The 144,179-nt window shown below is 43.8% G+C and overlaps 1 protein-coding gene across 1 annotated transcript; it reads left to right on the top strand.

Moving 5' to 3' along the window:
• The first annotated feature begins 49,781 nt into the window (after nt 1-49,781).
• Mgat4a (alpha-1,3-mannosyl-glycoprotein 4-beta-N-acetylglucosaminyltransferase A) lies at nt 49,782-141,190 on the top strand. The gene is made up of 16 exons (XM_038342655.1): nt 49,782-49,835; nt 54,301-54,625; nt 89,439-89,606; nt 92,082-92,222; nt 101,315-101,448; nt 121,126-121,172; nt 123,570-123,683; nt 124,452-124,527; nt 130,844-130,958; nt 132,237-132,367; nt 133,121-133,228; nt 133,326-133,519; nt 133,974-134,052; nt 135,031-135,097; nt 139,202-139,314; nt 139,432-141,190. Exons 2-16 carry the CDS (start codon nt 54,505-54,507, stop codon nt 139,456-139,458), a joined length of 1,635 nt encoding a protein of 544 aa, XP_038198583.1. The 5' UTR covers nt 49,782-49,835; nt 54,301-54,504; the 3' UTR covers nt 139,459-141,190.
• Nucleotides 141,191-144,179: the final 2,989 nt, after the last annotated feature.

The following is a 144,179-nucleotide window of genomic DNA, read 5'->3' as shown; positions in this document are numbered from 1 at the left end:
GGGAAAGGAAAGAGGCAAGACCATGAATGTGGTCGCCCTCTGTCTCAGCTTCTCTTTTCTAAACAATCAGCTGGCTACCCTGAATACCTAAAGGTCCATTTGCCCCCTAGTTCAAATACAGGAACTACCTTTGACAAAATCTTAAACTGCAATTCATACAAATGCACAGTAATCACTATGCAAAGAGAGAAAGAGAGACCTTCGGACACACAGCTCTAAATGGGACGTCTCCATTAAATCCCCCTTCTCAGAGCTCAGGGAGCCCAGCTGAAGAGGAAATGGTAAGAGTATAAGAACCAGAGGGGATGGAGGACACCAGGAGAACAAGGCTCTCTGAATTAACAGGAGCAAAGCTCATCTAAGTCACAGACACTGGAGTGGCAGGCCTAGGGCTGACATGGGTCTGCCCCAGATCCTCTGCACACATATTACAGCTTTCGGTTTAGTATTTTTATGGGACTTCTGAATATGTGAATAAGTGGGCCTCTGATTCTTTTTTGTTTGTTTGTTTTGTTTTGTTTGTTTTATGAGACAGGGTTTCTTGACATAACAGTCCTAGCTGTCCTGGAACTAGCTCTTGTAGACCAGGCTGGCCTCGAACTCATGGAAATACGCCTGCCTCTCCCTCCCGAGTGCTGGGATTAAAGGTATGCACAACCACTGCCCAGCTGGCCTCTGATTCTTGTGTTTGCTCTTGGGGTTCTTTTTCTTCTGTTGATTTGCTTTGCCCAACTTTAATGTGATGGTTTTTGTTTTAGCTTATTATATTTTATTATTGTTAAAAAGAAATAAATAACAACAACAACAAAAGAAACCCAAATATGGTGTGGATAGTCTTAGCTTCACAAAAAGCAATTGTTTATGTTTGTCTGTTGCCTGAAAATGAAGAATGCTGATTTACTTATTTATAAGACAGGGTCAGCTATTATACCACAGTCTGGCCCCAAACTTACTATGGAGCCAGAGCTGACCTTGAACTCGTGGAAATCCTCCTGCCTTAGTCTCCTACGTGCTGTGAGCCTGTGTGTGTAAGAATGTGCTTGTATAAGAGGAGAGGTGTGGGGCTGCAGATTTAGTTCAGAAGCAGAGCTTACACTTAACGTACACAAAACCTTGGTTTCAATCCATAGAATTACACACCGTAAACTGAGCTAAAAAGAGATGGACCCAGTGAGATAGATCTGTTAATAAAAGTGCTTGCTGCATGAGCTTAGCAAGCTATGTTCAAGGCCTGGAGCCTATGGCAGAAGTAGAACTTACTCTTGAAAGCCGTCCTCTGACCTCCACACATCTGGGTACCATGGCCCACATGGCTGAGTGCATGCACCCGAACTGCAATAATAAAACTGGAAGATGGCAAATTTACTAGGTTGCAAAGGTCTTCCAGACAGGGCTTTGGTTGACTTTACCTTCTTCACCAAATGGTAAATTATCAACCACAGTTCTTCACTTTGTGGGATATTTGAGAAAGTGTGATTAATTCATATTCAAAATTATTTCCTAAAAAAGCTGCAGAGAAACCCTGTCTCGAAAAACAAAAAAAAAAAAAAACAAAAAAAAAATTATTTCTCCTTCCTCCTTCCTCCTTGTGTATTGATATTATTGGTCATTTGGCAAAGCAGCCCAAGCTACACTAAGTTAAGAATGGAGCTGACTAACTCCAGCAGGAGTTCCCAGCTCTAAGGTTGCATCAATCCCAGACTCCCTGTGCCTGGAAAAGGAGCTCTCTCTCTCTCTCTCTCTCTCTCTCTCTCTCTCTCTCTCTCTCTCTCTCTCTCTCTCTCTCTCTCTCTTCTCTCTCTCTCTCTCTCCTTCTCTCCTTCTATCTCCCCCTCTCCCTCCCCTTCTCTCCAGGGTCTGATGTAGCCCAGGCTGACCTTGAATCCCTTCCTAATCCTGCTAGGACTGTACACACATGTTATCATCATGGGTTTATACAGTGCCAGGGATCAAACTTAGGACTTCACATGTGCTAGGCAAACACTCTACCACTTTGCTATATATAGCCCCAGCCTTTTCTTACTCTTTTGTTTTGATACAAAATCTCCTAAATTGTCCCATGTTGGTCTTAAATTTTCAATTCTCCCGCCATAACTTCCCAGGCCCTAGCCATCAGCCTTGGTTGGTGGGTGGGGGGACCTCAGCTAGCATTTGGTGATGGAGTGGGTGTTTCCCTGTGGCTGACCTGGAAGCCCCCCTCCCCTTGGAGGGACAGTCTTCTAACACTTCTTCCAGGTGACCAGGTGACCTTTGCAGTGCCCAGGTGGTTAAACCCTTGGCCTTCCAGATGGAAAAAGCCGGTCTTGAGTGTCTGAGCACAAGAATATAAGATATGAGCATGCTTCCAGGAATGGAATATTCTCTTCTTGATGAAGAACCATCCAAGCAGCGCCAATGAAACCTTTTTTAATTAATTGGATCTCTTTACAAATCCAAAGAATAAATTAAATTAATGAATTATCTGAGGCCAGCTGACCTGGAGTCTGCATTTCCTCTGCAAAGACTAGAGATTTATGAGTGCATTTCTGAAGCCGTATGATTTAGTGCTGGGGCCTTCTGGGACTCTGATGGCTTCCGTCACTGTTAAGGCCATAATGTGACTTGAAGCCTTTTTACAAAATGCATGGACATGTTGCCAAGAATGTCTTCTTTAAGTTGAAAAACAAACAACCAAGGACACCTTACCCTTTATTTCCTTAAGCTGTCTCTTACACGTCACCTGTCAAGGCCAAGTACTCGACTTGTGCTGTTGAATTAGACTCAGAGAATGCACCCTTCCCACATAGAGGCACACCAGACTAGGAGCTAACCTTCAGCTGTTGTGAAGTCTGAAGAGGAAGAGGAACTACCAGAAGCAGCATGACCAGGTGAGTTGATTTTACTTGAGTGGGTCTGGGAATTCCCACCCAGCTGGCTAAACATTATTTCTAGATCTGTCTGTGAGGAGATGAAGAGAAGCCGTCTCCTTTTCCTCCTTTTCTGGGATCTTGCGTCTCAAGACTTTAACAGGAGTAGAATGTCTGCCGCTGGCTACCCAGTCCATGCCTCCTAGCTATGCATAATAAGCCTTCTCATCCCAGATGGCTCACGGGGAGACCTCTCGGCCTTCAGAATTATAGGAGCCAACAGACATCACAACCGACACCCCCCACGGCACACAGAAACACTCCGTCCCTGGTTTATGACAGGTCAACTTACAAATTCCCAACTTTACCACGGTACAAAAGAGACATAGTACTTGGTAGGAACCACGCTTGAGGTTTTGAGTATGTTCTGTCCTCGGCTGGACAATGCAGTTGGACGCTGTCATGGGACGGTGAGTTGTTTCCAGTCAGGGACTCATGACTCAGCCAGCATTCCCGTCACCTGGACCTACTTTGAGTGTAATGCTCTTTACATTCCTGAGGCTAGGGTGTTTCTAGCAGTGGGCCTTCATGGTGACTGCCGTCCAGCCATGGGCCTTGTGACTTGAACCCCCTACACAACCATTCTGTTCCCACTTTCATGGCTGACTTCAGGAAGTTACCATGGGAGTAAGTTACACGATGAGTTCTATTGACTGCACAGCTATAGGCTACGGAAGTGCCCGGAACATGATTCAGGTGGGCTAGGCTGCACATACTGAACGTTTCCTTTTTTTAACTTGGTATTTATTTCTAACTTCAAATGGATTTATCAGGACTTCATCTCCCCTTAGATAGAGGAGGGCATTTATGTGTGTGCATCTACACAAGTGTGTCTCCCCCACTGGTTTTGTTTCTCTGGAGACTCACCCCTGGGCAGCACCCTGCCCACCCCTGGGCAGCACCCCGCCCACCCCAACAGTGGTTTTGAGTACACGCCTGGCAAGAACAAGTGCCTGTCCTCATGCCAACACTGAGGATGTACTGGCTTTAACTCATACCTCCCTTGAAAACAGGTTGGTGAGTCAGGGCTACAAGAAAATGTGCCCACTGAGGGTTGAGCCTGCTCGCTGCTCAGATGGGAGAATGGGGCTGTGGGGGCTGGCAGATATTCCAGATTCAGGCGAGTCACTTCCACTTCAGAACTAGAGTTCAGGAACAAAGCCATGGTTTTAACTAAACTTGGAAATTACCTCTGTGGTCTAAACCAGCTTGGAGGAATGTAAAAGTATTCATACATTATCTATTGGAAGTTGGACCCCAGCTCAAAAGGAAGGCTTTGTATCCCTCCCACAACGCAACACACACACACACACACACACACACACACACACACACACACACCACATCCCCGTGCTACATGAACTTACTCAAGTCCACAAACACAGGTTGTCACAGGTCTTCTCAAGACAAGCTTTTGGAGTCTTCTACCTTTATCGAAACCAAACTATAGTCCTGTAGGTTTTTTTTCTAAAGTCTTATCACCATGGGGACAGATATGGGATTTCCCTCTGTGTGCTGTGATTACCCTTAATGAATAAAGAAACTGCTTTGGACCTATAGCAGAGCAGAACTTAGGTAGGCGGGGAAGATGGAACTGAATGCTGGGAGGAAGAAGGCAGAGGCAGAGAGACGCCATGAAGCCACCGGCTGAGATAGATGTGCTGAAAATTTGCTGGTAGGCCACGACCTCGTGGTGATGCACAGATTATTAGCAATTAGTTAAATTAAGATGTCTAAGGTAGCCGGGTGCCTGGGAACCAACAAGCAGCCCACTCCCTCCAACAGGGAAGCATATATAGTTCCTCCATTTGCCAGCAGGGAGCTGCAGTGTGGGTATCTGGGGTTGATAGGAGGGCAGGCCAGATACCCAGAGCTCTCTGCGCCTCCCTAGGTCCTCCATGCCTCCTTAGGTCACTCTTAGCCCCAGGGAACCTGGCAGGCACCTTGGTATTAAACAGCGTAACAAAAAACAGGTACAGCTGCTTCCTGCATAGTTTAAACAATCAATTTCTGGTCAGGGAGCTGGAAAGTTGTGCTGATCTTGGCCCCTAGCACAGTACCCGATTATAAGTGTGGAGTGGAGGATAGTCTCTCCTGCCGCCACTATTTAATACCACTTCTCCCATCCAAGAGTGCCTGAAGTCCTTCCAGGAGGCCCTGTGCCAACACCCAAACCCCCAAGTCCCTTCTGATCCTTTATCCAGAGAGGGTCACAAACCAAAACCAAGACATTTCCATACAGAGGCACGTCAGCACCTCACTGTGTGTAGCCCAGCTGCCAGTGATCATGTGACAAAGAAATAATAAACTAAGAGCATGTTCGGGGAGAGGTGGGTGGTGGTAGCTGTCTATTTGCCCAAAGTGGGGCTGGGAAAGCATCATGGAGCCATCAGGTGTTTCAGACTTATTTTCAATGTGGCCGGAAAAGGTGGGGTTGGCTGCAGAAAGAAAAACTAGGCACGTGTCCCTGGCACCCTATGACATTTTTCATGTCTCCCAAGGCACACAATGTACAGCATTCAGGAGTGTCTGGCCAGGACCCAGGGACCAGGTGTTTCCAAAACCAACAGTTAGACCCTCATTCTCTGGAGCTCAGAAGGCCCAGCTTATGTGGCATCCTGAGACTCGGCTCTTTCTTTTCACCCTTGAGCCAGGTGCTGGGCATGCCCCGGAAGGAGGAAAGAGGCATTGCGCAAGAGGGTCTCATTCACAGGACAGAGATGTCGAACAAGTCCCGTGGTAGAAACAGGATGGTCTTCCTTGTGCAGTGACCTGGTGTGACAAATGTCAGGAGAGACAGGCAGAGTGGAGGCTGAATGCTGAGGTCCATCCCCCAAATTCATGAAATGTAACCTCCAATGTGGTGAGATTTTGGAGTGAGGGCATTAGCTAGCTAGGTGTGAGGGCAGAGTCCTTTGATAGGTGGGTAGGGGTCTGTGTGTGTGTGTGTGTGTGTGTGTGTGTGTGTGTGGTGTGTGATGCAAAACTCTCTCCACTCTTCCACCATGTGAGACTCAGCAAGAAAATATCATCTATGGAACCCAGGCTTTGTCAAACACCCCCTGGCCCCTTGATCTTGGACTTCTAGCTCCAGAAGAGACTAAAACATGAATTCCTGGTGTTTATAAGCCATCTGATCTATGGCAGTCTGAGAAGGTTCAAACTGACATTTTCCATCAAGACTTAGTAGAAAGGTGCAGATGGTAGGATTTATAATCCTCCAGGTGAAGGAACACATAGAGGTGAGAGAGTGATCTACCTGAAGAGGCATGAAGGTCCCCGCCCCACCCATACCTGCCCTGGTGTCTTTTTCATCTGGATGTGCCCCGATATTATCCTTAGTATAAACCAGTAGGTATACACAAGGGCTTTCCTGAGCTCATGAGCTGTTCTAGCAGACCACAATTGTCACTTGGTATCCAAGGAGATGGTTCCAAGACCTCTCCATCCTCTGTGGGTATCAGAATTCATGGATGCTCTAGTCCCTTATATATAACAGTGTGGCGTTCGACACAACCTTGGCACATCTTCCTGCATACTTTAAAGCATGTCTTTTTTTTTTTTTTGCATGTTGTCTACTTTATTTGCTTTCTTTAAAGAATATGACATTGAAGCAGACAAAAGAATTATGATGACAATTTCTGTGACAAAATACTTGCACATGAAAAATTTCATCATTTCAAAATCTACATAACACCCATTTTTGCTTTCCAAAAGCCCACTCACAGTCAAAGTTGAAGATGTTCCTGAGACAGTCCAAAGTTGTGTGTTGAACTTATTAACAGCCATGTATGAAGAACTGGTTTCTCTATAATGCCACTTGCCAGTCTGGATCAGGTGTTTATAGTTATATACTGTTCTGTCTGAGACTCTGTTGTGCCTTCTTCCACTTCCAACAACTTATCTTTGTGAAATAGGGTTTCCAGCTCGTTGCTTATCAAATCTAAATACAGGAATAAACTTGCTGTGGAAGATAATCTTCCCTGTGTAAAGCATGTCTTGACTACTCATAGCCCCAGGTACAATGTCACCGCTGTAAGGAGTTGTTCTATAATGTTTGGGAAATTATGACAGAAGGAAAAGCTTGTGCATGTTCCAGAGAAACCCAATCATCCCAGCCTAACTGCATTGTACACAAAGGATACATTTGCACAAACAAGGACAAGGAAACAAAGCTCAAACAAACATAGGAAAGAGATTAATGATCTGTGAAATGCCAGGAGGCCACAGCAGGACATGGCAGAACATCCCTTCATTCACAAGGAGTCAGCGTGGTACTCAACTTGTGTCAAAGTTGAGTTTTACTTTTGGGATCTCTCGCTCTCTCTCTCTCTCTCTCTCTCTCTCTCTCTCTCTCTCTCTCTCTCTGTGTGTGTGTGTGTGTGTGTGTGTGTGTGTGTGTGTGTATGTGTGTGTGTTTACATGTGTGTGACTACAGGTGTAGGTGCTGGTAGTGAACAGAGTAACTGTTCTAGGCAGGACTTGTCAGAGCTGGGCATCAAACACAGCCAGCCAGAGACTGAAGGATGGAAAATTACACTGAGCTAGGTGCTCTTAAAATAAGGTAACAGATGCCGAATTGTCACCCGTTCTTAGCATTTCACTGTAGTGCGCTCATAGCTCCTCTCGCGCACCTATAGAGAGGGACTACGGCACAGCGCGGTGTGGCTCTTCCGTCTCATTAGTAGCTCAAGAGTTGGCTGCTGTGGGTGTAGTTGTGCCACAGGAGTCAGCAAACTCCACACATCAGAGCTTGTCATTTCCTAGATGCCTGGCTGTTGAGCGTTTCTCATGGCGCCACTGGAGGATGGAGATCAGAGCGCGTATGGAGAGAGTCATGTCGTTTTAGCACACGGAAAGGGTGGAAGGATAACAGCTGTGCTAGCTTTGCGTTGCTGTGGCCAAATACACGAAGTGAATCACTTAAAGACGGAAAGGGCTTTTCAGCTCCCGGTTTCAGAGGGTTCGGTCCCTAGGCAGCTGAGTCTGTTGCTTTGGGTCTGTGTCAATGCAGAACCGTCAAGGCATGGAGCATGTGGTGCAAAGCTGCTCACCTCCGGGCATCTGGGAAAGCAAAAGGAAATAGGAGAGTCATAGCAGGATTGATTCAAGGCGAGAGAGGTCAGAAGAGGGGATAGCGTGGTGCTCCGCGGTGGTGTGTGATTCTGGGTCCCATCCTCAGAATAGGAGGTGAGAGGAAATTAAGGACTGTCAAGCCAGGCGGTGGTGGCGCACGCCTTTAATCCCAGCACTCAGGAGGCAGAGGCAGGTGGATTTCTGTGAGTTCGAGACCAGCCTGGTCTACAAGAGCTAGCTCCAGGACAGGCTCTAAAGCTGCAGAGAAACCCTGTCTCAAAAAACCAAAAAAAAAAAAAAAAAAAAAAAAAACTGTCAATACAGGCTCTACTTTTTTCCTAGGAGTGCCGGGCACGGAACCCAGGGCCTCCTGCACACTGAGCCCCTGATCCTCTGAAACCACATCTCCAGTCCAGCACGGCCACCTATACGGCTATGAGAGGGGTTACAATAGAAAGTAGCAGAAGCTCAGGGACACCCTGAGGGATCCCTACGCTCAGGGCAGGATAAAAAGAATGGGGCTGGAGGTAAAAGCCGGGAGTGTGTACATACACCTACTTGAGATACAGAATAGGAAGCTGTAGGAGGGGTGGGGACTCAAAGACATACCCAACCAAACCCTGCCTATTCCACCCCAGCATTGACTTCAGAGAAGAGGGGCAGAAGATACATCTGGAGATGCGCATCCTTGGTTCGGATGAGATGACCTCGGAATCATTGCTGTCCAATGGTTCCCTGGAGAAAGGATGGAAGGAAGAGCTGCCTACCTCAAATCCCCATGTCCTTGTACATGAAGGAGCAGGTGGTGGGTCCCAGCCTCTTCCCCTCCCTGTCCTGCGCCTATTCTCATTAAGTGATTTTTTTCTAATCATTTATTCATTGTGAACCACATGATCGTTGTATTATAATTTGTTTATTACTATTTTTATTTTTATTACCATATTAGACCTTTACACATTGTGTCCTGTAGAGGACATCTTTGTTCATTAGCTTAGAGCTTAAGATGAATATTTTATACTAGAACATTTCAAATAGGCAGAATAACTCTTAACCCAGTTTTATCTATACTAAAATTTGATTATCTCCATTTCTCTAGCTTCCCAGCGTTGTGCAAATAATCCTTGAGGAACGGGTGTTATCAATTATTAATAGCTAGCAAATTACCATAGAGTCTGATTCCCCCTTAAGTATGTTTCATAACTGTGGGACAGAGGAAATGGCTCTGTTCCCTCTTGGATCTCACAGTGACAAACAGCCATGGGCCGCTGGTCATCCTAGAGTGAAGAGCTGCTGCTACCTGGCCCTGCAAGACACCGCAGGGGCATTAGGAACCGCAGGCCTGGGACATGCTCTGAGGTTAAAGAATGGACCCTGTAGCACAGATGACTCGGTCATTGCCTTTGAGCTGGGAGGGGAAGCTGTCGACTTGCCCCTCCCACTGTCCACATGCGCATCCCTCTCTCCAGGTTCTTTTGTGGAAGCCTTAAGGCCAGGACCCCAGAATGTAACCAAATTTGGAAATGGGGCCTTTTAAAGGGTGACGGAGCTGAAATGAAGGGACTTTAATCCAGTTTCAAAGATGTTCTTGTAAAGAAGGAGAAATCTGGTGCTGGAGAGGCAGCCTAGTGGTTAGGGTCACTTGCCATCCTTTTGAAGGGCTGGAGTTTGTTTCCCATCATCTATAACAAGTAGCTCACAACCACCTATAATTCTAGATCCGGCGGGAGGTCTAATGTCCTCTCTTGGCTTCCTCAGGCATCTGAACGTGTGTGTGTGTGTGTGTGTGTGTGTGTGTGTGTGTGTGTGCACGCACACACAAATAAAATTTTGTTGTTTTTAAAAGGGAAAAATTTGAACATAGGCCATATGGAAGGAAGACCACTGAGTCTCAAGGAGATGGCTACCTGCATGTCAAGGAAGGACTCAAGCAAAATCCACCAGCTGGCAGCATCTTCAGACTGAGAGAGAAAACATGCCTGCTGCTTCAACCCCCAAGTCATGGGCTTTGTCAAGGTAACTTGAGCAAATGTCATTTCACCCCACTTCCTTCTAAGCATCTACATCCCCAGTCCAGCCCTTATGTGGCTCTCATTCCTTTCTCCATTCTAAATGTTGTTTGTAGCCGGGTCTGGCTGCACACACTTGCAACTCTAGTACTCAGGACGTAAGGGAAGGAGGATGCAGAGTTCCCGACCAGCCCGGGCTAAGCTTCAAGATCTTGTCTAAAAAGCAAAAATAATATGAACAAAGTTCCAAAGCAGCTATGCTTTGGAGAATCCTCATGGAAAAGGCTAAAACAGGTGAATTTAGTCATATAGTGGCCTGCCCAGATGACAAGACACCTGTTTGGGGACACTTTGTACCTCACATCGTCACGGAAGCAGTAACTGATTTAGAAAACAGAGGAGTCCATGCCACATCTAGTCTGCTCTCCTCCCGTACAAAGTATCCTACTCCACCCCAGGGTGTATCCGGAGATCACTTTTCACAAGGACATAGTCCTCTTAGAGTCCTTTTTGAACATTGATCTGCTCATTAAGGAATTCAATATTAATACCAGCAGGCTTGTTGGGCCACATCCCAGCTGCTTTCTTAGCCTGGAATTCCTCCATCCTAAAGAACAAACTGACCTGTCTTATCATAACCAAGCCTAGAGACACCAGTGGTCTGGTCTGCTTGAAAAGGGCCTCAGAGGACCAACCTGGTGGGCTAGCAATGGCTGGGGTACCTTCATCACATGACAAAATACTGTGGGCGAGAGAATAGTTCAGTGATCAGAAGCTCAGTATGGGTGCTTGCTGTACAATTACAAGGACTTGAGCTCAGGTCCCCAGCAGCCACATAAGAAGCTGGGAGTAGCTATGCCTGCTGGGAGCCTCAGCACTGGGACTGGGGGTGAGGTGGAGCCTGAGACAGGAGGATCTCTGGGGCTTGCTAAGCTCTTTGAACACCCGAACTACCTTCTTGTCTCCTGTGGATTATTTCTTTGTTGTATGTGGTGGTCACAGAGACTTCTGCAAGAGCCCAAGATTTGTTTGTGACCACCACAACTAACAGAATAATGATCCACTGTTGTGGGACAATGGTTTTGTACCCTGTAAAGATCTGTTACTTGCATTTTAATAAAGTGCTGATTGGCCAGTAGCTAGGCAGGAAGTATAGGTGGGCAACCAAAACAGGAGAATTCTGGGAGGAGAAAAGACTGAGTCTGCAGTCGTCACAGAGGAAGCAAGATGAGAATGCCTCGCTGATAAAAGGTACCAAGCCACGTGGCTAACACAGACAAGAATTATGGGTTATGCATCGCTTCCTTTGAAGGAACAGCCCTGTGTGTTTAACATTCCTAGTTCCCCTGATGCTTATTGTGAACACAAGAACCTCTGTGTCTCCCACAACCTCTGTGTCTCCCAGTTACAGTAGGAGACTCTGTTTGCAAGGAATGAGGTTGAGAGAGATAGAGGAACCCATGGGCATATGCCCATGCCTACATACAAGTATACACAGGTACACCACATTAATTAATTGGAGTAACACTATACCTTTATGGCTTGAAAAGACCAGAAAAAAAATCTCTTAACTATTAATTATTGTCCTTGAGGGGAAAACTCCTTTTAGGAGGGGCTCTGCACAGTTCAGCTTTATACATCATACTCTGCCAGCACGAACATGTATTTTTAAACACACTCCCTCAAACTCATCCCAACAAGTAAAAGGTAAGAGATACAGTTATCATTAGGCTCCTGACAGCCTTGCTATGTTGGCCTGTCCCTGAGGCATGAGAGATGTATGGGTCCAGATGGTCTGGGGAGCAGGAGGCAGACACTAAAGTGTGCTAAAATTTACCATTTGGCATTCTGGCTCTGCAGACACCAAGCAGCTGGCTGCTGTTCTCCATATTCCGGGATGTCTGCAAGGAAGAAACTTGCCTAACCCTGCTGCAGTCAGACTTACCACACTTGTACAGCCAGAAGAGACAGGGCTCTTCCTTCTCATATGAGAGGACAGGTGGACCTCACCTCAAGAGGGTGAGGGCCTCCCTCCGTTCACTGCACAGAAACTCTACAGAACAGGCTGGTCTCGAGTGTGAAGGGTAGAATGGGAGAGAGAGAAAGAGAGAGAGAACCAATGTTTCTCAGGTCCTGCCTTCCTGAGACCCACCCTCCAGGGGCCTTCCCCACCTTCCTCTCTCCTTTGTATAAAAGTGTGTAAGTCAAGAAGGGAAAGATTGGGAATACAGACAGCTGCAATCCTACCAACAGCTCTCAAATCAGTCTTAATCTAAAAAATGGCACTTTAAGCAGACTAGACTAGAAAGCCCAATGACCCTCAACACAACTCAAAAGAATCAACTGTCCATTCAATTCATCTAGCACCACATGGATCCTACCTTATGCATGAGTTTTTCTTTTCTTTTCTCTTTCTTTCTTTCTTTCTTTCTTTCTTTCTTTCTTTCTTTCTTTCTTTCTTTCTCTCTCTCTCTTCCTTCCTTCCTTCCTTTCTTTTTTTCTTTAGTCCTTTCTTTATTTTTTTTGTTGTTTTTCGAGATTGGGTTTCTCTGTGTGTAGCCCTGGCTGTCCTGGAACTCATAACATAGATGAGGCTGGCCTCAAACTCACCAAGGTCCTAAGACAAGTTTCCCGGCTATGCATGAATTTCTTAAATTTCCTACTTATGACCCCATTTTGCCTGAAAAACTTTTACATGGCCGCATGCACATAGGCAGAGATTTTCTGTGGCCTGAGAGTCGCTCCCAAACATCCACTCGGAGACTTAATATTAATTACAGATGCTCATCTGGTAGCTCAGGCTGGTTACTAGTTAACTCATATTTTAAATTAACCCATATTTCTTATCCACTCTCTGTCACGTACCTGTACCTTCTTTCAATGTGGCACGTTCATCTTGTCTCTCTCTGTGTCTCCTGGGATCCCCTCTAACTCCGCCCTTCTTTCCTCCTCTCTGCCCCCCAAATCCTGCCTAGCTATTGGCCAATCAACTTCTTATTAACAGTGAGAGCAACACATTTTCACTGTGTACAGAAGGATTATTCCACAGCATGGATAGTCTGTATAAAATAGGTGTACAAATCAAATATTTATGGATAATCATAAGGGAACTTACTTTAAAAGAATCACTTGATATACATATAACTTTGCCATTTTTTTTTTTTTTTGGTTTTTCGAGACAGGGTTTCCCTGTAGTTTCTAGAGCCTGTCCTGGAACTAGCTCTTGTAGACCAGGCTGGCCTCGAACTCAGAGATCCGCAACTTTGCCATTTATTAAAAAACAAATTTACATACTAATAAGATAGATGTGGTTATTTTACATAAAGAATTACATCTTGCAGTTATGGTAACACATGCCTTAATTCAAGCACTATGGAGTGAGAAACAGGTGACTCTTGGAACTGCAGGCCAGCCAGGGTTACACAGTGAGACCCTGTCTTGGTTCTTCATGCACACCAAATTCAATCTTGACTGTTAGATTTTGCAGGCTATATAGTGTGTCTCCAATATTGGCAATGTCTTTTAGAGTTGATCAATATCTTGACTCTACAAACATCAATGCTGGGAACACCATTTCACATAGACACTTATTACAAAATGGCAGAAGGATGTTTCGGGCTATTTCAGAAATTCTTAATAATCCTAATCCCAAGCCAAAGTTCATGTAATGATTGTTTTATGAGATGCAAGTCAGCAACTCAAACAGTAAGTTTTAAAATCAAATACTCAATCCTGGTATTATCCATAGGATATACTACAGATATATGCTGAGGCCTGATGGTAGGGAAATGTTTAATGTCTCTGTGCTTCCATAAAAGCAAGAAACTGTGTCTAGTAGGAATAATGTTCGATAGTATTGAATCTAAGTTGGGGTGTTTCTGGCACCATTCATTGGTATTATATGGTGTGTTGACATGTATAGTATGATGTGCCTGTGTTGTGTGTTCGGAACAAGTCTGAGGTGAAGTCCAGTGAAATGTGGCCTCCCGATGGCACAAGCACCTTAGATTCATCTCACATTTGATTGGGAATTAATTTTTGGTCATTGTGTGTTTAGAAACCTTTATTGTTGCTAAGTATTTTGTCACACTTGTAACAGGGCCCCAGACCTTATTAGGCCCCCAGACCTTAGCACAACTGACTCCATAATGGAAGTGCCATTCAGGCTGTAAAACTCAGCATGTAGACAGTACCACCTGCCAAAAACTAAAACAGAGAGCTAATCCATCAAAGTCCATGTTTTAAGAAAGTCTCTAAATGCACCAGCTTTGCTCTTTGGCTTTTCTAGTTCTGCTTCTAGCTAATTGTTCTTGTTAACTGAAGTATGTCAGCCCAGGACCTGTTTTTTTTTTTTTTTTTTTTTTTTTTTTGTGCTTCAACTCTCACCCTGGGAAAGGCTCAGGGTTACTCTAAGATCCCGAGCATTTAGTGTAGTCACCAGCCAGCTAATAAAGACTTTCTATTGGCTTAGACCCATGCCTGAGCCATCTTCTCAGGTGAATACCTCATAAGAATGCTTGCATTCAGCTATGCAAGCTGAAATGACATTTTACCTTATCTGTGATGTCTTTGTGTGGATGGGGGTGGCTAGGACCCACGGCTGTGTTCTTAGTGGACAGCGTTGACATGGAAGGGACCGGAGCTCTGGATTGGATTTCTGTTTTTATCCTAGATCTGTTACTTAATGCTTCTCTGCCTGAGTCCCTTTATGTAAAATGAGAGAGTAATGGTAACTCTCTTATGGAACGGATGTGATGAGAATTGAATGCGTTTAGCATGTGACTTTAGCATGGCACATTTAGTGGATTATTAAGATTTGTTGTGCGAACATATGCTCCCCTACCTCTATAGCTTGGAGCTATCGATTCCTGCTTTATGATTATACTAAAAACTAGAGGAGACACCAGCATCAAGTGTATGACACACAGTATTGGCTTGACATTTTGTTCCATTCCCTGGCAATTAAGTAGCACTTTATTTGCTGGGGGCAGTAGTTGATACCTATATCTTTGGCCTCTAAACACTAGCTAAAATAAGTACTGTATGGAATCACCTACTTTCCTTTGGCACCTATCACTTAGCCTAATGCTTTCCTGACCCAGAAAGTCTAAAAGTGGCCAAATGTCAGTCAACATGCGTTGCTTGGTACAAAGCAGAGAAGCTCAATAGAAGTAAATTGAATTTAATATGATTTTTGTTATAAATGACCATCTTCAGTCCTCAAGGAAGACTATGTTATTCTTCTATGTTCTTTGAAAAAGAGGAGAGGCTAATGATAGCATTTTGGGGGGAAACCAATTCAGAAAAGAAAAAAAGTAAGGGTAGCAGAGCTGGAGCAACGGCTCCCTGGTTAAGAGTATGCATCTATCTCTTCTTGCGAATGACCCTAATTTGTAAGCAACCATGTTAGGCGGCCTACAACCATCTGTGATTCCAGCTCCTGGGAATCTGACGCCCTCTTCTGGCCTCCAAGGCACCTGCATGTATATGTTACACACACACACACACACACACACACACACACACAGACACGCAAGCACGCACACATACGTGCTAAAAAAACAACTCTTTTGAAACACAGTAGTGCTTTGGAGATTTCTATAGCTCTCTGGAGGGATCGAGTCTTGGGGCTCTAGACAGTGTCTGTGTTGCTGTGTTGTGTGTTCGCCCCATTTTTACACTTTGTTGACATCTTCAAAAGCACCTGATGCCATCGAACTCCATTCTACGCAGTTGTTCTTCGACCTCCAGGTCTCTCTGCCTCCTGTTGTCAGTGGCAACTGTTAGCAATCCTAACCCTGTACTGGGCTGCTTCTTCTCGTCATTTATCCACGCCCCCTCTTCTATCATCCCTGTTGAGAGGTTCGGATGCACTGGCCCAAGACCAGGCCGTCCTGCATGTTCTGTCCTCCAGATACTGCATTTTCCTAATTGGTTGAAAGGTTTCCGTGATGGCTCTAAACCCTTGGTAGAAGTGAAAGTGTGCGAAGAAAATGACAACCTCTGTTTACCAAACTTAGAACCAGTAGTTAGATTTTTGCAAAGCCAATAGGATCTGCTAATCCCACAGGCATGCTGAAGAGAACTATGTGTTTATCCCTGGGGAATAAGCAGTCAGCAGTCCACTCTCTCACTATGATTGAGAATCTTCCTTTGTGAGGATTAGAGAAACAGTGTCACTGGTGTGTGTGTGTGTGTGTGTGTGTGTGTGTGTGTGTGTGTGTGTGTGGTTTGTGACCTTGGTAGCTCTCCTTAAGTTACTAACACAATGACAGTTGTTCAGCTTCTCTAGCCCCCGGGGCTCCCAGTTTGTGAACACTAATTTAAATGACTCTATAATAAATGTCTTTCCACATTTCTATATTATTACCCTTCGAATTCCAAATTTTAACGTTGAATCACCACGTAACGCAGCGCTCACGTCAGTTGTAGCCATTACTGGCCCATGTTAAGCTTGTGGTGTAGACTCCTGCCTAGGTGCACCCCACATGGGCCTAACTTCCTCCTGGTAGTCCCCGAAACACCTAGGAACGGCCTCATGATTATCCTCCAGGACTTTATGGGGCTCACCCAGCCCCTTCTTCTTGAAGCTTGGACCCATCCATGCCTTGGTTTCTGCCCCACCTTCCTTTAGGTTATTGTTTGTCCTATAGTAAACTTCTTCCAGCTGATTGGACCTGGCAGTTGACTAGACGCCTCCTCTGCCAAAGATAGAAGTGTGGTAAAAAGCAGGTTGCCTTCTAACGACGATGAGCTGACCCACCCACATGCCATGCTGTAGGGGAACTTCCTCCTTTAGTACTTGATTGCACTGGATTCGCAGAGCTGGACAAGAGCATTCCCCAGCCTTGGTACACTCCCCTTTTGGGGAAATAATCTGATCCACTTGAGTTTCTACAGAGCCCTAATGACAAGTAGAAGATCTAGAGTCTCACAGAAAAATAAATAGGCCCCTCCCTTGGGCTACCACCTGTCTATCCTGCATCTCTGTATTCCTTTGGAAGTGGAGCCTATCCTGAGGTCAGATGGTGCAGAAATCGTCCGGCGTTCATGGTAAGGCCATCAACCGTGGCAGTCTTTCAGAAGAGGACTTTGTAATATGTTACACGATCGCTTACAAACCCTGGAAATTTCCCCTTCCTCTACTAAGCTAATCCTGAAGACATGAGCAGATGTGCAACAAGATTCATCTGCAAAAATATCACACAAAATTTCTGTACTGAGAAAATTAAGAGACAGGCTAATTGCCCAAATCAGGATTATATCAGTGTGCCAATATGGCCAAATAGCATATGACCAGTAATTTAGAGTTTTGAGAAATATTTTTAAAATAAAAGAAATTTCAAATTTTTCTAAGGATTTTTCTGGAGTAAGGTATGGGAATTGTGTTAATCAAGGTTCTCTAAAGGAACAGAACTTACAGAAAAAATACACGTATTTATACATACTTGTGTATAGAATTCATATATACATGGTATTTATTAGAGTGGCTCACAGGCTGGGGCCCAGCTACTCTAATAATGAATGACTGCCTACAATGAAGGTCCAAGAATCCTGTAGTTGTTCTGTCCTTGAGGCTGGATGTCTCAGCCGGTCTTCAATAGGTGCCAAATTTTAAAAAAGCGGTTGCTAGTGCTGGTGAAGGAATGGACTTACGAGCAGGAGTGAGAGCAAGCAGGCAAACAGGGAGTCATCTTACTTCTCCCATGGCCTTTCTCTAGGCTGCCTTCAGAAGGTGTGGCCCAGATTAGAGATGGATTTTCCCACCTCAAAAACTCTGGACTAAAGGTGTATTTTTTTGTACCTCAAAAGATCCAGATTAGAAGTGGGTCTTCCCACTTCAAATGATTTAATTAAGAAAAGACTACGAGAGGGGTGCGTTCACTCATGGAGACGGTGGGACAGAACTAATGGGAGATCACCAACTCCAGTTGGAATGGGACTGATGGATCATGCGACCAAACCCGTCTCTCTGAGTGTGGCCAACAGCGGGGGCTGACTGAGAAGCAAAGGACAATGGCTCTGGGCTCTGATTGTTCTTCATGGACGGGCTCTGTGGGAGCCTTCTCAGCTTGGTCGATCACCTTCCTGGACCTGGGGGGAGTTGGGAGGACCTTGTTCTTAGCATAGAGTGGGGAACCCTGATGGCTCCTTGGCCTTGAGAGGGAGGGAGGGGAGGTATGGGTGGAGGGGAGGGGAGGGAAGGGGGAGAAGGAGGGGAGAGAAAGGGGAGAAGGAGGGGAGGGAGGGGGGAGGAGGAGGGAAGGAGATGGAAATTTTTAAATATAAAAAAAAATAAACCATGAGAAAAAAAAAAAAAGATAAAAAGAAAAGACTATCTCACAGGTATGCCCAGCCATTTGGGTTTTAGGTAATTCCAGACATAGTCAAGTTGACAACCAAGAATAGCCATCATATGAGTTAAGAAAACACCCATACACATAAAATAAAGCAATAGTAATAAAAAAACCTAGATTAAAAAAAATAAAGAATGAGGGTTTACTACTTGAAAGGACAACATTCCAACTTATAAGAAGAGGGCAAACATTGGCATGTAGGCATGATTAAGGCAAGCACAAAAATATGGTTACGATTTATCTCTGTGCACCATAATTTTAGCTCATGATTTTAAAAAATGCATTATTTCATAATTTCCAAATGTGCTACAATAAGTGTGTTACTTTCCTAATCAGAAATAAAAACCAATTATTGCTATTTGTCCACAGCAGTGAGGTTCAAAATTTACAAAAGCAGAACCAGCAGAACCCTGTAGCTGGTTGTCTTCAATTGTTCCCTTTCTGACTTGTGCAGAAGGAAGGGGATACTGGAGCTGAGGAGATTCTCAGTGGGTAAAGTGCTGGGTGTGCAAATGCAAAAGTCTGCGTTCTAACCCCTAGCAACCATGTGAAAGGCTGGGTACAGCTGTGCGTGCCTGTAATCCCAGAATTGGAAAGTAGACACCGGAGGATCCCTGGGACTTCCATGACTAGCCAGTCTAGTGCATTGGTGAGCTCCAGGCTCAGTGAGAGATTACTGAAATTAAAATAAAAAGCCATTAGGATAACTCAGTAGGTAAAGGTGCCACGCTAGCCCAATGACCTGAGCTTGAGCCCCAGAACTCACATAAGGGTGGGAGGAAATGACTCCACAAAAGCTGCCCTCTCGCCTGTTCACACAGTCCATGGCAGCCGCCCCCATGCAAACACCCTGCACACCAGACCAAAAGAAAAGGAATAAAAAAAAAAGCAAAAAATGGAATGAATATTAAGAGTGGTTTAAAAACAACCCAAATTCTCCCTGTTACTGAGAAAAACATATCCTTCCCCTGCCCTCACCCACCATTTTCAAGGCTGGGAAACAGTTACAAAGGATGAGAAAAGCAGTAAGCCTATTCATTGTGGCTAGTATGTATATGTGCATAGGTATGTTTACTGGAGCATGAGTGCACAGCCAACCTTTTCGGGGCCACAGCCTTGAAGAAAACTGGCTTTCCTTTTCCCAGCAGCCACCCACTGTCAATAACTCCTCAGGTAGGAGTGGGACTCTGTGATCATCTCCCCGCTCCATCCCAGGGTTTTGCCTGGCTTGATCTTTCACGGGTCTCATGCACGGTGTCAACAACCATGAGTTCTATGTGCTACTAGCTTCTGTGTCTTAAAAAACACTGTATCATTGTGGTCACCCTCGGCCTCTGATTCTTACAGTACCTCCACCCTATCTTCTGTGAGATCTCTTGGCCTTCTGAGGAGGAGATCTGATGTAGATGTCCTATCTAGGCTGAGCTTTCTCTACAGTTTCTTATTCTCTGCACATTGACCGGTTATGGTTCCTTGTGTTAATTGCCACCTGCCACTAAAAGAAGCTTCTCTAGGATTGAGAGATGCATGAGTCTCTGGGTGTAATGATACGCCATTGGGAGTCAGTTTCATACTATGTCCATTTAGCAGACTGATAGTAGCTGGTTCTCCTTTGGGGCCTATGACATAGTGAACCACAGATCCTGACGACAGCAATAGGTATGAGTTCTGTCTTGTACAGTGGGCCTTAGATCTGATCAGAAAGAGGTTGGTTATTCCTGTAACGCTTGTTGCACCATTTGGCCTACCCTGCCGAGCCAGTTGTTACTGTGGTTCACAGGGATTATACTTGGATAAGAGTGATGATTGCTTTTACCCTCCTGTAGCATGCATAACAGCTTCTGAGACTATGAAAACCAGTCACTGGGGACAGTTTCCAGGTTGTACCGGCGTGATGTCTTCATATTCCCTGACTGAAGGGTGCAGGGTTTTCAGCAGTAGGATCTTGCCACCAAACTCCAGAGCCCAGCCAAGGGTAATGACGATAGCCTGTAATGCTATGTGGTGTATGGAAGCCCACTGACCAACAATCCAAAAGAGCCTATGAATGTTAGCCTAAGAGGGGCATTTCCCCATCATCAGGCAACTATTTAAACTCTTTCCATATATGTGTGGGTATAGACTTTAGGAGGTTTCCCTAAAAGTAGGTTTCATGTCACTTTCTCAAAAGTCTTGAATGCTAGTTATCCCTCTTTCCACTCCCCGACCCAGTCACTATGGAAATCAGTGTGGCAGTTCCTCAGAAAACTAGAAAGTTTCAGCTATACCACTGTGGGTATATACCCGAAGGACTCTACACCCTCCTACAGAGATGCTAGCTTGCCCACATTCATTGCTGCTCTGTTCACAATAGCCAGGAAACAGAAACAACATAGAGCTCCATCAACTGATGAATGAGTGACAAAAAAATGTGGTAATTTTATGCAATGAAATATTATTTAATGGTTAAGAAAAGGGAAGTTTGCCAGTACATTGTTAGAGCTGAAAATAATCATTCTGAGTAAGGAAACCCAGATGCGGAAAGACAAACATTGCATGTTCTTTCTAATATGTGGATGGTATCTTTGGGTATGTGTATTTACAGTGGAGTGCCCATGGAGGTCAGGAAGCTGGCAGGGGACTCTAAGGGGACACTTTTAAGAGAGGAGGAGGTAAGAGTATATGTGGCATGAAGAGGAAATGGGGAATAATGAACCGCTTCAGATTTTTGCTGTTGCCACAATGGCCAAGTTAAGATCAAGCAGTCTAGCTGGGTATGGTAGCATATACCTTTAATCCCAGAAATGGGGAGGCAGAGGCAGATGGATCTTTGTGAGTATAAGGTCAGCCTGCTCTACACAGAGAGACCGTGCCTCCTTTGTGTGTGTGTGTGTGTGTGTGTGTGTGTGTGTGTGTGTGTGTGTGTGTATTGAGCAATTCTCCTGTCTCAGTGTCCTCAGAGCTGGGAGTACCATGGTTCCCGGCCCATCTGTGATATTTTTCAGTTACATCTTATTTTGTACTTCTCCTATTTCCTTTTGATAACAAAGACAATTTATACAATCCTCACACTAGCCAACTTCACACTATCCACCTAGCTAAAAGTTTTGCCTAAATAGTACCAGTTCTTCACCAGCATTGCCTAATTCACCTGAGTAAAGCTGAGCAGCCATGACTATCTACAGGAGACGACTGCGGCAGTTTTGTGCGTGTCTGTTACGTTTGGTTCAGTCACCACCATGAACAAACTTCTGTCACATCTCTTCCTATGATAAGGCTGAAGTCATCATCTTCCCCGTTTCTCGTAGATGATGCTCCCAGCTTTCAGATTAAAATCTGTTTATCTGGGGTGGGGGAGAAGGTTGCATGAAGTCTCTGGAAAGAACTGCCCAGGCCTCAAATGCTACTGTGTCATCCCAAGTAGAATGCAGTGTGAAATCAGCCTTCGTCCATCTCCACTACCTGGCACTTCGAAGTATGCACAGAGGATCTCTTGCCACTATCTGCAGGCCAGATCCACTGTCCAACGGAACAATGACCCTTGTATCTTGAGACCCTAAGACCAAGGAAGGGCTGAGAAGATAAACCTGAGATGGGGAAACCCAACTATTTTTATATCAATTTTATGATAAGGAAACCGGAAGCCAAAGAAGTCAACACATTTGCCCAAGGCCATGCTAGGAGCACCATTCTCTTAGGCTGGGCAGCCATGCTTGGTGCTGGAGCATTTGAAAAATGCTGAGTCTTAGTACGAGTGATATCTGGACTTGGAAGACTTAGGCTTAAAAAAGAATGCAAACTATCTCATTAACTTGTTTATCCAGAGACAAGGCATCAGTGTGCCACCAGCTGGCCATGAATTCCTGATTTCCTTGGCTCAGCTATGACTGGGTTTAAAAACGTGAGTCACCACAGCAAGCTCATGAATAGTTACTAAATTTTCTAGTATATGTGTATGTGTGTGTTTGTATGTTTCCATGCACTAAAGTTCATGTGAGTACAGGTGCCCACTAGGCATAGCATGCGTGGGAAATGACCCTGGGTGTCAACCCTCACCTTCCACCTTGTTTGAGATTAGGGTCTCTCTGCCTCTGTCAGACCAACTGGCTCTTGAGCTTCGATGGGGGGAGGGGCATCTTGCCTTTACCGTCCATCTTGTTCTAGAAGTACCAAGATCGCAGATGTGCACTATGGCACCCAGCTTCTATGTAAATTCTGGATATTTTAACTTAGGTCTTCGTGTTGTCTGACGGCTGTTTTACCCACCCAGCCTTCTCCTTAGCTCAGTGACTAGTAAGTTTTCACATCAACTACGTAGTTAATGTTTTTGACTACTGACTTAAGTAAAACATGAGATTTAAATTAATTTTACCCTTTTCATTTTTGTCACTTTAAAGGTGATCATTCAATTACTATTGAATTTTTGTGACTCTCAGGATTCTGTCTGAGGGTAAAACCCATGATAAACTAGAAACTTTCAGGTACGAACATGACTCAATTGGTTTTGTGTCGGGTAGCAATGTCACGGAGCAGAAATGACATTAACATGGAGAAAACAGGCATTCCTTTCTGTACTTTATGCTATGCTGCAAAGACTACATTCCGTTACAAACTGAGGACTTGCTGCAAGTCTGTATCCAGCCAGCCCCTCTCAGTTTTCCCAACAGCTTGGGTGATCATTAATTGTCAACTTTTTCTTTTAGTAGTATGCAGGGTCAAGCTTGGGGACTGGAGCCTGCTAGGCAAAATTGCTACTCTGCAGGCCCAGTAACATATTTTTAAAGTAAGGTGTGTACATCACTTTTTTTTTCTATGTATAAAACTGTTACACAGTTACAAGGCTAAAGTACAGGGCAAACCTAACTTCTGTGTGCACCAGGAAACCAAAAACAACCTGTATGACTCACTTACTGCAATATTTGCTTCAAGGCAGTCGTCTAGAGTGGAAACTTCCATATCTCCTAGGTATGCCTTGACTGCCTATAAAGTTTACCAGATAGCCTGTGCTCTCAAAACCCATTTCCTTCCCACTTCCCACCATAACCCCCAACTACCTTGCTTTTGCATACAAGGTCCAGGTGCATTAAGCAAACAAACAAACAAAAGAAAAAACCCACTGCTGGGCCGGTGAGATGACTCCATGGTAAAAGGCGCTTTCTGCTAAGCCTGGCAGCCTGGTGTTCTCTGGAACCCACATGGCAGAAGCAGAGGCTTGCCGCCTGCAAGCTGTCCTCTGACCATCCACCCTGCCCCTGTGGTATGCGCACCCTTCCCCCAACATACACAAATAAAAATTGTAAAATAAAACCAAACAAAAAAAGACTGTTACATTTCCATCTAGATAGTTGAGGGGGGCATGATTGATTTTTTTTTTATTCCCATGTTATTTGAAATCCGAGGATGTAATTTGTGAATAGCGAGTCAGAAATCTGTTAACTGGAGCCAGGATCCCACAGTTGCCTCCCTAAAAGCCCAGGCGTCAGGAGAGTGCCCTTATTCATAAGCTCATCCCAGGTGCCAGGGAGGGCTACTCTGACATCCAGGCGGGAAGCACACACAAGGTAATTCATTCTCACTGAGCATCAGGGTGTGATGTGAATTATTCATGGATTCCTCCACATCACCATCGTGTTGAGAGCTGACATCAGAGCAAGGCCCAGAGTACCTCCCAGCCCCCCTGCTGAGTATCTAGCCTCTGCAGGGTCAACACCCTGGCCTAGGACAGGACCTGTCTTCTCTATGGCAAACCACTAACCAGCCACTACTATTCATTTTCTTTGTCTCTCTGACAAAAAAGCCAGGAGACTCATCCAGTTGCGGATTCCCCAACTCTCTGATAACTTATGAGACTCATGGATGCTGCACCTCTCTCCTCAAAGGACTTTTGGGTGCCATGCAGCAATAGGGTGGCCATGCAATACAAGCGGTCTTTGTAGAAGTTTCAAAATTGTCCCATGGCCAGACATAACAAATTCATACAGAGCCCAAATAGGTACATGGATGATGGTCTCAAGCTGCAAGGCAGCAGAGCACCGTGAAGACTTCATCCAAACAGCAAGCACAGACCCATCTGCCCGGCCAGCCGCTGCCGGACACCCAGTAGGCTGTAGCCTTGCAAAGATGTGCTCGGCACTGCAAATTTTCTGGTCATAAAAAGTCAGGTTCTCAAACTTCAATGTAGACATCTGAATTTTTTTTAAATGGTGAGCAGGACAGACCCATCAATTAATTGATTCAATTTAGCTTGGCTGACTTATCTGTCTCTCTGATTTTAATTCACTTATTTTTAATCTCTTTCTGTGTATGTGGGGTGGGGGTGGGGAGCTCTGCATGCCACAGCTTGCACATAGAGGTCAGAGGACAATAACCCGTGTCATTCTCAGTTTCTACCTTGCTTGAAGCAGGGTCTCTTGTTTGCTACTGTGTGTGCCAGGCTAGCTGGCCTTCAGGCTTCCAGGGTTTCTCATGTCTCCACTTGCATCTCATCATAGGCTCACCAGGATTACAGACGTGTGCTTCTGGGCCTGGCTTCTGCATGGGTTCTTGGGTCCTCACGCTTGCACAACAAATGCTTTAACCACTGAGCCCCCGGTCAACCCACAAATGATAGCTGTTCACGGGAAGGAACTCTAGCCTCTAGTATTGCATATACTTCCTTCCACAGGGCACGGCGTTTGTACTAATTATAATTTCTAAGACTAGACACCAATTTACCACGTCCATAGCTGTCCCAGATTGTTCCTCCCCTGTTCTCCTTGTTTCTCAAAGTTCTCTAGACAGGAAACAAGGAGGAAAAGAGTGCATGAACAGGAGCCAGGATTGAACCTTCTCTGATAACATGCCCTCATCTCTAAGAAAATGGGGACCCACTTTCTTTTCTATGGTTCATCTTCTACCCGGTATGACAGAAGCTCCAGAGAGGAGAGAGGGTTGGGTCCAGAAAATTTGTTTTCAGACAGAGCTAGATCCAGACCCCTTGTCCCTGTGTGTGACAGAAACCTCTCCCTGCCGCGCTCCCAGGTCTCTACCCTTCGATGTCTTTTGCGGGACTCTTCTTCCTCTAGTCTCGATGGCATATGGCATTTTAGACATCTTCAGAGTTAGTCATTCCTCCCCGACTCCTCCTTCTGCCTACCTACCCACTGTCTGCCCACCTAAGCCTCCCTTCTGCTATTCCCCTCACCCCTTCATATCACTGGTATTCTATACCCACACCAAGGTGTTTCTTCCCCCTCCTCACTAAGGGTCCCTTTCTAGTTTCCTAGATTCTACACGCACTCCAGATCAAACACACAAATGTGAACACTCAATGCTAGCATCCCATGTGACCCCTCAGTGTAATATTTGTCTCCTTCCATTTACCTGAAGACGTCATATTTCTTTTATAGCTGAATACAATCCCATTATATATGGATACCACATTTTCATCATCTATTCATGGATCGGTGGGCACCTGGGCTGTTCCCATCTCCTACCTATTGTAAACAGAACAGCAATGAACATGGATGCACGTGTGTCTCTGTAGTAGGAAACAGAGCCCTATGAGTGTGTGTTCAGGAGTGGTAGAGCCGTACCACATGGAAGATCTATTTCTGGTTTCCTGAGGAGCGGTCACACTGATTTCCACTGTGGCTGCACCAATTTGTGCTCCCATCAACAGGACATAAAGGTCCCCAATACCCAAACCCTTTAAGCAGAATTTAGGTAAATGACCCTTTGACTTTCACAGACAGCTTATTTAGCTGTTTTTCCTTTTCCCATCACATTGATACACAAATTAATTTTGGGTGGCAAGACGTAGATCCAGATTGCTTTTTATTTTTAGTTGACAAAAGCTACATATTTACAGTATACAACATATTTTTGTGTATGTACACATTGTAGACTGGGTCCATCAATATAAACATCTGCAGCATATTCTCTTAGCTATTTTCAAGAATATTATATTGTCTTAGTCACTAGTCTATTGCTGCAAAGAGACACCATGACCAGGGCAACTCTTATAAAAGAAAGAAAACATTTAGTTGAGGGCTTGCTTACAATTTCAGAGGTTTAGTCCATGATTGTCATGGCAGGAGGAATGGCAGGCATGTTGCTGGAGAAACATATCCTGATTGTCAGACAGAGAGGGAAATACTGAGTTTGACTTGGGATTTTGAAACCTCAAAGCCCAAGGGACACACTTTCTTCCAACAAGTCCACACCTCCCAGTCTTTCTAATTCTTTAAAATAGTGTCATTCCCTGGTGACTAAGCATTCAAATATATGAGCTTATATGTATCGTTATTCATTTTAGTCATCAAACTGCGGATAAGCAGGATGGTGGTGGCTGCAGCCACACCTTTAATCCCAGCACTCGGGGAGGCAGAGGCAGGCGGACCTCTGTGAGTTCAAGGCCAGCCTAGTCTCAGGGCAAGTGCCAGGACAGGCTCCAATGCTACACACAGAAACCTTGTCTCAAAAAACCTAAAAGCAACAACAAAAACAAAACAAAAAAGTACTGTCAATAAGTCTTTTGGATTTGTTCCTTGTGTCTAACAGGCAGTGTGTGTCCTTGGGCAAACATCTGTGCTTTCCCCTCCCATTCTCCTGCTCATAGGCCTCGGAACCACTACCCTTCTCCATGCTGGTAGGAGGGCAGTCTTCACAGCGTCCACACACAGATAGGATCCTGCACTGTAGGATTTGTCTTATTTCACTTAGCCCCATGTTGGCAATGGCAGGATTTGGTTCTTTGCCCAGGCCAAAGTGTATTTCGTTCCACAGACACCCCGTGTTTATTTACTCCCTCATCCATTGATGAACATGTAGATTGCCTCAGCATCTTGACTGCTGTGAATAACGCCACAATTAACGTGGGAGTGCAGCTGTCTCTTCAACACCCGGATTTCATCACCTCTGAATAAAAACCCAGTAGTGAGATTGATGGACCACAGGGTGGCTCTGGTTTCAATTTTCCGAGGAGCCTCCATTCTGTCTCCCACAATTTATTAATTTACGCTACCACTAGGAGTGCAAAGGGGTCCTCTACTCTTCTCATAGACTGTACTCTGTCAGTGCTTGCCAGTCACAATTTTGGGAACTATACTATTATTGCAATAAATGTTCATTTTGGGGAATTGAAAGAAGACAGTTGCATTTTCAGGAAATTGGCCGAGAAACAATTAATGAAGCAACGTCTGTACGCATGCAAGTCCCAGCATGCTGCAGGGAGTTTGCTGGGGTCATCCGCTTGTAGACCACGTGGAGAGTCAATGTGACACAGATGGGAGCAGCTGCTTGGTTACAGGGGTCAACCAATATACTAGAAGAACAACTTCCTGATAAATACTGTTTCTAGGTGGAAAATGCAGTTTTTTGTCACCTGAGTCCCTGTCATATGTTTAGAATTTGTTGTGTCTAGTTGAAGCTTCTGGGACTTCCTTATGTGTGGCTAGTGACCTCAGTAAAGAAATTTCTGTTACCATCCCCCGCTTTGGGAATAAGAGACAAACCTATCAAATCCTAAAATAGTCACACGTTTTTGCCTCTGTGTTTTGTCTTGGATAATAAACACATATATTTAGGGTTGTTTGTTGTTGTTGTTGTTTGTTTGTTTTGAGATAGGGTTTTATTATGCAGTCTTGGTTGGCCAGGCCAGCCTAAAACTGAAGATCTGTAGATCAGGCCAGCCTAAAACTCATAGATATCTGCCTGTCTTTGCCTCGAGTGCTGGGAATTTAAAGGTCTGTGTCCCCACACCCAACCTGTTTTTGCAATCTCCTAAAATGACTATCTTCCAAAAATATATTCTATGTTATGATGGTTAGTTTTCATTATAAACTTAACATGACCTAAAAATTCCCTGGGAAGAGTTTCAATAAGAGTTTATCTTTATTGGGTTGGCCTGTGGCATGTCTGTGGGGGATTATCTTAAATTAAGATATGGATGTCCCAGCCCACCATGGGTGACACAGTTCCCTAGGCAGAGTCCTGTGTAAGAGTGGGAAATCAAACTGAGTACAAGCGAGTGAGTGAGGATCCATACATTTATATCTCTCTTGACAGTTGGTATGATTTGACTAGCTGTTTTAAGCTCCAACCTCCTTGACTTGTCACCTATATTGGTGGTGTGGGACAATTGTCTATATTCTGTCAATTATATTTTAAATAAAAGCTGAATGACCAGTGGCCAGGCAGGAAGTATAGGCGGGACAACCAGGCAGGAAGTAGAGGCTGGTCAGTGAGAACAGGAGAATTCTGGGAAGAGTGAAGCTCTTTCTAGAATCCTGCCCAGACACAGAAGAAGGAAGATATGACCTGCCCTGTTAAAAAAGGCACCGATCCATGTGGCTAACATATACTAGAATAATGGGCTAATATAAGTTATATGAGTTATTAAGAAGCCTGAGTTAATGGGCCAATCAGTTTATCATTAATATAGACCTCTGTGTGATTTCTTTGGGACTTAACGACCGTGGGAATCGGGCAGAACAAGAACTGGGCAGGACAGAAACCTCAGTCAACATAATGGACTTCATCTTGGAATTCCAAGCTAAAATAAACCCCTTTTTTTCCCTTAAATTGCCCTTTGTTGGGGTATTCTATCATAGCAGCAGAACTGAGACACATGGTATTAGATGCTATAAGACAATTCTGTTCTTACTCTACACTTTGGGACTTAATTTTGTCTGGCTGCCTAAGTTCCAGCTTAGAGTACTCTACTTCTATTTTGTTTTATTTTGTGCAAGCTATGTCTTGATGCCTTCTGTTTGTGTTCTGAGTGCACATTGCCCCTCCATCCTGTGACTCAAGCATGGTACACAGCCATCTCTTCAGACACGGTTTTTCTGAGTACATATCCAAGTGTGTTGTGATGGAGGGGCTGTGGCTGATGCTGTACAGCTCCAGCCCTCAGATCTGCTTCCCTGGATTATGTACCACACAGAAACACATTACAGCATCTGGATTTCCCAGGAATAAGTTGTCTTGTCATCTTCTGTTCTGTGTTCCTTAGCTTTGTCTCCTTTCATTCACCTTGCATCTTTGTCTTGACTGGAGCACATTCTGCCACCTAGCCACAGTCAGCGGGTATAAAACTGTGCTGGTCATTCACATGTCTTTACCACGCTTCACCATTGGGCCAGCATGATCCACATTTGGCTAACTAATCTCCTTCCCTGGGGTTTTAAAACTGACAATGAGAAAGAATGGGCGCCCACCACCATAAGGAACTGGAAGAGTGAGGGCACAGAGGAGAGGCTGAGTCAGTGGAAATCCAATAACCTGGGAGAGTATCTCCTTCCCTGTTCTTCTAGAGCTTCTAATGCAAAGCCCTCCTTTTTGCTAAATATTGTTCTAATTAAGTACTTCCTTTTGCCACCAGTTCTGTCCTAATTATCACAGTAAGGTTAGACAGCACGCTGCCAATAAAAACAAACTACATGCACAACCAATATGATCTCTGCCAGGGTTGTGGGCCTCGAGACCTTTTATAATTCACCCAGGGTGGGTATTCCTGCCTCCCAGTCAAGATGGCACCACCATGTATCTATCATTACTGCAATCATAGCATGTGACTTACAGAGCCTTCTGGCATCATATGGTGTTGCAGGGAGCTCTTTCCTTAAGTACTTTAAATGTGAGGATAGGGAGAGAATTTTTGGTGGTTGTCAAAGGTGTCTTAAAGTAGTCTACATTTCTTTTTTCAAGATTCATCTTTTGTATACACTCCCAGACAGTCTTCCAATGCATTTATATTAATTGCCCTCCTACCTGTAAAGTGGAAAACTCAGCAACCTTTTATGTTCATTTTTATTTTAGACATTTTATACCTGGCAGTAGATATGTGGATATCACATTATATTTTTAGTTCTCATTTTCTTAATTACAAAGAAGCTTGTGCAGTATTTTGAGATTTTTTTTTAAGTTTATAGGTAGCCAGGCAGTGGTGGTGCACGCCTTTAATCTCAGCACCCGGGAGATAGAGGCAGGTGGATCTCTGTGAGTTTGAGGCTAGCCTGGTCTACAAGAGCTAGTTCCAGGATAGGCTCCAAAGAGCTATACAGAGAAACCCTGTCTTGAAAAACAAAACAGAACAAAAAAATTTATAGGTATGAGTGTGTGTGTGGTTTGTCTGTGTATGAACATATGCACATGCATGCAGTACTTGCAGAGGCCAGAAGAGGTCATTGGATCCCCTGTAGCTGGAGTTACAGGCAGTGGTTGAGCTGCCTGATGTGGGTTTGGGGTACTGAGCTCAGATCCTCTGGAAGAGCAACAGGCACTCTTGACCTCTAAGCCATAGGCTGAGGTCATGAGGATTTGTCATTATGAGGACACAGGACATATGGGAGATGCATGTCCTCCAAACAGCCAAAGCAAACTGGCAGATGGCAGATGGCAGCTGACTCAGTGCGCAGGGAAAGAAAGGGACGAGCAAAAGCTGAGACTAAGATATGAGCTGCAGCCACAGTAAGCAATAGATACTATACTCCCAATAGCGGAGCGGGGGTTCTATTAAGTGATTTTCTGTTACTATAACAAAATGCCTGGGGATGGCTAATATATAAATACAGGCTAAGTAAGCTTACGGCTTTAGGGGCTGAAAGCCTGAGTCTAGGTGGCCTTATCAGTCTTGCTTCTGGTGAGGCATCCTGGTGGATGGCACCACGGCAAGAGTGTGTATGAGAGGGGCACACACGGTGGGCCAGGAGCCAGGGCCTCACAGGGGGTAGGCTTCCTTCCTTCCTTCCTTCCTTCCTTCCTTCCTTCTTTTGTTTTATTTTTCGAGGCAGTGTTTCTCTGTGTAGCCCTGACTGTCCTGGAACTTAGAGATCCTCTTGCCTCTGCCTCCCGAATGTTGGAATTAAAGGTGTGCTCTACCTTTGCTCCCTTGCTCCCTTCTTTCAAAAAAAAAAAAAAGACGGACTCATAGGCAGTGGAGTGGTTTCTCACACCTTTAATCTCTGTACTCTGTAAGCAGAAGCACACAGATCTCTGTGAGTTCAAGGTCAGCCTGGCTGGCAGAGTGAGTTCCAGGACAGCCCAGGCTACACAGAGAAGCCCTGTCTCAAAAAAACAAAACAATAAAATTCTGACTCATACAGAACTAATAGAAGTCTCATTTGAACTTGATTAGATCCAGTGCTGGCCCATGCTTGTAATCCCAAATCAGGTGCAGAGGCAAAAGGAGTGAGTTGGAGGCTAGCCTGGGGTCACAGAAAATTCAAGACCAGCCTGGGCTCCCGAGTGAGTCTCTTGTCTTATAAAACCAAGGATCAGGGGATATATCCCTATGATAGCTTGCTTGCTTGCTTGCAATGAGCAAAGCCATGGATCTGAACCCCAATACTGAAGGGAAAACCCCTCAATCCCATCTTAAGATGATGTGCCTTTAATGCCCCACCTTTCACTAGGTCCCACCCCTTGGAGGTCCCACTACTTAATCATCCTCACATTGGGACCACACTTACAACACAGGAACCCTTGGAAGATACACTCATCCAATGAGCTTGGTTCTAGAAGGGGAAGGGAAGGGGAAGGAATGGCAGCTGGGCCCTCCCATCCCCCTGGAGAGAAGATGCTCTGGGCTAGCTGAGTCAAACTCTGCATTCAGACAAAGAGGCAACAAGTAGCTGGGACTTCAGATGGAGAAACAGGGACAGGAGTGGGTCTGGAAGAAAGCCCTGGGAGAGAAAAGACATCGGAAGAGTCCTCCACTCCACCCAAACCCAGACAGGGGACAGGTGCACAGTTCAAGAAGAAACAAAGAGGGGCTGGCTAACCCAGAACTAGTAGGGACACAGTTTAGCCACATCCTGGGCACAGCAGAGGGCTGCCCAGAAAGGACCAGGAGAATTCCACGTTGCTGGGTGAATGAGGACAATGTCAATTCTAGGAGCAGGGTTCTGGGCAAACCTGAGCAGCCAGAAGGGGAAATGTCACTCTCCTACCACCACCCTGCCCCACATCCTGGTGCCCTCTGCGTAAGCACATCCTGGTGCCCTCTGCGTAAGAGACTCTCAAGACTTGCCAACATAGGTAGTTGTTTTTAGTGGTTAGAGTTGCTTATCACATACTGGCTACAAGTTGCCTTTATTAGGCTGACCACTCATCGATTGCTACAAAGTCTGGTCTGATATGAAATGAAGCAGACAGTAGGACAACAGGAGGGCTGTTTAGGATCCCTGGGGGCTGTACAGCATGGTGGGAGAAAAGCCCGTACTGGCTGAGAACACACTCTGTCCCAGCCCTTCCTGACCTTTGGTGATCTTAGTCTTACCTGAAGGATAAGCTTGCAAAGACTCACAAAGCCTGAAACAGTCAGAAGACAAAGGAGAAAAGACGGTGAGAGCTTACCTCATCACCAGCATTTCTCAGTGGCTGCACCAAGGTTTTCCATTTGTTAATCTCTGGTGCCAGATGCTTCTCTATCAGATATGGAGTCTAGGAGGTCCCTGTTTCAGGTGGCTTCCCTACAGCAGGAAATCAAACGGGAAGAGTTGTCAAGAAACACGTGTCCCCTGCAAGGTGGTTGCTGTTTGCATAATGCTTTGTCCCCTGAACTCAAACAGGAAGTTTAACTCCCAAGTCTTCCTAGGCTTCATCCTACTCTGGTGTTTAGAGTTGGGGGATATAATTACAGTAAGTTAGGTCACCGGGGTAGAGTCCTCACAACTAAAACTGATGTTTTTATGAGAGGGGAAGAAACCTTGCAATCAGGGGCATGCGTGTAGGGCGGCTATCGTGCAATACAAAAAGCATTCACCAGGCCCTGCACCACGCTGTACTTGTCCTACGCAGTTGTGAGCTGAAATAAAGCTCCTTTCTTTGCAAAGTAGTTGGCCTCAGGAATTTCATCATAGTAATAGAAAGTTGATTAATAGAATAGCTGATGTCATATTTATTTTACAGATGTGAAAAACTGGGCTTCTAAGAGTTCTTAATTGCTAGTATATTAATATATATACTATGTAATTAATGTATGTAGCATATAGTATATTAGTATCCTATAATGTTAGCAGACATGACATACTAGTAAGCAGTATACTAATATAAATGTATGCTATAGTGTATTAATATGATATATAATATGTAATGCACATACTAATGAAATATAAGCCATAGATTTATATGTAATTCGGATATTGGATAGAAAAATCTATGATGCAAATAGTATCTAAGGTCTCAGTACATTGGTTCACATCAAGAGAAATAATTAAGAAGATTTCACAAAGCCTTTTACATGGAACATGACCATCAGATTTATTCCAACTTGCTCTCCTGCTATTTTAAAGAAGGAGAAATTAGCTTTTGAATCAGAAGTTTGAGACTGGCCCAGTGGCCCGGGCCTGTAAACTTAGATGCTTAGAAAATTGAGACAGGATTGGGAGTTCAAAGACATCATAGATAACTCAGCAGTGCTACGTCTTCCAGACACACAAAAGGTCCTAGATTTGATCCAGGGGTGAGGGCGGGGCTGTGTGAAAATTTCCATTTCCTCCTGCCATGCAGAGGATGTGGCTTCCCTGGGCTTCCATTCTTAGGAGGTGATAATGGGCCTGAGCCTTGCAGCTCCTCCTTCACACAGGTGGGTGCTGGCTTGTCACCAGTGCCCAGCACCTCCTGCTCTCCTGACTTGGGGGCTCAGTTCCCTTTCTGGAGTCTCCACTATTTTAACAGACAGAAACCCTAGACTGGAGTAACAAACTGTAATAAGGTGCCCATAACCAGCTGCCAGAGAATCCCCCAAGAAAAGGTTTTTTTCTTTTCTTGGTCTGGGGTTGCCCTTGTGTTCTAATTAAACCTGTGTGGGTAACTGCCCAGTCCATATACCTTCAAATTCAAGCCAGAAAGCAGTCATATTTTAGATATGAAAAGCAAGCGTTGAGCTGGCTGGTGGTGGCGCACGCCTTTAATCCCAGCACTCAGGAGACAGAGAGGATCTCTGTGAGTTCGAGGCCAGCCTGGTCTACCTGAGCTAGTTCCAGGATAACTAGGGCTGTTACACAGAGAAACCCTGTCTCAAAAAACAAAAACAAAAAAACAAAGCAAAAAAAAAAAAAAGAAAAAGAAAAAAAGAAAAAAAGAAAAGAAAAGAAAAAGAAAAGCAAGTGTTTTTAATTTTTTAAAAGTAGTAGAACGACTTCAAAATACATCTCTGAGTCAGACGCAAATGATGACAAAATTTAATACCACCCCAAAAAGACTGTACTAGTTTTGGGAGAGGTAATTGTTTGGAAAAGTGTGCTTTCAGTTTCTTGTCTTTCTGTTTCTTGTCTTATGCATTTAAGGAATGGCCAAGTTCCCACAGTAAGTTGGGTCTCCCTCCTTCCTGCCACAGAGGAAAGTTGTTCTCATAGAGACACGATTGGTGTCTGCACACGTGTCCATCCCTGTCGGCAGCAGGGGTGAACAGCTGCCAGTCAACGGGGAGAGTTGACAGCTGCAGCTCAGACACCGAGATGGTAAAAAGAAACTGAGCACCATGAACACCACACCGTTCACCCTGGGACAGGCCATGCTTCTTCTTGGCATCCAAGGGGTTTCTTATCTATCCTCACTTGCCTGGTAGCTGGAGGGACATCCGCAGGGGGCAGCATCTCTTCTACAATTTTCCTTTGACTGTTCTCCTCATGCATGAGCCAGTTAATTAATTATGAAGCACTAACATGTCAAGTTTCATCAACATTTTCTTCTGGCTATAGCTAGCCTAAGACCTCCAGAGAGGTCGAGGGAGATGGCCCAGTAGGTGAAACACTTGCAATGAAAGACATAGGGACAGGTTCATGCCAGCCTAGTGATGGTGCGAAGGGAAATAATGACGGGAGGCTCCCTAGAGGCTCACTGACTCCCTCACGTAACCTCCGTTAGTGAAGTTCTGGGCCAGTGAGAGACCCTGACTCCAACAAAAGGTGGAAGTGCTTGAGGACACCCCAAGTTGCCCTCTGACCTCCATGTACACTCATCCCCATGTGAATGCGTGTACCTGCACACACCAGTATGCCTATTTACCCACAAGCACACATGTCCCCAGAAACAGACACACAAAGACACACACACACACACACACACACACACACACACACAGATCAGGGGAGAAAGAAATGAGACAAGAACTGTGCTCAATTGCTGAGAGAACATGCCAAGCCAGGACCATCTCTCAGGAAGGGGCCAGATGTGGGCTGTGGGCTGTGTTCTTGGTTCTAGGTGTAGTTTCTCTTCAGCTGCTTCCTTCCTGTGTCATTGAAGGCCTGTTTCCTCCACCCCTACACCTTTGGGTACAGCGGAAAGACTCCGGATACTGAGTTCCAGCCTCAGTAGCACCTTAGTCAAGGTATGACCTTGGCCAAGCCATTCCCTACGATGCTCAGTCACAGTTTCTTATGGAAAAGACCAAAGCATCTATTCCCTTCCAGCTTCAAGGGGTCTCAGGTGAAGGATGAAGATGTTGACAGAGTCTTCAGCTCCCCTGTGTTACCGTTTGCCCTGAAGGACCAGTCATGTTCCACTTAGCGTCTGCCACTGTCTAGAATGAGCCAGTTTATAGGCACCGTGAATGAATGAAAGCTTCCTGACTGGGTCTACTTTCTGCAGGCTCTGAAGCCTTCCTTACTGTCTGCAGTGGCTGGAGGGAGCCAGCATCTGAAGTAAGAACAGACTCTTACAGTTGACCAAGACTGAGCCTAAAGCTTTATCCTGGTAATGTGGATAAAGAATTTTAGTGTTTTTTTTTTAAAAAAGATGTATTTATTATGTATACAGTGTTCTGCCTGCATGCACATCTGCACAACAGAAGAGGGCACTAGATATCATTACAGATGGGTGTGAGCCACCATGTGGTTGCTGAGAATTGAACTCAGGACCCCTGGAAGAGCAGCCAGTGCTCTTAAGCTCTGAGCCATCTCTTCAGCCCTTTTTTAGCTTTCCTTGCCCTTCCTTTTCTCATCCATGAAACAGGCAAAGTGAAAGTCCAGCCTGTTAGGGTTGTGGACAAGATGAAACCAGCTAACGTGTGTACCGTTAGTGGGATGTCTGGCAGAGGACAAGGACAGTTATCAGTTTTGTCCTTACCTGCAGCTACAAAAAACAGCAGGTGAGATGGTTTAGTTGGTAAAGGTGATTGTTGCTAAGTCTGATGTCTTGAATTCTATCCCTAGAATCTACACGGCAGAAGGAGGAAGCCAGCTCTTACTAATTATCCCTGACCTACACACACACACATACACACACACAAGCACATGCTCACATACACACATATGCACACTAAATGTAGAGTTTTAAAAACAGCAGCAATGCCAGGAGTGACCAGGAGAACTAAGATGGAAACTGTCTAGTCAGCGATGGGAGATCATGATTATCAACTGGCACATTGTTTTGTGTGTGTGTATGTTTGTTTGTTTAGAAACAGGATCTCACACATCCCAGGATGGTCTCTGGTCTTATATGTAGCTGAGGAGGACTTCTAAATGTTGGGCCTTCCTGCATTTACCTCTGTGGTGCTGGGATTACAGACCTGGGCTACCCTACCACCTTGCCTTGCGCAGTGCATGTTAGACAGTCCACCAACTGAGCCGCAGCCCAGCTCAGTCCCTTCTTTCTGAGTCTTCAACTATCTCTTATCTTCCAGTGAAAACTAGAAGGCCATTACTTCAGCCAGGGAAGAAAGTAGAGCACCGCTCCCTCTCCCACCTAACAGCTCATACGGTGGGTGGGAGGAGACGGAAGAAGATGCCCCCTAGGACCTTGCTCCTTCACAAATGGCCATGGGGCTATTAACTGACATTGCTCCCCCGAACTAGCTCCTGTGGATAAGAGTGGATAAGCTCCATTTTTCTCCACCTCTCTCTTATCTCCTCATCTTTCTTTTGAATTGTTTGATTAGCTCTTTCATCATCATCATTATCATCATCATCATCATCATCATCATTATTGTTATTAGTTTTGATTTCGCTATGCTGAGGCTTGTACCAGAGGGATTGCACACGCCAAGCAAACCCTCCCTCACCGATCTCTGTTCCTGCTCCTTTCTCTTAAGGTCTAACGCCCATTTCCCAGCAGTGATGATGTGTCTCTTAACAGTCTTGTCATAGGACCCTGCTGACGTCATCTTCCTCCTGAATGCCTTCACGTAGTTCCTGCTTTCATCGGGAATGCAGCCCGAAGCCTGACCCTGGGCTTGACATCTCGATGCTTCCCTTTTGCCTTCTTCTCTTATCTGGCCCCCCAGCAGCCTCAGTGAGGACCCATGGACTCCTGCTCAGAGGACCCACACTCCCCCTTCTCCTTCCACTTACTGTGCCAGCTGTCCCCAGGGGAATCTCCTGAGGCATAGCTCCGAGCAGGTCATTCTCAAAAGAGCTCAGTGGCTTCTTGTTATCTATATAATACAGTCCAGATTCCCCGAGTTAGTGCTGACAGTTCCCCACTCCAGGAAGCAGACAAGCAAGCCCAAATGCCCAGCCCCCAGGCCCAACCCTGCTCTATCTCTTTTCATGTTTCTGTTCTTACCCTGTCTCTCAAGCTTAAGGCAGAGCCGTATTAGCTGCGTGTACAAGCACAAGGAAGCCGCTCCGTAAATATTTGTTGAACAGGAAGGAATACTCCATATAATCAAAGAGTAATGGTGTGTCCATGAGGACAGTTTCTAAATATTTGTTCTCAGCAGAGGCCAAGACAAGGGCTTCTCCTCCTGGGTCTGGAAGATGAAGGGGCCACGGGCCTTCGCTCTTAGAGAGAGGAGGCCTTATTTTGCCGTATGTTTTAGATAGCACTTTCCCCAAGGCTTAATGGTGTTGGTTGTTTTGTTTTGTTGAGATAGAGAGCTCTCTCAATGGGCTGGAGCTCACTTAGTACCCTAGGCTCACGAGCTGGCTTTCAAGCCTTGGGGATCTGCCTGTTTCTGTCTTCCCATTCCTGGAAGTAGAATTTTTGCTACCATATGCCTTTTTCTTGTACTCTTGCCTCTCTCTCTCTCTGTGTGTGTGTGTGTGTGTGTGTGTGTGTGTGTGATATGTACACATTCATGTGAGTATCACAGCAAGACAGCCTCAGGTATCAGTCATTGCCTTCCACCTTGAGACAGGACCTGTTGTTCCTTGCTGCAGATGCCAGGCTAGCTCCTCTGTGAGCCCTGGAGAGTCTCCTATCTCCACCTTGCTGGGATTAGGGTTATAGGTATGGGTTACGGTGTCTGACTTTTATCTGAGTTCTGAGGATTTGAACTCAGGTCCTCACGCTTGCATGGCAAGCACTTTATCCCCTGAACCATCTCCCAAGCCTGGTGTAATGAAACAACACATAAAAACCATTAGGTGATTGGAGTTCTGCACCCTGCAGATTTTTCTAATGAGAACACGGTTCTCAATTGAGGAAAATTCTTTGGGGGCACTTTTCCAATATAATTCCAATTTATTTTTTTTTCTATTAGCATTGAGTAATTTTCTATTTTCTCTTTATAAGGCTATGGTGTCAAATCCTCATTCTTCTAAAAGTTCCAGAGTCCAGTTCTTCAGTACTTCTGAACAGCAGCCTTGGCAGCGTCCTTATGTCGAATGAGCTAGAATTCGGGTTAGCAAGTTATAAACGTGATAAACACAAAAAACCCCAAACCACGATCTTGTCTGTGGTGGTGATGAATGATGGAATGAAAGAGAACTTATCATGGGAACTGATCACGCTGTGTTTAGGTTTTCAGTAAGGTGCCTGGAACAGAAATAGCATGACGACGATGATGAGAACTAGGTCATTCTGGTCCTCTATGTGACAAGATTGTAGATTCCGCGCTGATAAATCTCACTGTTAGAGGATGGACTGAAGGCCAACTGGCTGCCTTAAGGTTTTTGCATACTTAATCGCTTCTGTTCCTTGCCACCATGGCCAATTGTCTTAAATTTGCGATTTAGAATGAAATAACGTCTCACTAAGTGTGGTGGCATACATCTTTAACCCACGCACTCAGGAGTCTTGAGGCAGGAGGAGCACAAGTTCTAGGCCTGTCTGGATTACATAGTGAGGTATAGGGACTCTTGTAAGCCGGCAGTTCTAGAATGTTTTGTTTACATGTGAATGCATCCATGTGACATTGTAAGAACTATCAGGCTCACACACACACAGACACACACACACACACACACCACACAATTGTCAGGTACTACTGTGAAAATGGGCACCTTCCTCAGCTCTCCTAGTCCCTCTAAGTTCTCTTTTGTAGACTCTCAGGATAAATGTCGAGAAGAGCAGGAGCACAGCCCAGGCTGACCTGCAGCCTCAAGGACTATTTCAAATCCTCCTCTAGGCCTAGCCTGTGGCAGTGGACACTCCCGATGCCCCACAGCAACAGGTGGGGGGGGGGCAGCTCCAGCTCCTTCCTATGTGTTGGCCATCCTGTCTCTTCTGCTTCTCCCCCTCTGCCTACCTTTTCCCTCTACTTTCTTCTCTGGCCTTAGCTTCTGTGTGGCTCGCACCTTGTTTCTACCCACTCTAGCCTTTGTATTCCTGTTCCTGTTCTGACAGTGAAGAAGCCTGCACATCTCACTTCAAAGGCCTCCAGAGGTGAATCTGATGAGTTCTGTTGGCCTCAGCCCTTGACAATCAATCCCACTGGGGAGGGGGCTGAGTGTTAAGGCCCTGTGGGGGTTGTCTGCCTGTCTTTGTGACAGAGAAACCAGGGTTACAAAAAGAATTCTGATCCTTGCTCTTTCTCTCTGGATAGATATAGTTTGATTAATTCCTAGGAAAATGACACTTAATAAATTTGCATGTTTTGTGTGAAAAAAAAAACCCCTTCAGATAGCAAGGGCACATAGAGGGAAACTAGGGAACAAAATGTTCTTTGTGAAGAGAGTATGGAGCAACAGTTCAGTTGATGAAAGACAAAGACTCAGAAATCAGGATGGACTGGCTGGAAGACGGCCCAAGGTTGGAAACCAGCCTGAGGTCCCATGGAGAAGGAATGGGAATGCCACTGATGCAAGGCATGGATCCTATCTCTGGGTGAGCGCTTCGTCTACAGAACTGCTCTTCTGCTTTGTAATCCGGGAGGGACCCACTGCTCGGCTTCAGGAGAGCTAAGTGTGGCCTCTCCATTCAGTCCCTTTGAAGAACCAGGGCAGCTCACACAAGATATGTCTCCCGAGCATTTGTTAATTATGCAAAAAGCTCATGGCCCCAACAGCTTTCAAAGAATTTGATAAAAACTAGGTTCCCCTTGTGCTCTGTGAAGATTATCTTAGAAGATTTATTGATGCATATTCGGACCAAACTTCTATTTTATTGATGTCTGAAGCTATCTCTGCTTTCCCACACCCCTTTGTAATTGTGAACTAGAACAAATCCATCATACGATGCATAATTCTCGAAGCTTCCTTTTGTAGAGACACCTTCGCTTTCCCCACAGTTCACTACTGAAGGGACGCGACAAATTTTTTCTTTTGAAGACATGAACATTAGAACATTTGGTCATGCAAAGACAAGCCTTTGTTCTCTTTTATCTGATCTTATGTTTTGTGATAGTAACTGTAGACCGCTGTCAGATTAGGAGAAGAAAATCAAAATAATGAGCAAATTTACTGAGCACCTTTAGGAAAGATACATATTTGGACATATGTTGGTTTTGGTCAAAATAAGGCCCCCTTTTTTTTCATTCAGATAAAATCATTAAGCAGTTTTCTAGCTGGTATCAATGACAGACTTCCTTTATCCAATTTATTCCTCATACATACATACATACATACATATGTGTATATATAGGTATTTGTTCTTTATATGTTATATTCACTTTGAGTATTTTTTGCTATAGTCCTTTCAGTCTATTCAGATATCTTCAGGACTCTCCACTCATTTAGGGCTGCCTTGCAAACTTTCTTGCATGGCAACCATGCTTTCCCCGATGCCTCTGTTCACGTCCTCTGCTGAGTCAGGGCCAGGCTGGTCAGGGGCTAGGAGCACCGAGGATGTGCTAATCCTTTTGTGACCAAGCACGTGGGACCCCTTCCCCTTTCCAAATCCTACTCCAGTTCTTCAAGTTCAGATCCAGTCTTTCCTGTCCCACGTGGTCCTCTTTAATTCGGTCTTCAGCCACCTGCAAAGCTCCGCGTGGCTAGAAGGTAGGCAGTGCTGAATGAGGTGATGCCCGCCCTCAGGAGGCAGCAGTGGAAAGACCCAGGCAGCAGGCTGGCAACTCAGTATGCTGCACTGCCTCCTCATCTCCACTCAGGAAAACATAGAGAAAACATTGCTCCCGGGCATCAGGACAGCTGAGCTGCTTGTAGTTGGAGTGTTCCGAAGGGGCCGGGGCTCCTTCAACCCATTCAAAGACTGAAAGAAAGCTCTCTCCTGTTTGTGCCTTCTTCAGTCTCCGTGTAGCTCCCATCCCCAGCTTGGAAACTCAGGATGTGAAAGGTTTCATTTGGTGGTGGACACCTCTCCCAAGCTTGGATGAGGGAGGTGGCATCAAGTTGGACCTTAAAAACTGTTAACTAGCCAATGAGGGTGGTGGGATCGGGGCAGAGAATGAGTGGGCCAGGGGCATGGTGCCCCTGTGTGGAAGTGAGGGCCTGGCTCTGCCGAGGGACCCATATAGAATGAGGTTCTAGTAAGGCATAAAGGAGACTGGGAGGAGGGGTGTTAGGGTTCCTGCAACCACACCAAGTGCTTCTGGAGGGCCAGATCACAGCTTACATTTTACTCATAGGACAAGGGTTTGATAGAGAAGTCCTTCTAGAGATTTGGTTGTGATGGCTGTCCTGAGAGAGGCAAGACACCTCTTTTAAAAGCAATGGGAATGACAGAGGCGTCTTTTAAAGTCTATGAGTCCTGCTGAGCTGGAAGATAGAGAAGTAGGCAGGTCTCTAGTCCCTCAGTTTCCAGGATAGACTTTTGCTTTAGCTGGAAAGAATGCCTGCCACGGTTTTGTAAGTCTGGTACTGGGCTGGTTATTCATGGAGTCTTACAAGTTGCCTTCCTAACATCTGCCCTATGATGCTGGAGTCATGCGTTGTGGGGGTTGGCTGGCAACATTTCCTGGCCTCTATCACCAGCTGGCTTTTCCGGTTAAGATCTATGAGGAGTCGTGGTGGGAGATCAGAGGGCAGAGGAAGGAGAGATGCTTCCTGCTCCTGCCTCCGTCTGCAGGTGTGGCGGTTGCTAGCAGCAGCTGCAAGAACAGCAAGGGTTGGGCAATTCCTGTCTCCAGCTGTCCAGTTGGCTCACGCTTTCTGAACCGACCCCAGCAGTTCTCTAGGAAGTACCTAGCAGTTGCTGGCCCAGGAGCCTCGACATCCACCCTGCTTCCTCTTTGCTTCTCAGTCCTTTCTTTCAGCATTGTTTTCCTGCGTCATCAGCAGCACGGCAAGCGGAGCCCGTGGTGTGTTCCTTGTGTACAAAATACCTCAAATAGACTGAGGTCTGGTGGCACACTCCTGTAAGCCCAGCACTCCGGATTCCTCCTCCTCCTCTACCCTGCCCTGCTTTCCCTCTTTTTCCCTCCCCCCTGCTTATTTTCTCCTTTCACTCCCTTTCACATTTCCCCCTTCTTCCCTGTCCCTCTGTTTCTCTTCTTTCTTTCTCCCCTCTCTCCCTTCCCCTCCCCTTTCCTGCTCTTCTTCCTCTTCCTGGTTAGATTATGATGGAAACACTTACTGGAGGATGCTCAGGCAATAAATGAAAAATTAGCAGAGATCCAGGAGCCCAGATCCTCATTTATCCACTACTGATAGCCACAGTCCTGATTGTATTATGTGAATGAGGGTTTTGATCTTGTTTGAAATGTATTGACAGTAGGAGGGTTGAATTCCTCAAACTGGTTTTATGCATGGGCAGATTTCAGATGCATGACAAGCTCAGAAAGAAACAAAAAGAAAGAAATGGGGGTAGGGGATATTCCAACATTGCTATAATTCTCTCATGTTCAAGTCCCATCCACCATGCCTTCTGAATACACATCGAGTATCATAAAAACAAGTGACTCAGCCTTAATGAGGTGACTAAGTCACTAAGAGACGAACAGTCCCTCGGAGCCTCTGAAACCATCTTGGCAACACAGTCTTTGGCTGCCACAAAGCATTGCTGTGCCTTCCTAAAGGATGTATGGGAAGCATCCTGCTCCCAGCAAGATAGTTGGTTTCTCTTTTTAGAGGTTTCTTGACAATGGTTTCGCAGCGTCTTGTACACATCATGAAATACCACTGGTGGCAGCACTTAAGTGTGGCATGATCTTCTAATGCCATTGTCAGGGAGCCACACAGTCTGGCTGTTGTCTGAACCATACGCCTCAGTAATGGGAACTGGAGTGGGAATAGGAAGTGCCTTTGTAAGGGATCATTGGTGAGCAATGTGGGCAGGGGGGAGTACAAATTAAAAGCAAGAATAACTCAGCTTTCTGAGGCCTCTCATTTGGATGGGCCCTAATGTGCACTTCACTAAATGTTGTCCTGGTTAGTTTTTGTGTCAACTTGACACAGGTTAGAGTTATCTGGAGAGAGGATTATCCACTGAGAAAATGCCCTGTAAGACTGGAATATGGGGAAGCCTGTGGTGTGTTTTCCTGATTAAATATTGATACGAGAGGGGTCGCAGATGGTATAAGAAAGCTGAGCATGCCATAGAGAGCAAGCCAGTAAGCAGCACTCCTCCATGGCTTCTGCTCCTGCTTTGTGCTCTTGCCCTGACTTCCTCTGAAGCCCAAGCAAACCCTTTCTCCACAGGTTGCTTCTGGTCATGGTGTTTTATCACAGCAGTAGAAACCCTGACTGACACAAATGTGGTGGTTGGTCCCATTTATATTCTCTTCCAATTTCTTGGTCTTGTATGTCCTGTCTGATTATATTATGTAAGTCTGTGGATTTTATCCTAAAATATTCTACAGCCAGGGATGGTGGTACCTACCTTTAAACACAGCGTGTGGGTGGCAGAGACAGACAAATCTCTGGTAACTCAAGGCCAGTCTGGTCTGTGTAGAAAGTTCCAGACCAGCTAGGGTCACACTGTGAATTAGTCTCTCTCTTTTCATTTTTCTGTCTCATGTTTCACAAATAACAAAGTATTAATGGTCCCCCACTTCAGGATGGGGTTTAAACCTGGCTCCTCTTCCATTCTAGGCAAGTACTCTACTGCTGAGTTACATGCCCAGTCTTTATTTTACTGTTTGTTTTGAGACAGGGTCTTGCTGAGTTTCTCAGGCTAGCTTGCACTCACTCTGCAGCCCAGGCGGGTCTTGAACTTGTACTCCTTCTGCTTCAACTTCTTGGGTGCCTAGGATTACAAGTCTGCACCATTTAGTCCAGCTGGGTTACTAGACTCTCATGTCCCAGGTGATCCCAGGTCCACTAGATTATGGTTTCCTAAAATTTTCCCCTTTAGAATTCCTTTCATCTGAGAAATTTTTATACGACACTGTGTATATAAGTATATGAAATACATATATAAGCGCCAAACATTTATTGACAATAAGTTATAAAGAAATTTATTTTAACACAAGTCTTTGCTATACATTTATTTTCAACATTAATTAAAGACAAAAGCAAATTTGCATACTAATGAGATGAACGTGCTTGTTTATTTTCACATAAAGAATTAAATCTTGGCTGAATATTTGATGCTGCAGGATATGAAACATCTTCAATGCTTTTCACAGTTGATTGATATTTTGATTTTATAATCAGTAATGTTGAGAACACTGGTTTGCATAAACACATAGTACAAAATGGCATAAGGAAGCTTAGGGCCATCTCAAAAATTTTTGGAAATTCTCTCCTAATCCCCAGCCAAAATATTATTTAACAATTTTTTTTTTTTTTTTTTTTTTGGTTTTTCGAGACAGGGTTTTTCTGCAGCTTTTTTAGAGCCTGTCCTGGAACTAGCTCTTGTAGACCAGGCTGGCCTCGAACTCACAGAGATCCGCCTGCCTCTGCCTCCCGAGGGCTGGGATTAAAGGCGTGCGCCACCACCGCCCGGCTAACAATTTTTTTTCAATGAAATTCAAGTCAGCAACTTAAGCAGCAATTCTTTGTTGTTTTGAGACAGCAGGGCTAACTTGGTACTCACTGTGCAGACCAGGCCGGTCTCGAACTCAAAACTCAAAGGTATCTGCCTGATTCAGTGTTGGGTTTAAAGGCCACCATGACTGGCTCAGGTAGCAAGTTTTAAAATCAAGCTCTTGAGCACAATATAAACCAAAGACATACTAATTTAATGTTTGCATGCCGAGGAACAGCAGTAGGGAAATATTAAATGCTGTTGTTTTCCATAATGAAAGCATCATGTTTCTATAAGAGCAGACAACTTTGTACATTGCACCCTGCGAGCCAAGCACACAGTAGTCTCAAGTCTGAACTGAGGTGTTACGGGCATTGTGTGGGTAATAGCGGGCGCAGGTGATGTGTGCTCAGAACCAAGGCTACCGTGAATCCCATGTGTAAAATGGGCAGGTGCTGTCACAAACACTTCAGGCTCACCGCATGTTTGATTTTGAATTCATGTTTGGTCTTCATGTGTGCAAAAGCCCCTTACTATTACCAGAGTGTCACGGTCCCAATATTCAGTTACATGACCCCATAGAGAGCTGTAGCTCATGGAAGGAGGGTGCCAATTGTAGAGAAAAGCAGCATCCTGGCTGTCTCCCAATTAAAACAAAGCATGCCCTACGTATAGCATTTGAGAAAGCTATGGAGACTCCTTTCCAGATGTGACTCCTCTTGAAGCCCATATACTGAGCACGGACCCAACTCAGGACGCCAGGATTCCGTTGATAACCACGTGTAAACCGCACCGGTCTGATTGCTAACACAGGGAGGGATGGGATGGGGAAAAAAACAAAAACAAAAACAAAAACAAAACAGCCTGGCAATATTGCGCTTGATTTCTTAGAAACTGATTAGCGCATGAAAGACCTTCTGCCAAACACTCACCATCAAAGAGATAAAAGGAAAAGATTCGCTTCCTGTGTGTAGTCTGCTTTTAGCTTGAATGTCACTTCCAGGAAGCCTTCCCTGCCCTGAGAATCTGATTAATGGCCTCCTGCTATCACTGCCCAGCTCCTGCGCTTTGCCCAGAGTTTAATTACTCATCCAAGTCTCTCGCTAGTCTGTGAGACTCTGTGGGGAGGCACCAGCTGCCTCTGTAATCATAGGCCCTTGTGTGTGTGTGGGGGGGTGAGGGAGCGGGGGACAGACGGATGACTAGTGGGAGAGTGAACATTTTTGTAAAGAACAGCCATGCACGGCTCAGCAGCTTTGTCAGGGACAGACTACGGCAGCAGCAATTCTCAACCTGTGGGTCGAGACCCACTTTGGGAGTTGAATGGCCTTTCCATAGGGGTCGCCTAAGACCATCAGAAAACCAGATGTTTACATTAAGATTCGCAACAGTAGCAAAGTTGTGAAGTAGCAACGAAAATAATTTTATGGTTGGGGGTTACTACACTGTGAGGGACAACGTTGAGAACCCTTGGACTATAGAATGTTGAAGTTACAGGCTGAATTTCTTGGCTCCAAGTTTACTGATAGTGTGACGGCAAAGGAGAAACCGCGGAACTAGAAAAGTTATGAAAAGGCAGCGAGAGAGAGGGACAGTCACTATGAAGAGATTAGAAGAAAAAACAAGCCAGAAGTTGATCAGACTCAGGATCGGACTAACTGCCTTTGATTGTTAATTCCACAGGTCGTGGTGGGGGTTCTTCTGTTTTGACTGATTTGTTTTGTTGAGATAGAGTCTCGCATAGGTCAAGCTGGTCTCAAACTTGCTGTGTAACCGATGCTGGCCTGAATTTGTAATCCTCCCGTCTCAACCTCCTGAGTGCTTGGATTATAGATATGGGCCACCATGCCTTAGCAATTAAAGCGATCTTTCAAACCCAGCTAATCATTTTCCAAGAAGCAGAACCCAGGGTGGGTATTTGCTTTGCATCCTCTCTCCCTTCGTGCACTAGCAATCAAACTTTTGTTACTTAGGAGTGAATATTCAAGTGATGCCAAGCAGTTGGACCTAGCTGGAAATTCAAGATCGTGAATGCTGCAAAATAGAGTTGACTCAATCATGGGTTCTAACTCACACCTAGGAGGCATATTCCTCACTATTCCCATGTCTTAGTTCAACTTTTAGAAAAGCTGTACTTTCCTCTGAAATAATGTGACTAGTTTGAGACACATTTAATCATGGCATATTCTCCACACTTTCTTAGAAAAATGGTTCTTATTCTGCTAGAAGGGCAGTATGAAAGAAGGCACACACACACACACACACCTCTTGGGCTTTTTATGGTCGAGCCATTAAAGGCACCTGCTGCCAAGCCTGACCTCCTGAGTTCAATGCCTAGTTCCCAGTAACCCGGTCTCTGCAAGTAGACCTCTGTCCTCTACATGAGTGCTGTGCGGTACTGTGGTGCACACGTGACCGCACGAAATAAATGTACAAAACAATTAGAAAAGGTCCTCAAAGGGTGGACGTTGTGTTGCTTCTGTTGGCTTCTGCTGTTTCTCCACTAACCAGAGTCCAGGGAGGTTGTCTGAATATATATAGTCTTCCTGAATGTACAACTCCGTAACCACAACACATCTTTCCCGTTTCCCTTTCTCATCTGACATTTGTCTCTGCTGCGAATACTTTTATTTCCTTCATTTACCAAGAAGGAAAAAAATAAGGATAGCGGAAACGTGTCTTAATATTCATCCAGTCATCATAGAGCTTGCCAACGCTGAAGATGCAAGTGGAGATACGGAGTGCTAGAAGGGTCTGGAATCAAGGAGATTCTGACCTAATCATTGTTAGTTGCCTAAAATATTCATATCTGCCAAATTCCCAAGTTTGGCTGTACATAAAGCAGGGATATCAGGAGAATGGCTGGTTGTGCTGCTCAGTCTTTTAGATGATCCTACAAAATACTGCTTTCTTTCTTGTCAAATGGCAATCATTTCTTCCTCTGCAGGAAGCGGCGGGCTGATTTGTTATTCAGAGCCCTGGATAGCAAGATCTGGGTTGTCTATGTTTACAAAAGAATTTTAGTAATTCAACCCAACCGTGTTTCAGACATTGCATCTGGTATGGGCTCCATCTTTCTTGCTTGTATCTACCATGAGGTCTCTTGCTGGGTGGCTAAAGAGCAGTGTTTCTGTCACAGCAGACAGAGAATTTTGCTCCATTTTCCCCCAAGTAGAGAGCCAAGTTGCCACTGGGTATCATTTCCCTCAGGCTCCGGCTGTGTCCACAGTGATTCTGTGAACTTCCTCTAAACTGGTGTGGAGCCTGGAGAAGAGGGAGTCTCTTTTTGAATCTTTAAAACAGTTCAGGAATGATGGAGAGAAGAAATCTTGCTACAGAAGATTTGATAAGAAACTACAAATATATTAGCTAATTATTAATGACTAATTTTAAGACAAAAATAAAGAGATTTTCTTTCTTCTTAAACAAAATTCCCTCCCTCTGACGTCTAAAATATTAGAGTTCTCCATTTTTGAATTACTGTATTCTGATAAGAGTCTGTTTATTACCCCAGGGTTTGGCCAGAACAAGGCTGTCTCCTTGTTCTGTGGTCCTTTGGTATCTTGTAAATGTTTGCAGGGTGGGTGGGAGGATTATGGAGACAGTAAGGATAACACATCCTTTATCTTATCAGCTGTGTAACCATGGGCAAACACTTTAACCTTTGAGCTCGGACATGAGAAATGGGAATTAACATATGATAAGATGCAATTAAAGATCTTAACACTTACCTGGCTTGGTATAGGGTAAATATCTAAAAGATTATGTGCAAAAGGTTAGTTAATTATTAGCGGTCCCAAATGGACAGGCTACTCACTCAAGCTTTCTTCAGATGTTCATCTATTTGGGTTTGAGGCCAACCTTAAACTTTAAGAAATGGTGATAAGACATGTGCTCAAGAGAGAAGGGAAGGCACCGCATAGTGGAAAAATCAGGGACATTAGCACTGAATAGTGTATTTAAATCCTAGTCATATTTCTTGTTTCTATTTGCTCCAGTTCGTCCTCCCCGCATCTCTGCCTCCTCCTGGGAAATGGGGATAGCGATGCTCTTCATTGGGGCTGACAGTGAGATGTTTGGAATGGTGGGCCTTAGAAACTGTGGTTGGATTAGAGCCAGCACCTGTCACCGCGCCTGGACCGCCTAGGAGATGGAACCCAGAGCTAGGTGGAAAGGCCACGGTCGCCAGGTTGCGAGCCCAGGGCTCACTGGGGCCTTTGTTGACTACTGGGGCTGCATGCACTAAGACCAGAAGGTGCAGGCCAGATGTGGCGGCTGCACTCCAGCCCGGGCCGCGACACTGATGCAGGGGAAAAGAGCTGGGGAGAAATATATAGGCTGCTCGATTGCGTCTCTAAGTGACAGGCCGGAGGGCCAATGGCAGCGGAGGCGGCTCGCTTGGGGCCGTGGCGGCCAATGGCTGGCGGGGACTGGGGCGGGGACTGGCGGGGGCGGGCCCTGTCGAGGGCGGGGCGCGCGGCCGGCGGCGGCGGCGGCGGAGGCGGCTCCAGCAGCGTTGCCGGCGGCCGCGGCAGAAGCGCCCTGGCTCACGGCAGGTGAGGAGCGCGGGGCTCCGGGCTGGGGGCGGACAGTCAGGACGCGGCAGGGTCCGCGGAGGTCCCACCTGCTGGCGGCGGAGCTGGTGCGTCCCGAGGCCGGCGTCTGGTTGCGCACACGGGGCCTCTGAACGGGGCGCGGGCCGGGCGCCCTCAGCGCATCGTCGCCGCCGCAGCCGCCCCTCGGTTCCGCTCTCCCTCCGGGTGGCCGGCCTGGAGCCTCGTGCGGCGCCGGAGCTCCGGGACTTCAGAGGGGTAAAGTGCAGTGGAGTGTGCGTGTGCAGCGGGGACAAGAGTTGCGGGCAGGACCCCACGGCTGGAGGACTGGAGGGCTGGAGGACTGGTGGTGGCGCCGCTGTGGGGCAGGTAGGGCGGGGGCCGCTTGCCGGCGGGGGACGAAGATTTGCCTGAGGTACCAGAGAAGCGAGCCCCCGCCTCCTCCCAGGCCTGGGTTTCCTCCATCTCAAGGAGACGGCGAGTGGGACCCCTCTCCCCCCCGACCCCATGCACCCCCAGGTGGGGTCTCGGAGCTCGCCAGGTGTGCCAGGTGATATCTGGAAAGCATGGCGTTAAGTGTTGGCAGCTGTACGCTTCCCGCGCCCGCTTTTATTTCTCGAAGCCTTGCGATCCCGGGAGCGCGTTCATGGCTTACATTCGGAATTAGGAAATAGCAGTAGATACTATGCTATCTTCTTCGTGCCTGCCATCTATTTTGCTGTTGTGCTTTTACTGCCCGGCAAATTATTTGATAAGAGATAAAGAATGATATAGTTGTTCACTTGAATGCAAAAAAAAAAAAACTATATTTAGAATCAAGTAACACGCACTTTGTGGTTTAGACTCCTTTCTCTTCCAAATGCTTAAAGAATAGTTTTACTAACAGGTTATGGTGACATAGGTTCCTTTAACCCCTAACTGACGATGACATTATGTAAGCTGTATAAAAGAAATATTTATGCCCTGTAAGTGGAAAAGGCATGCGTTTTTCATGATTGTGGTTTATAAAGTTGTGCAGGCTTACGTCATGGTGTTCATTGATCCGGGGTGTCATGAATCGTGCCATTTATTCTTTCAGGCACCTCTGTTTTGTCTGTGGGATGCTGATTAAGGAATATGCCAAATGTTAAGCAAAGTGTTCTCATCCATGGAACATATGGGATATTTCAGAGAACACTTTAAAAACTTAATTCTTACATCGCTGTTTTTTCCCCCCTCTTTTTAAGATGAAAGATTGTTAAATCTTGGAATAAAACATTTCTTGTTCTGAGGTCTGGAGTTGAAAGTTGCACATGTCTTTGGGAGGATGAAGGAATGGCGAGTAGTAACTGTAGCCGTTACCTTTTTGTTTAAAGCTCAAGCTGTGTTAAGTGATTGGGACAGTTCTAAGGTGATGGTGATATTTAGGTGTTCACATATGTGGCTGCTGATGCAAATGTAGGTCACCTGTGTCTAATGAGCCAGCTGCACAGCTGCCTGGGGTGTTTTAAGGGCTCCAGGCTTGTTCTGTTTGCTCCCCTCTGGAGATTTCATTCACTTGTGCCTCACGGTGAAGGTGAAGCTTAGTTTGGGAACCCTGATTTCAAATGTATAGCTGCTTTCCTGTGGAGTAAAATACTCGTTTTTTCTTGTGAGATGTCAGAACGTATTAGTAAAATTCATTCTAAGTATCATCTCCCAACGAGAGTTTACTAACTTCTTAGGTCCATTTATTTAATAGTCCATGTGCTTTTTAGGTGTTATGGGTGGTCTACCTATAGTACACTTTGGTGTTAGAATTCATTTTGTCTACCTGTTTTTATACATTTATATAGGCTTCATTTGTATTTAACAAAACCTTTTTTTGGGGGGGGGCGGTCGGGTGGGTTTTTTTGAGACAGGGTTTCCCTGTGTAGCCTTGACTGTCCTTCCTGGAACTCACGCTATAGACCAGCCTGGCCTCAAACTCAGGGTGGCCTACCTCTGCCTCTTGAAAGGTGTGTGCCACCACCTCCTGGCTTAATAAAATCTTTTAAGCTATCATTTTTGATTTTGCATGTCTCTGTTTCATGAGTTATGTCAGCTGAATATTTTCTAATTACTAGATTTTTTTCTAGAACAGAATCCTTTCAGAAGCAAAATATGGCTACATTATATATGTACAGAAAATGAAAAACATGTTTGTATAATGTCATACCAGACTTAAAATTACAAGTTATACACTTTACTGAGATACTGCCTTGTTTTTATAATCAGAAGTCATTATTGAACGTTTTATTGAGTTAATAGATTAGGTACTTTGTGGAATTTAAAATTATTGGCTTTTTTTTTCCCATGAGGATTTTGATTGTAAGCAGTCAGCATGGGTATGGTTGTGATAAAGTTAGGTTAACCATGGGAGACGAATACATTTGGCTTTAGCAAGGGTAACTTGGAGAACCTCTTTGGAACACCCCGTGCTCTGGCACTCACAGGAGGCGATGCAGTGGAATGCAGTATATCTAGAATGTTATGTGGAAATTAGAGCCACTGGCCAGAGAGACTAACAGGCATGCTTTGTTGGGGACTCAGGAGCAAGGGATTAGCCAAAGGCTACAGGAAGTGGGAAACTTGTTTAAAGTTGCATGCTTGGACTGTGAAATTTTCTGTGCATTTTGCGATTTATACTGTAACAGATTTGTGCTACCTATAGAGTAGAAAACATTTTTTTTTTTTAATTTGTATTTTCTGTTGAACCAAGTTAACACTCAGAAAGCTCTCCCGTTCCATTTGAGCTGTAGAGCATCCTGGAGACTCCCTACCCTGCTGTGGTGTAAATGCTCAGTCTGTGGGACAGAAAGTGGCAGATAGCTTGAATTTAGCTGGACCGTGGTGGCACACACCTTTAATCGCAACACTCAGGATGCAGAGGCAGGTAGATCTCTGAGTTTGAGGCCAGCCTGGTCTACAGTGTGAGTACCAGGACAGAGTTTTACACGGAGAAACCCTGTCTCGAAAAAAAAGAAAAAAGAAAAAAAAAGAACTTAGAAGTTATTCAAAATGGGTTTTTTCCTTGTGTGTAAAACAGGGTTTGCACTGCTTGCCCCGTGAGGACTTAGTGAAGGTTTAAGCCACGTAATGGGCCCAGAATGAAGGAAGAAGCCAGTGAATTCCAGCGGCTATCAACACCGTCAATCTTTGTCATTATCCCTGTGGTCTTTCTTGGCTAGTAGAGATTTCCAGTGATTTGTTGTGCTGAGAAATAGCTGAGGTGGTAGTTTGTGAATTGCCTGCAAATGGCTGCTTTAATCAGACGTGTCCTTCCACCCAGAAGGTTGTCTCATGAGAGGGTTCCTAGGTTGTTTTGGGGGGTGCATTCACTTACCCCCCAGCAAGGGTCATTTAGCATATCACCAAGAACATCTTTTGGTGCTGCCCCATGGATGCCACTAGAAATCAGCGCACATCTCAGATGGCCTGACATGCTCCTAGGGGATGCGACCAGTTATGCGTAGAGTGGACAGCACAGTGGCTGGCTGCATTTGTTGGCTTGTTTTTCTTTTTGATACAGTTGATACTTGTTGAAAACCTATTTTGTTCTGGGCATTATGCTTAAGTATGTTTAACAACCCTATTTCTTTCCAGTTCTTCAGAAATTTAGATGAGTAATGATCTTCCCAACGTGATGGGATGGGCCATTGCTGAGAGAGTGTGGGCTGGACTGCCACCTCTTCCGCATGCATAAATATTTCCAGCTTCCTCTTTAAAACATAAGATGAGGATATGCACTCAGGAGGCAGAGGCAGACGGATCTCTGGGTTCGAGGCCAACTGGTCCACAAAGTGAGATCCAGGACAATCAGAGCTGTTACACAGAGAAACCTTGTCTTGATAAATCCACCCCCCCCCCAAAAAAAGATGAGGATAAATAGCATTGGTAACTGCAAACTTTTTGTGATTTATGTAATATGGGGGAGCCAGGACCTTATTTCACAGATGAAACTTGGAAGTACGGATGAAAAGAGTCACACTACATGCATGTGGATGGGGTGGGGGCACGTAAGTAATGTCAGCTGGATCGGGAATCCAGGTCATTTGACTTTTCTACTCATTATAGTTGTACCTTCTGTTTTTATTTTTTAAATCATTGCTTGTTATTGTGCAGCAGAATAATAATGGGAATGAAGCTCGAGGCTCAGTTGCTAAAGAGGTCTCTTCAGGAATCTCTGCACCCTATAACTTCTCCCTTTTAATGAGTAGCCATAACTTTTTTTGTCTTTTTCATGGACAGAACCAGCCAGGATTGAATAAAGTTTTGAAGCCTTTTTCCTTGGAATTCTTGGAATTTTCCTTACAATTGTGCTATAAGAAATGGATAGTTTTTAGATGGGGTGCTCTCCACATATCCACTGTGGCCTTGATAAAAGTCTGCTGCTTCTGCTGAATAATAAATGGAGAAACCTCCCTTTGCGTTATTTAGCAAGTTTTTCTTTCTCTTCTCTACCTGACAGAAAGAAGAAGAAAAAGAAGAAGCCCTCAGCCTGCAAAGACAATCCGGACGAGCTTTGCCCACTGCGTTGCTGCCGACGACACCTCTGCCCGGCATCTGAAATGCGACTCATCCATCAGTTGCTGCTTTTGCACTAGCACCAGGTGTTCTGGATTCTGTTGACTTGTGGCTGAGGAGAGGCTGGTCTTGCTGTTGTCCCAAGCGTATGAACCGGTGTGATGGTGGAAATGAGATGAGGCTCCGAAATGGAACTGTGGCCACGGTGTTAGCATTTGTCACCTCGCTCCTTACTCTGTCCTGGTATACCACATGGCAGAATGGGAAAGGTAAGGAGGAGGTGCCCGGGACGGTGCTCGGGCACAGAGTGCTCTGTGCTAACCCGGTGAGCGAGGGGAAACGCTTCAGCAAAGTAGCCTAAACCTGCATGTTGTGTTCTTTCTTCTGGTGGCTTCTTTTGACGCAACAGTGAAACAGTATTGGAGAGAGAGAGGGCAGGCTTCCTCACTCCAATTAGTTTGTTTTCGGTGTCTTTAGAACCACACTTTGGAAAGCCAAGTTGAATAACAGACTTTTTTGCCTTTTTAAAAACGACTCATACCAAATGTTTGATATGCGTTGATATATTGAGTATTGTATAAAAACACTTATAAGGGCATGATCAAGACTTTCAAGAAATGTGCATACTAGTTAAGATGCTGATTTAGTGCAGTGTAGTTAATACATGCCTTGACACATTGCTCCTTTGGCATAAGAAGGCAAGGAGGAGAAATTCTGATTGGAATAGTAAGAGTCTCATAGATGATAAATGTGTTTAGACTCTAGAACTGCTATCTGTGTTTTAGAATTATGTCAAGGGGTGACAATTGATTTTTGCCATTTTTTTTGCTCTCTGACATTGATTTAAGAGATTTTTGAAGGTAGGAAGGAGGATCAGAAGTGTTGGAGCGACTGCATATTTATTGTTAGAACCCTCCCGTCTTTATCACCTGGTGTATTTGAAAGCTTCTGTTGAAGAACTTTCTGGCCTGTGAAGACAATTGAAAAGAATGTTTTATGACTAATTTTTTTTCTGTTATACATTTGTATCCATAGACCCTTGTTAGTGATACATGTTCCTCTGGACATATACACATTAAAACACATTTGACTTGTAGTTCTGTGCATGTGTTTGTGTGCAGTAAGAAATGGACATGAGAAGCACATGCTTTTATGCCATGGGTGAGTCTAACATTCTTTCCTATTTTTTATTTTTTTCTGAGTTGGGTTCTAATTTAGGAGGCACTGGGGAAATATAGGTGAAAAATTTGCTAAAGGCAAGTTCTTGGTGTATACTTTTAGGTTTCAGCTTAAAATAAAAAAATACATTTTATTAGTTATTAATTTTGTATGTGAGCCACCTTGGTGTAATTTGTATGTCAGAGACAGCTTTCAGGAGTTGGCTCACTCCTTCTGCTGTGGGTCCTAGGTATTGAACTCAGGTCATTAGGTTTGAGGGCAGGCACCCTCATGCCCCAAGCCGGCTCTCTGGCATTGTTTCTATTTTTGATTGCGCCTAATGAGAGGACTTAATTAGGAAGACTCTTGAGTCAAAGTGATGATTGTTCTTGACATAAATAAAACAAATGACTCTCTATTAAGAAAATTCACTATAACAAAAGTACTTAGTGTTTTTTTTTTTCTTATCAGGAAAGTTACCTATTCAGAGTTTGAATAATACAGAAACTCAACTCTTCCCACTGTGTCTTGTTATAGACTCGTTCTGCTTTTGATATCATTTCTTAGGTATTAGCAGCATTACTAGTTTTCTTTCTTAAAGCTCCATCAGTTATGACTTGTGAGTATATGATTATCTTTAGCATGGAGAGAGGAGCTGGAAAGGTAGAGGTGCCTTCCCTGTGCAGGGTTGTGCACAAGGTCAGTTCTCTTGGCTGTTGCTCTCTGCAGTCTTCCCCATGTTGTTTTTCTGCTCTGTGTGTAGTTCAGGCGCAGGGGTTAGCCCAGGCCTTCTGTTGGCTTGTGTAAAATCCCCTGTGCTGATTGCTGTCGTTTATGTAACCACTCTTAACTGTTGAGATTGGATTCTTTCTAGAGAGTTCTGACAGTGAGACAGCCTGGATTTTCCAGGGCAGACCCGGTTCCACATATTCCATCTTGTGTTTTGAAAGTGATTTCTAATATCTTTAACACTGCTGGACCTACGGGAGCGTATTTTTTTTCTGTCGCCCTTTACATATACCTGTATGTATGGTTCCTTCTGTATTCTTGTCTTGTGCCTAGTGCTCTATTACAAGCCTTGAGAATGAGGAGAGCCCCCATGGCTTTACATGAGGACTGGCAGCGAAGATGAATGCCAACAAATATGGAATTGTCAGAGGAGATACAGGCAATAATGGTGCCTGTCCTGTTCCATGTATATTAGTCACTTAATCCTCATAATCCTCAGGAACATTACTGCCTCTTTTCTGTAGTTGGAGAAATCGAAGCAGAGTGCTTGAGACACTAGTCAATGCCATGCGTTCATTCTGTAGTAGACTTGTGGTTGGCGTTTATGTCCGTAGCCATTAGGTCTGCTCCCTGGAACAGTGGAGGCAGAGGCCAGGCCAGGCCGTGACTGTGTCAGGTGCAGGGGTGAATTCTGAAATAGAGCACGTGTGCTTTGTAATTAGGAGAAGCTTGTTTTTGACCGGCACACGGGTTCTGAGGCTGGCTCAAGGAGCCACTGGAAAACACAGTGTACAGCTTCTTAGGGGGTGCTTGTTTGCTATGATCTGCATTCACTACTTGGAGAATCAGAGCTAGCTAGCTCAGGAAACAGGCATAGTGAGGAAGCTGTGATTCAGGGCAGAGAGCCAGTTCATCAGGGCATACTGGATTCCCGCATAAAAATGAGAGAGAATTCCAGGTACCTGGAATGGTCAGGCTGGGAAAAGTTGTAGGCGGGTTTGGGAGAATGGGATCAGAACAATTCAGTGTGTCATGTGCTGGTGTGAGTAGGATGCTATTGAACTTTCTGCATGGTCAAACACACTACAGAAACAGGAATACATCATGGATCTCTGCATGGGGTGATTCTGTGTCCATGTGCCTGACTCAGGGCCACATGTCATGTCTCTAAAACACATTGTCTGCTCAAGTGATTGCTTCAGCAAGAATGTGTATGGAAAAATTTAAAACAGCCTTATTGAGTTATAGTTTACATACTAAACAGTTCATCGATTTGCAAATAATTCATTTTTTAAGGGGAGAGAGTGTCTACACTCTGACACTTACATCCATTACCCTGCTGGGGTGGAGTGCTGAGTGATGGAGGATTTGCCCACTATGCATGAGGCCATGGGTTCGAATTCTTTAGCTATCACAGTACCTCTCTTCCCTGCCCTAGGGTATCACTGATCTACTTTCTGTCTACAGATATCCGTGATCAGACCTTCTTCATACTGGAATTGTGTAATGTGTGGTCTTTTGTGAGTGTTGTGTTTCTATTAGCATGCTCTCACAGTCCAGCTGTGATGTGACATAGATCAGTCCTTCATTTCTTTCTTCAGATGAATGGTGTCTGTGTACCTATGTGTATAGGTGCATGTGTAGGGCATATTTTGATGTTTGTATCTTCAGCTATTAATTTCCACATGTTTTTTTAAATTTTTATTTATGTGTCTCTGTGTATATGTACGCATGAAGCCTGTGACTGTTGGGGCTGGAAGAGGACATTAGCTCCTTGGAAGCTGGAGTTACTCACATGGGTGCTAGGAATGTAATTCTGATTCTCTGGATGTGCAGCAATACTCTAAACAGTCCTTTTTACCTTATTTTTTGAGTCAGAGTCCTTAACTGAACCTGTTTGGCTTGATCGGCTGGCCAGAAAGTCTCAGGGATCCACCTGTCTCTTTATCTCCAATGTTTTAGGCAGTGTTACCATACCTGGCTTTTATGTGGGTTTTGGGGATCCAAACTCAGGTCCCCAGGCTTTCAGGGCAAACCCTTTACCCACTGAGCCACCTTATCAGTCTCTAATGATGTCTTTATATGGATGCACCAAATTTGTGTTTTCCCGTTGATGGATGTTGGGTTTTCTGTACCTTCTGGTTCTTGGTTATAAAGCTGTAAGCACTCATGAACTTGTTTTGTGTTTTTCTTTCTTTCTTTCTTTCTTTCTTTCTTTCTTTCTTTCTTTCTTTCTTTCTTTCTTTCTTCTTTCTTCTTTCTTCTTTCTTCTTTCTTTCTTCTTTTTTTTTTATTTATTGTGTACAGTGTACAGTGTTCAGCCTCCTTGTATGCCTGCAAGCCAGAAGAGGGCACCAGATCTCATTACAGATGATTGTGAGCCACCATGTGGTTGCTGGGAATTGAACTCAGGACCTTCGGAAGATTGGCCAGTGCTCTTAACCTCTGAGCCATCTCTCCAGACTGTGTTTTTCTTTCTTTTGGGGATCTGTTGAAAAGCAGAATTGCCAGGATTTCTGGGTCATGTGACTCCATTCACTCATTTAAGGAATGTCAGCTGTCAAAGTGGCTGAGTCTGTATACATCTTTTTTGTTTGTTTTTTTGTTTTTCAAGACAGGGTTTCTCTGTGTAGCCCTGGCTGTCCTAGAACTTGCTCTGTAGACCAGGCAGACTTCAGACTCAGAAATCTACCTGCCACTGCCTCTCAAGTGCTAGGATTAAGGCCTGGCTACCATTATACGTTGTTATTTCATTGTTTTATTGTCTGGGTATGTTTTTGAAGCTACAGTCTTCCTGAAGACAGCATGTGATTAGATTTTTTTTTTTTTTTTTTTTGGTTTTTCGAGACAGGATTTCTCTGCAGCTTTAGAGCCTGTCCTGGAGCTAGCTCTTGTAGACCAGGCTGGTCTCGAACTCACAGAGATCCGCCTGCCTCTGCCTCCCGAGTGCTGGGATTAAAGGCGTGCACCATCACCTCCCGGCGTGATTAGATTTTTCATTCATTTCAATGACTTTTTTATTTGTTGGTCCATTCATATATAATGTTTATTGTGATGTACTTAGGTTTGTTGGCTTTTTGTCTTTCATATTTCATGTCTTTTTTTCCCTCTACTTTTCTCAGATTTTTTTTCTCTGTGTAGCCCCGGCTCTGTGTTACCGCTGCCTTAATAAAATTCGAATGTAACATTTACAATTAATTTATGGTATTTTCAACTCTGAGATTCCATCTTACACCTGTAAGAATGGCCAAGATAAAAAACGCTGAGAGGATGTGGGATAAAGGGAACACTCCTGCATTGCTGGTAGGAATGCAAGCTGGTACAAGTGCAAGCTGCTTTGGAATTCAGTTTGGTGATTTCTCAGAAAATTAGGAAGCAACCTACCTCAAGACCCAGTAATACCACTTTTGGGTGTATATCCAAATGATGCTCAATCGTGCCACAAGGACAGTTGCTCAATTTATGTTCATAGCAGCATTATTTGTCATAGCCAGAATCTGGAAACAACCTAAATGCCCCTCGAACGAAGAAAGAAAAACAAACCTACAATTCATAATCCCAGAGAACCTAGACAACAAAGAGGATCCTAAGAGAGACATACATGGATCTAATCTACATGGGAAGTAGAAAAAGACAAGATCTCCTGAGAAAACTGGGGGCATGGGGACCATAGGAGAGGGTATAAGGGGAGAGAGGAAGGAAGTGAGGGGGCGGAGAAAAATATATAGCTCGATAAAAACAATAAAAAGGAAAAAATATGTTTTCACCATTTTGAGGTATTTTTAATGTTTTTTGTTTTAGCATATCAAAGTCAGCTTTAGACTGAGTTATCTTAATTCTAATCCCATACAGCTGCTCAGATGGCTCAGTGAGTCAAAAGGCTTTGCCACTGCCTGGTGGGCTGAATTCCATCCTGGAACCTGAATAGAGGTGCGAGGAGAGAACCAGCTCCACACAGTTGTTCTCTGAGCTCCACATATGTGCTCGCTCCTGTCTCGCACCACATGTGCACAATTAAGATTAAATGCTATACCTCTGTTTCCTTTTATGCTTTTTTTCCTGGTGTTATTGTTATACATATTTACATGTATTAATGTTCCAAACTCAACAACGTGCTGTAATTACGATCTCACATCTGCCATTATATATTGTTATAATTATATTTTTACCATCTGTCATTACTTCTTTGGTCTGTGGAAGTTTTATTACCACTTACCTCCCTTGTGCTGTTGTTGGCAATTATTCATGCATTTCCCAATCTTATAGACTCAGCAATACATTATGTCTATTATTTTTATATACTTACATTAAAATCAGTTAATAAAAAAGAAAAAATAGATTTATAGTGTCTGCTATAGTTGGATAATTACTGGTGTTCCTTGTGGGTTGTTTGAGTTAAGCTTTTGAAGTCACTTTTGTCAGATTGAAGGATGCCCTTTGCAGTTTCTTGTAAGATGGGATGGTTAGTAATGGATTCTGTTTTTGTTTATTTTGGAGTACTTTTATTTGACTTTCATTTTTAAATTATATGTATATATCATATATATTTTAAATTAAGAAATCTGTGTGTGTATGTCCATGTGTGGGTGTGTGTCCTTAAGTGTGGGTGCCCACAGAGGCCAGAAGAGGGCTTCAGATCCCCTGGAACTGGAGTTACGGATGGTTGTGAGCAGCCTGACCTGGGTGCTGGGAACTAAATTTAAGTCCATTGCAAGAGTATGTGCACTTCATTTATTCATTTATTTTTATTTTGTGTGTATGAGTGTTTGCCTGAATTTATGCATGTGCACCATGTGCTTGCCTGAGGCCAGAAGAGAGGGCGTCAGAGCCTCTGAAATTGGTTTATAGAGACATTTGTGAGTTGCCATGTTGGTACTGGGAACCAAAAGCCTGTCCTCTGCAAGAGCAGCAAATACTCTTAATCTCTGAGCCATCTCTCCAGCCCCTGGCTTTGTGTGTGTGTGTGTGTGTGTGTGTGTGTTTAAATGCCTTCTGTTTCTGTTATTTTTGCCAAGGAAGCTGGCTATGGATCTTATTGGAGCTCATCATGGGTGGTAACGTCATTTTCTCTAGATGCTCCCTAGGTGGTTTTTGTTGTTGTTGCTTAACTTTCTATCATTTTCACATGGTATGAATTTGGGGTTTGTGTTTCTTTGAACCCCCTGGATACGTAGGTTGTTTTTCAATAAATTTAGTAGGCATTCAGCCTTGATTTTTCTTCCTTTGTTCTCCTCCCCTCCTCATACACCCATTACTTGTACCAGTGTGACATTTGAGATTCCCCTTTCTTAGTTCTGTTCATTGTTGTTTAGCTTATGCCACCTGTGTTGATCTAGCTTCAGTTTTGCTAGTTCTTTATTCTGCTAGCTCATATCTACTGTTGTTTGGGCTTCTCTATAGAAACTGTATATGTAGTAGGTGTACATAATTTGTGCATTCTGTCATCCCAAAACTCTGTAGTGAATGTTTTTTCTCTTTTATTTTACATATGAGCTGTGCTAGTCAGCTTTCTGTCACTGAGAAAATGTCTGAGAAAGTGAACTTATAAATAATTCATGGTTTCAGAGTTTGGGGTTCATGGATGTTTGGTCCTGTTGCCGTCGAGCCCATGGTGGTGGAACTGTATGTCGTCATGGTGGAGAATGCATAGACAGACAGGAGTGTGATGCTACATACTGATAGTCCCATCCTTAGAGAAGCAGAAGCTGGAGGATCCTTATGAGTTCAAGGCCAGACTGCCCCGCACACCTAGACTACCTCAAAAAGTCAAAACAAGCAAGCAGAACCCCTAAGTCCCTTCCTACAAACAAAGACAAGGAGGGCATTGACTGAGCTTCCTCTCTCGACCCTACCTCCTAAAGAGCTCACCAGTTCCCAGTGGTGCCACATGCAGGGGACAAGGTTTTACTGTGTACAACTTTTGGGGGATATTTAAGGTCTAAACTGTAGCCTAGGCAGATTTATTATAAGAACTGGCTCCTCGGATAAAGACAGGAAGTCCCATGAGACACCTTCAGGTCATCAGATCAGACAGCTGGTGATATAATTTAGTTAGAGTCCAAATACCCAAGCGTAAGGAGAGCTGAAGGTATGTAAGCTCCTATCCCTGCCCGGGTCCAAGGGCCCAAGAACAAGGATCAGAATCCAGAGGCAGAATATTCTTACTTAGAAAGAAGCAGATTTGCTCACTTCTCCACCCAAAGAGACGTGTCTGACCACATCGGTCAGGATGCTCACCTCTGCCCAGTCTACCTGTTCACATGCTGATCTCTTAGAACGGAGGAACACACCAGATGGGATGTTTTCTCAACTCTCTGGGCATCCTTTAACTTGGCCAAGTTGTCACATAAAATGGCCCAACATGAGCTGCTCCTGTGATTTTTTTTTTTTAAACTTCTTTTGTACTTTTTACCTCTAGTTTTGGTCTTAAATTTCTCTCTATTGGGATTTGATGTCTACCACAATGTTGCCATGGTTCTTTGTTTTTGTGGCTGTAATCGGAGATAAGTTCTCACTTTGTAGCTCTGACTGACCTGGAACTCCCCATGTAGATAAACCACACTAGAACTCAAGCTCCGGCTGCCCCTGCCTCCTCAGCCTTGGGATTACAGGTGTTCACAAGGTCGTCACACTTATTTTATGCACCTGGGTGCCTTGGCTGCATGTCTAGTCTGTGCAGGTCAGAAAGTGTGTTGGATTTCCTGGAGCTGCAGTTACAGATGCTTGAGAGCTGCCATGTGGTGCTGGGAATCAAAGCTAGGTCCTCTGGAAGGGCAGCCAGTGCCCCAAAAGTCTGAGCCGTCTCTCCAATCCCCTTTATTTCTTTAAGTTGGAGCAAACCCTGTAACCTATCATCTGGTTACACTCATAGGCAGTCCTGTTACGTTTTTCAGAGCATGGGCCTTTCCTGTTTCTTTGCATGCCTCATTTTTTTTTTTTTTTTACTTATTTTTTGATGGCTACTAGACATTTAGATGAACATAGTTTAGCAGATTTGGGTACCGGTTTTCCTACCTTCAGGGAGCTGCTGACTTGATGGCTGGCCTCCGTTATTAAGGTTTTGCCCCCTCCTGTAGTGCCACATCTACTGTTGCTCCCCTGGGAGGCGCCGCTGTAGCTCTGCCCATGTCACCCTGCCCTGCATTGTTTCTCTGGGGTCCTCGTCCCTGCTGCTGGCTGATTGCTTTATTGTTTATAGCAGCGCCCTGGAGAATACATCCAGCTCTGGACTAAACAAATTGTGGTTCCTCTGATAAAAGTACTTTCTGAGGGCGGTGTTGGCTATTTGGCCTCGAGAGATCTTCTAGCTGCCTGCTGCTTCAGTTGTCTCTTGCAGACCCCCATCAGGCCCAGGAGAAAGCATTCAGACGTTCAGAGACAGATGTTAGGGTACATGTTGTGAACACCAAAGCTATCCCACTTATTTGTAAGCAAAAACAAAGGGTTTTTTTTTGTTTGTTTTAAGGCTTAATTTATGTGTATGTGTGTGCACATGTCTGTGTATAAGTGTGTCGTGTGAGTGCCATGTCTGTGGAGGACAGAATGTCAGGTAGTTACAGGCAGATGTGAGTTGCCCAGTATTGTCACTAGGATCCAAACTTGGATCTTCTGTCAGAGTGGCAAGTGATCTGAACCTCAGCCATCTTTCTAGCCCCTCAAAGTTTTATCCTGTATATCTGTCTGTATAAATGTATGTATGTCTGCATGTTTATGTATGTGCAGAGGTGTGTGTATATGTGTGCAGGTCAGAGGCCAATATCAGGTATTGTACCTTGGAAACTGGTCCCCCCCCTTTTTTTTTCCGAGACCATCTATGTGGCTTGGAGATTGCGTGGAGGGCTGGAGACTCCAGGTATCCTCCTGCCTCTGCATTCCCAGTGTGTTTCTGGAGATTTGAACTCTGGTACTTGTGTTCCTGAGACAAGCGGATTACTGACTGAGCTATATCCCCAGCCCCTAGATTTTTCTTTTTCTTTATAAAGAAAGCTGAACAGGATAAAGGGGAAATCTAAAGGCAAGCCTGAGATTTGTAGTGCATCATTGATCTGATTCTGTTTGGGTCTGTTGTAGGTCTTCTGTATGCTGGGCACTGTCAGGATCTGGGACTAATTGGTGAGGAGCATGTCAGACAAGAATTCCCACTCAGCTTACAAGGTGGGGAGAGGGGAGGGGAAGTGCAGTAGAGAAAGTAAGTTAAACAATAAGCAACTTGCTCTACAACTTTTTTTTTAGCACAAAATTATTTTATATTTATAATAAATTTATAAAACCTAGTCCAGAGAGTTCCTTTATACTCTCCACCATTATCAACAACTTAGAGGGCACATTTTTAACATTTTATTTAGCATGTGTATGTACCGTGCACACGTGGAGGTCAGGGGCAGCTTGCTGGAGTCACACTCTCCTTCCTGCACGTGGGTTCTGGGACCTGAACTCAGGTTGGTATGTTGTCATCACGTGTCTTTACCCAGAGCGCAGTTTTCTAAACCACAAAATTAACTCTGACACTGGACACTGAGGCATCGATTTGGGCAATTGAAGACCGTGTCTTTCTTTGCCCTTGTCTGAGGACTTTTCCTGATTAGGCAGAGGGAATAAAGTTTTGACCAGACTCTCACATGACTTGGCGCACTGTGTCAGTACAAGGCAAGAGTTGTGGCTTTCTCTGCCTCTGGTAACGAGTCTTTGGACATTTTACTAGGAAATTGCTGGAGTTTTCTCATGGTTCTTTTCAGAAGGAGCCAGGTCTTGTGTCCCCCCCCCCCTCTTTTTTTTTCTTTTCCCCCTTTGGTTTTTGAGACAGGGTTTCTCTGTGTTACAGTCCCAGCTGTTCTCAAACTTGCTTTGTAAACCAGGCTGGCCTTGAAGTCACAGAGATCCTCCTGCCTCTGCTTTGCGAGTGCTGGGATTAAAGGTGTGCGCCACTACACCAGTTTCATTTCTTCTTGAAGTTTGTATTTCGCCTTCCTGCCTGCCTTTCCCATGTTTGCAGATGCTGTCTGTCTGCTCTTACACTGGGTGGTGAGAAGACAAATGGGAAAATACAGACTCTAGCTGGTGGGTACACACAGCTCCTTCTGATGAACCTGGGAAGACAAATGGGAAAATACAGACTCTAGCTGGTGGGTACACACAGCTCCTTCTGATGAACCTGGGAAGACAAATGGGAAAATACAGACTCTAGCTGGTGGGTACACACAGCTCCTTCTGATGAACCTGGGAACGTGTCTTACTGGTCATGGCCTCTGAGTTATTCTGAATAGAGATAGAAATGAGAGGGAAGGCTTACTGCTGCCATACAGAGTTGCTGGATTGAACCAGTGTGTCCACATGGCAGAAGACTGGCAACAAGTCTGGTCCAGCGTGGCAGAGGCCCGACTACACAACTACACAAAGAATAGTTGGGAGTAGGAAGTTACCTGGGCAGACAGATCGCAGGGGCCAGGGGCTTTTCTTGTCTCTGAGAGTGGGTGTGATGGCAGTGTAGCAGGAGGTCACCTTGGAGTTTGTGACAGCAGGTGTCATCATCTTATCTGGTCTACATTTTACTTCTTGTAAAATGTTCTGTCTTTTGACTCGGAGTTGTGTCTGTGTCTCATACACATACAGACAAGGGACTATGCTAATGTGACAGTTTTCAATGAATATGCATGTGTCATCTTTTTCTTTTTTATACATAAAGAGACAACTCATTGTTTTGAACTTAAAGTCCCGCAGTCAGAACAAACATAAATACACCCAAACCTACCATGCTGGTTATATTTAAATTTACTCAAAGCTGCCAGTGTTATATAGGCTTCATTCTTTTTTTAAATTTAAAATTTTTTAAATTATGCATATGCTTGTGTGTTTGTGTGGGTATATACACATGAGTTTAGGAGCCCCCACTCCCAAACCCCCCCCAAATCAGTAAAGGGTGTGGCAGCTAGACTTATAGGTGGTTGTGAGCTGCCATTGGGTGCTGGAAACCAAAGCTGGGCCCTTTGCAAGACTAGTAGATGAGCTTTTAACTTCTGAGCTATATTGCAGGCTTCCTGAACTTTCTGTGTGAGCATCATCATCTCTCAAGCTCCCCTGAACTTTCTGTGTGAGCCCACACTGGCCTTGGGCTTCTGTTGATCTTGTGTCTTAGCCTCCTGGGTGCTAGAATTACAGGCTCAAGCCACCACACACAGCCTTTTTTCCCTTTTTCTTTTTTCTTTTTTAAAATTTTCTGTACATTGGTGTTTTGCCCGAATGGATGTCTCTATGTAATGTGTGACTCCTGTCCTGAAACAGGAGTCACAGATGTTGTGAGCTGCCATGTAGGTGCTGGGAATTGAATCCGGGTCTTCTGGAAGAGCAGCAAGTACTCTTAACCGCTGAGCCATCTCTCCAGCCTCTTCTTTTGTTTCTTAAATAGTCATAGTCAAGCCTTAGGAAAGTTTTTTTTAATACCATTTGGAGGATAATAGGCAGGTAACAAAAGGGTGGTCTCTGAGACCATCATGCCCCGCCCAACAGGGTTGGGGAGTCACTGAGGGCATTTTTTTTGGAGGCAGAAATGCATTTACTACCCCTCTAGAGTAATTCTTACCAAGATTATCTATAAGGGTGGGTCATACTGTCATATTTGGTGCTTAAAAGTTCTTGAAGATCTGAGTGTTAAGGGCTTGACACTGTTGAGGGGTAGTGGACACTTTAAGAGCTAGGGTCTAGTGAGAGGCATTGAGGGCATGCTCCAAAAGGGAATGTAAGACTCTGGCCAGTTTCTCTTTCTCACACCTTGAATTTCTGTCCAGGAGGTGAATGAGAGGTTTTTCCAACATTACTTTGTATGCCTCGGGCCTGTTGTCATGGACCCAGGAGCCTCAGAACAAACCTTTTCATTTAATATGTTAATTATCTCAGGTACTTGTAGAAGAGGTGGTGATTTGAAAGAAAATGGTCCCCAAAGGGAGTGACACTATTAGGAGGTGTGGCCTTTTTGGAGGAGGTGTTTCACTGTCGGTGGGCTTTGAGGTCTCTTTTGCTCAAGCTTCCCTCAGTGTGACAGCCAGCTGACTTCCTGTTGCCTGCAACATGTAGCACTCTCAGCTCCAGCATCACGTCTGCCTGCATGCCTACCTGCTCCACATCATAATGATAATGGACTGAACCTCTGAAACTGCAAGCTAAGTCCTCAAATGTTTTCTGATAAGAGTTGCCTTGGTCGTGGTGTCTCTTCACAGCAGTAAAAACCCTAAGACAGAAGCTGACGTCAGTCCTTTTCTTCCTCACTTCTCATCTGCATCCTTGGTTTATACACTGCACACAAAACAAGTTTTAGTTCTTTCCACGCTGCTTTTATGTTTTTAATCCCCTTGGAAATAGGCTTCTTCTCCTCCTCTTGCCTCTACTACCTTGAGCTAGTATACAGACACTGCAAGCTTAGCTGTTGTGTGATGTTTTGTTATTTTGGCTTTTGGGGGGCCCACCACCCAGCTCCCAAATAAATCACAGAGGCTTATTCTTAGTTATGAATGCCTGGCTTTAGCTTGGCTTGTTTCTTGCCATCTTTTCTTAACTATTAACCTGACTACCTTTTGCCTCTGGGCTTTTATCTTTCTCTATTTTTGTATACCTTTCTTTACTTCTTTCTCCATGGCTTGCTGGGTGGCTGGCCCCTGATGTCCTCCTCTCCTTGTTCTCTCATTGCTCCTTGTTCTCTCTCCTCCCGGATTTTCTCCTGTTTATACTCTCTGCCGGCTAGCCCTGTCCGTCCTTTCTCCTGCCTCACTATTGGCCATTCAGCTCTTTATTAGGACCATCAGGTGTTTTAGACAGACACAGTAACACAGCTTCACAGTTAATCAAATGCAGCATAAACAAAAGTCACGCACCTGAAAATAATATTTCCCAACACATTTTTTTCTAATGAGATTCTTCTCATTAGAAAACTGCCTAAAATTTTCTTCTGAAATAAGAAAATCTTCACCATTGTAGGCTAGATATTGACAGACTCTATTTCTCTTCTTTAAGACAGGGTCTTGTGTAGCCCAGGCTGGCCTGAGACTTACTGTATAACCAAGGGATGACTTTTGAACTTAGATCCTTTGACTTCCACCACTTGAGGCTAGGATCACCTGTGGTTTATGTGGTGTTGGGAATCAAGCCAGGCCCTCATGCGCGCTAGGCAAGCACTCCACCTACTGAACTAGGTAGCACCCAAGGGCATTCTTTTTAAAACTTGGTTTGTTTGTGTGGCCTCTGCACCAGTCTTTGTTTTCTTGTTTTCCTTAAATGTCTTCATTTTAAATCTGTGGACTTGCACAGTTTCCTGTTCCCTCCCATTTTAGATATTTACAAATAGATACAGGTTTATACTTATATTTACATGCTTATTTTTATATGCTCATTAGAGGAAAGATGTACCCAGGTATATGCATAATCCTTTTATTCACATTTAACAAAGCAGCTTGGCCACTGAGGGCCCTCTTGGGCTGTTTTCTGTGTCACTTTAATATCTGCCCAGGTATCCTTGAAAGTATCTAAGCCTACTCATCCTGTTCTCAGTTTCCAGGGTGTTCCACTACCAGAAGGTGTGGACTTGGGTATACTTGAAGAACCCTAGCTCTTCTGTAGGGATTAATCTGGCAGATCAGAATCTGGGTGCCCCTGAGACTTGGCAATGGGCAACAGTGTTGTTCCCCCGAGGGGTCCTTGGCAGCTTCTGTTTAGCCACCCACATTAGATAAGGTTATGCTCACCCTGAAGGCTTTTTCTGCATCCAGGAGCCCCAGCTCCAGGAAGAACTGCCAGGCCCACTGAGGTTTTACTGAGAAACTGGGCAACCTGGAATGTGTGACGTAGGAGACTAAGCCAGGTGAGACACGGGACTTTGCCATCTTGTTTTCTTCCCCACAGGGTGGCAAGCTGCAAGTGACCATCTGCCAACTGAACTCAGTTTGTATGCTTCTGTGCAGAGAAGATTCTCTTGCCTTCTTGGATGCTATTTCAAAATCAGTCTCCCCCAGCTCGCACCCCTAAGAACATTTGTATACAAAGAGGAGTTGAATGTTCCAGGAATTGTCCTAGTCCTCAGCCAGATGTCTAGGCTTCTCTTCCCCTTTGTCATCTTTCAGCTGGACTGAATTAAGCTGGAGAACTTCAGATTCCTATGTAAGAGTTCATGTTTTTGTTGACACCTTAATAGTTTGACTTTTATCTCAGGATTTTCCTCTTTAAGCCTACAGCTAGACCTCAAATCTCCTGTTTTTGTCTTCAGTGTGTGTGTGTGTGTGTGTGTGTGTATGCGCGCACTCACATGCATGTGTGTATGCGATTTTGTGTGTGTGTGTGCAAGCATGTGAGTGTGTGTTCCTGTGGGTAGAAGCAGACATATTTGCATCGTTGTTGAGATTAGAGGTCAGTGTCAATTGTCTTAGTCATTTGTTCTCCATCTCATTTCTTAATTATTTTTAATTGTGTGTATGTGTGGGTGCTGTTACGTGCATGTGGGTATGTGCACACGCATGCAGTGCCCGTAGAGACCAGAAGAGGCCATTGGATCCCTTAGAGCTGGAGTTACAGGCAGTTCTGAACCACCTAGCTTGGTTCCAGGAACTGAACTTGGGTTCTCTAGAAGAACAGCCTGTGCTTGTAGCTGCTGAGCCATCTTCCTAGCCTCCACCTTATTACTTGAGACTGGGTTTCTCATGGAACCTCCAGCTCATCACTTGGGCTAGACTGGCCAGCGAGCTCCAGGGATCTGCCTGTCAAATTTAGAAAACTTTACAAATCTTGTAAGTTTCCTCTTACAAGCCTGTTGTCGGCCGTGCATGCCAAAGTACCTTTGCTATCTCACTCCCAGGGGAGCATCTCATACGAGCTGGTCTGATGCAGAGATGGAGAAGGTAAACCCAGGCAGTGCAGAACATTCAGAGAATGTGGCTGTGCATTAGGGAATCTGTAACTTTAACCAGTTTATCAGAGGGGCTCACGCTGAGTGTCATGAAATGTGTGTTAGCTTGAACCTCTCACAGATAGTTCACTGTTTATACTAAGTCATAGAGAAGATCAAAGAGCACGTACACTTTTTTGTTTTTTTAAAAGATTTATTTATTATGTAAACAGTGTTCTGCTTGCCTGTATGCCTGCAGGCCAGACGAGAGCACCACGTCTCATTATAGATGGTTATGAGCCACCATGTGGTTGTGGGGAATTGAACTTGGACCTCTAGAAGATCAGTCAGTGCTCTTAACCTCTGAGCCATCTCTCCAGCCCCCAGGTAGTGACACTTAAGACTTAATATCAGACCATACATTGCTCTTTATCTGTCTACTTGACACCCATAATATAGTTGCCATTTTCAACGTTTAGATACAATTAGCTGTGTCTGGTGTATAGTGTTAGTGGGGTTTTGTTAAGTTCATGCCATTTACCTCATGTTTTAGTGGACATTATTTCCTCGACAACAAGTCATCTTATGTAATTTTTTTTTTTTTTTTTTAAATCAGGGTACTGGAGAGCAAAGGGATGTTATTAACTGCTGTCCTGGGGTGCCAGTTGTAAACTGGAACCATTCTGTGATGACCAGTGTTAATTGTCAACTGGACAGATTCCAGAGTCCCCCAGGAAGTGGACCTCTAGGTACCCCTGTGGGGGATCCATTTTGATGGTGTTAACTGGGGTAGGAAGAGTCATCCATTGTGGGCGGCGCCATCCCCCTGGCTGGGGTGTCGTTCGGATGGAGTATGTAAGCGAGGAAAGGAGCTGAGCAGCAGCATGCTTTCACTGTCCTCTGCTTCCTCTTTAAATTGCTTTTGTTAGAGGGTTTTGTGGTTTTTTTTTTATTATTTTTTTTATTGCAGCAGCAGGAAAAGAGTTAAACTAAGTTGGTCTTGAGACAGGGAGCCATTGTTGTGATAAATCATTGCTGTGATTCTCGGGCCCTTGGGAATAGTTTGAGAAAACAATGTGAAAGAGTTTAAAACTTACGGCCAGGAAAGCCTCTGAATGCTGTTAGCAGAGTTTACGGTGGGACTATGGGTCCATTATTGTGGGATCTCAGAAGACAAAAAAAGCTGGGAAAAATGAAGATAGTTGAGGCTTGGTTCATGCAGCTTCAGAGAGCAAGGACTCTCTTATCTGGAAGCAAGGACTCTCTTATCTGTTTGTGTGTGTGCGCACGCACGTGTGCATGTGTGCTTTGTTTAATCAAGAATTTGACTATATTCTGCATGTGTCCCGAAGGGTTGAGTTTGAGGAATTAATTTGTTTGGACAAGGGAGTGCCAAGACAAGACAGTTTTGTTAATTGTTACAGAGATCAGCATCGCTGAAGAGAAACCTCACTGCACTGGGTCAGTAAGGGTTCTGAGCGCAAAACTCCAGCCAGCACAGGCTCCAACTTGTGAACATGTAAACTCATTTGAATGGAAAACACCTTAACTGAGAGTGTGGCCAGGGCAGGAGAGGGCTTCCCTGCTCCTTGAAAGCACATGCCTGAGAGAGTATTTCCCATGGGCGGAGCGTGGGAACTGATGCAGCTGTGGTCAGTGAGACCAGGCTACGTTGAGCATCATACAGTCTTCTCAAGGGAAACGACCTTTGCTCCCTCGGCCCTGATAGGGCCCAGGGATCAAAGTAGCTTGACTTTACTTCTTTGAAAGTAGGATTAAAAGTCGGTTCTCAGTGAGAATGCAAGAGACCCCCTGTCTCCTACCTTAAGGACAGTGTCTTTCTGTATGTGAATTGTGCCTCTGCTGCTGCTGTTGCTGCTGTCACTGCCACCACTGCTGCTGCTGCTGCTGCTGCTGCTGCTGTAACATCTGTAGTCTCCAGAAGCTACTCTGCTAAACTGTAATGGAGTAATTGAACAATGGCTGTAATTGAAATTACTGTGATAATGGCTCAGGTCTTGGGGAAAATTTACTTGCAGGACATTAGTGGTTTATTGGCACAGTGCACCATGATTTGTAAGGTGCTTTTCTTGACATTCCTTTTCTCTTCTTTTCCGCTTGGTTAGCTCTCCCACTCTTCTAGCATTTACTCAGAGTGTGCTCGGTGCTAGGACGCTAGGTCTTTGTGGTGGAGTGCTAAGCAAGATAGGTGAGACCCTCATTGTCACAGGGCCTGCTTGTGGAGATGTGAAGGGGAGGACCTTACACAGTAACAGTAGAGGAGCTAAAGAGACTGAGTTGTTCTTTCAGGTAGAAATGGGTCCTGACAGTAAAGCGAGCTATGTGGTGGAGAATGAGGTAGGAGAAAGGGATATTTGGAAGCAGGGATAGTCAGAAAGCTTCTGAGAAGGCAGGCCTGTGTTGGAAGGCTGGTGAAATGGGGAAGAGGGATTGAGGAGGCAGAATAGCAGGTAGGATACTCTGAGCACACTCTGCATAGAAAGGGCAAGCAGCCCGGAAGACTTAGGGTTTCCCAGTCTAGGGCTCTCAGAGTCCATCTTTATCTTCTAAGTTCTCAGTACCCTCGAGTATCTAATATCAACCCCATGTCGATGGCCGCCTTTGCTCTTGATGCAACCATGCCTAGAATATTCTTCCCCTGGCCCTGTCTTCCACAGCTTTACCTGTTTGCCAGGTTCTGCCTTAAAAGTCTCAGCATTCCCATGATGGCTGGCTGTCCCTGCTTTTGTGACACCTGTACCCTCTGACAACCGAGAGCCGATCTGTGGACCCTGTGTAGAAACTGTCACTTTCTATTGAGATTCCCCCAGGGTTGGTGCAGGGTACCTCTTTGCTCTCTTTCTTCTCGTGTTCTCAGTGGCCCCGACTTTCATGATCATTACTTTCCTGTGATTGTTCTCTTCTGACACAACTGGTAAGTGTGATAGATCTCCTAGACAGGACATCTGGATCCTTCAATGAAAGGTTACTGTTTGTATGTTGCCTTTAAAATCAATCAACCAATCTCTCTATTCTTTCTGTATCTCTGTGTGTTAGTGCAGGTGCATATGAGCTATCATGCGCATATGGTGCTCAGTAGACATTAGGGGTGAGTTCTCACCTTCAGTCTTGTTTGAGGATCTTTTGTTTGCTGTTTGGTAAGCCAGGCTAGCTAGCCTGTGAGCTTCTGGGAATTTGCCTCTTTCGGCCTCACACCTCTCCACAGATGTGCTGGCTTTATTTTTTATATCTGAACTCATATCCTCATACATATATGGCAAGTACTTTATCCACGGAGCCATCTCCCCAGCCCCTTGGTATGTGTTTTTAAAATTAAGCTCCCTCTGTGTGTATTGTTTTATTGTATGTATTGTGTATGTGTAGCGTGTGTGTCTGCATGTCGGTATGTATGGGTGTGAGTCTATCCAGGTGCCAGCAGAGGCCACAGGCATTGGATCTGGAGCTGTGGTTACAAATGTGAGTTACCTAATCTGGGTGCTGTGAACTTGGATCCTCTGGAACAGCTCTTACCACTGAGAGTCGTCTCTCTAGTATCAAGCTCTATCTATCTATCTATCTATCTCTCTATCTATCTCTCTCTCTCTCTCTCTCTCTATCTATCCATCTATCTGACATAGAATATACTATGTAGCTCAATCTTCGTCTTCCATTCTCCCAAGGTTATTGGTATCACAGGCATGCACCAGTACCCTTAGATGTCCTCTGACTATTTAGAACAGTGTGTTTACTGTCTTCTAGTGATTATTGAGATGAGTCCTGTAGTCATTGTATATGACCTGTTAGCCCTTTAGAATGCTTTGTTCTTTTAGTGCTGGAGATCAGACCAGGAGTATTGTTCATGCTGAACAGTTGTGCTCTGCCACAGAGCTACATCCCTAGCTCTAGAAACTTCCAAAGCTTATTATTATTTATGCTCACTCTTTCTGTCTTTATTGTACTGAAACCTAGTATAATGAGTAAAAGGGATCAGAGTGGACATCCCTGCTTTGTTCCTAGGAGGTCTGGTGTGAATTAATTGCAGATCTTTTGAAAGCTAAAGGTGTCTTTTATCCTTTGAGGAACTGCCTCACATGGACCTAGGAAATTCCTAGTGTGTCGAAAGTGCATGAAAAAAAAAAAAATCAGTGAATGCTGGGTCATGTCGTGCTGTTTAATTGACTTCTGGTATCCAGTCAGCCACGTATTCACCATTAGCTGAGCCTAGATGTGTGTGTGTGTGTATGTGTGTGTGTGAAGATAGTTACAAAGAACTCATATTTTGTTTTAGTAGTAGTAGTGTATAGAGTAAGTTGGGAAGAACTAGTACAATGAAATGCCTCATTATTTACATCTTTGTTTCAGCATATTTTTTTGTATTGCGGCCTGCATGAGAGACATGAGACTAGGAAGTTGTGTTTGGCTCTGCTTTTGTATGTTTGGAACATTTTCTTAAGCTTTTTTAGGTTTTGTGTGGATACATGCATGGTCTTGCCCCACATTGGAACACCACTTGTAGGTGGCCTTTTCTGTCCCACCAGGCAGTTCCCAAATAACCACACAGATACTATTATATTAATTGAAAATGCTTAGACAATAGCTTAGGCTTGTTACTCATAAACTTAACCCATATTTCTTACCTACACTCTACCACGTGGAAGTACCTTTTTTTTAACAGGACATATTCATCTCCTGCTTCCTCTGTGTCTATTGGTGAGTCACCCTCAGTCTTTCCAGCCTTCTCTTAGTTTGGCTCTCCCGCCTAACCTTTCCTGTCAGCTATTGGCCAATCATCTCTTTATTAACAATGTAAGCAACACACCTTCACAGTGTACAAAAGGATTATTCCACAGCAACATACTTGTGAGGTTTGTATCTATTGTGTGGGTGTGCTAATGTAAACAATACTATCTTTTTTAAAAGTCTGGTTGTTCATTGTTGCTATACTAGAAAGGAGTTGCCCCAGTCGGCTGCATAGCCCCTCTAAGTCTGTAGAGTTCATTTATATGTCCACCTATATCCAGCAGCCTTGTTCAAATGGTGTATTAGTTCCAAGAGATCTTGCTGCTGTCTTATTCTTTAGGATTTTCTACATAAGCAGGCACCTGCAAAGAAAGCTTGTCTTCCTTTACAATCTGTAACATTTCTTTTGTTTGTTTGTCTGTTTTGTTTTATTAGACTAGGGAGGACCTCTAGTATAGTGTTAAATGGTTCTGACCTTAGTATGGATGTATGGCCAATTATAGGGCTTTTGTAGATGTATTTTCTTTTTATTATGAAAATGTGCCTGTGTTCCTTGTAGAGTTCTATTGCTTTTAAAAATTATATGTTTATTCTCTCCCTCTATCCCACCTTCCATTCACCCCCTTCCCTCCCCCCTCCCTCCTTTCCATTATTTCTGGACACAGTTGGTGCTAGCTCATATTGGGAGACTCTGTTCAGTTTCTTTGATCTGTTTTTCCATCTGCTCTTTAGATTGGTTGGCCATTGGCTCTGCTCTCTACTGTCTGAAATCCATGGTTGACCCTCTGTAGTGAGTTTTCCATTTTGTCCCATTTTCTCTTTCTCTTTCCTCTCTCCTTTGAGTCAGCTTCATCGCACTTGCCTGTATTCTTTAAATATGGTTTTGTTTAGTTTTTGAAGCGTATTTAGAGTATCTGTTTGTCCATTAAACCCAAAAGCTTGTAGCCCTCTGAGAGGATGTCTGTTGATTACTTCTGACTCCTCCACCCCCAGTTTAGTTCATATTTAATTTTATTTTTTTCTACATTTCTTCATTTGGGGTATGTGCACATGCTATGGCATGCCTGCAAAGGTGAGAGAACACCTCCATTTCCACCATGCGAATTTCAGGAATTGAACTCAACGGTCAGGCTTGGCAGCAAGTGCTTGACCAGCAGAACCTATCTTGCTGGCCCAGGTCCCACTTCTTTTTTCCACCTACCAGTCTCATGGATGTTGTTGACTACGCTATACATTGATGCAAACAGGATTCTTATTTAACCCTTGAAGGTACTGGTTTTATTAGCTCAGTTGTTTAGAATCTGGATTGGATTAAACCTTTGCCCACTGTGTCTGATGTCTCTGAATTTGGGTTTTAGTGTGCTTTTCTAGTTAAGCTTAAGACTTTCTGGAGGGGTTATACCCACACTGGTGTCCACATAGTGTGAGCTTCAGCTCGATACTGGGTGAAGACAGTTGTCCAGTACTGTAAGACATTCTCAGCTTGTGGAGCCAAGTGAGCAGCTGTACTCTGGGCTGTTTTCCCATCTGTCCCAGCATAGATTCCCTCTGACTGCTGCTTTAGTTCTTTTCTGTGTGTGCACAGGTTCTATTGGCTGGGTGTGTGTGGGTAATTAAGACTGGCTCTGGTCTCTACTGTGCAAGCTCATAGTCAACCTCCAGTCAACCTGAGGTTTGTAAAGAGCATCTTAAGCCTTGCAGGGCCAGGGCCATCTTCTTGGGACTCTGTTGAGTGTCTAACTGATCTGCTAGTCCATTGCACATTCCAAATGAAGCAGTAGCCTGGTGGGGCGGGGTGAGGGGCTAGTCTTTATCCAGCTCTGTAGATTGTTGAGTGCACTGGCAGCACCCAGGGTCGGATGAGCCCTTTGTGGGATTAGGGACTTTGGTTTCCAAAGCCTGCCCCACCCTTTGCTGACGTTCTGGCTGGATAGAACTGGGGAGGGCCAGGGGCAGCTCCTGGCAAGAAAGTGAGACTTTGTACTGTTCTTTAGCATCCAAATCCAGGCCTTTTTTTTTTTTTTTTTTTTTTTTTTTTTTTTTTTTTATGAATAAACACTTGTCAGTCTGTTGACTGTCTCTGGTTTATTTCCAGAGTTACTGAAATGGCTGTTTTTTGACTGTTAACTAGCTCTGCAGTTGCTTTCTTGGGGAGAGGATTTGTGAGCCTCTTCACGCCTTTATGCCAGAAGCCAGGCACCCCCTGTCTCATCAGGTGCTGTGATATGCAGCCCTCCTGGGGGCCATCACCCCCAGGATTGATTCCTCAAGCTCTGGAAAACCTGCACGTGAAACCAGGGCTCAGTGGTGATTTCGCCACACTGCCTCTCGCAAGTGAAAATGGTCGTTAGGCATTGTAAATAAGGACCTAATTTTAAAAGAAGCCCTGAAGAAGGGCTGGAGTGTGGATCTCACCTCTGCCAAGTTGGCCAGCGCCTGTCTTGTTTATGCATCAAAGTTGACAGTTGGGTCCCTTGGACTGGGAAAGACATTATTTTCTCTTCAGTTTAGTTGGCTGGCAGCCATTTCCTAAAAGAGTCTCCTAATCGAATTTTTCCAGGTTGGAAAGCTGTTTAGGCTTTGCTGTGCTCGAGGTTGTCTGGAATCTAGGCGGGATGTATTCTTAACTCTGAAAGGAAATTATTCATGGCTGACATATTAGAGGAGACTAAATTGAGAACATTAGGTTATTACAGAACATTAGCTAACTGACTTTTGGTGCTACTTCAGAAAGACTGCCAATTAGATCTTGGAGATAGGAATAATTGTCCAGCTCTAGACCCACTGGATGATTAATGTCTGGGGAAAAGCGCCTTGTTCTCTTCCACTTTTAGTGGGGAAGCACACATAAACACCAGGAGGACTGGCCACTCTTGCTCAATAGGATGCAAATGCATGGGGATTTTAAAGTGCCAGCGAGGGGAAGCTACATCCGTTGTGGCATTTTGTCTTTCATTCTTCTGGACTAGTGGCTCTCAGAATGTAATCTAGTAGGAACCAGGATCTCTGCTGTGTTCAGGAGGCTCATGAGTATAAGATTATTTCATAACAATACTGGGGGACACATGAATATATTCAAGATTATTTCATAATAGCATTGAGAGGTGGTTTGCTTATTACACTATTGTTAAAAAGTAGCAGAAGTAGTTATGAGAATTTAGCTGTTTTCAGTTAAGCCAAACATGACTAAGAGCTAATAAAACATGCCATTCTTTTCATTTTTTTTTTTGTTTGGTGTTTTTGAAAAAGGATATCACTGTGTAGCTCAGGCTACTCTCAAACTCCTAATCCTTCTGTGTTAGCTTTCCATGTATGGGACTACAGTAGGCGTGTATCATCATGCCCAGTTTTGCTATTTTTTTTAATGTCATTACTTTTATAACATGTCATTTGTGCTCATATGGATAGATCTTAACATTAGTTTAAATTCCTGATATAAATACTGGTATAATTCACATTAAAGGTCTTTGGGGTTCACTAATTATGAGTACCAAAGCATGAACACTATAGGCTGGGGGTGATAGCTCAGTGGGTAGAGTGTTAACCACGTAAACATGAGGACATAAGTTCCCATTACCCCGAGAACCTATGCAGAGAGCTGGGTTTGGCAGAGCCGGTCTGTAAACCTGGGGAAAGGCCAGGAGGCTCATGGGGGCTTGAGACCAGTCAGTATAACCTAGCCACAGTGTTGAGCTCTATCGGGGAGAGACCCTGTTTTTATAAGGGGAAGAGTAGTAGAGGAAGGTACCCAGCATTAATCTCTAGCCTCCACACAGACATAAAATCCACAGGTCAAAAGTGTATAAGAATAAGAACAGTTGTATACATAGACTTATGCATTTCCTTTTTAAAGTTAAAAAAAAACCCAACAACTTATTTTGTGTGTGTATGTGCCACAGTGTGTGGAGGTCGGAGGACAACTTGCAGGGTGGTTGGTTCTTTCTCCCATCATGGGGGCCATGTTGCCATCCCTGTATCATCTTTAAAGTAAAATTGCTGTCATACTGGGAACATTGCCTAGCTTACTTTAAGTGTTTACTGTGGCACATTGCTTCCTATGCTATGAATTTTCCTAGGTGCATGGTATTCTATTAATAAAACTATAATTAGTTCAGTTGTGTAATATTTCTTTGACAAAGTCTCAGTAATTTATTGATTGGCTTCTTAGCACTGGGGATTGGAACCTAGGACCTCGTGCATGTGAAGTTATTGCTTTAACCTCTGAGCTATGTCTCTCGACCTTGATCACTTTCTCATAGCTTAAAAAAGGTACAATGATCTGCCTGTGTTGGCATTTGGGGGTGAGTGAGGCAATGTTAAAGTGGGATTCTTGCTGTAGAGAAAAGAGTGGACACGAGTATTTTCAGAAAGACCCGCCTGCCTGGCTAGCCCTTGGCTGGTATCCAGAAACTCAGGTAAAGCTTTGGATGAGTGGCCTACTGTGCCTAAGCAATTTGTATAAGCTGTATGGTTTAACCAGACATTGACTTTATTACTATTGTTATCATTTTTTTTTTTTTGCCTCCTCCCGCCCTAACAGCCTTGGGCATTAGGTCTCTAATGAACTTGTGACCCTTTGCTTGTGCTGTCTAAACTCGTTGCTGGAGGTGTTAGGTGTGTCCTGTACAGTCCCGCTGCAGCTCAGCTCTTGCAGGCTACACCTGGCTCCTCTAAACTCAGATCCGGATACTTTTTCTCTGTGCGATACAACTCTTTGCTGTCAGGCTGTGAGGCTCTCAAGACCTTTCTTTGCTCTCTGCCTAACTACTTTGTATTTAAGGTACTGTATCATCATTAGACCTAGCTCCTTTCCCTACTCAATTATGAGGTTCCATCAGCAGGAGTCCCCAAGACTACCCCTAGATTCCATGATCTGCAAGGAGGCCTGGAGGTAGAATTTCAGGACATGAAGGCAAAAGGGTGAGGCTGGAAGGCAATTGGCTGAACTAAGGGTCGGATGCTGTTGTTAAAGTTACTTCCTTGGGGGAGACATAAATAATATATACCTTCCTTCTAAGGGCCTAACAGACGGAGGTACAGGTCTAATCAAAGCACCGAAGGGAAGCAATGAGTGTATTAGGCTTTCTTACAGAACAGTGCGTAAGAGGTTATGGGCAAGAGCATGGGTGAGATTAAAGCAGCCGTACTGAATGATGGCATCCCCATTGTGTAGATACAACACCCATCCTTCCCCACCCATCCTTCCTCTAGCCCTCTCTCCCCAAGACCTTGTGAAATTAGGGCAGAATTGCATACTTCTGCAAGGAGTGTGACTAGATACTCGGGTGATAGTCTCATGACCGTCTCTGCCCCTTCTGTCTGTGAGGGAAAGCTAATAGTCAACAGGCCCAGCTGTGATGATCCTTTTGGAATCAGGCCCAATGGGTGAAAATGGCGACTTTGACCAGGAGGGTGGTCCTGTTCTCTAGCCGTTCAGTAGTTTGGCCGTGTTGTAACAAGGAATGATCTCAGATAACGCTAGAGATTTAAGCTGGAGACCTTTAAGGGTTTGTGATGGCATCGTTGTGGAGGAGAAAGGTAGCAGAGCATCAAGGTCAGCAGATGGAGAGCGATTCCAGACTCTGGGAAGACTGAAGAGGAGGAGTCAGAGAGGCAAATGCATGAGGGCTGCCGGTGAATGAAAAGAAGAAAAGCAAGACTGCTCCCAGTGTGTGGTGGAGGAGAAGGCTTATGGTAGATGTGAGGGAGGAAATAGCCAGAGTGGACATGACCCCGCAGACTGAGCTGGGCCATGTGAGGGAAGGAGGGAGAGCCAGGGGACCAAGTGAGTTAGAAGAGCATAAAAGAGGGCTGGAGAGATGGCTCAGTGGTTAAGAGCACTGACTGCTCTTCCAGAGGACCTGGGTTCAATTCCCAGCATCCACATGGCAGCTGTCTGTAACTCCAGTTCCAGAGAATCTGACATTATTGTACCAATGCGCATGAAATAAAGTTAAATAAAGTTAAAAAAAAAGAGCATAAAAGAATAGCCGTACCTACCTATGGATTGAGACCCCCTTTTGGGGGTCGCATGTCAGATGTCCTGCATATCAGGTATTTATGCTATGATTCATAACAGTAGCAAAATTACAGTTAGGAAGACGCAATGAAATAGTTTCATGGTTGGGTGTCACTACAACATGAGCTGTATTGAAGGGTTGCAGCATTAGGAAGAGTGAGAACCACTGTTCTAATGTAAAATGGAATGCGAGGTCTTGGAGAATTCTTCATAGGAAAGTATAAGACAGTATCTCTTGGGGATTCAAAGTGTGTTTTATTTTCCTATGAGGAATAAAACCCACCACAATGCATGCCAGTATGTTTACATGCTAGTTTAGGAGAGGTGTTTATAACTTTCTGCTATCTTTCATGCCACATTCTTCATGGTATTGATTTTGAAGAGCAAGACTGACAATATTAAAAGAAATGTTTTTTAATCTTTAATTTTATTCTCTATGTGTGTGGGTGTTTTGCCTGCATGTGTATCAGTACACCATGTGTGTGCAGTGCCTATGGAGGCCAGGAGAGGGCGTTGGTTCCCCTAAGACTGGAGTTACAGATGATTGTGAACCATTGTTTGGGTGCTAGAAATCGAACCCATGGTCTCTGTGCTCTTAACCACCGAGCCATCTCTCCAGCCCCACACTGTCAGTGGTTTTTCTCCTTTTTTTTGTTTTTTTTTTTTTTGTTTTTAGAAGTTAACTAAGTCCATTAAAACGAGTACATACCCTCCTAAGTTTTGCATCTGCTTCCCCCTCATTTCACTATGATAATGGAATTTATAATGAAATTACAAAAAAAGAGATCTTTCTCCTTTCCCAAGGAAAATGAGCAGATCTGTTTAGATTAAGAATGTATTTCTAAGGAAATGAGTCTTGTAGCTCTGTACAGCAGCATTATTTCCTTCTTGTCCACTCACCAAACCTACACCTGATGCTGTTCTGAATCGCCCTGCTAATGATTATGTTACCTGAGGGGTGATGGAGAAAGATAGCAGTGGGGTTCCAGAGCTCTAGAGGCCCACCACACTGAGCTCCAAATAACCACATGGAGGCTTATTCTTACTTATAAGTGCCCAACCTTAGCTTGACTTGTTTCTTGCCAGCTTCTCTTAAGTTATCCTACTTACCTTTTGCCTCTGGGCTTTTATCTTTCTTTATTTCTGTGTATGTTTTATTTCCTTCTTATTCCATGTCTGGCTGTGTTTCTAGGTGATTGGCCCCTGTCGTCCTTCTCTTTTTTCTCACTCCTCTCTTCTTTCTAGTCTCTTTGCCCGCCAGCTCCGCCTGTTTCTCTCTTCTGCCTCATTATAAGTTGTTCAGCTCTTTATTAGACCAATCAGATGTTTTAGACAGGCAAAATAACACAGCTTCAGAGTTAAGTAAATGCAGCATAAAAGAATGCAACACATCTTTGCATCATTAAACAAATATTCCACAGTATAAACTAATGTAACACAACTTCAACTAATCCACAACAAATAAGGGTCTTGTTCTGCAAATATAAAGGAATCAGAAATGAGCTAACCTTATTGCTTGTTTTAAGTTTAAAAAGTGTCTGAATTGTGTGCACATAAGAGCTTCATCTTGTGAGCGTGGACGGGTCTTCAGAGTCCTTGTTTATGTAATGTCCATCCTACAGGGTTGTTCCGCAGAACCCTTGGAAGACGCCCTTGTAACAGATGTGTGCCAGTTACTTTGAGAACACCTCTCTACACAATCCTGTGTTTTGTGGCCCTAAACATTTTAGTCAGTTTCTGTGGGTCCTCTAGATTGTGGGTAACTGGAAGGAGATAAAGAGGGAGCTTGGGGAGAGACCTCCATAAACTCTGGCCTTCTTGGGTCTGGAATCTGAGGACAGTCTTGGCCTCTTCCGAGAAGGTCAGTAGGTTCTAGGCACTGCCCCTCTCCTTCAGAATCCATGTTTCTGGTTTTAACAACCCCGCCCCCCCCCCCCCCCAACTATCTTACCTGGAGGTTGAAGTTGAGGGAATGGAGACACCTGGCATTGTTTATGACTATTGTCTGTCTGCCCTATGTAGAGATTGTCAGTTTGAAACTGAACTTTTAAGGACGAAAGTCAGGACTTCTGAACCCCTGCCAGCCTAGGCTTGGCCAGTCATTCCAGTAAAAGAGATGAAGAGTGCAAAAAGTAGAAACAAAAGTGTCGAATAAAGATGACCCCCAAGGTCATCTTCAGGATCCTGACTGGGCTTTAGATTTAGAGAAGGGCTTGATGTGGAGCTAGAGCTACACAGTTCTGGTCAAGATGCTCTAATTGCTGCAGATCTGGTCCTACGAGGTGGTCACATGTTGTTAGTACTGTTATTGCTTAAATGGGGATGATCTGGCTTTTGTAAGTTTACTCTTGCTCCAGGGCATGGTCTTGCTGTTTGGATAATGACCTGGCCTGTCTGTTCTGCCACGTATGCTTTTCCTGGAATCCAAAGTAACCACAGGTCTAGGACAATTTTATCTTTGTGCCTTCAGTCTGGAAGAGAAAGGAGATAGTTTAGGCATCACCGGTTTTTAGATAGACCTTCCTTAAGTGATTGACACACCTAGGTGGAGTTAAGGCTGGATTCTGACCAAAGTAGACAGACCCACAGTGAGAATAGAGATCTAAGGTTTTCATCTTGCTCCTATTGAACTGTGGACCTGTAAAAGCAGCTCCCAAGGGCCTGTTAAATACTCATTTATTCTCTCCACTTGTTTTGTTTGGGTTCTGTGTACAGTGTGTTTTGGCTCTTCAAATTGCCTTTGGAATCCCAGGTTCCTTTATTTTTTCTTCTCCCTTCTCTTTTCCTTCTTTCTCCTTCCTTCCTCTCTTCATTCTTCCTATGTTCCCTCCCCATCTCTTAGCATATTTTAGAGCTTTGTAAATGGGAAATTGCCTCCAATTTCTTCAAGTCTTAGCTTTCACTTTTAAGTTGGTTAAAAACTGTCAATGCTAATCTTTTTAAATAAAGTAATATTAATACTTTTCAAAGATAGTGGGTTTCTGAAAAGTAAGTCTGCAAGCTGTAGAATGGTGTTACTGAGTTGCTCGTGTGTGTGTGTGTGTGTGTGTGTGTGTGTGTGTTTCCTTTTTCTCTGTGAAGGAATGCAAGATGACACCAAAGGACAGAGGGATTGTTAGGAAGCAAACCCAGGACAAGCCCCACTCTGTACCCGTAGCTCCTCCCAGCACTTCTCACCCCGCCCCCTTCCTTAATTTCTCTCTTTTGGGAGCGGGCCTCCCACTTCCCTTCCCCCAGCCTGATCTCTGTATAACTCAGGCACTTTGGAGTTGCTGATCTCTTGGCCTAGGGTGCCTCACTTGGTCGGTTGCTCCTCTTTGCTCTCCCCATCCACTGTGATCTTATGGTTTAGTATGCCAGCCATGCTCAGCCTAAACTCTTCCCCCTGCCTGCTTTCTCCCTTATTTCTACAACAAAAATCGGTATACTTTACAAGTAGCCATGTCCTTCTCCATTTATTTCCTTCTTTTTTACATTTGGGAACAAAGCGAGTTAGTTGACATTTTTTTTTTCAACCAGAATTTTAGTTTGATAAATTTAACTTCTTAAAAAACATAAAACAAAACAAAACAAACAAAAAAGCCCTCCAAACAGTGGGTACAAGTTTTGTTATCTCTAGCATTCACAAAATCCAGCAGTAAACCCCATATCTTAATTAGAAGGTTTTAAATTCCTGTTCTATTTTTATGCATTCATAGTGTTGCCCATTTATATTATACATCAGTTTTTTTTTTCCTACAGTGAGTCCAAAAGTGTTATTTCGAATTATCAGATCACATGAAAATTGCCATTCTCACAAAAGGATCGAACACCAACCATGTCGTGTTTTGGGAGTTTTATACTTCGATTCCGTAACTAACGGAAACAAAACAGTGAGCAGATTGACTGCCCACGGGAATAGACAATCCCCCAGTTCCTGCCATGGCCCCTGCAGAAAGCAAATGATTGAAAACAAAGAAAATACAGGAATTTTGCGACAGGTGCTGAAAATGGGGGGTTGTATAAACACATGAGTCTTTTGGAGGAGTTTTTTTTTGTGTATATTAAAGTTTGAACTTAATTCTTGGGAAATATAAATAGGAAAAATTCTAAGACTGTTCTAGAAACTTATTGAAAGCTTTTGGCTTTCTAGATTAAAGTATAATGTTGCTCCATGCTCTGATGTAGGGAACTCATTAATATGGAAGGGTGGATTCAGACGAAGGTTGTGTGAGCACTAGGATGAGGGAGGTTAGAAACTCTAGTGTGACTTTGCCCATGGACCCAGCAGGCCCTCTCTACACTGATGTTCCAGAAGCACAAGTGTGATGTCCTTACCCCCTGCCCTCAGAACCCACAGTCTCTTCTACATTTTCTGACACTGACCCTGATATTGTTTTAGTTTTGTCTCCTTTAATTCCATTAAGGATCCATCCAGGATTGTGCTATGCATTTTGCCATTTTAGTCTTGGGTGTTTCCACAGCCTTTGTCTTCGATGACCTTCACATCATATGAAGTACACGCTGTGTGTTTCATACATTCTCTGTTTTGTAGAGTCGGCTGTTTCCTTCAGATTAGATTGAGATTACATGGTCTTGGCAGGAACACCGAATAATGAGCCCTGTGTGTTCTTGGTGCATCTCTGCAGGAGGTGCTAGTCTTGGCCCTGTTATTGCTGATGTGAACTTTGGCCACTCCCTTTCCATAAGGGAAGTCTGCCAAGTTTCCCCACTCTAAAATTAGCATTTGTTCTTGGGTAAAATAAGCACTTGGTGAGGAGATACTTTGAGATGATGTAAGTACCTCATTCCTTACCAGACGTGCATCTGATAGTTACAGCATCCATGTTTGTTTCTTGCCTGAATCAGTGATTGCTGTGGTGGTTGCAGACTAGGAACTCCCAGCTGTTGGTCATCCCTACTACCGTCAGTAACTGGCATTCTTCTGTAAGATACTCTGCCCCCTCATCTGAGAGGTTCTACTCTCTTGTTGGTATGGACTCACTGATTCTGATTTTATTCAATGGGTTATAATCTATTACCATCAGTGGTTTAGTTTTTTTTAATATTTATTTATTATGTATACAATATTCTGTCTGTGTGTATGCCTGCAGGCCAGAAGAGGGCACCAGACCCCATTACAGATGCTTGTGAGCCACCATGTGGTTGCTGGGAATTGAACTCAGGACCTTTGGAAGAGCAGGCAATGCTCTTAACCTCTGAGCCATCTCTCCAGCCCCCGAGTGGTTTAGTTTTGTTCTTTAAATTTCCCCACTGTAGCTAGTGAGGAGGCCCTTATGTATTCTAGCTTTGTGTCTTTCTGACAATGTCTTGTCATTTTTGTCTTTCAAAAAATTTTTCTTTTTAATTTATTACTGTGCAGGCAGTGTGGAGGCCAGCTTGCCTGAAGACATCTTTGTGGAGTTGATTCTTTCCTTCTACCATTAAATGGATTCTGGGACTTGAACTTAGGTCTCTGGGCTTGAGCAGCAAGCAACTGCCTTTATCCTCTGAGCTATGCCTCTGGCTCCCTTTTTGTCTTTTAATATTATTCCTTTGAAGTTATTTTTCTCCAAGGAGTTCTAGTTCTTTTTAGTGGCAAATGGCATTCAAAAAACCAGTGTGTAGGCCCTGCCTGGGTCTCAGGGGGACAAATACTAGGCTTAGGCTGCTGGTTTAGGTGTCGCTGGGCTGGCTGATGTGCTTGCCCACAGTCTCCAGACTTAGGGGCCACACACTTAATTCCTTAACCCTAGAATAGGATCTGATCTCAGGCCATACTCTCCATATTTTCTAGATGCTTTGGAAGGTGTTATTCTTCTAGATAAATATTAGAATACACACAAGCCTCCTTCCCCGGCTGTCATTTTGAAAAGTGTTGACTTGAGGTTGTTGTTAGCTTAGGGGAGAACTGTTTGACAGGACTGGGTCTTCCTGTTCAGGAGCAAGAGGTGATTTCTATCCCCTGCGCTGCCGATTTACCTCAGTAGTTTTGTTCATAAATCTTGTCTCCTGCGATGACCATTACAACGTTATTGATCATGGCTCTCTGATGGTTCTCTGTTTCTGAGCTGCGATCTTGCTCTGTTCCCAGGTTGTTGTTTTTTAGATTCCTGGCCTCTAGTAAACCTTCTACTTCAGCCTTTTGAGAAGCTGGGACCTCAACTCTTTCTACTTTTGTATTTGTGAATGATATCTTAGCATTTTTTCTTACGAATTTACACAAAAAGTGCCTATGCCACGAATGTATAGTTTGAAATTTCATTAAACCACATCATCTGCATCAGTAAATGGGACACAGAGGCACTGTGAACTTCCTTAAAAGCCTTTCCTGGTCACAGTACCTGCTGATTTCTGTCCTTCCTACAGCAGGCTTTTGTGTGTGTGTGCTTGTGTGTGTGTGTGTGGGGAGGATACAGATGCTTGCGTTGCTTTGCTTCTCAGTGTCAGGAAAGTAGGGCATTGTGCCAGCTCATTACCCTGCCATAGACTTCTTAAGAGTTTCCTGTGTGTACCTGAATGAGGCGCAGTGATCAGTGCTTTCACAGAGTTTTAGCACCAGCTTTACAGGGTGTGTGGGTGATGCTGACACTTCTTCCTCTTCTTCCTCCTCCTTCCTCCTCCTTCCTCCTCCTTTTTTCCCTCCTCTTTCCCCTTCCCTTTCTTCTTCTCTTCTTCCTCCCCTTCCTCCTTTTCCTTTTCTTCCTCCTCCCCTTCCTCCCCATTCCTCCTCCTCTTCCTCCTCTTTCAGACAGGGCTTCACTGTGTAGCTCCATAGAGTGATCTCATTCTTTCCAGTTCCTAAGTTAGTAGGGGCTCTGTTGTTCAACAAGTGAGGACCCATTTTGATTTTTAGTTCTAGTGTGGTGAGTATTTTCTTGCAGGATATGGACTTTAATTATGTCTCTGTTCTTGCAGTTCTATTAGTTTATTTTTAGAATTGTACTTCTTCAAACCTTGAAAACATTTGCACAGATAATTTATTTTTTAATTTAAGATTTTATTTTACAAATTTTATACATGAGTATTTTATTTATGTTATGTCATAAATAAAATAGTTTCCCCCAAACCAACTAGGAGGCCGAGTCCTGTATACAGAAGCAAAGAGCCTTTATTCTTACACAAGTTTGCAAACTTGGACCCTCTGTGTGTCCAACGTGTTAGAGTGATCAGAGAGCCCCAGCTCAGTTGGGGTTGGGTTTTTATAGTAGCAAAGGTGGGGGTGAGGGATTTCTAAGGTTCAGGATCCCTGACTGACATTTGTCTAGGGGTGTCCTGGTGAAAAGCGATGGATGTGTGCTAGCAGGTGATCCTATCTACAAGGGTTGAAATCTTAGGGGTTTCCTTTGGATGGTCTGTTTCTGTAGTACCAGCTTATGACACCTGGAACCCGGTGCTGCCTGCTATGGCAGCTGTGCAGCCTGGGTTTCACAATTTATAACCCTTTCACCCCTCCACCTCGTTCCTTCAATGGTCCCTTTGTCTTCCCCAGCCCCGTCTCAAATTCATGTCCTCTGCGTCTTTAATGATTACTGTGACGTTTGTTGTATACATGTTTATATGTGGATTTACATCCTGCTGTGTCTGTTTTGTGTTGCTCATCTGTATATTTACAGGGTTCTCTGTGGCCACGATGGCCAGTAGAGTCATGGTCTGAGGAAGGCAAGAAGGCAGTTTTGGGTCATCATGACTCAGTAGCCAGTGCTGGCGCAGACTTTGAGAGTCTGACCTCAAGTAGCTTATTTTAAGCATATTTACCACACACATTTGGGAAAAAGCTTCCTGGTGATAATTAACTCAGTAGTATGTGCACAGCAAAAGCTGAAGACTACATCGACACTCTCTGTGTCATCTTTCATGTCACTTTATGAAAGTGACATCTTTCATAAAGATGGGTTCTGTAGAACAACTAAAAGAACAAGCTCAAGATACAGCAGGGTGGGGGTGGGGAGAATAGCATGTTACAGATTGACTGAGACAGACAAACTCAAGGGTCTAGGGGAGGATTCGGTATGGTCTGGCCACACAGAAAGGTCACCAGGCTGTTAACCAAATCTGCTCCCAACTTCTGGGCTGAACACAGGCTATACAGCGATAGATTGCCCTGTGTGTTTAACATTCCTAGTTCCCCTATGCTTCTGTGTGAGCACAAGGACCTAAATGTATTCCTACTTACGTGTCCTTAGGACTGACCATTTGGGGTTAGATAACCTATCATGGTGTTCATCCCTGCAGAAAACTGGTTCTTCCTGCCTCACCAGCCATTGCCTACCTATAGTTAGTTATCTGGGGGTGAGGGGCTTGCAAAATTTCCCTCATACATTGGCATTTTGACCAGTTGTGGATCTGTAATAGTTTTCCTTCTGTTGAAAAAAAAAAAAAAAACAAACTTCTTTGATGAGGGAGAACTATACTTATCTGTAGGTAGAAGGATAAGTGTTTAGAACATGTTAGAGATTACATCAGGTTAGTAAACTGGCAGAAGTAAGTTCTCCAGGGTCGTGCCTAGCCTACTGCCTCGGACTATAGAAGTAGTTGTTAAAGACATACACTAAAAGACAAATCATACTAATGGCTTTTCTTGTCTTGCTTCTAGAAAAACTAATTGCTTATCAACGAGAATTTCTTGCTTTAAAAGAACGTCTTCGCATAGCTGAACATAGGATATCTCAGCGCTCTTCTGAGTTGAACACCATTGTCCAGCAGTTCCGCCGCGTAGGAGCAGTGACTAATGGAAGTAAGGCTGCACTGAATACGTTCTCAGGTACTTTAGCAGGAGTGTACGTTCAGGGGGCCTTATGGAGCGTGGACATGCCAGTCAGCATGTATTGCCCTTCTCAGAAAGAAAAAAAAAATCACACAAAATTTGCTCTTCTGGTGAATTATAAATGTGTGTTTTATTAATTGCTGAATTTGGTTTCAACAGACACTGTTATATTTCAGTTGCGTGCCTTTCATCGGTAATAGTGAAAAGACTGTATCTTTTGAAAGCATTCGTAATGAGATTAAATTTTAACTTTTGGGGCTGGCAAGATGGCTTTTGGTTAGAATGAACAGCCCTGGGTTCAGTCCCATCGCATACAGAGTGAATCAGTTCCCCCCATTGTCCTCTGACTCCCCATCCCCTAAATAAATGTTTTAAAAATAAAAAAAAATTGATTTTAACTTTTATTTCAGTATACTTATGATATAGCCAGTGTTAGACCTTAGATGGCCTCTGAGGAAGTCTATGAGCTGCTTGGAGCAGTCCTTGCTCTTGCATCCATTTGATAATCAGGAAGAAACCTGGCTTATCGTGCATACTTGGGAAGTGTCTGGGCCTCTCCTGGGGTCTTCTGGACAGTCAGAGGAACACTGCTTTTCTCTTGTGGTGCTTTTTGCCTCTGATAATCCATTTGTTTGGTGTTTATTCCAGTGCACCAGGCCCCATTGCTCTTTCCAGACTGGTATTTTAGAGTCAGCTTCGTGTACTCTAAACAGAGCCAGCCAGGGATGCCTTTCATCTTAATATCAACACCTGACCTCGTTTTCAGAGTTTCGTGTTTCTCCCTCTCCTCCTGAGGGCACATGTGTATTTTGTCACTAGAGCGTTTGCGATTACAGAAGGCTCCAGTTCAATCAGCCTAACGATTTCTATTAACCACATTTTTTTGTTTCCTTTTAGTCTTTCTTATACATTTTTTTTCAAAATATTTTCTTGAAATTATACTATTGAGCATTTTTACATTATCTTTTTTTTTTTTTTTGTTTTGTTTTGTTTAAGACAGTTCTCTGTAGCTCTGGTTGTCTTGGGACATACTTTGTAGACCAGGCTGGTCTCAAACTCAGAGATTTGCCTGCCTCTGCCTCTAGAGCACCAGGATAAAAGGTTCACACCACAATGTCTGACCTTCTTCAAAATACTGTCTACATTAAAATTTTCTTTTACTGGGATAAGATCTCCTCCATGGCACAGACTGACCTGAGCCTGCAGTTCTGTTTCGGCCGCCCTGGTGCTCAGGATTAGAGCTGTGTACTCACTCACCACCCTGGGTAAAACACTTTAATAGCAAATATGCTAATCATAACCACAGCAAATTAAGCATTCCCTTCTATAATTAGCAAATGAATGTTTTCCTGGGTCATTTTTCCTCCTCCAAATCACAGCTCTGTGAGAAACATTTCTGTGTATCAATTGGTTGTATTTCTGGCAGCCCTTGTGATCTTCATTAGATTATGTTTTGCTGACCGGTGATTTTCAAACACATGGCACCATTCCTGGAACAAGACAGAAAGCAATTAAGTATTTGTTGAATGCGTAAAAGCCAAAACCATCGAGAGGAAATGCCTGAGTCACAGGACAGGCTGTTTCAAGGCCTTTGATTCTGCTGAACGTCTAAAGCAATGATTATACCATGACTGACATTTAAGCATCATTCAAGCTGTTTCTGGTTGCTGGGTGGGAATAGGATGTGGTAACATGGATTTCTTTACATGTGAGATTCACCTTTCACTTTATGTATGATATTTTATATGTGAGTTTGGTATGGGTGTTTTTTTCCCCCTGCATATATGTCCGTGTACCATATGCGTGCCCAAGGAAGCCAGAGGAGGGTATCAAATCTCCCGGGATTGGGTGCTGGGACTTGGTCCTCTAGAAGAGCAGCAAGGTACTTTTGACTGCTGAGCCATCTCCCCAGCCCTCTTGTTATAATTTTAACGGTGGTGTGGTCACAAGTCCTTCCTACTAACTTCCTTGTTTAGAAAGTGAAATTTCAATTTGTTGAAAAGTTAAAGCAATATGTGTAATTAGCAGAAACTTTTACTCCATAGCCTATTCAGTGAGTCATTGGCTCCCCTAGATGAAAACTGAAACCACTTGAAGATTGACAGGTGTCGAGCATTTTCTACTTCAATGGTTTAAATTTTTTCACTTACTTTTTTTGGAGAAATATAATTTCTATATAAAAGTTTGGTGAAATGTTAATGCATAATGGAAATGAAAGGTAGCCTGGAACAGTGGCACATGCCTGGGATTGAAGAGTGGCTTCATAGCAGATTTGAGGCCAGCCTGGGCTACATATAAGACACGAGAGTGAGATTTGGTGAAGGCCATTGCGTTTGCGGTTGACTTCATGTGTAGATGACACATTTAGAGCCCCCTTATTTGTAATTCTCGTAAGCGTTTGCTGGTTTTCAAGAGAGAAAATCAGAGGCTTCTGTAAGGTAAGGGTCACTTAATTGTCTTCCTGTGTTTCAGATAATACCATAAAGCTACTAAAGGAGTTGACAAGCAAAAAATCCCTTCAAGTGCCAAGCATTTATTATCATTTGCCTCATTTATTGCAAAATGAAGGAAGTCTTCAGCCTGCGGTACAGATCGGCAATGGAAGAACGGGAGGTGCGTGCACGTGTGTCTGTTATCTGAACTGTGATTGGGCAAGTGATTTTGACTGCTAGGAAGAAGTCTGGTAGGACAGAAGATTATCCCCCCCACCCCCGCCAGGACTGTATGGTGACCTTCCCCTCCCCCCTCTCCCCTCCCCCATGGGCTCCAAATCTCTGCACAGCGACTTGGGGCTCAGTCCAAACTGCTTGTTGAAAGGATATGCACATTTCTTCTCCATATATCAGAATGGGATTCAGTAGACATGTAGTTCAGGCAGACAAATGCTTAAACATTTGTAAATTTTGTTTTAAAAATGGGGAGGTGGAGGGATGGCCTCCACCCCTATGTCTTATCCCAGCACTAATGGCTCTTCACAGTCCTGCCAGGGGGTTTGTCTTAGTCTGCGCCACTTTTCCCTAGGCAGAGGCACCTCTCACTCTCACGAGCTTTCCATGCAGTAGCACTTGAATACGCTGCTTTCTCCTTCTCTCCTTGTAGCCCTTGAATTTTACTTATAGGACCTTTTGGCTACTTTATATATTTTGTAGTTATCAATTTTTGCTTGAATTTAAAATTTTTTACTTAATTGAACTCGGATGTTTTAGTTTGACCTTTTCTTCATATATTTTAAAATGTAGAATCCAGAATTGATGAAACAGTCTGGCCGTAGTGCATGCCTTTAATCCCTGAGCTCGGGAGACAGACCATGAGTTTGAGGCCAGTCTGGTTCTACAGAGCGAGTTCCAGGATAGCTAAGACTGTTACATGGAGAAACCCTGTCTCGACAAAAACAAAAAGCCCCCCCCAAAAAGCAAAAACAAAAAAAGATTACTCGAGATATTAAAATTCATTTTCCTTTGTTTATTTTTTTAAATGAGGTTTCACCGTGTAGCCCAAGCTTTCCTAGAGCCCATTTCCTTCCCCTCACCCCCGGAGTAACTGGGATTACAGGTGTATATCATCGTTTGAATTTCATTTTTGTGTTGATTTTTTTTATATTTCTTTGTGTATGAACATATACCATGTGAAACCAAGAGCGCTGCCTTCAGAGGGTAGTCAGAAGAGGGTGTCAGAAGAGGGTGTCAGGGCCTCTGGAACTGGGATTATAAATGGTTGTGAGCCACCATGTGGGCGCTGGGCGTAGAACCCGGGTCCTCTGCAAGAGCAACATATGTCCTTCATGGCTTAGCTGTCTCTCCAGCCCTTGTGTTAATACTTTAGAAAAGTTGATTTAGTTGGCTTTTCCTCTTCGCAGTTCTCGTGTTTGAACCCAGGACCTCATGTATGCTAGACCAGCGCTCCTCCACTGAGTTGTTCCCACAGCCCTGTAGGGTTTTGATTCAGTAGGAATCTTAAGAATCTTCCCCCTTAGGGTCCTGTTTTCTCCCATCATTTGAACTGTTAGTATAAGCCTCTGCCTCTGTTTTGTTTTGGTTCTTTCATCTTTCTGTTTTATAAATAATCTACAATAATGTGTGATCTCCCTGTGGAGGTTGAATGTTAAAATAGCGTGTTCAGATTCTTTTTTTTTTTTTTTTTTTTTTTTTTTATTGATTCAGGAAATGTTTACCAAGGCCAGGCATCCTTCAGGGGCTGAATATACATACACCAACATGATGTATAGGACACTCTGAGTTACTTTCTTTAGAACATCAATTGTTAATTCTTTTTAAAAGCTAACATGGGATTAAAGGCGTGCGCCACCACCGCCAGCACTCGGGAGGCAGAGGCAGGCGGATCTCTGAGTTAGAGGCCAGCCTGGTCTACAAGAGCTAGTTCCAGGACAGGCTCTAGAAACTACAGGGAAACCCTGTCTCGAAAAACCAAAAAAAAAAAAAAAAAAAAAAAAAAAAAAAAGCTAACATGGATATCCCCCCCCAGTAATAGCCGCTATTTGGGTAAGATTCCAAGGCCAGCCATGGAATTTAGACTGTATTTTCATGAATGAGAATAGCAAATGAAAAGAAAATAGTGCTTTAAAAAGTCTTCTAAGGGCTAGAGAGATGACTCAGGGTTAAGAACAGTGGCTGCTCTTCCGGAGGACCCAGGTTCAATTCCCAGCACCCACACTTCATCTCACACCCGTCTGTAACTCCAGTTTCAGGGCTTGACACCTCACACAGACATACATCCAGGCAAAACAACAGTGAACATAAAACAAAAACAAATTTATATATTAAAAAACAAGTCTTTCTAACACTTTGGAGTCAGAGGCTGACAGATCATATGAGTTCCAGGACAGCCAGGGTTACACAGTGAGACCTTGTCTCCCTCAAGCCCCCTCCCCTCAAGTCATTTGAAACTTTGAAGATCTCCATCAGGTTCTTGCATAATAAACCCTTATGGTTTGATGGCTGACACTCTTTCTTTTAAAAGTATTTCTTTTGTCTCATTCATTTTATCCATTATAAACATTTCAAGATCTTGACCACCTACCTAGTTTTTAAGTAGTCTACACTCCTATAAAGTGGGTGCTGTTTCTGAAAGTTAGAAATAGAAGGCAGCTTGGAGTATGGGGAGAACCCACATTTAATTTAAAAATAAAAACCTCTCTTTCCTAAATCCTTAGACAGGTGGTTTTTAGTGGTTCTAGAACTAAGAACTCTTAGGATGTCCTTAAAAAGTCGTTAGCCTCTACTTAGAAAAACATGCGTAGAAAAGTGGTTTTGTACATGATTTCTGGAATTCACGCTTTGAGGATTCCCAGAACCTAGGTACGGACTTTACATTGCGAGGTTCCATTGTCTAAATGCAAGGAGAGCTGCTGCTGGCTAGCAGTTCTGTTCCTCAGCAGTCAGGCTGATTAACTACAGAACTGTGGCAAAGCTTTCCTCTGGCTGGGGGCAGAGGACAGCACTCCAGGTGGTGATGGTCCTAAGAAGAAACCCAGCTGGGCTTCTGAAATCCAGGAACTCTAGCGCTGCTCCCATCCTCCCACACACTGGCTGAGGTAGCCGGGCATGGCGAGGGCATGGTGAGCACATGGCAAAGGGCCTTCATCTGCAAGTAGGGCTTACCCAGAAAGAAGGTGGCCAGCGCTGTGGCCAGTAACTTGGCAATCCATAAAACTGAGCTGGTAGAGCAAATCGTGTGATTTATTTTAGAGGGCAGGGAAGGAAAACCCACAAAACAGTACCCAACTGTTAAAATAGATCATTTAGAAATATTTGTTTTTCATATTAGTAATTCTCATACTAGTAGAAATTCTCAGATACATGGTCTGAGAGTTGATCCAGTAAGTTGGGTCTGGAGACAGGTACTCCCAGGTACTCCCAGGTACTCCCAGGTACTCAGGAGGATGAAGCTGGAAACTATTGAGGCCAAAGTCAGCCTGGGCAACAGAGTAAGTTAAAGACCAGCCTGAGCAGCTTAGACTATCTCTAAAGAGAGAGCTGGGGTGCTCTGTGGTAGAGCACTTGCTAGTATGCATACGGTCCTGGGGTTCACCTCCAGTTTTATAAAGCAAGGGGGGAAAATGCCCAGCCCCCCCCCAAATCAAATTGGCGGTCAGCACTAGCAAGCTGCATAGAATGCAGCAGAAAGCTAGAAGGCTAGAAGGGGATGGCAGATGCACGTCTGCCCAGTAGATTTCCAGGAAGGAAATGAGTACATTTTTAAAAATTGATTCTTTTCTCGTATATTGCACCCCAATGCAGTTTCCCCTTCCTCTTCTCCTCTCAGTCCTTCCCCCAGATTCACTCTTTACTTTCCCATCAGAAAAAGGCATTATCCTCCTGGGGATATCAACCAAACTTGGCTTATCTAGTTATAATAATAGGCACAAACCCTCAAATCACGGCTGGATGAATCAGCTCACTAGGAAGAAAGGGTCCCAAGAGCAGGCAAAAGACCCACTGTTAGGAGTCCCACAAGAAGGCCAAGCTGCACAACCATAATATATGCAGAGGACCTGGGTCAGACCCGATTGTCGGTTCAGTCTCTGAGAGTCCCTATGAGTCCTGCTTGGTTTATTCTGTGGGCCATTTTCTTGCGTCTTTGACCCCTCCAGCTCCTACAGTCCTTTCTTACCCTCTTCCACAGGATTCCCCAAGCTCCGCCTAACGGTTGACTGTGGGTCTCTGCATCTGTTTCCATCAGTTGCTGAATGAGCGTCTCTGAGGATGCTTGTGATTGGCTTTGGTCTGTGGTATAGCAGTGTGATTCATCAGTCATATCTGGTTCTGTCCTAGATCTCTGGGCAATTCAAACTGTGGCTCCTGGCCCTCCAGGCAGTGTCAGGTGCGACTTCCTCTTGTGAAATGGGTCTCAAGTTGGACCAGTCATTGGTTGTCCACTCCCACAAGTTCTGCACCACCTTTACCCCAACACATTTTGCAGACAGGACAGATTGTAGTTCAAAGGTTTTGTGGCTGGGTTGATGTCCCAATCAATCCCTCCACTGTTGGATAAATTTTAAAGAAGGGGGGGATCTTTAAATTGAAGAAATGCCCAGGCCTTCAGAACAAAAGACTTATTTAGTACCAAGCAGATGGCTGGCAAAACATTGGCCAGGTTGGCTGCCAGAAGGGCACTCTTGACTGCAGGAGCACAGTGTGAGTCTTTGTGCAGTTCCTGGCCTCAGAGTTCATGGGCGCCTGCCCCGAGCCAGGTACATCACCCTGTACTTAGGCTAACGGACTCAGTGTGACTCGTAGCCTTTGGAGCTCTGGTCTAGCAGAAGATACACGACTAATTAGTGATGTGGGATAGTTTCGAGTGTGTGAGGGGCCACCAACCTGACACAGGAGTCGAGGGAAGAATAATATAGATTTTACTGGTTAAATTTGGGTGTTTTAGTTTCTGTTGCCATTGTGACAACTTACTGCAAACTCAGAGACTTAAAACAACAGAAATGTAGTATCTTATAGTTGTAGAGAGCAGACGTGGGAAAAGTCAGGCAGGTGCCGACAGGGTACACTCCTCGGAGCGATGGATCGGTTTTCTGGCCTCTTGTAGTTTCAGCAGTTTGTGACCCGCTCCTTCATCTTCAAAGTGTAATATCTTCAGATTTCTTCCTTGAGCCTCTTCCTTCTGTTGCTGCACCACTTCCTCTCACTCTAACCCTTTTACTTATTTATTTTTTTGTAAAACCCTTTTTGGTTATTCTGAGCATACCAGGTAATCCATTATAACCTTTCCACCCCGTGCTTGACACAAAGCCCCTTGCATCCAGAAGGCAACCGATTCATGGGCATCCTGAAGTCTTTATGCTTTCCACCACGGTGAGAAAAATCAAGAGCACTGGGAAAGCCCTGTGGTGGATGGGAGCATGAACTATTCCAGAAAATAGATGAAGACCAATGTAAGTGAAGTGTGTGGGTAGACACACCATATCAAACCAAAGGAAGCTGGAGATGTTATATAAAGACAAAGACTGTAGGGATTCAAGATCGGTTACAGGATTTTGGCTTTTTAGCGTCAGAACTGTAGGAAGCCACTAAAGAAGCAGTTCTCAAACCTATGGGTCACGACCCCTTTGGTGGCCCAGTGACCTTTCATAGGGGTCACTTATCAGATATCCTGCAGATTAGATATTTGCATTACAGTTCATAGCAATAGCAAAAATTACAGTGATGAAGTAGTAACGAAAGTAATTTTATGGTTGGGGCTCACTACAACATGAGGGACTAACTGTATTAAAGGGTCTCAGATTAGGAAAGTTGAGAAGCACTGCAGAAAAGGGCTGCAGATAGATTTAAAAGTAGTTAAGATTTAAAATGTACAGAGATCGTGTTTGCTACGTGAAGTGGGAAGAGTGTGTGAGAGTAGAGGAGCAGTTATGAGAGACTAGATAAACTTAAAATCACACGCACAGACAGACAGAGACACGGACATGGGGACACGGGAGCTACAGGACCATTGGGATTTTACAGGACTGTTTAGGATTTTACAAGTGGAGACCCCAGTTGGATCGAGAACTAGGGAACGCTGAAAGATCGATAGAAAAGGGGCATTCTTGGCACTCTTGTCTCACGGGTGTCTCCGTGACCCCATCTGTCTGTCTCTCTGTGTGTATGTTTTTAAGTTTTCAGCCTAGTTTTGTAGTGTATAGTGAGTAGAGCGCGGAATGGAACTGGTGGGTTTTTACAAGTGGGGGCCCCGCTGGGATGTCGGGAATTGGGGAGACATGAGGAGAGCGCCCTCAGAAGCCTGGCCAGCAGTAAGCAAGTAAGAGTGATTGATGGTGTGAGGGAAGATTGAAAATGGGTGCCAGTTATTTTGTGCAACGATTGACCAGTCAATTGGTAGTTCTTTTAGAAGCAGGGCACCAGAATTAAAGTTTTTTAAAATAGTAACATATACAAAAAGTCATATATACACAGAAGAGACATTTTATTGTATGGCTTATTGTATAAGCCAGCATAAAAGGTATCTTGACTTTGGGGTTTGAGTCTAGGGATTTGTTGTGAACCAGGACCCCCCTGAAGGGTCACTGTGAAATAACCCCCAAGAATGCTGCACCCCCACTCAACAGAAAGTAGTTTAAGAGAGAAAAGCTACTCCCAAATTCCCTAAAAGATTGTTTAAGTGGGGCCCCTTCTGCGGTTCCGGAGCAGCGAGCCTGCTTCCCAGAGTTCTGGTCTGCTCAACCTGAAGGTTGTAAATGTCTTAAATTAGTCAAACAGCAGTTAACCAAAAGCCCATCTAAGTTATAATGATTATCACCAGCCTTTGCTTCTGCTGGTCTTTTGCACAGCCTTGCAGCCCACTGCAGTCTTTTGGCAGGAGGGACCTATTCTCTGGGTGCACCGACCAGCTTATATCAGTAAAGGCTTTCAATTGTTCTGTGACTGTTATGACATCCTTCATAAGACAGGAATTTCTTACAGTCCCCAGGGACAGGCCATAGTGGAACGGGCTCACAGAACTCTCAGACTATATTCAAAAAACAGAAAAGGGGAAGTATAGTAGTATAGTACGCCCCAGGCATTTGGCATTTAGCATTCTTGTATCAAGGATGACCCATGTCTCCATCTCTGTGTGTCTCTGTCTCTGTGTTTATAAGTCTCGTCTTAGTTTCCAGCTCATGTATGGTCTTGTAGTGACACAGGAGCTACAGGACCGTCAGTTTTTACAGGAAGACGGAAGAATGAAGAGCAACTGACCAGCATCACATCTTAAGGAAACAAGAAAGGCTAAACTAACAATGGATGCTAAAAGCAGAACAGAGCTTAGTATAACTGAAGGTAGACTGAGTATTTGAAGATGGGGAATACTACCTTTAGATAGTTTCTACTCTTTTATTCTGGCTTAAAGGAAATAAATTTTAGAATCTGGACTGTGACTTCCGTGCTCACAACCTCCCAATTCCGTCTCTTCTGCTCAGAGTTGAACTCAGTTTGGTATGCTTGGCCTGACCCCTGATTCTCTCCATGGAGGCCCTTTCTGCCTTAGATCTATTCTGGTCCTGCTAGCTCTTGATAATGTCAAGTTCATCATGTCTTCAGCATCCCGCTGCCTGCTCCTCTGGAATGTTCTTCCTCAGCTCTTGTGCGTCTCATGAAAGCAAAGGCGTTATTTAGATTATGTCCTGTCTTATGCCTAACACCTGGAATATTGCCTTGTGTTTAAAATAGGCGCAGAACTGTTTAGAGTGGAAGAGAGGGACCGTAGGGACAGTTCCTTTACCCCTTGACCATGAGTATCATCACTTGCAGAGTGGTGAAGGTCGATCCGTAGTCTTTAAGCTTCCTTTTCAGCGTTAGAAGTCTGAGTATTTCTTAGCATCTCCAGTAAATTGTCCCATGATTAAGTTTCATTTTTCTTTTGTTTGAGACAGGGACTCTCTATGTAGTCCTGGCTTTTCTGGAGCTAGGCTGACCTCAAATTCACGGAGATCTGCCTGCCTCTGCCTCTTGAGTGCTGGGATTAAAGGTGTGTGCCAGCACATCTGGCTTATAATTATTTTTAATATTTAATTATTTGCTGTGGTGTATGTATAATACTTAGAATATTAATGCTTTAAGACTAAGATACAATTATAAAAACATTTTAAAAAATTTATTATGTATATAGTGTTCTGCTTTCATGTATGCCTACATGTCAGAAGAGGGTACTAGATCTCATTAAAGATGGTTGTGAGCCACCATGTGGTTGCTGGGGATTGAATTCAGGACCTCTGCAAGAGCAGCCAGTGCTCTTAACCTCTGAACCATCTCTCCAGGTCCAAGATAAAATTTTTCAAAAAAGACTGAGATAAAATCAGTTCTGTGATGCAATACGTGAAATCCCTCAAGTCACTGAGCTGGGTAAAATTGTGTGACAAAATGAAAAAAAAAATGGGGTTAGGATCACAGTGCTGAATTCTTTCAGTTGCACATGAGGAAGGACCTATAAGATCGCATGTGATTATAAATCACCAGTTACCTACAGTAAGTACGGTGCTCTGCTTAGGGGACCCCAGGAGAACCTCCCGATAGAGCTGATTGCAGGAGGGCTCCAGTTTGCATTCACAAGCAGTATAGTGGAAACTATAATTTTGGAACTTTTTATGTGTGGCACATACCTGTGGTTCACCAACCTCTCTGCCAGCTGAGGACCCGGCACCCTCAGATGTCCCACCTATACTCACAGCACCGGGACCCAAGGCAGGAAGCTCACACTGCCACTATACTGCTAAGGAGTCCTGGATCTCACTCGAGAGATTACCATGCTCATTTTTCTCTTCTGACTCAGGATCCCATGTTCTATTACATCGTGACCTCGTCATGTCTTCTTAGTCTTTTCTGTCTGGAGCAGTTCTTGGCACTGGAGAGAATGCTGGCTAATTATTTTGTGATGTGTCCCCAAACTGTATGTGCATGTTGTTTCTTCGCACGACTCCTTGAGCTGCTAATCTAAAAGACATTCGTTGTGGGACAGATATGTCAGCGTCTCTGACCTTTACTTGTGGCCTAATGTGCTGTTTGCAGCGAGCTGTTTTGGTATGAGGTTTCGTCTTTTTTATTGTCACCTATTTGCTGTCGTGTTTGCACACACCCGCACTATAGATGTTTCCTTTTACTCTTTCTCTTTCTAAAACTGAATTCCTCAGTTACTCCTATACATTTGTCTATATTGTCATTATAAAATCTTTTTACATAATTGCTGTATTTTTTTTCCAGTTTCAATAGTAATGGGAATTCCTACCGTGAAGAGAGAAGTCAAATCTTACCTCATAGAAACCCTTCATTCCCTTATTGATAATCTGTATCCTGAAGAGAAGCTGGACTGCGTTATAGTTGTCTTCATTGGAGAGGTAATTCCTTGTTATATTATTTTTCACCGTATGTGATCTGAGAATTAAGATGCTAATCAAATATTTTCATGTGCTTTTATAAGCATTTAGACCAGCGGTTCTCAACCTATGGGCTGCGACCTCTTTGGGGAGGTTGCATATCAAATGTCCTGCGTATCAGCTATTGTGTTATAATTTAGAAGAGTAGCAAAGTTCCAGGTATGAAGTAGCAACAATATAATTTTATGGCTGGGTTCACTACACCATGAGGAACTGTATTAAAGCAGGTATTAGGAGCTATTTTGCATTTCCCTATGCTGTCATAAGGAAGTGTGTTAGGCAGAGAGAGAACCACTGCCCAGAGGAAGTATTGCCTTATTGGATTTTGGAATGGGGAAGGGCTGGAGGTGCAGCTTAGAGGCAGAGCGTTTTTGTGCCACCAATGAGATCTAGGTCATTCTCCCTATAAGGGAAGACCTTTAGTATGTCCCCATAAGTCCCACTGTTTCAGAGTTGTTTCTTTTCAGTTGAATATGGTTTTAATGACAGAGTAAACACATACATGCTACCAAAATCAGTCATACAATGAAACTTGCCTATTTTTCTTCATACAAATGTTGGTTTTCAAAAACAATTCATCCTATGGCTTGTGTGTGTGTGTGTACACACACACACACACACACACACTAGAGGGTCATTCTGTATATGTTATTGCATTATGAACATTTTTCCGTGCCAAAACCAACTTTTTTTCTGTCTTCCAAATATTTTATCGTCTGGTTTCAGAATTATTTTTTTCAATTTCCGATGTATAGGTGAGTTTTTAGAGTTCCTGTAGTGATCAGCAACAGCATTAAGTATTTATTTAAATGAAGTGTGTATCTGTATAGTAACTGACTTGACACTACTTTATAAATCTGGTTCAGGACCCAAACACATTAAAATATTGAGATGTGACCGACAGTGCACTGGAAAAGTTGAGCCACTTCCTCTCCCAGCCGTCTATCAAAGAGCTCATTTCTTTTTCCCAGATACTATTAAAATATTAAAAGCTGGTTTTTATTGTCAACTTGACACAACCTGTGAGTCACCTGGAAAGAGGAAACCTCAAGGATGGCCTAGATCATATTGGTTTGCAGCCCTATCTGTGACAGACTGTCTTGAATTGATAACTGATGTGGGATGGCCTAGCCCGCTGTGGGTGACACCATCCCTATGCAGGTGCTTCTGGGTTTTATTAGAAAGCTTGACCATGAGCCAGAGAGCAGTGTGATTTCAGCTTCTGGTCCTGCTTGAGTTCTGACTTGACTTCCCTCAATGATGGCCTGTGACCTGGAAGCATAAACCAAATAAACCCTCCCTTGCGTTTCTTTTGGTCAGTGTTTTTTTTATTCTTATTATAGCAATAGAAAATCAAATAGAGCAATTTGATTTTCTTATTTGATGGGTAAAAAGTAACACATTGGCTTTTGCCAAAATAGCTCAGTTTGGAGACTGGTTGAAAAGTAATTCTTTGCTTTTATTTAATTTGGGTTACTTTACTGTATGGATTAAATGTAGGTTTGTAGATTCTGACCACTTGATTTATAATTGTTTTTCTATAAGCTTTGCTTATTTTTTATGCTTTGATTTGTAAGGAGCTTCTATATACAAGGGGAGCCAACTCTTTGAAGTAGTTTATTTGGTTATTTGTATTCTTTATGATTTTTTTTCCTTGCCATTCATGTATGTCTGCCCCTGGAGATGAGCACTACTTCTTTGGAAAGCAGCTAAGCAATGACTATTTATATTGAAAGTGCACTTTTGAGTCAGCATTGTGCTTGTAAAAACCAATCTAGTACAAACATTTGCAATTTCAGAAATATATTTAAGCAGATAGACATATATATATATATATATAACTCAGTGTGCATTACTGAAATAAGTAAGAAAAATTATATCTTGGTAAAACTCTTTATAGCTAGCAGATGCCTTGAGTCTAGGGATTATGCGGTGACGCCACTTTCTGCAAGGTACATTTTTTTACAAAGTTGGAATTTATTTACAATGAGAATATTATTGTATAGTGTTAGCAGCACTCCAGTGTCTAATTAGCCCCTCTTCAACTGTGGTGTTTGTCTTCCCATCTCCATAAAATTCCAGTGCTTTCTAGTCTGTCATGAACAGAAGAAGTGAAATGTTTCACTGGATTTAGCCACTAGGCAGTTCAGAATCATTGTTGAGTGTGCTTGTGTCTCCATGGGTTAGTTAGAAGTGTTTCCGTAGGAGTCCATAAGGCACTAGTAACAGATACATCTTCTGTAGTTTTGACCATGATTTGTACAGGATAACTGGAGATCTTCAGATATCTCCTCAAAACCAGTTTCTCCTTGCCTACTCGATAACATTATCCAGATGTCTAAAGGGCAGTGTAGCTGTTTGAATAAGAACGACCTCCATGGGCTCCTAGGTTTAAATGCTTAGTCGCCAGGGAGTGGCACTGTTTGAGAGGATTAAGAGGTGCGGCCTTGTTGGAAGAAGTGTGTCACTGGGGTTGGAGTTTGAGGTTTGGAAAGCCCATGCTGAGCCCAGAGTCTGTCTTTCTGCCTGTGGCTCAGAATGTAGTTCTGTACCACTGCTCCAAGGTAAGGCTGCAGGCCGCCCTGCTTCCTGCCATGATGATAATGGACTAAACCTCTGAACAATGGTAAGCAAGCCCCCGGTTAAATCCTTTTCTCTTATAATAGCTGCCTTGCTCATGGTGTCTCTTCACAGCAAGAGAACAGTGATTAAGACAGACAACTCTCAATTTGTCCAGATCTAAATTAGTCTAACCTCTCAAGCTGCTGCTCTTCCAGGTATCCCATATGCTCACGGGAGTTCTCTGTGTGCAGCGCTAGTCACTCCGTGCCCAGTATGTGGTACAGATCAGTGTGTTCTCTGTTCTGGGTGTATTACTCCATTTGAACACTGCCTCTTCCTTTCTACTCCCTTCTTGCTCCATCCCAGCTGATCACCTTCTCTGACGCTATCTCTGATCTCCCATTTAAATTAGTGATAGCACTAACATATTTATGAAAAAAATACATGTCCATATGTACACACCCATATATATATATATATATATATATCCATATTTCTAAGCAGATCAGGAATTTCTGTGAAGACATGCATTATCTTTAGTTTAAATATGTGAGGAGAGATTAAGAATGAAAAAAGTGCTAAAGATGCTGGGCATGTTGGTGTGTGCCTGTAAACCTGGGACTCAGAAGATTGAGGCAGGAGGATTGCTGGGAGTACAAAGCCAGCCAAAGCTAAACAAGACTGTTTCGAAGTCAAAGCAGAGTACTAGAGTATGGGGAGTTCGTGTAGGTCACTGAGGGCTGTGGTCTTTTCCCTTGTCACTTTCTGTTCTTTATATTTTTATTTACTTTCTTTTTAAAATTTAAAGCATTTATTCATTTTAATTTTTAAATCATTTTTGTTTTTGAGATTGTAATTAGATAATTTCCTCCTTCCAGTGCCTGCCCACATATACCCTTACTTGTTCTCTTTCAAATTCATGGCCTCTTTTTTGATTAACTGTTGGTATATGCACGCATGCATGCATGCGTGCATGTGTGAGTAAATATATAAATACAACCTGCTCAGTCTGTATGTTCCTTGTATGTTTTCAGTGCTGGCTGACATTTAGTATTAGATAGCACATTGTGTGCTCTTCCCTAGGGAAGACTATTTTCTCCTGCTCTTGGCATTCCTTAGTGGCCAGTAGTTTGTGTAAGGTTGAGGCCATGTGGTCTTTCCTCCCATCCTCTCTGGCATGTCTGTTGTTGTCTTTGTTTGGCTCATGTTTAAGTAGCCACGCTGATGAGACTTTCTCTCGGAGTGTAGCTTTTGACATACCTAGGAGACAGGATCTCACACTATACTCCCTGTTTCTCTGGCTCTTAGGACCTTTCCACTCCTCTCATGCAAGAATCCCTTAGGCTCAGGTGCAGGAGTTGTATTGTATGGTTGGTACTTTTCTAGTTTTTCTTTTAACTTAGAGTTTAATTATAGCATTTAGAGTATAATGATCTTTTGTTAATGATATGCCTCACATTACTTATTTTTTGCTCTTATTCTATATACTAATACACACACACACACACACACACACACACACAAATTCTTGTATTTTTATCACTCAAGATCATTTTGGCCAAGTATTTCCTCATAGTGTGGTCTGGGTTTTAGCAGACTGTTTTTCATGCCTTATATTTGGGGCGTCCCCCAGCTATAAACCCTGGTGGAATGAAGTGTCTCCGCCTTGCTATGAAACCTAAAAGTGCCAGCCGTTTGCTTTATGGTTTACTGTTCTCATGTCGCACTTTGCATAGGAGCCTCTTTATTTTCAGATGCCAGAAAACCCAAAGGAAGTAACAGGGAAATCTAGCAAGACATCTGGACAGAGGATCTATTCATATTTAGTGAGATGTCTCAGCAGGTGAAGGCGCTTGCCGCCAACTCTGGTGATCTGGTTCAGTCCCCAAAACCGTCATGGTGCACAGAGAGAAGTGATTCCTGCTAGTTGTCCCCTGACTCCCACATGTACACCATTGCACCTTCCCTCGCTCCAAGTAAATACATAAATATTTAAAATCAAATATGAGGGAGGGAGGGAGGGTCAGATAGTCATTCCGATGACAGACTGTGACGTAGATGGCATTGTCATGTGCCACTTTATTCCTTGCTCTGTGATTCCTCACCGCATCTTCTCATCATGGTTCCTCAATCCAACCACAGCCCCATGCATTCATCCAAGCCATCTTTCAGTAAATCATTTTTTTCTATCTGTTCTTGCAGAATCTGTTTCTGCTGCCTGCAGCTAAGATCCCATGTCCTATGTGATGGGGGGGGTAGGGGGGTGTCTTTTTTTAAAGACAAAAATCTTAAATTTTTTAGACTGCCACCAAACAGAGCAGGCAGTTGGTGGGGTTACAGGGCTATGTTGATGGCAAGGTGCTATTTTGGGTGTGTTGGAGAGATTGCATAGGTTCTTTAGGCAGTGTCAGGTAGGATGCAGTCAGAATAACTGACGAGCAGTGATGTAGGAGATAACTGTAATGATTGCCAAGGCTTTGGAAAGAACCTTAGGTAGCATGTCACTTTATCCATCTCCATTTGTGCTGTTTGCGTGGAAATATTCAGATCCCTCCCTTTAATCTTTAAGGTCCCAACTGTAGAATTTGATGTTTTCCAATCCCAGGGCCAGTTTAGCATGTTGTGTGTAGAGAGCACGCAACACAGTCAGCGTGAAGTACCGAGTGGAGAGAACTCCTGTTTCATGGTTTCCACAGACAGTTGTGGGAGAGAGTTTGCTTCCGCTTTAGTCTTTTGATGGCTGTACACAGTCTGTGTTTACATAAGGGTGTGTGCCTTTGTGCCATCTTCAAACTCTTTGACATAAATTGCTTTAACAGTGCCAGCAGCCAGCCTGTTGGCAAGAACTGACAAATTGGGTCAATTTATAAGTGAGAGTTGGTCAAGTTACAGTGGTGTATTAGTTGGCATATGCCAGGCTTTTCTATTGTAAAGATGTTCTTCTTTATGTGTTCAGTAGTTGTCTTGTGGTGGGCAAGACTTTTAAGATCAGGGAAAGGACCTGCTTCTCATCAGAACGTCAGCAGCGTTGACTCAGTACCCCCATGGCTCCCTGCAGAAATGACTGCTGTGTGTGTTTTATTTCCATCATCTTTCCATTTGTTATTTGGAGCTCCTTATACTCAGTTGTAGATAACAACCTGCTCTGCTTTGTTAGTCAAGTCGTGCACGTGTTGTTGTGGCCATTGGGCTGATCCACCTGCTGTGCCCTAGCTGTTTCTCTTCACTTTGTTGCATCAGAATAGTTTTAAGCTAATCGTGTGTTTTCCTGGCCCTGAACTTGGACACTTTTTGAAGGAACCTGCTGCTTTTTATTCAAGGTGGGTTTCAGAAATCAGGATCTGGGGCCTTGGGGATGGCTCATTCAGTAAACTGTATACCTTATGATCATGAGAACCCGAGTTCAAGTTCCCAGAACCCACATAAAAATGCCAGGTATGGTGGCACACACTTGGAATCATAGCAATAGGGAGGCAGAGATAGGGGATTTCCTGGGATTTGCTGGCCAACCAGTCTAACCTAATTTGTGAGCTTCAGGGTAGTAAGAGAATCTCTCTCACAAGAGGTGGGTAAGCATTATTCCTGAGGATGATGCAGAGTTGTCTTATGTTCCCACATGCACATAAAGGTTCCAGATAAACGCGGATATATAGGAACACACATACACACTATCAAGATCTTGATTTGGCATGTGCTCATTAGCTGAGGGACCATTTTTTTCTCACACTTACAGTGTAGATCCTCCCATTTCTGTATAATTTTATGGTCCTCTATGGGTATATTAAGTCGTACATCTATCCTACATTTTTAAATGGTATTGCTGGCTCTAGTCTCATAGGGTTCACTCTAGCCTTTCCTCAGTACTCAGTAATTAAACCTTTCTCCACAGTGAAGAAACTGGTTGTCAGGATTCACAGTGAATCTACTTAGTTCTTAAAGTTAAATGAGCGTAAAGTCAATCTCTAGACTAGCACATGCTCAGAACGAGTGTGCCTGATTTGTCCTGTTTTGTTTCTCTAGCCTCAAGGTATCCAGACTGCTGTTTTCCAAAGGTGATTAGCTTAGTTTTCTCCATCCTTGTCCACTTTGGTGTGCTTATATTCTTCATTCTTCAGTGTGAATATAGGACAACGATATCTTCTGCCATTGTAGTTTAGCTGGATATAGAAACTCTGAGTTACTACTCCCTCCTTTTTCCTACCCCTCCTTCTTTCATGTATTCTCGGGTACTAGTGCTGAAGTTAGCTAGACAGTCTTTCATATTTCTCATTCTTTGGTATTTGAAACCCATATTTTACCTGGTTGCTCAATTTATTCTTTTTCTATTCTTAAAGCCCGGTAATTCAGCTGTAATGTAAGTTTTAGTTGCAGGTATTATGGGTCATTATTTCCTTAGCACAGTGTATGTTCTTTTGGCCTATGGAGCTAAGTCCTTAATGTCATAAAGTATGTTATTTTTTTCATGTGAAAAATTCATGACGTAAAGTTGAAAAATCTTTACACAGAATACCTGCACACTTACACTTAGACGCTTCCATTCGAGTTTTACTATTTTTGTCACATTTCACTTCATCTACGCCATCCTTTATCATTAGCCCATTTCTTAAAATTGTATATTTTGTGATGGGTTTGCCGGATTTCTTAGAAATAGGTTTCCCTATTTCTTAGAATTGTTTTTTTTTTTTCGATTTTGGTTATGAGTTCTTTAATACATAAAATGGATACCATTCTTGTCAAATTTGTGTTTGAATATTTTTTCCAGTCTGAATGTCTGTCCATTTTCTTCATACTGCCATGGTGGGCAGATTTCTTCCACTGCGACTGCATTCTGTGAGCTAGTGAACCCTTGCATATATCACAAAGACCTGCACACTGTCATGCTTTTAACTTGTGCATTCTGATTGTGTCCCATCTTGAGCTAACTTTCATTAAGGTATAAGGTAGTGTGAAAGATCCCTGGTTGTCAGGTACTCATTATTGCAATTCCCTGTGCTGAGAAAGCACTTTGGCTTCTCTGGTAGATTTATCGAAAACACAGTGGCTGTAAGTGTGGGTCTTTTTCTCCCTGGGTTTATTTTCATTATCTGGATTGGAGCTCAGTCTCATGCTGGAGCTCCACCACCTCTTAAAATCTGCATGAATTATTGACGACCCATCAAGTCTAGTCCTGCAGGGTTTTTTTTTTCCAAGATTGCTTCAGATATTGTAGACCCTGTGTTTCCAAACACCTTGATAATTGTCACAGTCCCTTCTGATGCTAGATCTTGCTTCTTAGTGGCAACAGCTTCAGCTAAGTGTGGTTTTCTTCATTCTTTTCCTTAATGGTCAAGTCATTGCTTGAGAGTTTCTTTTGCTCCCCCTCTTCTTCCATTTGCCTTTCTCTGTTCTCTCTCCTCTCTCAATTATTTTATTGATTTCTCCCCCCTTTTTTCTTATTTTGTGTTTTGCTTCCATTTTTATGAGTCATTGAAGGGTACTGGGTTTCAGGCTATATTGGCTGAGGGGAGACTGAAGGGATAAAGATGTGTTCTAGACCAATTATATTATTTTAATTTATTATTCTTTTACATAAACAGATTTACCAACTTCTCTTTAAGCCACAGAGCCTGATGCAGACTCAGTTGGTCTCTGTAGTTCTTTATGTCACCTCTGATTATCGAAACGAAGTCAGATCCCCTTTTGAGCCTGAGACTTTCAGTTGTTAATATTTCAAAACGAAGCCTGTGGTTCTCATGTCTGGGGTTGCTGATAATGGTGTGTGATTTCCAGGAAGGAACATGGGAAAGCTTGTTAATTCTTTTAACCACTCCAAAGCTTTCTAAGCTTTTCTGATAGACACCTGAGTGTGCTTTTAGCTCAGGGTTAGTTACCTGTGTATCTTTTACCTTTCTCTTCCCTGAAACACCTAAGGAGCACTCCAGATTGGCCCTCACTGTGGTTACATTTTCTCAACTCTTGTTTCTCTTGTTGAACAAGGATTTGTTAAAATACCGTGTTGAAGCAGGTAGTGGGGATAACAATAGATAATCCCCTGAGCTGGAATTTGTATGAGAGTATTTCTGTATCGTTGGCTCGCTCTTTTTTGGAGGGGGCATTAAGTGGGTGTTTATATTGCTGAATGGTCCAGTAGCACTCTCCCGTTTGCTCTGCTGATTACTCTCCTGGCTGTGCTTTTCCTTCCCAGCTCCATTTCCTTATCTTCCCCCGTTTCCTTGCTTCTGAGACCTCCTGGGTCTTTGAGCTCTGGCTGTCTGGCAGATGAAGAAGAAATGGTCCCTGTGACTCTGTTCTTTCTCTGTGGCATTCATATCTACACTTCTCTTAGTATTACTTTTCTACTTTTTGTTTTTTAAAGATGAATGTTGGTTGGAGATTTTTGTTTTAGTAATATAAACAGTTCAAAGCTATAGGCTTCTCTTTTAAGTACCACTTTGGCTATACTCCAAGTACCTTCTTTTTTTCAAGATTAAAGATTGGTGTGTGTGTGTGTGTGTGTGTGTGTGCCTGCCTGCCTGCCTGCATGTGTGCGTGCATCAGAGAGAGAGAGAGAGAGAGAGAGAGAGAGAGAGAGAGAGAGAGAGAGAGAGACTGAGACTATGAATGGCAATGTGCATATATGTGTGGTGCCCGTGGAGACAGATCCCTTTGGAGCTGGAGTTACAGGTGCTGTTTGGCATGGATGCTGGGGACCAAACTGAGGTCCTCTGCAAGAGCAGTGTTCTTTAACTGCTGAGGTATCTCCCTAGCTCCTTTTTATATCCATACCTTTTTGACCTGCCCTTTAATTTTTTTTTCATTCAGATCAAAATACTTTCTAAGTCCCTGTGTAATTTTTTCCTTGACCCATGGGTTATATAGAAATGTATTTTTACATTCTTACCTATTTGATAATTTCCCACTATTCCCTCTGTTAACTGATCTCCATTTCAACCCCTGGTAGTCAAATAGCATAGTATGTATGGTGTCTGACCCTCTCAGCCTATTGGTTGACTACCCTGTCCTGTGTGTGCCTAGAGAGAATGGATTCTGTGCTCAAGTGACATATTTTTATATAGACGTTTAATAGGTTAAGTTGGTAAGTTACTAGAGTTTAGGGTTAAAGTCCCACCCAGCTCCAGAGTCCCAGTGGGCTTGCCTCAGCCACGCATTCAGGTGATCATTGTTGAGAACTGAGAGAACTTTGCTCAGTCAGCATGGCTGTGTGGGGCAGAACAACTGAAGGGCTTCAGAACCCCGAGTCTGGGGACCAACAGAACTTTAGAGATTTGGTAGAGAAGAGAAACAAACGAGGCGGAGTTTTTACTCGACAACAGGAAATCTGGTTCAGGCTGGTGGTCTTGAGATCTTTGTCTCAGTTCTGATTTTGCAAGGCACTACGGTGAAACTCATCTCCATCATCATTTGAGGGGGCAGTCTGGTTTCTGGGGGGTGATTGCTCCTGCTCTGTGGTACAGCCCCAGCATCAGAGGTAACTGCCTCTATGTGAGGGGCGATTTGCCCTGCTGTAAGGGAAGTTTCAGTCCACTCATAAAGATACTTGTTGATCAGTTCTGTTGCTAAGAGCATGAATCTGGAGGAAAGATAGAGTGGCAAAATAGAGCCTGCATGGGGTGGATGGGGAGGGAGGCCAGTGGCTGGAGCGTCCACAGTTTTCCTGAGTGCTCTCTATCTGTGCTGATCTAGTTGGCTTTTTTAGTTATAAATCATAAACATGGTTATTGAGAAAATGTACTTATTTCCTGTCCGCTAGAGTTTGTTCACGATTGAAGAAGTATTTTCTGAAGAGGTGATAAGTGATAGGTTTATCAGTGAGTGAAATAAAACCTTTCCACTGAGATGTCTCGAGAGGGTGCAGCTCACTAGAGAATGGGGCAGGGAGGTGAAGAAAAGGGAGGTAATACATGGCGGCTGTGGAGCAGGCTTATTGGAGCAGTGAGGTCATTTGGGCAAAGGCCTGAATCATGCGCCGTCGAACAATATGAGCAAGGGCCCAGGACTGCAGGGTTGCTGAGATGTTTGAAGAAAGAGTTTCAAGAGGGCTGTGAGTGGCTAGACTTCAGCAGAGGGGGGGTCAGAGAAGAGTAGGGTTGGAAGGACACAGAAGACTTCAGGTCTTCATGGGCTCTGCTTTTGCTTTAAGTCAAGGATAATGGTAAAGATTTTCAGTTTTGCGAGTCATGTGGTCTGTGTTAAAACTGCTAAACTTGCCATCTTTAGCCTGCAAGTAGCCATGAGTCATACATATGTGAAGGGATGAGGTCATGTTCCAATAAAGTTTGACTCAGGCTGGGAGTTAGTCTTGCTGACCGTTGCTCCCTTGTGGGAATCCCCTTGAGAATTTTAAGAAGAAACAACATCTGATAGGTAAAAAATACCTGTTAAGAAAAAAAGTACGTGTATGTATGTCTGTATGCACATATGTCTGTGAGCCATGTGTGTGCCTGGTGTCCTCTGAGGCCAAAGGATCTCCTATTACTGGAGTTACAGACGGTTGTGAGCTACCATATGGGTGCTGGAAATAAAAGCCAGGTCCTTGGGATGCACAGCCAGTGCTCTTAAGTGCTCCACCATCTTTCCTGCCCAACACTTGACACTTTTTTTTTCTTTTTTCTTTTTTTGGTTTTTCGAGACAGGGTTTCTCTGTAGCTTTTTTAGAGCCTGTCCTGGAACTAGCTCTTGTAGATCAGGCTGGCCTCGAACTCACAGAGATCCGCCTGCCTCTGCCTCCCGAATGCTGGGATTAAAGGCGTGCGCCACCACCGCCCGGCAACACTTGACACTTTTAAAAGACATTTTTAAACCTTCTAATTTTGGAAGAATTTTACAGTTAAAGGTTTTAAAAAATTACAGGGTGAGCCAGGCAGTGGTGGTGCATGCCTTTAATCCCAGCACTCAGGAGGCAGAGGCAGGCGGATCTCTGTGAGTTCAAGGCCATCCTGGTCTACAAAGTGAGTTCAAAGATAGCCAAGGCTACACAGAGAAACCCTGTCTCAGAACATGCCCCCCAAAAAAGAGTGTTCCCCCACTATAATGCTGCAATTTAAGTAGCTACAATAGTTACTAAGATTAAGAAATTAACAAAGTGTAATAGTCTTAAAACACACACACACACACACACACACACACACACACACACACACACACACACACACACACACACACACACACGGTTTCTCTATGTAGCCCTGGAACTCACTCTGTAGACCAGGCTGGCCTCGAACTCAGAAATCCGCCTGCCTCCTCCTCCCAAAGTGCTGGGATTAAAGGTGTGTGCCATCATGTCCAGCTATACTTTAAAAATTACCCCCCACACACCTTTCTCTCACTGTTCTCTCTTTTAGTGTGTGTTTTCATTCTATATCCACACAGAGGTCAGAGCACAGCCAAATACTTGTAGTCACTTGTTTGGTGCTTTTACCCACTGAGCCATCCTGTGGGCTCAGTGCTTGCTTGCTTGCTTGCTTGCTTTCTTTCTTTCTTTCTTTCTTTCTTTCTTTCTTTCTTTCTTTCTTTCTTTCCTTTTCTTTTCTTTTCTTTTCTTTTTTTTTGTGATGAGGTCTCACTATGCAGACCCACTAGCCTTGAACTCACAGAGATCTACCTGATTCTGCTTCCCTGATGCAATTAAAGGCATGTGCCACCATGCCTAGTCTACTGGCCCCAGTACAATTTGTGAATTCATTTGGATTTCATGTTGCTACTGCTACGATCCTCTCTGTTTCCACATCTGTTGTAGCATCCCAGGTTGCATCCAGTAGTCCTGAATCTGCGGTTTCTTCTCTCTATGATAGCTCCTTAGGAATTTGGATTATTTCTATGAGTTCTGGTCTCCCGTGTGATAGTGTCTCAGCTTGAGTCTCTCTGACATGTTCTCATGATTACACCATGGTTGCAGGCCTTTGGTGAGAATGTCATACTTGGCTTTTGAAAGGCTCCTATTGGCAGCTTTGGTCAGGACAAAACCCTTGTCATGATCCAGGTGAGCTTTAGACTAGGCTATTCCAAGAGGCCCTAGAGGTGGTCAGTTTAGGAACAGAGTTGAATCTAGTGAGTGCTGGGGAGTGTGTGGGATGTCTCCTGTCCCCTGCAGACTGGAGGAGATAGAAAGGCTAGGGCAGATGGACTTGAAATGAAGAAACAGTCTCTTTTCCTTTTGTCTAGCCTTTTAATTTCCTCTTTCTGACACATTATGTTACAGCACTTGACTATTTTAGAAACTAGTAAAGCTCACACAAATACTATGGCCTGTGTTTGTCTTTATTTAAAGTAAAAAAAAAAATCAAACATTATGTGGGCAATAATACTCTTGTCTCAGATCCAAGGAAATGAGATTTCTCGTAAACTCTCAGCTCCAGTTGTGAACACATGGTCTGTCCTTGTTTTCTTGCTGAATAGTTACAGTACAAATTATCTTTCTGGAATTCTCATTGGTTCTTTAATATGTAAAATAACATCTGTTTCTGGCTATGGTGGAGTTCCTGACATAAGCAGCTAAAAAGCTAAGATAATGTCTGAATGGATGTTCTGAGACGCTGGACAGTAGACTACACAGGGTAAGGCTGTCTTGGACATGGAAATAAATGTCCCTGAGCCCCAGCTTCCTACCTGGTGGCACGTTCTGCGTCATAGCGCAGAAGGGAGAAGACCAAACTGAGCTGTTGGGAAGAATCTCAGATGAGGGTTCTGAAAGGGGGATAATGACACAGAAATAACCCCTTGAGGCCTTTGCCAAGTCAAGATACACAGGAGCGGCATAGAGGAGATCCCTACGGCTAGGAGACTAGTAGAAGCTGAGCAGTCAAGTCAGACAAGAGCCGAGCTTACCAGCCACAGTGGCTGACTTGAGCAATTTGCTTGGCCCCTCCAGATCCATTTATGCTGTTTATGTATGTACGTATGTGGGACATAAATACTTTTCCTCCTTAGATAGTGGTTTTTTTTTGAGACAGGTTTTCTCTCTGTAACCCTGGCAGCCAACCACTGTGTAGACCATGGCCTCCAACTCAGTAATTCCAGTCTGTGTTTACTAAAGTAAAGTAGAGGTAGATCCTGGTCTCTCCTGGCCTTCAATTGCCTGGAGCATCTTTTAAATCTCTTCACTTACTGTGTTTGTAATTGAAGACAAATTGAGGCAGCACACTGTTGGGTCTTGTGTGTGTGTGTGTGTGTGTGTGTGGTGTATACTGGTGTATACATGTATGTGTGTGAGAGAGATATAATTCCAATCCACTAAGTCACTTTCTCATTATAGTCCCGAGTCTATTCACATTCCCAGCACTCACTGATAGGTAAGGATTCCTTCTGTCGTGTTTCTCATGGTTTTCTGGTCCGGCTGGTCCTTTGTGTCTTCCTTTGTGGTTTCATGTTGCTGGGTGCTTTGAATGCTTTCTATTTTTGTTTCCTGCTTCTGCTCAGAGTTTTGCTTTGCAGTTCCTGTGAGGCACACAGAGCAACCTGATAAACTGTGCTCAGACAACTCTGCGCCTTTACTCCCTCCCGCACTCTGTTTCTGATGTTTATCTCTCGACACCTTACTCTCACTGTCATTAATAAACGTTGTACTAAGGGCTGAGTTGCTTCGTAAACACCAGCACAGTCCGGGAGAATGCTGAATGCGGCCACTTACCACCGAGGTTGTTCTTTGATATCTTCTGTGCTGCTTTGCCTACTAGGATGTCTGTGCACCACTTTTGTGCCTTGTGCCTTGTGCCTGAGGAGGCCAAAAGAGGTGTCTGATCTCCTGGCACTAGAGTTCCAGTCAGTTGTGAGTCACCAAGTGGATGCTGGGAGCCAAACCCGGTAGGGTCCTCTGGAAGAACAGTCAGCACTCCAACCATTGAGCCATCTCTTTCTCCTAATTATTAGAGACCTTTTATTTTTATTTAAGGAACTCATTCTAACAAGTCCTGTAAAGAGATGAACTTAGGTTCTGTCTCCATGTCTTCACATAAAGTGTAGACAGTTGTGCTGTGTAGGGATATGGATGTGCATGCACGTGCTGTTGTTGCACATGTGGGGATCAGAGAATGACTTCGGGGATGTGCTCTTTCTCTGAGTAGCTTCTCCTTTTCTCTGGGAATTGAACTCAAACTTGGCAGCAACTTAGTTGCCTTACCGCTGAGCCTCCTTACCAGTCCAATTTCTCCAATTTCTGAGAGGCAGCTTTGCAGGGTGGTGGTGTCATTTCTTCCCCCTCAGCTCTTTGGATATATTCCTTCATTTTCCTGACTCGTAGGGTTCCTGCTATGAAGCCTACAATAACTGTATTTGTATTCTTTCACGGGTGCTAGATTTCTTATCTCTTCCTGCTTTCAAGATTTTCCTTTGTTTGGAGTTTTCATAGTTTGGGTTGGAATTCACTGGTGACCCCTTCTGCCAGTACATGGATGTCGGCATATACACTGAGATTCTAACTTAGTGTTTTGAGATAATCTTACTGAGTTGCTTAAGCAGGCATTGAACTATCAGCCTCCAGAGTAACTAAAATTGTAGACCTGAATCACCAGGCACGGACAATTTTATTTCTGCATAGTCTTGTGAAACGTCTTCTGACTCTTTGGCAGTCATGTTTGATAGATCTGTTTCTTTAGAGTTCACGGTTGGAACTGTAGTAGACTTTGCCGGGGGAGGGGAAGGGGTGGAAATGCACCTGATCCCTCTGTCCCTAGAGTTGTTTTGGGAAACAGCTCCCTCTTCTGGTCCTTATAGGTGTTGCTTAGTAGGGATAAAACACTCTTGGGACTAGTGTGTTATTCTGGAAGGGCCATCTATCTGGTGACACTGTGGACAAAATTGCGAGTCTCTGCTTAGGTGTTTTTCAGGTCGGTCGTGTGGCTACTTGTAGCCCAGGCGTTCATAATCACACTGATTGTCACCTGCAGCTGGAGAGAGATGTAAGCTGAGATCCTGGGTTAGGCAGAGCTGCTCTTCAGGATAAGTCAGTTGAGAGGCGTGGTTAGAAATGCACACTTGAAGATGATTTCTCCATCAGGGTGCAGCTGTGGGTGGTTGGTGTATACTGTCTGAGTTCAGACAGCTATGGCCCTGAGCTGCTGTGTAAGAGTGTGGAGCTGGGAGCCTTGCTCCCAGGCAGGGTCTTTGGAGGGCTTTTTGACTGAGGGGAGCCACTGCTTTGACTGCATATGGCAAGCATGTCTACTGAGTGTCAGTGACATGTGGAGGCACGTGTCTCTCTGCTGGGGTAGGGCCACTGGAGCGGCCTCTGAGGCTGAGCATGAAGACCAGCTCTTTAGGGATCAGTTAAATTTCCTCGGTACTTCTGAAAGTGACCAGTTCAGGTTTGTGATTGGGCTACCACGTCAGCTGTTGGATAAGTATTTCAGATGGCAGTTCCACAGAGTGACTTCACATTCTTTGATTCTGTCTTACCTAGGTGCTATAGTTAGATGAGCCTAGAATGGGCCTCCTGGGACATGTCTCAAGAGGCTAGGGCATCTGGATTTTTCCTTTAGAGAGTTGTGACCCAGGGACATCCTTTCCTTATGGCCTTGGGTTAAAGGAAGTGACACACTGAAGTAGTTCTCCAAATATTGGGGTCTGCGAGATTGCCAGTTGAGATTTTCCTGGTGGAGAAGACTTCCGGTTCCTGCTGATGTCATTACCTCTTTGGCCCACCCTTGTATGTGTTCAGCTTTTGTACATCTACCCCCAGATGAAGTGGAGCGGTCTTGTCCTTCCTCAGCTCTGTATGCGCGGCATGGCATGCTGGTTCTCTTACTGTTTATGCGTTGCTTTTGTGTGTATGGTTCACGTTCTATTCAGTTCATAGTTTAAGTCAAGCTGGTCTGCTGTCATGCCAGTGTGTTTAAGAACAGTTTCATAGCCCTGAAAAAAAAATCTGTTCATCTGTTTCATCAGCCTGAGCCAGCTGCTAATCCACTTTGGTTGCCAATAGTTTTCCCTTTGGGATATTTCTTATCAGTGCAGTTGTACAACGCACGGTCCTTTTGCATTGTGATTTCTTTCATGTCACGTGTCTTCAAGATTGATCTGTGTTCAACATTTAGAAGAAATATCTCTTGCTGAGTTTTTTTGGTTTTGTTTGCTTGGTATCTTTCCTTCCTTTTTTTCCCAACAAGATTTCACTATGTAGCCCTAGCTGGCCTGGAACTCTGTAGACTAAGATGACCTCTAACTCACAGAGAGCCACCTGTCTCTGCCTTCAAAATCCTGGGCTTAAAAGTCGTGTGTAGGTCAGAGGTCAAAGTCCGGCGTCTTTCTCTGTCACACTTGGTATTTTTAAAGACACCGATCCTGGAGCTCACTAGCCTGACTGTCGGTTGAGACCCAGGGTCCTCCTCATCCCCAGCCTTGGGATTTCGGGTACGTGTTGCCATAATTGTCCCTCATCCCCATTTGGGTATTAGGCCTTTGGGCCTTGTGCTTGTTGACTGAGCCATCTTCAGCCCGTCTTTGCTTTTTATGCCTATTTAATTCCCAACTGTCCAAGCATCCCATTCTTGGAGTATACACATTCCCAGTTTTCAGCTGACAGATTTGACTGATTCCTTCTCTTCTATTACAGTTTTCACATACTGTTTAAAATATCTTAGGCAGCTGGAGAGACAGTTCAGTGGTTAAGAGCACTGGCTGCTTTTGCAGAGGTTCCGAATTTAATTCCCAGCACCCACATGATGGTTCTCAGCCGTCCTTGGTTCCAGTTCTAAGGAATCTGATGCCCTTTTCTGACCCCTGCAGGTACAAGGCATGCACATGGTGCACAGATATACATGCAGGCAAAATATCCACACACTTAAAATCTTAGACAAAATGATTTTTTTTACAGTGAGCAACTCTGAGTGCTCACTCAGCCTTGCCCCAGCACTGAGGGAGAGGCCAGGAGAAGTCCCATTTGAAAGATTTGACTAGTGTGGCTCAGTGCTTCTAGACTGATTACAGGTTGAGCTTTCCTCAGAGGGGTCCCACTCCACCTCCCAGTCTCCAGTAGGTATAGAAAGGTTCTCTTGCATGAAAGGACACCAGTCACAGTTGTTTACAAATCTACTACTAGGTATATGAATAGGTAAGGCAAGGATGATGCGTCGTATTCTGTAAGGATCCCTTTGCTCATAAAGTGACTTACAGTGCACATAACAAACTGTTCACACACAATTCTTCCTGGTTCTCTGTTTCAGATTAACCTGCTGGGAGCAGAGGGCAACCTGTTGCATCTTTGTATTCCTTTGTGCTAGACAGGCGTATCACTTTGCCTCATTGAGTGTTTATCAGTTGGGTTTCAGGATGTTTCTAAGCATTTTGTAGTCTATGCAAACCAAGTTTGGCTACACTCTCCAAAATCCTAGACTCAGATACTCTTTGGTAAAGCTGTGGGTGACTAATTTAAGAACAGATCATTGACATTTGGGTTTGCCTAGGTGGAGGAGAGCAGTTTGGTCTCTGGTCCTGTGCTGTATCTCTAAAATTCTTTCTTAAGGGTTTGAAGAATGTGGGATTATGCTGATACTTTGTTCTTAAATCGTTAAGCTTAATAAAAGTTAAAATTTCCATTAACAAACATTAAAGTTAAATTAGGCAAAAATGCATATTAGTTTTTAATGAGATTTTCTTATTACTTTCAGTGTTAAGCTGTTTCTTTTTACTTGTAAGTGTTAAATATATGACTGCCTTCATAACGTTGGTCAGATTTTATATACCATTGATTTGTCTTAATAGTTGACCACATTTAAGTTGTCACTGAATTTTTAATGGATAGAAAATTGTGCTGGCTAGTTTTTGTCAACTTAACACAAGTTAGAAGTACTGGCAGATGGAGCCTCAGCTGAGGAAAATGTCTCAGTAAGATCAGTCTGTAGGCAAGCCTGTAGGGCATTTTCTTAATTAGTGATTGATGGGAGCTGACCTAGTCCACTGTGGATGGGACCAGCCTGGGCAGGTGGTCTTGGCTCCTGTAAGGAAGCAGGATGAGCAAGCCCAAGGTGTGCAAGCCAGTAAGCGCACCTCTCTGTGGCCTCTGCATCAGCTCCTGCCTCCAGGTTCCTGCCAGAATGTTCAGTGATGGACTATGATGTGGCCTGTAAGCCAAATAAAGCCTTTCTTCCCCAGTTGGATTTTGGTCATTGTGTTTCATCACAGCAGTAGTAACCCTCACTAAGAAAAGAATATTAGATTTTCAGTTTTTGGGTTGTTTTTTTTTTTTTTTTTTTTTTTTTTTTTTGATCAAACCTAGGGCTTGGTTCATTTAAGACAAAGACTCTACCATTGAGCTACATCCTCAGCCTGGATTTTTAATTGCTTGTAATTGAAATATGACCTTCATTTCTAACTGTGGTTATTATCTTCCTGATTTGAGTTCTCAATGTCATGCTGCTTTTTATTATATAAGTTTATTTAATATAGTCTCTAAGGTTTCTTCCACCCCGCCCACTGCTCTTTTTAATAAAAGAGAGAAAGCTCAGGGGAGCAACACAGGCTGAGCAGGCAGGTAGCTGCAAGGTAAACCTTGAGCCCCAGTTTTGTTTCATGGTTCTGAGCACTGGAGTCTTTGCCTGCAGCAGGCCACTTCCGCTGCTGTGCACATTCGCTACTTCAGAGTTTGGATTTTCAGGAGAAATAGGAATTGCTTCATGTTCTAGTAAATTGAGCATCAGTGATTGAAAATAATAAAACTTATACATTTGCTTACTGTAATAGCTTGTACTTAAGGACATTTACAGGTGCGGTTTCGTAGAACAAATGTCTAAAAAGTTAAAATGACATTTTCAGTGTGTAATTCATCATTTGTGCCACTTTGAGTTTGGCTTTAAGAGTGAAATAAGGGACTGGAGAGATGGCTCAGCAGCTAAGAGCACCGGCTGCTCCTCTTGAGGACCTGAGTTCAGTTCCCACACCATGGCTTACAAACACCATGTTCCAGGGGATCTGATGCCCTCTTCTGGCCTCCAAGGGCAACACACACACACACACACACACCACACGTGTACATGTGTACACTAGGTGCACACACACATATACTATGCAGACCAACACACACAAAATAAAAATCTTTTTTTTTTGTAAAGTGAAATAAAAACGATAATGTTTTTCTCTCTTTCCCAGACAGATCTTGATTATGTTAACAGCGTTATAGCGAACCTGGAGAAAGAGTAAGTTTTCCAAAGCACAGAAATGGAAATATTTTCATTACTATTATCTTTGGCTCCTTTCTAATTCATTTCTCTGTTCACCCATGTCATTGACCCTTTATATTCTTATTAAGTAGCTGTATATAAACCCCAGTGTCTGGTGGGTAAATTGTTTAACTCCATTGTGAAAAAATTTGAATAGCATCTGCATAGAACACTACCAGCTAGTTGTCTTTACTCTTGGAAGAAGAGAGAGAGAGAGAGAGAGAGAGAGAGAGAGAGAGAGAGAGAGAGAGAGAGAGAGAGAGAGAGAGAGAGAGAGAGACAGACAGTCATAGTTGTACAGAACTGTTTGAATCCTCACCCTCTATTCACCAAGCAAATTTGTTGTCAGGACAGGTGTTAAAACTGAGCCATATCCAAGCATGGTTTTCTGTCCTGCCAAGATTGGGCCCTGGTTTACTGTGGGCAGGGGACAGATGCGGAGCTTAGGGAGTTTCAGGCATTGGCATGTTTATAGTATTCACTTGCCAGTTTTAAAGTTAGACTTGACAGGTTTCTTCTATGAATTTTATCTGGTTTTACTCCTAAAGGGCACATTTTCTACTCGACAAGAAAGGCTTAGGACGTTGGAGAGAGAGCCCAGTGGCTGAAGGTCCTTGGTCATCTTGCAGATGACCTGACTTTCAGTTCCTATACTCTAGCCTCGGGGAGTTCTGTCACCTCTGTTCCACCCCGAAGTCCCCACCAACATACACATGTAATTAAAAATAATACAAATCTTTTTTAAAAGACTTAAAAGCTGGAGTTACTTGCCATACTTAAAATAATTTCTCCTTGTTAATCAAAATATGAAAGCTGGAGATTTAATAAAATATTGTGTATACTTCAGAGTCAAGTTGTTGCCTTAAAATTTTTCTCAAGTGTAAGCCGGGCGGTGGTGGCGCACGCCTTTAATCCCAGCACTCGGGAGGCAGAGGCAGGCGGATCTCTGAGTTCGAGGCCAGCCTGGTCTACAAGAGCTAGTTCTAGGACAGGCTCTAGAAACTACAGGGAAACCCTGTCTCGAAAAACCAAAAAAAAAAAAAAAAAAAATTTTTCTCAAGTGTAGCCAGGCGGTGGTGGCACACGCCTTTAAACCCAGCACTGGGGAGGCAGAGGCAGGCGAATCTCTGTGAGTTCATAGGCAGCCTGGTCTACTAGAGCTAGTTCCAGGACAGGCTTTAAAAAAGCTACAGAGAAACCCTGTCTCAAAAAAACAAACAAACAAACAAAACAAAACAAATTCTCATGCTACATTCTAGGCAGTCTGTAGAAATAAGCTGGTATAGACAATTCCTTTAAAGAAGCAGGGAATAATGACTGATTGGCCTTCCCATCAACCTCTGCGGCAGTTCTACGGGCTCCTTTAATATGCAGGGAAACCAAGTCTAGAAAATGAGTGCAATACATACCCCTGGCTTTTGCACAGAGGCCGACCTTATAGAGTACTGGGTGAAGATTTGCAACTATGAGACAAGGAGGTGAATGAGAAAGGAACCACAATTAGTGAAAACTGACTAAAGAGCCTCAGAAAGGGCTTCTCAGTCCAGCACCGCTGATAGGCAAGGTGGGTCTTGGTTGAAGAATGTATAGCAGGATCCTTAGCTCTGTCCAGTAGATGTCAGAGAATCGCCACTAGTGATGATGAAAATACCTCCAGGCCCCATTGAATGTTCCCAGGACGGATCAAGTTGCTATCAGTTAAAAAGCCCTGGTTTGGAATGATATATCTGAAGCCTACAGGTAAAGCTTCCTGAATATTGAAGAACTTTGTCTTTCAATTTGAAAACAGTCACATTTGTTGATTTGTGTGTATATGCATACACATGCTGTAGTCAGAGGAACCTTTGCAGTTGTCTCTCCTACTGTGTGGGTCCCAGGGATTGAACCCAGCCCTTCAGGCTTGGGGGGCAAACACCTTTATGACTGAACCATCTTACTAACCCAGAAAAATGGAAGAACTTTGATTTTTTTTCATGAGTAATATATTTTGGGTCAGCATGCAGATTCGTTTGTTTGCTTTTTTCTTCGGTCCCCCTCTTTCTGTTGGACCTTGATGTGTTTAGATTTAAAAACGAATCACTTAAAAGATGGCAGGATCACTCTGCTAAGTTCACTGTTTCTCCTCTGACATTTTGCTGTCTTTAAAAAGCACGGCTGAAAAAAAAAAAGAGGAAACTCAAAACTTGTATCAGCAGAGAAATTTGTATTTTCTGCTCAGTGGCGAGCTGACTACATTTAGCACACTATATTCGTCTCCTCATACTCTGCTCTCCTGCTTAGCCATGCGTTTTATGTTAAATGCAATAAGTTGAGCATTAAGACAAATGAAATCCCACAGAGCTAAAATAATACAGCTAACCTTTCTCTTGGTAGATTTTCTAAAGAAATTAGTTCTGGCCTGCTGGAAATAATCTCCCCTCCTGAGAGCTATTACCCTGACTTGACAAACCTGAAGGAGACGTTTGGAGACTCCAAGGAAAGAGTAAGGTGAGCAGGCGCTTTCTTGCTTAGAAGATGTCAGGCACTCATGGCAAGAGATCCTAGGCCATCTTGTTCAGCGGGACAGAGATTCTAAGCCCTTTGCTTAGCTGAACTGAGCTTGGGGTGACTGTTCATTGTGCTCAGCATTAATTAGTGTGTTTCTGTTAGCCACTAGGAATTCACCAAAAAGATTATTACTGTAGACCTAAGTGTGTTTTACAGACATTAATACATAGTATTAGTTTGTTTGCATTTAATATGCTTTATCTATCTCTGGCCATATTCACTTCACAACTCTAGACATAGCCTCATATCTATTTCCTAAAGTAGACTTCGCCAAGCACTAATTCAAGGAGACAGTAAGATATTACTAAAGCAAAGGTTTGTGGATAAAGCAGTCTGGAAAATGCTGGATTGTAGCTCAAAAGTAGAGCATTAGCCAAGCGTGCATGGAGCCATGAGTTCCGTGTCCAGCAATGTGGTGGTGAGTATTTTAGCATCCTTTATGCTGAACTGTCTCTAGAAGGGAATGTACTATCTACAGTGATGCCCAAATTATCTTCACTGGAGAGCCTTCTGTGCACAGGGTAGCTGGAGAGTTAGTCTTGTCTTAGGAGTACATGGTGAGCAAGGCTTCATTGGAGGAAGCCACCCTTTGACTGTCTCTGGGGTATGTGGGGTTTGTGTGTGACAGTAGACATGTAGTTCATGCATAGTCTGAGTTTGCTAACTTTGAGTCTGATTCCTCACCTACTCTGAAACTGTTCGTTTCAGATGGAGAACCAAGCAAAACCTGGATTATTGCTTTCTAATGATGTATGCTCAGGAGAAGGGCATCTATTACATTCAGGTAAGATCCGGGCTTTTTTACACGTATTTTTGCTGTTGTTTCTTTTGTGTTGTTTGAGATTGGGCCTGGAATTTATTATGTAGACCAGATTGGTCTTGAACTCAGAGAAGCCTCTGCTTCCTTGGTGCTGGATTAAAGGCGTGTGGCTTCACAGCACATCGTTCTCACGAGTTAAGTGTTTAAGAGACAGCACAGACCTTCCTCAGTCTTTTTATTTGGTGGTTTTGACTCATCCTCCTCCTCTTCCTCTTCTTCTTCTTCTTCAATAGATTTATTAAAACAGAAAAAGAAATACACTTAGCTTATAAAAGATTTGAAGTGTAAAAGTCAGAATAGATTTTGTTTCATATTTATTTTGTAAAGATGACCACATTCTATGAACACATACTACATATAGTTTAACAAAGTTTGGGTTCAGGGGTCTATGTCAGAATTTTCACGTGGGTCTGAAAGTTGGGAAGGTAGATTAGAAAGCATCTGTTCATTCTGGAAGTTTCTTGTATGTGTGAATGTGTATGTGTATGTGGTACATGTGTAGGGTGCATGTGTGTGTTTACTCATGGGGGCTAGAGGTCAATGCTGGGGCTCTTCCTCAGGTAATCTTTACCTTTTTTTTTTTTACCTTTTTTTTTTGAGGTCGAGTCTCTCACTGAACCTGGAACTTAGCACTAAAGCTAAACTGGCTGACTAGCAAGCCCCAGAGTTAGTCTTGGCTGCCTGCTCAGTGCTGCTCACTGCCACTACTGGCTTTTTGTCGTGGGTGTTGGGGCTTAGACTCAGGGTAGTTCTGATTGCACAGCAAGTCGGCCTCAAACTTGGGCTTTTCCTGCTTCTGCCTTTGAGTGCTGGGGCTGCAAGCATGCAACACCTTGTTTTCTTTGATAGTCCACCTGGGATAAATCTTTTACTTCCTTATATTCCTGAGTGTTTTAGCCTTTTTAGCCATCTACAGAATGAGATTAAAATACAGTTGGGTTGGGGGTATTGGCTGTTGTTAGTGGGTAGAAATGATGATGTGTTGATTTCTTTTATCCTGCAGCTTTGCTGAAATCATTTATTATTTATAATAGGTTTTTTTGTGGATTTGTATAACGCATGTCATGGGGAAACTTCAGGACATGGGGTTGGCAGTGGCATCTTGGATGTGACACCAGCATCGTGATTTACAAACTGACCTGAGCACAGTGGCACAAACTCATCATCCCAGTGTTAGGAGGAAAGAGGATCTCTGATCTGAGGCCAGCGTGGACTATAATAAGTTCCAGGGGAGCCTGGGCTGTACAGTGAAGCCGTGTCTCAGGAGGGAGTGCATGTACACATTTTTGTGGGCGTCAAAAGAAGCAACATGGTGCGAAGGCAAATGCAGAGATGCAGCTTCTTTTCCTCCAACTTTGGGTGCTTTCGACTCTTGTGCGTCTGATGGCTCCAACTGGGATTCCCAATTTTGCTGACTAGTGGGAATCCCTGCCTGTTTCCCAGAGGGAAAGCTTTTGATTTCCATCTCGGGAATGCTGGCCTCACAGACTGTGTTTGAAGGAATTCTCTGTGTGTCAGTTTTTAGGGCGAGTCTGAGGAAAATCAGTTGCATCTTTAATGTCACCCAGAATGCTTTAGTGAAGTTCTCTGATCCTGGGCTTTCCACTTTGCTTTGCAAGAAAGTTAAGGAAGAGTTTGTTGGTGTCAATCGTCTCAGACAGCATCTTACATAGCCCAGGCTGGCCCTGAGCTTAGCATGTAGCCAAGGATGATCTGGTACCTAAATTCCTCTGCCTGCACACCCCAAGTGTTGGCATTTGGCCATGTGCTGCCATACCATTTCAGGTGGTGGGGATCAAACCCAGAGTTTCATGCTTACTAGACAAGCACTTGGCCAACCGAGCTACATGCCCAGCCTTTCAAGGTTTTGTGTTTTGTTTTCATCTTTGATCCCCTTACTTGTTAGTGTCATGCTTAAATGTATTTGGCTGCAGCTCAGTCTCAGTTGCATCTTTCTAGGAACTCATTATTTCTTCTAGTTGATCCAGTTCATTAGCACACACCTAACACTGTAGAAGCCTCTCCTAATGCATAATCCTTGTACTTCTGTGACCAGTTTTAATGTCCTCTCGTGTCTAATTTTGAGTCCTCTCTTTTCCTGTGTTACTCAAACTAAAGTTTTGTCAGTTTTGCTGATCATTGCAGAAACATCCTTGCTTGCGTTTGTTTCCACTGATTTTTTATAGTCATGCATGCATTTTGATTTCCTCTGTGTTATCATTATAGTAACTTGAAACATGCTAGAGTTACAGCAGTCTGTCTAAATTTCAAGCCATATAAATTACTGACTTTATATCCGTTCCTTTTTCCTACTTTGTCTTTGATGACACAAATTGCCTCTACAAGATTATACGTCTCACATTCTAGGCTGACCTTGAACTTGCTGTGCTGGGATTACAGGAGTAGAGTGCGCCACTGTACCTGGTCTAGACGTGCTGAGGCTCAAGCTCAGGCTTTGAGCTAGAAGAGCACTGCCTTAACCGAGCCACACCCAGGCCCCCCTGCTGCTTCTCACATTGCATGTCCGTGGAGTTAAGTGTGTAATTACTTCTGTGCTTTGGGTTATAACAGATTTGGAAGAGATCAAGTTTCCTGTTAGCTTTATGGTATCTGCCGGTTCCTCGGACTGTCTTCATGGTTATTTCCCCTTTTTGTTCTTTGAAGCCGTTCATATGGAAAACTCTTGTCTTTGCTCACACTTTCTTCTGCTTGGCCAAGTCTGCTGTGAGTTTTCCCATTCAGATTTTGTACTCCTCCGTAGTTTCTGTCTCTGTGTTGCTGTTCTCATTTAACTCTTAGCACATTCCATGTACACACTCTTAGCACATTCCATGTACACATTCTTACACATTCTATCGCCTCTGTTTTCAGTCGCCTTGCTGCAGTGTTGTCTTTGTTGTTACTGTTGGGGTTTTGGTATCTGAAAGTCAGCCATCCTCAACAGCTCACCCCGCCCTTGTGGTCTGCTGTTGTACCAGCAGAGCTTCTGGAGCCCTGTAAATTAAAATAATTATTCCCTTCTTTATGCATATGAGTGTTTTGCATTCATGTATGTATATGCACTGCATAAGTGCTGTTAACAGTTGAGGTCAGAAGTAGGCATCGAGCCCCCTGGACTGCAGTCATAGATGGCTGTGAGCCAACTTGTGGGTTCTGGGAACTGAACCTGGTTCCTCTGGAAAAGTGGCAAGTGTGTTAAACCACTGATCCATCTCTGTAGTTCCCAGAGCCTCTTTTAAAAACAGTATTTTGTTGTTAATTCTTTTAGTTTCTTGCCCTGTATTTTGAACATACTCACTGCCCCCTACCTTCACTCACTTACCTTTTCCACCCGCCCACCTCTGAGTTTCCGTTTCAAACTCACCAAGTCCAGTTTGTGCTGCCCAGCTAGTCTTGGCAGTGGGGCCTGCCCTGGTGTGTGTCGACCTACCAGGGCTCACATCATTAAAGGAGGCGACTCTCCCTCTCTCAGCAGATTCCTCAGCTGGTGGTGAGGGGTGTGTGTCATGCCCACTTCCTTCTGTATGCAGGTTTCATATATGTCTGGGAGGCACTTACGCAGGTCTTATCTGTGTTGTCACAACCACTGCTGCTTGGGTCCTCTCTTTCTGGACTTGTGGGTGTAACCCAAGTGTGATTTGCTGGTTTCTAATCTGGTGTGCACAACCCCACGCTTAGAGTGTGTGAGGGAATATTGCGCATCCCTGTGTTGTCCAGCTGGGGCATCACTTAGTGCTCTTATATGATACTGCAGCCTCTGGCCTTTATGCTTGGCCTCTGTTGGGTCCTTGTCCTGTTCCGCCCATACTTTGATTGAAATAAGACAAATATGACATTATCAGGATGCATGCCAGAAGGGCAGAAGCTCCAGGGATTCATAACTAATTTCTCTGCTAATGGAGAAGTCAGGAGTTGGAGAACCATGCCCAGAAGAGTGGCTTTAGCTATTGAATGCTCTGATTTTAAAGCCATATTTCTGTGGGTGAAGGGGGCCCGGAGTTTGCTATTCACTGTCTTCCTGATGTCTGAAATCTCTAGCAAGGTCATACAAACACATTGCCTCATGACCATTTTTTTTTGTCCCAACATAGTATCAAAAGCCTTAAATACTGGTAAATGGAAATTGGTGGTGTTTTTAGTCTTTTCTTTGAATAATCTTGTTCTTACATCATTACCTTATTGTTGGTTATTTGGGCTGTACCTAAATCTTCAGCTCTACAAAGGTTGATGAGTTTTTCTAAAAGTGGTATATTTCCCCAAAGCTTGTTCCTCAGGAAATAGAGTTGCTTTATATTCTGTTCTTCAGAGTTGGGCAGCACGAGAATCCTGTCAAGGAGCTCATTGTCATCTGTCTGCAGAGTATTAGTAGGTGAAACACAGTAGCTTCAGAAGCCCACAGAGTATGCTAGCTTGAAATGTTTGTAAAGCAAAAGGGGTTACCTAGGGAAATCCCAGGAAAACAGAGCTGAGGATGGTGGGAGGGGGAGAATCACAGGACTTTATTTCACACTTTCCTAGGGCTGTGGCTTCGTGGTTGCAAACATGGGGGTTTCATATCCACAGCTTCTAAGGATGTCTCTGGGTTGGAGGCAACCCAGTGGGAGAATACTGGCCAGTGTGCATGCCCCTGTGTTCGGTTCCCAGCATTGGAAAAAATAAGATACTTATAAAGAAAAGAGTAGAAGGAAGTCAGTTGTATTATCAAGGGCTTGCTTATGCTTAAAGAGAAAAAGGAAATACCAACCATCCTGGACTTGGGATGAAGCTTAGAGTGGCAATGTTATACCATGTCTCTAAGGACCATATTGCCCAACATTAAATTATGCCAAGGTTCTTATCATGGGTGACTCAGAGCTCTGATGCCATTCACAGTCATTTCCCTCACTCAGTACGACATTGAACCTTCAGATTTCCACTCAAGCGTCATATTTCTGTGAAAATTTCCTTGCTCAGTGTTCCCAAGTCACTTTGCATATCCCATTAATGATGCAGGCAAGCGTGGGGAATCGTTCGGTGACCTGGAACTCTGCTTGGTTTGGCTGTACATACATTCCTCTTCTAGTAGTAATGTACTTGACAGCCTGAGACAGCTGCACCCAGAAACCTGTTAGCATCCCTAGGAGCCCAACCTGCTTGAGCTGTATACACATCCACTAGGAACGATGGAGTACATTTCTTCTCTTCTTCAACAGATTTTGTTCATTCATACTCCAGATGGAAAGGCTGGTCTGGCCTGAACTGGTTTGGGGTGCATCTGCAGCAGTAAGCCAAAACCGTGTCCCTAAGTAAACTTGTAGGGAGAGTCCCCTCTTTACTATCGCCTGTGCATAATTGGGCATGTACATGATTAAAATCAGACACATTCTGAGACAGGACATTCACAGTAGAGAAATGACTGTTTGCCTTAATCTGTCAATCAAAACGGGGAATTACTCTTGCTATCCCCTTTAGCAATCAGATTTCTCTTTCTCTTGAACCCCATAAAGGCTGCCCCAGATAGTGACTGGAGTCCTTGAGTATCTTCACTCATTGTGGTCCACTGCCCTTCTTGGCAGTGTGTTTCTGATCTGTGCTTAAAGTTTCTTTAATACTTAAAAAAAAAAAAGGAGGGGTGTTGCAAGTGACTTGGAGTGTGAAGATCACCTTCAGGAACGCTGTCAGGTACTCTGGTCACATCTTGTCCTCACTGTATCACACCCCACATGGTGTCTCATAACTACCTGTTTCTCCAGTTCCAGGGGATCCAGTGCCCCTTCTCACTTCCACAGGCTCCTGCACACACGTGATGCCCTTAAACACAGTCGGAGATACATACATATACACAGAAATATAAAGGGGCTTTCTAGGGATGTGGCTCAGGAATCGAGTCCTTGCCTAGCTTAAGCTAAGCCCTGGGTTATATTCGGGGGGGGGGGAGGAGAGAGAGCGAGAGAGCGAGTGTGTGTGTGTGTGTGTGTGGTGTACATAGGAGTCTGATTCAGATAGAATACAGAAGGCATCAGATGGATGGATGCATACCCCGTCTTCATGTTGGTTCTCTCAGGTACCCAGGTAGAAGGTAGGTGAGTGAGGCACTGGCTTCTCTTTGACCTATGACTCAGGAAGTTGACCCACAGAGTATATTTCTTGTTTTCATAACACCCGTTTTTATATTTTAATTGTCTTTAACCACAGTTTTCTTGATTTTCGTGAGAGTATGTTGGGTTTTTCTATAATAATGCCCATTTATCCTCTTTTTGCTTTTTGTCTTATTGAATATGATTTTTCAATTTTTTTCTAGCTTGAAGATGATATTATTGTGAAACAAAATTATTTTAATACCATAAAAAATTTTGCACTTCAACTCTCTTCTGAAGAATGGATGATTCTAGAGTTTTCACAGCTTGGCTTCATTGGTAAGAAAAGTGATTTATCTACGTTATAAAACAGCCGGGTCTCAGAATCTTAAACCAGTTGCCTTTTTTTTAACCCCCACCAAAAAAAAAAAGTTACTTTTTTTTCCCCCAGAGAAATTGATTGGTGTTGAGAAAATTAAACTTAGGTAAATCTCTTTATGCAAAAAGATGCGCATAGACTCATGCAGACGCTGAGTCTTGGGTGTAGCATGTCCTCTAGAGAGCTGCACAGTGGCTACCAGGGTGCTGGGAAGCGTATATGACTTCTCTGTCACTTCCATTTCCTTTGTGCTTACGAGACTGGGGTTCATCCCTAAAGCATGGCACTGCCAGGTTCTTAGGGGGACTCTAACATCAGCTCTTGTTCACTGATTACTTTTTGGTCACTTGTTTCTTTCATGAACTATTTGGGGTGCTTATTTTAATGCCTTTGAAGGAATAGTGTCCCAAGAATAGCCAGTGAGAAAGAATGTTTTTGAAGTTTGATGGATGAAGAGTTTGAAAACAACCTCTCCAGCCAGGCGTGATGGTGAACATCTGGAACACTTGCTATCCCTGCATTTGAGAGTCTGCCGCAGGAGGATCTCAAATCTAAGGCCAGGCTGGGCAGTGTAGTGAAATCTGACTGACGAATGCAAGGACCTGGGTGCAGCTTAGTGGTAGACATCTTGCCGAGTGTGAGTGAGACCTTGGGTTCAAGCCAACCCCTCCAACAGTGAGGTCTCTGACCTTGTCATTTAACTCGAAACTTGTTTTAAGACTCAGAAAAAAAGAAGTTATCAAAGTCTTAGTGGCAACAAAAGTAGTTAACCTTTTCCTCACCAGCGCCTCCTGCCCCTTCACTCTTCCTCCTGCTTTGTCTGTTCCCTCATCTTTTTGTGTATATTGATTTAGGTCCCTCCCTCCTTCCCTCTCATGCTGCTAGGCAAGTGCTCTATCCCTGAGCTGTGTCTCCAGGCCTGCATACTTTTTTAAAATGTAAATCTCTCAAATTCCTTTATTTATTGGAACGGTCTTACTAAGATAGGGAAAAAATAATCTGACATCAGATTATGAACCCTTTAGCAACATTGTGTGTTAAATTGTTGTTAACAGTAGGAGTCAGCAACTTGTGTTCCTACCCAGGTGACAAGTCCAGAGAACTTTTAGCTAAAGTGATACTGTTCCTGATGAAGGGAGGAAAATCTTAATATATTATTTACTGCATAGAAGTCACTTCTGCAGGCATCTTGAAGATTGGTTCTTTGTGACAGCTGCTGACTGGGAATGTCTTTTCAGGAAAAATGTTTCAAGCGCCAGACCTTACTCTGATTGTGGAGTTCATCTTTATGTTTTATAAGGAGAAGCCCATTGACTGGCTCCTGGACCACATTCTCTGGGTGAAAGTCTGCAACCCTGAAAAAGATGCCGTGAGTCCGTCTTCCCATGCTGTCCAGGGGAGAATTTTCTTTTTGAGATAGGATCTCACTGTGTAGCTCCAGGTTGAAGATCCTCCTGCCTCAGCTGCCTGAGTACCTGGATTACAGGCATGTTCCACAGTGCCTGAAAGCTTCTTCTCTGTTTCCTTTATGAAAGGAACTTTGAGTGAAGTAGATGTCGGTAACAAGTTAAATAAGGCCACGCAGGGAAACTGTTTCCTCTGTTCTTCATGTGCTTGGCTTCATTCTGAAGCCAATTCTAAGTTCCAGTGTTAGAAAGGTGTGTGTGTGTGTGTGTGTGTGTGTGTGTGTGTGTGGTGGGGATACAATGATAGAGTGCTTTAAACAGCATTCATGAAGGTTTCAGTCTTCAGTCATGGCAGTGTATGTGTGTGCATATATAATGCACTTTTTAGTCATAGAAAATCCCTCAACCTCCCTGTTTCTAAGCATTGACTCCTCTGTGTATGGCTGAGAAACACTGGTGGGGTCTTGAGGCTTGCTAGCCTGTTAGCCTTGGCTATTGATAGACAGCAGACCGACTTGTGAAGGGTGTGTTGTTTTCTTTCTGTTCTATTGTCTTTTATTTTTTTCCCCATTAAATTCTTTTGAGACAGTATCAGACCCCAGTACACCTGAACGTGTTAAATAGCAGTGATGCTATTTGCCAGCTCACAGGACTCTTCAGTGGCTGGCTTACACTTTATTATTGAATAATAAAACCAGATTCTTTTAAATGTCTAGAAACATTGTGACAGACAGAAGGCAAATCTACGAATCCGCTTCCGACCGTCCCTCTTCCAGCACGTGGGTCTGCATTCCTCGCTGTCCGGGAAAATTCAGAAACTCACGGTTGGTGATTTGACATAGCCTTTCCTAGCTGTACAGGTTGCTATTTAGTATGCAGATGAGCTATGTGTTACATAACGACACACACATGTCCTCCTAGGATAAAGATTACATGAAGCCATTGCTTCTCAAGATCCATGTGAACCCACCCGCAGAGGTCTCCACTTCCATGAAGGTGTACCAAGGACATACACTGGAGAAGACCTACATGGGCGAGGACTTCTTCTGGGCCATCACCCCCACAGCTGGAGACTACATCTTGTTTAAATTCGACAAACCAGTCAATGTAGAAAGGTCAGTGACAGTGGAATTCTGTTTTGTCTTAGAATCCAGACCTTCTGCTTGGAATGTGCTTCGTTGTGTGTGCTTGGTACACAGTAGGCTGGGAAGGGGTGGCAAGTTACGAAAGTTTTGGTTATAAATTAACTTCATACAGCTGAGTATGCTGCACTGTAATAAAGTATTGTATTTGTGTGGAAAATGTTGCAAACAGGTCAGGCTGTGGTCACGTTGTGTTTATTGAATGTTAAGCAGCAAGCATGGGGGCTTCCGGCAGGGATAACACTGCTTGGGGCTACGTCCTTCAGTCTTAAGGTTCCCACAGCACTTTTGAGTCAGCTAGGTGGTTGCAGGTTCTGGTGAGGTTATCCTGTGCCATCTAAAAGCTCACTCTGGGGTGAGGATGTGTTCTTGAGTCTTGTACACCGACATCTAACTCGTGTTTCCATTCTTTGGTGTGTGTTTCCAGTTATTTGTTCCATAGTGGCAATCAAGAACACCCAGGAGACATCCTGCTCAACACAACCGTAGAGGTTCTGCCTCTTAAGGTATGGCTGCTGCTACTCCTGATGTTCTAGTTTCATTTTTGTTACTGTGCTAAAAATGCCCTGACAGAAAGCAATTTAGGGAAGAGAGAGGCTAATTTTAGCTTACAATTCCAGATTATAGGTCGTCATTGTGGGGAAGTCAGGCAGGAATTTTAAATATCAAGTTACATCAAATCCACAGTCAAGAGCAAAGAGAAGTGAGTGCATGCATGCTCTCATGTATGTTTGTTTGTGCTCAGCTCAGTTTCTCCTCTCTTACGTGGTTCAGGAACCTCTGCCTAGGGAATGGTTCTGCCCCCAGTGGGCTGGGTCTTCCTAAATCAATTAAGATAACTTCCTCTAGATATGCTCACAGGCCAGACCAACGTAGACAGCCCCGCACTGAGGCTTTCTTCCCGCTGATCTCTAGTTGTGTCAAGCTGACAAAGCCAGTTGTCACAATGGATACATAGAGGTTGTTCTTATTTATGAGGTCAACAAAAATTCTCGTGAGATGTAGGACTTCAATGGTGGGTGGTATTACTAGGTTTTTTTTTTTTTTTTTAAAGATGTTGAATGCCTGGTATTAATGCACCTGTTTGTTTCATCAATACTCTTATTTTGCTTTCTACTGGAAAAATAATACAGTTGTTTGTATTAGGAAAAGGGTCCATATTTTACCACAGTTGTTTACTTTGTATATTTTGAGCTCCTTGATGCCAACTGAATATCTGAGTGCCTCATGGGGCATGGTTAATTCACTGGTCTATGAGAAATGCCTAGATTTTATTCAGGTTAACGTGCTGTCTTCATTTTCCAACCATTGCGATGCTTGCAGGCTGGGAGAGTGGTTAAAGTTTTACTAACAAATTTTCAGAATTCTCAACTGAGATGCCATTTTCTTTCATAACTCTGCCACAAAGCAACTTTTATATGCAAAGTTAAATTTGTTTTAAACGGGCCTAGTTACCCATAATTGCTGCTTTTATTTTATTTTAGAGCGACAATTTGGAAATCAGCAAAGAAACCAAAGATAAACGATTAGAAGATGGCTATTTCAGAATAGGTAATGTCTCCTGGTAACACGCCCCTTATTCCTGGACTGACTCCTAAAGTCATTTCAAATTCTTTTCTGACATTAAGCTGCTTGGCAGTTACAAGACGTCACCAGTGTGCTCAGATGGTTCCTTTCACTCCGTTGACCTGACAGTTTCCAATCCCGGGTGGGTTCCCTGGCTTGTCGGCTTTCTCTGTCACCTGTGGGGTGCTGTATCTCAGTGACAGCGAGTCCACCTTCCCTGCATCTTTCTGTCCTCCCTTCAGGGTGCGCCCTCTGTCTGTGATGCTGGCTGGCTGACAGCAGCAGCTGGGAAAGCCTTGGAGGATGTTAGGGAGAGTAGATAGAATCAGGGTTCAGCTAGGTGTCTAATTGGGAAAATCAAGAAAATAGCCTGTCCACAGCCAGAACTGAATTTTATCAGACTTGTTGCTACTTAATTCCAAAGCATGGCTGAAAGGAGCAGCTAGCCTACAGGCAATCATTAGACCCTTGCTGGGTGTGGTTTGGGATGGGTCTGAAGAGTGCTATGGTCATAGGAAAGAGATGCTAGATTTATTTCAGTGGGTTAAAGAGCAGAAGAAAGAGCCGTTGGTAGAGAAACAGAATTTGGGAAAGGACCACAGACCAGTGTGTGGAAGGAATCGGGCCGTGACCAGGGACCTCTGACGTCCCTTCCGGTGTATGTAGTCCAGGATTTTAATTGTGACCAGATACATTGGGTTCACATCTTGATGAGTGCAAAGCCAAGACAGAAGAGAATGGAGACAGCGTTATGACATGTCAGCAGGCAAGGTAGTCATGGGCTTTCCAAAGCGGTGCTCTCCTTTAGCAAAGGAAGTATGGAATTTTATTTAGTGCGCTGGCACATACCCTGGTGCAGATTAGGCCATTCCTGAGCATGCACAGTTTAGGAGTACAGTCTTGAGTGTGCTCAGTTACGGATATGGAGCATTTGCTCAGAAGGTTTACATGATGGACAGGAATGCCTTTGGCATGCTCAGCTTGCTCTCCTCAGTTCTAGCTGTATGTCAGCTAGCAGCTACTCGGGCACATTCCTCCTCTGGTTTCCCCTCCTATCGTCTAATACTTACCTATTTCATCTAATACTTACTGACTTGAACTCTGAGGGAAAGGAAGAGAAGAAGGAAGAAAGAAAGGAGGGGAAAAGGAGAAAAGAAAAAGTTATTTCAGGGAAGTTTCGTAGTTGACTCTGGACTGTAGTAGTAGGTGTTATAGGCATAGTTATTGCTGATGGTCGACTGGGGAAACTCGGAAATCTTTTAAGCTAATATGATACCTAACCTCATTTCTTTAGGAAAATAAGCAGCAAATAGTATAATCAGCTTCTTGAAAAGACATGTACAGAGAGGGAGAGGGGATACTCCTTCCTAGCCAGAAGTACAGTGGGAGCAGAGATTTGGAGATGCTTTAATGCAAATAAAGAATTGCTTTATTTCAGAATCAAATTAGCTGTATGAGAGGCTTCTTCCTCTAACTGGAAGTGATTCATCTACTGTGTAATAATATGGTAGAAAGTGAATATCAAGGCAAAAAGCTTAGTAGAATAAATATGTAAATAACCTCCAGCTGATGAGTATGCCCTACTGAAATCATATGTGTGTTGTCCTGTGATGTAGCTCAGTTGGTAAGGGAAGGGCACTTGCCGCCAAGCCTGATGACTTATGTTCAATCCTCTGGACCCACACGGTAGAAGGAGAGAACCAGCTTCTAAAACTTGTCCTCATCACATACTGTGGTTTGCACACCCATACAAACACAGGTACAAACATGACATGTTTGTGGCTTGATAATGGTGCTTGGTGTGATCTGGGCTGTCTAAGGGATGTTTCGAGGATGAAGGCCAGAAAATAATCTATCACCCAATAGGTCAGCCATGACAGACATTTGCAGTGAGTTCCTATGGGGTGGGAAAAACTAACTCTGAACTTGTTTAAGTGGAATGCTGCCCAAGAATAAGGAATTGCATTCAGCCCCTTAGCATGTCCATAATCCAGAACACATACACTAATTTATGCTTATTGAATTTCATCCATAAAAATGAGGCAGATCTTCTCTATTTAGCATCCTCACTTGTCCTTATGACCCACAAAGAATGCCCACCCTTGAAAAGTTTGCTACCCTCTGGCTTAGAGGACTTTGCCTTTTTCCTTCCTTCCTTCCTTCCTTCCTTCCTTCCTTCCTTCCTTCCTTCCTTCCTTCCTTCCCTTCCTCCCTCCCTCCCTTTCTTCCTTCCTTCTTTCGTTTCTGTCATTTTCCTTACATCATTTTTTATTTTTAAAGACATTATCCTTACAGCGAGAGACGATAGACATGGGACACATTGCCATCTGTGAAACGTCTTGCTTCTTTCTGTAGAGGGCCTGTTCTTTGTAGAAGATGAGTCTCGTTTTTCATTACACATATTTATGTTTGTGTATGTGCACACATGCACTGAAGCCAGTGTTTGTGGAGGTCACAGGAAATCTTGCGGAAGTCAGCTCTCTCCATCCTGTGAGTTTCAGGGCTTGAACTCGGTTTATTAGGCTTAGTAACAAGTGCCCTCTGAATGGGGTGTCACTGGCCCAAATAACGGGTGTTGTTATGATATATTCAGACATGTGACTAATGTCTTTTAACTTTATTGACTCCATTACTGTCTCTTTCTGCCTTCCACTGGTCCCAGTGCTCTTCCCAAATAGAGTCCTTTCTATATTTGTGTCTTATTTTAAATATAGATCCTGTATATAAAAGAAGAATACAATATTTATCTTTGGGCTTCTCTGTTGTATATTTAGATTCCTTTGAGTATGTGTCCAGGAGGCTTATATAGTAATTCTTCTCTTATCCAGATAATTCTGCTTATGTAGTTGCACCTACTTATATTACTTACCAATATTTAGGACTCCCTTCTCCCCAGCACCCTGTGCAGAATTGTTTTCTTGATGATAGCCTTTTTGACTGGGGTAAGATGAACTTTCAGTATTGTTCAAAATTTTTCTTTAAAAGATTTTTTTGTTGTTTTTTTGTTTTGTTTTGTTTTTGTGTTTTGAGACAGGATAGCCCTGGCTGTCCTGTAACTTGCTCTGTAGACCAGGCTGGCCTCAAATTCAGAGCTCTACCTGCCTCTGCTTCCTGAGTTCTGGGATTAAAGGTGTGTGCCACCATCATCCGGCAACTCCTTTAAAGATTTAATTGTTTCCTTTTGTATGTATTTTTTGTATGTATATGAATGTTTTCTTTCATATACGTATATGCACCATGTGCGTACATGGTGCCCGTGGAACTCAGAAGAGGGCATTGGATCCTTTGGGATTGGAATTATGGATGTTTATGAGCCACCCTGTGAGTACTGGAAATTGAGCCCAAGTACTCTGCCAGAGCAAAAAGTGTTCTTAACCACTGAGTCCTCTCTCGGTCTCCTTACTGTAGTTCTATGTTTTCCTGGTGGCTAAGGAATATTGGGTTGAACATTTTTTATGTACTTATTGGTCAATTGTTGAACAATTACTCCATTTAACTTACTTGCCATTAATTGGATTATTTGGTTTATGGTGATTTTTTATTGTTTTCTGTATATATTCTGGATAGTAACAACATATCAGATGAATAGCCTCTCATTTCAATGGAGTTGTGTATGGGAATTGTATAGAGCAGGCAACACGTCGACATTTCTTCTCAGTGGAGTCTTGGGAAGATATACACGGACAGAGCCCCTGCCCTAGCCCAGCCCCTGAATACCTGAAATGGTGAAGCTCTTTATGACCAACTTGACCTTCGGGGCAGCAACTGATTGCTGTTACACAATGGATTTGGTCAGGGAAGGTTTGAGTAGAGTGTCAACTTGCTGACGTCCTGCAGGTTATATACTGTCCATGTAAAAACATACGTCTTCACCATGCTTATTTGTTTATAGTGGGCTTTAAAATAGGTCGCCTCTAAGGTCTTCAAGAGTACATCAGCTCATGGGACTTTGAAAGCTGAATAAAAGCAGACCAATGGTTTAACTCGTTTATTTCCTGTCTAAAGATGTCTAGAAATATTTTGCCTTTGATGGTGCTTTATGCTCATGTCCGACTCTCCAATAAATCTTTAACAATTTCTGTTTTGAAGGAAAATTTGAGTATGGTGTTGCAGAGGGAATTGTGGACCCTAGTCTAAATCCTATTTCAGCCTTTCGACTTTCAGTTATTCACAATTCTGCTGTCTGGGCCATTCTTAACGAGGTAAGAATATATGCAGTCTATGAAGCCACTTAGCTGCTGCATTTTTTATTGCATTCTGAAGCCTTCTGGGAATTGCGAATTAACTGCTTTATCAAATCTTTCATTATTTTGTTTCAGATTCATATTAAAAAAGTCGCCAATTGATCTTCTAAGAAAGCAACACATCCTTTCCTGTGACTCTGTTGATTAAAGATAGTTAGCACGTCCTTTTCTGTTTGGACTCGAACACTACCTCTCGTGAAGCCTACTGTAGAAAAGATGATTGTCATTTCCACTCAGACAGGGGCTCTTCCCATGGATAACTGCATTCATTTGAAACTAAGCTGTCCTCCACTTTGAACTTGACACAAGCGTTTTACAATTCTGACAGCCTGTTGATGGGACTGGGGCTATTTTGGTATTATACTAATACATAAGAGTTGTACATATTGTTACATTCCTTAAAATTTGAGAAACTAATGTTAAATACATTTTGTGGAGGGGGTACTTTTGAAGTTGATTTATTTTACTATTATAGACCCTCTTTTATAGACGATCAGGGATTATATATATATAAATATATAAATATACATAAAGATGTTATGGAGTTAATTTATTAGAAACACTTAAGAAGTACATATTTTTGTGCAGTAAATTTTTGAATCAATACCTTTTTTTGAAGAAGCAGTTCCCTGGCTTTTTTTAAGTTCTTTCTATATTTTTCTTTGGAGATGCAAACATTACAGTTCAATACCATTTTTTTCCAGTGCACTGCCATTCCAGACTGGTTCCAGATGGGTTTCTTAACTTGAAGTACTTTTATAATCACAGCAATTCTGAACAAAATATTTTCAGAGGCATTTGTCATTCTTTAAAGCCAAGATTTTAAAAGACCAGTGTCCTCTTGAGGGTTATTTTCCTGTACTGTGTATGGTGTGTGGCCACAGCAATCCAGTGTTGCATCTCCAGTGTCCAGGTGGGAGGCCCCTGTCCAAGTCTCCACACACAGAGTCTTTCAGGTCTCCCCTGGCGTGGGTGATGAGACTCTTCTTTCTAATCTGTCTTTAATCACTAGTTTGACACATCGTCCCTTTCCTCACTGGTCCTTTTATACCCATGTTAGGTTTGGAGTTCAGATCATGTTTTCTAGGTGATGTTGTTATGTGAATCATAATGGGTACAATTTACAAACCGGAACTGTACTGTGGGGCTCTGGTGAAAAGTCATTGTAGCGCTTGTGTGTTTCCACAGAGTGATTGGCTCTGCTGTACCATGAACTTGGAAGTAAACGCTGTGTCCACAGAGTGCTTGTGCCTCCTGCCCTTGCAGTCCCACGTATACTAGTTTGCGGACGTGCTTTAGTTAGGAAGGCTAAGCAGTTGTTGCCAGTCTGTGCCGGCGATTCAGGGGTTGCAGATGCCCAGCAGATGTGGTAAAGGTCTGGAGCTCTGGGAGGTCCTAGCTGGTGGCCCCCAGCCTGGAGCTTCCTTAGTTGCCTAGTGTATGGGACACACAGCACTAAGCAGCTATTTTGCATGCCGTGTTCTGGCTAAGAACATGTAGGTAAGAACTACTGTGCTATATGTCAAGGCCCAGCTGAAGTTTTTCTTGGGATTTTGTAAATTTCCTCTCAATCCTTCAACTTTTTATTTTCTTCTCTGATTTCCTAAGCCTGTTTCCTAAGACACAAGCAAATTCCTTTGAATAGAGGCCCCTTTTCATTTTAAAATTTGAGCACTGTCTTCACACACTAAATTACCACTAATGCAGCATGGTCACAGATGGTGAGACCATGCAGATGGGTGCAGGGGTCCCCTTAGGGCTCTGGTTTCTCAATGGTTGTGACTTTAAGGGAGGCTGTGCTTTGATAATCTAGTAGGAGACAAACGCAACACCTGCCACCGCAGGGGTCTTTGTGCACATCCTCGCACTCAAACCCCACTCATGGCTCCTGTTACCTAGGGACCAATAGCCAAGTCTTTTCCTTCATCCAGGGACTCTCTCCTTTTTCCCTGCGAGCTTGTTCCCAGTGCCTAGAACATGCGTGCGTCTTGGCAGGCTCTATTGGCATCTGGGTGAGTCATTTTTCTCTTAGCTGTGTTTGCCTGCCATCCTTGCCATGCATGAACACACACACACACACACACACACACACACACACACACACACACAGTCTAGTTTTTGTTTGTGGTGTGTGTTGTCTGGCACACTCCATGCTCTTGGAAGCCAGCTCTCCTCCTGTCTTCCACCACAGCAGGTGCTTCCGGACCCTCCTTTCTGCCCAGGACAGCCAGCCCTAGACAATCGAAGCTGATGTGCTTTCCCCAAGCGAGAAGTGATAGTGGGAGCCCTGGAGGCTGGTGAGAGGGAAGCTCAGGAGGGGAAGCCAGAGCGCCTAGCACTGCAAGGTGTACACATTACACCTCGGAGGCCACCAACCCACTTTCCTCTGAACAGTGAATGGAAAAAGTGCCAAATGCAATACAATTTCTCTCTACAGAATAGGCCGTGATTGGCATCTGGTGTGTATTTCATGTAAGCAAGACTCCAGAGTAGCCCTGGCCTCTACAGAAGCCACAGGCCACACGGCAGCTGTTAAAATGGAAAGTCGAGTTCTGTGCCCACAAGCTTGGTGGACACATGTGACCAGCAGCTTCCATATTGGATCTGAGAAATATGGGACATTGTCATCACTGTGGGAGTGTCAAGTGTAGATACGAACATTCTAGAAGGAGTGATGCATCCTGCTGCTGTGATTGACAGCAGACCCGTATCATCATAGTGCAGGTCCAAGTGTGTATTTTGGTGAGAAGGCCAAGATGGCCTGGCTGTATGCGACTGTCAGCATTCTTCCCAGCATGCATTGTATCCGTGCTCTCAAGAGGTATGTTTGGTTAAAAAGTGTGAGAAAGAGTGAATGCAGGATGGGTAGGCTAGATGTGTACATGTGTGTGCATCCATTAGGGTGTGTTTGAAGAAAGGTTCTCTGTGGTTTCATGTAAAAGATCAGGTATGCTTGTTTCAAAAAGCTGTCAGGAAAGCAGTAGACTAGAGCTCTGTTTTAGTCTTTCATAATGACAAAGTTCTCAACAGTACTATCCCTCAGTGAAAAGCTTGGCTGTGTGGAAGGAGTATGTTCAGGTTATCCCAGTTAATAGTGTGTATCGTGGTATGCAGGATTCTAAGAATGCACCCTCCTGTGACGTCCTCCCCTTCTCAGTGTAGTGAGAACTGTGACCATGATCCAGGGTCATGTCTTGTTGCTTAGCTGGAGGGAGACTATTTGTGGGTGACCAGTGCAATCTTGTGAGCCATGTCAGGCTGGTAGGGAGGAGAGACAAAAGCAGCAACAGAACTCTGAAATGCCATTGCTGGCCTAAGTGTCTGCAGGTGGCCTGCCTTAATGACCGGCTGAGGAAGTTGGAGCTGCAGTTCTCGTGCCCCAGGACAGCTTCACCCCCACATGCACCCCAGGCTTGGAGATGGACGTCGTCAGGCAGAAGGCCAGCGCCTTCACCGCAGCTTTCAAGGGGGGCGCTACACAGACAGCTTGGGTAAGCCAGACTTCTGAGCTGCGGAGCGGTGGATGGTTCTGTCAGTGGCCAGATGTGGGGTTTGTGACAAGCAACAGAAAAAGAATTTAAGACAGTTCTGAGACGCCTTCATATTTGATTGCTTTCAGGTTACTTTTTATTTATTTTTATTTTTGTTTTTTCGAGACAAGGGTTTCTCTATAGCTTTGGAGCCTGTCCTGCAACTAGCTCTTATGGATCAGGCTGGCCTTGAACTCAGAGATCCACCTGCCTCTGCTTCCTGAGTACTGGGTTTAAAGGTGTGCACCACCACTGCCTGAACTGCTTCTTTTTATTTAAGGACAGGGTCTCACCTTGCACCCCAGGGTGATCTTGAACTTCTCTCCTCCCAGTGCTGCCTCTCCAGTGCCGATGTGAGTCACCATGCCCAGCTTGTTGACATTTTTGTTTTGATCGACATCCAGAATAAACTCATTCCTAGCAAGTCTCATTCTTGGGTCTCAGCTAGAATGCTCTCTGCCATCTCCACTACAAGGTAGAGTTTTGTATCATCTGTGTTCTGTAAAAAAGCTGCTAGGATGAGACTGTAGGTGTGGGGTCAATGAGGCTAGATTACACCGATTTAAGGGCCTGCGGATGTACTTGAAAGAATGATGAACCGCGGTATTTTACATCAGATTGAAGATGTTGACTCACAGGCGTGTCCGCCCTTCTTACACTGCAGCATGGCACTGTCATCTACAGAGGACACACTCGAGAGCCACACAGTTCAGTTACACAAACAAAAAAATGTCAAACAGCTTTAAGTTTTTACAGTTTTGTACTGTGCTATTCATTGCGATCTGGGCCACAGGCTGAACATACCTGCTAGCGCTTAGGCTATAAGTGTTAATTCTTTAAAGCCATTTAGTTCAATAGCTAGCTAGCACAGCACAAGTCCTGTATGTACCAAGGTTTTGTATTTAGATGCTTTCCAAAATCCCTCTGATTCCAAGCCATTAATTGCTAACGAAGTTTATTTTTATTTTGGTGCACTCAAGTGTGCTTTTTATTTATTTTACCATACTGCCATAGCCTTGAAGGGAAACCAACAGAACTGAAGGAAAGGAGTTTAGAGGTTAAAGCACTGTCAGGTCTCACAGCCCTGTGCTGTCATCATCTTCATATGGTAAGGGATCTTAAGTCCCAGCTCAGTCCTTTTGTAGAAAAGGGCATTCTCAAGCTATGTAGCAACATTTATAGCTTGTAAAATCTAAACTTTGATAGTTATGAGGATTTAAATGATTAATCTTAACAGATATATGCTATGCTCAATTTTAATGCATGTGAACATTCAATGCTAAAAAGATGACC

Source organism: Arvicola amphibius, chromosome 9 (genome assembly GCF_903992535.2).
Source record: "Arvicola amphibius chromosome 9, mArvAmp1.2, whole genome shotgun sequence".
Lineage (NCBI taxonomy): Eukaryota > Metazoa > Chordata > Mammalia > Rodentia > Cricetidae > Arvicola > Arvicola amphibius.
The sequence above is the reverse complement of the archived record's forward strand: the minus strand, read 5'-3'. Positions and strand labels throughout refer to the sequence as shown.

Excerpts from the sequence above, each read along its gene's own strand:
- Mgat4a (XM_038342655.1), top strand. The coding sequence starts at position 54,505 with ATGAACCGGTGTGATGGTGGAAATGAGATGAGGCTCCGAAATGGAACT. Across the intron at positions 101,449-121,125 it reads TAGTTGTCTTCATTGGAGAG|ACAGATCTTGATTATGTTAA; the intron begins GTAATTCCTTGT and ends TCTCTTTCCCAG. Across the intron at positions 130,959-132,236 it reads TTCACAGCTTGGCTTCATTG|GAAAAATGTTTCAAGCGCCA; the intron begins GTAAGAAAAGTG and ends ATGTCTTTTCAG.